Source organism: Homalodisca vitripennis, chromosome 8 (assembly GCF_021130785.1).
Source record: "Homalodisca vitripennis isolate AUS2020 chromosome 8, UT_GWSS_2.1, whole genome shotgun sequence".
In the NCBI taxonomy this organism is placed as follows: domain Eukaryota; kingdom Metazoa; phylum Arthropoda; class Insecta; order Hemiptera; family Cicadellidae; genus Homalodisca; species Homalodisca vitripennis.
This window is the reverse complement of record NC_060214.1, coordinates 30,931,012-31,057,532: the sequence shown is the minus strand read 5'-3', so window position 1 is coordinate 31,057,532 and position 126,521 is coordinate 30,931,012. Positions and strand designations below refer to the sequence as shown.

At 34.3% G+C, this 126,521-nt stretch overlaps 2 protein-coding genes across 3 annotated transcripts; one reads left to right on the top strand and one right to left on the bottom strand.

Moving 5' to 3' along the window:
• The first annotated feature begins 16,125 nt into the window (after positions 1-16,125).
• LOC124367475 (SEC14-like protein 2) lies at positions 16,126-113,835 on the top strand. 2 transcript variants are annotated; one of them, XM_046824314.1, is made up of 10 exons: positions 16,126-16,272; positions 87,451-87,523; positions 91,252-91,295; positions 93,116-93,292; positions 94,280-94,430; positions 94,953-95,033; positions 103,000-103,199; positions 105,390-105,544; positions 110,170-110,321; positions 112,805-113,835. In XM_046824314.1, the coding sequence occupies exons 1-10, from the start codon at positions 16,219-16,221 to the stop codon at positions 112,909-112,911; spliced, it is 1,194 nt and encodes a 397-aa protein (XP_046680270.1). In that variant the 5' UTR covers positions 16,126-16,218; the 3' UTR covers positions 112,912-113,835. The 2 variants fall into 2 exon arrangements, with proteins under 2 accessions (XP_046680270.1, XP_046680271.1); XM_046824315.1 differs by having other exon boundaries at positions 16,230-16,272; positions 91,256-91,295.
• Positions 113,836-120,540: 6,705 nt separating this feature from the next.
• On the bottom strand, positions 120,541-124,185 carry LOC124368099 (protein gustavus-like). The gene is made up of 5 exons (XM_046825372.1): positions 124,165-124,185; positions 121,493-121,678; positions 121,115-121,253; positions 120,827-120,997; positions 120,541-120,665 (listed from the first exon to the last, which is right to left on the bottom strand). The coding sequence occupies exons 1-5, from the start codon at positions 124,183-124,185 to the stop codon at positions 120,541-120,543; spliced, it is 642 nt and encodes a 213-aa protein (XP_046681328.1).
• Positions 124,186-126,521: the final 2,336 nt, after the last annotated feature.

Here is a 126,521-nt window from a genome sequence, read left to right as displayed (position 1 = left end):
AAAAGTTTCCAGAAAGTAGTGTCCACTGTTTCAATATTTTCATTCCGATGCCCTCTGAACGCTAAGTTACAAGTAGCCATAGTTATTACTACATCTAAAAGTCTTTTGAGAATCTCACAATACTCAGGTTCATACTTTTGAATAAGTGATTTTGCATCTTGGCTATTTTTTACGGTACTATATGCTAAACATGAATTTAAGTGTATACGAGATGTTTCATGTTCTTTAATTTTTTTTGCTTAAACCTTGCCAATCATTTATTAGACCTTTACACCAAGCATCTTTAAATTTAGGGTCAGTTCTGTCAGCGAAACAACCAACAAGGTTCACAGTATACGCCATTTAATAAAGGTGAATAACAAAGCCAAAACCGTTCTAGTTTTTGGCCCGTTTTGGCAATTTTTGTAATAAAAATCAACTGCTAAAAGATCTATTGTTTGTCGAGTCTTTAGGAAAAGGCCCTGTGGGCCTACATGGTTCAGAATTCAAAATGAAAGTTTTATCTTCTTCTTTTAAGAGGGATACTCCGTCATTAGTGTAGAGCCCAATGTCAGTTTTAAAAAACACCACGTTGTTGACTGATTTCATTAGTATCAATATGCAAAACACACAGTTTTTATCAATGTCTACGGTACAGCTACAGCTATCATTATTTATTCTTAACGTCTAGACTCACGTCTGGTTCGTTATTTGTGAATTCAGGTGGGGGTCTGAGTAGATGTTCCATTTTCTGTCTCGATGGTAGGTAGGTCAGAACTTATTTCACTACACTCACAAATTAAACCGGAAGTTATTTGTTTCCTTACACTGTCATTGTTTTTACTAAGAGATATGTCAGATTTAAAAAATAGATCAATTTTTTGGTGTTTTTTTGCTTTTTCTTCCTCCTCCTTCTTCCGCTTTCGGTATTCTGCACCACTAGGTTTTTTAGACATTTTTGTTTAATTATTTGATTTAGTTTTCTAGTACATCGTCCCATAATATAAGTTTCCTGTAAGAGGTGTAGTTTGCAAACACTTTTCACCGCCACCACAGTTGTAGGCTACTGAATAAATCACAACTTTCGAAAATGCAGTAAACGTAACGAGTAATGAATATATGACTGAGTGACAAGGAACCACAGTATACTGTGAAGGAAACTACCTAACAATAATTGGTACTTGGTAGTGTGGAGGGAGGGAGGGGAGTATTCAAGTCGCAACATGAAACAAGGCAGTACACGCACGCACACCCCCACGCTCACACACGGTCCTAAAGCGCCTTAAAATACACTTCCGTGGCGGTTCAGCAAATAGTTTGCCTGCTTTAGTTTTGAAGGCGTTTTAACTAAAACAAGAAATGATAATAGGCCTACGATATTCCCTCGCTAGCTCATTTATACAAAAAAAATTATAAGGAATTACAATGAAAATAGTGATATTCAACCTTAAGAAATTTGGTAAAATCGGTATAATTTTTTTTATTTTTTTTCATTCCTTCGTGTGGCGCCCCTTGACACGCCGCGCCCCCCCGCATTGCGGGGGTTGCGGGGGTATGTATTACGCCACTGCTCCCGTGTACTTTCTTTGTTGTGATTGGGACTAATTCTAAACATAGACAAAAACGTGTTAAGGAAGGTAACAAAAGTGGCTTCTGCTAGTCCTACTCCACCCTCAGTTAGGTTAGGTATACAGTATTGTGTAACAGATGGTACCAGTCAGTCCTGAGCAAAGCCAACCTAAAATTCTCATAGTTAAAAGGAGTAACCTGACTCACTTGAATATGTTGAACCGAACTAAATACTATTTTCAGGCTTATCAATGGCAGTATAGCTACTTAAAATCAACTTTAAATCCATTTCAAATTGTATACCATCATGATCAGACAGACTTGGCTGATTCACCTGAATATAAAAACTATCTGGTGTAAAAACTATCCCAATATAAAAACTATCAGTTATGATGTTGTCAATGCATGCCTGCCCACATGTAGGCTCATGGTTGACACAGTTAAATTAAATTGTCTCAATAAATTTGAAAACTGAGTAACTGTAAATTTATTTGTATTAATGTAAAATTCTGCATTCACATCACCACAGATAACTAACCTCTTTTTGAAACATATAAAAAATCGCAGTAATTTTTGCAGCTGTGTGAAAAAAATATTGGACACCTTTCGGTAATCTGTAAAGACGAGCTACAATTAAGTTGACGTTATGTATTTCCATCGCTGCTACTTCAAAATGTAGTTCTTCACAAAAGGAGTTGAGGTTAATTGCTGTATAAAACCAGCCAAACTTTGGTTAAAGAACAATAAATCACTACCGTGAATATGATTAATGCGACAAAAGCTGCTCCTAATGTTGTAGTTAGTAGGAACAAAGAGGTCAAACTGATAAGTTCTCAGCCATTGATCACTGAGTGAGACATACTACACTAATATTTGCAAGAAATAACAAGCCCTCCAACTCTTCAATGTTACCCCATACACCTTGTATGTTTATATAAAATATCTTGAACTAGTCCTTTCACTTGGAACTTGTGTAGTGATCATCTGTTTTAATGTCTCCGCCTGAATTGGCTACACTAATATGTCCACATTTCGGATATTCAAATACAGCACAGTCCTCGAGCATTAGATAAATCCAGATCTAGGAACAAGGTTAAGTCGATATCCTTTCCGCATCGAAACTTAATGTGCAGAGTTTAAATTAGGCCCGCTAAAGACATGGTGGGATTTGCGAGGTGTCACAAAATCTTTGACTAACACCCCATCCTCCCATAATTCAGCATTTAACACTGTTCAAACACATCTCCTTTCACTCCTATTTTAAACGATGTATAGGTGTCATACCTAGAGCGAACGTCTTCACATATACAATATTAGTGACACCACAATTAGATAAATATGATTTAAGTTCCAATTTAGTAACTTCTGCATCGATACGTGGTACAAAATCCCACTTTGTCTTCTCCGCCAATTTTAATTTTACCTCTCCTCCAGTCTCTGTAGCAATTATAGGCCTCGTTTCCCCCCTAAAACCACCACTGACAGGTTGAGGGCTTAGCGTCTTTCTCCTATGTGTAACTGTGCAAAATTTATCTTCCTCATTATATTGTACACTTTTTGAATATTTAAACTCTGTTTTTCGTAAATCTAAATCATTTGAATGATATGTATATCTTACCAATAATTTCTATATTATTGAACAATGATTTATGAAATTTATATACACTTAATTTGTCCCTTCAACATGTGTTATTTCACCGCACCATATCTCACAGTATAGATCCTGCGAGTAGAAACCCCGCGGACAGGAATGTAGATTTACTATTGAAATGATTACAACGAACATTATTAAAACAACATAATATTGTAAATTAAAATTGCAATTATAAAACCGTGTCTTGAATTATTTTTGTTAGTTATTATAGAATTTTACAGGACAAAGTAAAAGAGTAATTCGTAGACCAGCTTGCTGATTGTTCATGGTGTTCTTTGGTATTTGGCTGAGCGTTAGCGAAAATTTTACATTGATTTTATGGGCAACAGTGATAATAACGAGACAATTGTAGAGCAAATAGATTTGTAAACAAACTGAGTAAAAACATATATAACATTTTAACATGTGACATGGTAACACATGTAGCTAAGACTTAAAATCCATGACTTTGTCTCTTTATTTTAGTTTATAGGACATTAATAACATACTCGTATTTTTTATTAGACGTATTGCTTTTTAAAATGGTGTTACTCTCTCAATAATTCAAATATACTAAAATGACTATAAAGATATTACCTGCATTATTAGTTGGGATATATATAACTTCAAAGTACAGATAACCATATTAGGATGGCATTTGTAACTAAATATACAAAAATGTTACTTTTACATCTGAACAAGAACGTAGCCAGGAAAAAACATTTTTTAGGGAGGGTGGGGGGGGGGGGTCCAGACAAGTGATATTTTCCTGTAGTGGACAGAGAGTAAGGTCCCATTTTGTTCCTTAAAAAGTTCTTGACCCATTTCTTTGTTGAGAACGATCTTTCGGCAGTACATGTCAGTAATACTGAATTATTTATTTAAATAATAATAATAATAGTTTACTAAAAAAGTAATTGAAAAAATTGCAAAATTTTGAAGGGGGTCCGGATCACTTGGACCCCCTCGTTGGCTACGTTATTGCAATTAAAACCTATTACAAATGAAGTATATCAGTGTAATGGAGATACCTTTCGTTATTTCATTTTGTTATTGATTAGGCTACACTAATGTTCAAAACGTTGTCCAAAAGAGAAATAGATATGAGCGCGGCAGAGTTGAAATGTAAACTCAAGCAAAATTCAAAAGATGTCTAGTAAATCTACGTAGGGTGCAATAAATAGTGACTTGTTTAAATTGCTCACCATTCATCTGTAAGAAGAATCTTCTTGTAACTGATATCACAAATATCACAAGAGTGATATTACGATTTTGATATTCATACAGAAGTAATATGAAATAACAATGCAACCCTGCATCCTAGCTTTGGCTTTACAAGAAAGTTTTACACAACTGAAGCTGCTAAGCAAAGTGATTGCTCTGAATATATCCTTATCAATTGTCACATCCTTCATAACAACCGCACTCTTTGATAACGATTGTCTCGTAAAGAGATTTTGCTAATCTCTCACCTTACACCTAACACATTAATTAACAAACATGAAGTACGTAATACAATGCTATGTATGTATGTATTTGGGCTTATGCAATATAACGCTAGTTTGTGAACACTATAATTGCCGTAGTTTTTAGAATATCCTGACTAAAATTGGGACAAAGTCAGTAATTGCACATAGCTTGGATGAGCTTGGTCAGTCTTAACCAATAAAAAATTTCAAGATAGCGGCTATTCGCATTCGAGTAAAAATTTTAACTCGAATGATTCTAAACACAGACACAAAACATAACATTAAAAAAATACTAGATAATTATTAACAAGTCTTATTCTTTCACCTTTTTTCGACATCTCTTTAAGGTTACGCGATGGCAATCATTCAAAGTTTGGAAAAGGAATGGTTATCTATAATTCAGATAATTTAAATAATGGTTGTTCTGACGATATTCCTTATCTCGTAACAGGCGTATACAATTTGTAGTAATGTACATTACAGGAATAATTAATTGTGAACACATTAAGTACTGAAGGTCATAATAGATTCAGACTTAAACTTGGTATAGAGGCAATATTTGTATATAGCTCTGAAGAGGTCGTTAGCCAGTTTTAAGTAATAAAACATTTCAAAATGATGGCCGTTCGCATTTTGAGCAAAACTTGTATCTTGGCTAACTCCCAGTGAAACATTATGTAATTATAATACCTATGACTCATGAGTTTTACTCCATAATAACAATGTTTACACCTTATTTATGGTCGTAGAATTATGAGATTTGTCTTATTTAAAAGAGCTTTGTAATGCAAACCCTAACCTTTTTAGTTTTTCTTGTAAACGTAGGTCAAATAGGGTTTTCGATATACAAACGATAAAGTGCAAAATAGTTTTAGATTTGTTGAACCTCTATGGGGTTTAAGTATAATATGGCCGTAAAACCAATATGGCCATCAATACAGATGGCTCTTATGTATGAAGGCCTATAATTGAAATTAGATAATGCAGTGAATTAAACATATTTTAATATTTCGCTAAGTTATCATGAGTTCTTGAAGCATGCAGATGGTTAGTCTAGAAAGTGTGGTGTCTTCTTTTGTTGCCTCCAATTTACGTTTTAGGACAACTGAAAGAGGCTTTAATGTCTGTTCAAATCGAAAGCACGGCAATGTAAGTAGGTTGTACGATTTTGCTGGTGATAATTTGTGACAAACCACGTTATCGCCTCGGAACTAGAGTCGTGATTGTCTCGTTTATCCTGACGAGGATCCGTGTCCTGGCATCCTTACACCAGCAGAGACCACAACCCCATTGTTAGTTCCTGGAAACTCTCTCCTTCAGTCTTCTGAGAGTGTCAACTAACTAGTTATCATCATTCGTAGTTCAAAATATTTGGTTAGTTATGACTGGTTTAGTTAAATCCTCATGATGCTTTGACTCCAGGAGTCGAGAGCCAATTTTCATAATATAAGGACTTATTTCTTCAGAAAATCAACAGAGGAATTTCTCCTAATAAATAAATCATCCAGCAGCCCAATTTGAGATGAATAGGTGTCGAAAGGGTTAAAAATACAAAACGGTAATTCGTTCTTAGATAGTTTCATTTCCAACGGTATACAGTCATTATGCACTTGCGAAATAATGAAAAATATAATAGCTAAATTGAAACTCAAACAACTGACGGTTAAGTTATAATATCATAAAATTTGTTTTAAGGCTAATGTTAGTTGTTTTAGCCTCTAACGAGAAGAAATACTTTACAAACAAGATCAGATAATTATGCAATAAATAAGAATATATATACAAACCATAAATAACATTCATACAATAAATAAGAGTATAAATGATTATAACAAGTAACTAGCTGTTTCCCGCGGCTTCGCACGCGTCTCTTAAGCTTTGCCCGTATATTTCTTTGCCTTCAAATAGTGTTTGGATATTTTAATATACGTAACTACTGTGTTGTAATTGCAGTTTATAATGTGCAGGCGCTTTGATAACTTTTATATCTTGCAGTACAGCCTGGTGGTTAGTTACATCAATGGGCATTGCGTATAAACCTTCTACATAGAAAAATACAAATTTTCATAGTGATCGGTCCAATAGTTTCTGAGTCTATAAAGGACAAACACACAAACATTCATTTTTATATATTATGATTGCAGAAACAGTTTAAACAAAATTTGTCGTTTCTCTTAAGCTTACTCTATGCTTTAAAACTATAAGTGTAAAGAAATTTATATATAAATATATTTTTTGTCGCATTATATATGTTTACAAAGAACAGCTGATTAAAAATTTGAAAAGACTCTTTCACTTAATAACATATGTTTGCTGCAATGCATTTCTTACGGGTATTTCTGTAACCAGTGGGGCGGAATCCTGAATCGGGAAAGGTATAAAAAGTATCCTATAACCTTCTACAGATCAAGACGAACAAATTAAAAAAAAATTAGGCGAATCCGTCCAGCCGTTTGTGAGTGATGCTGTTACACACGAACAGTTTCATTTTTATATATATAGATGAATAAACTTCTAGCAATGAACAAGATTATAAATATAAATACAAACAATAATAAACTTCATGCGATAAATAAGAATATAAATAACAAATAGAACAAGAAACAAATACAACAAGAAACAAATATATTATAAATAACAAATAATAAGTAAGTTACCAAAGATGACGTAACAACAAATATTCAACAACAACAACAACAACAACTACAACAGTAATAATAATAATAATAATACAACAAAATATATGGAAATCAAACAGAGTAGCAGACAACTTGTCAGTGCTGATCAGAACTGTGACAGGAGATGCAGTAACAGGACACACTCCATCAAGTCAAACCCTGTCAAGGTTATCATATTTCCTTTAGCTTGACACACTTAAAGTCAACGTCAGACATGTAAATGAAAGCCAAGTCAGCTTTTCTGAACTATGATATGGGTTCCTCTTTTCTAAAAATTACACAATTCCACCGGGAGCTACTTTCAGTAAAAAAAGAACAACAGTGATGCAGTTTTTTGCTCTAAACTTTGTGTAATCCTAAATTTCGAGCGTTTTCGACTTCAGATTGTAGACGCGGAATTACTTGTGACAAAATAAAACCCACAAAACATGACTACGCGATGAGATCCTCAAGCATCTCTATCAACTCTTACATCATCCCTTTGCAAGCCTCCAAAATCATCTCGGGACCCATAATTTTCTTGAGAGCCATCCAAATATTTCCGAACAATCGACTTCCTCGTTGCTAAACATGCAATTGTCCGGCGAATATCCACAAGAAAGTTCTGAATGATAGCAGCTGAATCCTCACGTAGACGCAATCCATGGCATACTTTCAGAACTAGCCCATCATTGACTTTTAAATCAGTCGTTCTTTCGAAGACAATGGACGACTTAACTGTGTCTATTATAGTGCAACTGTACATTTCAATTTAAAATCAATCTCTAGACTTTATAGTACGAATCAAACCAACTCGTTATAAAAACAAACTCCGGCTGTTTGAACTGGTACAAACGTGTTAAAATAAAGAATGAAAGTTGGCGAAACAGTTTAAGCTTCACCACAAAATTCCAGGAAATATTATCGTGAAATCGATAGAGGAACTATTACATAAATATTAACAAAAATCAATCGTGAGTCGCTAGTTTAGATTAAGGTCGACATGGAAGGTGTTGAAAGGCGTACAAAATACCAAATAATAAGTACTTTTACGTATCATATTGTTTCTATCTAAGCACATTAAAAATCAACCATTCATAATAAATAATGGTTTTATCGGCATCATCCAACGATAGAAAGAAACTGCAAAATTATGAAAGTACTTTTGTTCAGCTTTGAAAAAATCAAGGTTATGTTCTTATACAGGACTGATTTTTTCTCGACTCATTGGTTATGAAAAAATAAATAGTTCTTATGTACTTTCGTGTAAAAATAATTTTCTGATAGCATATTTAAACATTAAAGATATGTTAGTACTACTATTATAGTATAAGACCTCCTCGTAGCTTCTCTAATGATGACAATACACTCAAAAGCTTCAAGGAATAATTTTGTTACACAATTTTATATTTTTTTGTAGTATTTTAAATCAACATATGTGGAAAGAAAGATAACTAATGGTTATCCAGTTTTCAATTAAATAAGAATATTTCTTCTTTTTGTGCCAGTCGAATGAATAAAATACAATATGGTTGGTTAATTTTACAGCATATTTAGAGGTTCAATGGAAAGCATAGATTTAATTTGACTCTTTTCAAAAATATGTAGGTAACGCCAACCAAACTTTTAAAACTGGTTGGAAATTTCAACTTGTGCCAATAAATCAAAAGTGTATTTAAAAATAATGAAGTACCACGAACAGGATGGCATTTTGAGTTACAGTAAGGTATGGTTAATTGTTTTCAGTTGTGTATATTTTAACTGATGTAAAAATATAAATTTTTAAATATTTTTACATTATTAATTTTACCATTACATAAATAAACATAATTAGAACACCATAATATATTAAGATCTTTACAATTTATACCTAACACGACCTGTGCCTTTAAAAGTTATTATCGACTCCTTGAAGAAATTTCCCTCAGAAGATGAACAGTAAGTTGTCGGCGGTACAAAAACTAACGTTATATATATATATATATATATATATATATATATATATATATATATATATATATATATATATATCATATGTTGGTATGAGTATCAGTTTATAAGGCAAATGGCTCAAACATTATAAAGTGCCCCAAACCTGTTCTAACACGTACTTCTACAGGTTTACCAACAACTGACTGACAATCTAGATGCTCCTGTCGATGTGGCACTTGTGAATTAACAATGCAAAATATCTTCTTTCCATTTAAAACTTCCCATTCTATTTAACTTTTCCACGGCTTAATCTCTCACAGCAATTGAATTCCATCTTGAATTATTAATCTAATTGTGTCATTGCTTGATGAAGAGCTGCTCAACTAGTTACGTGGGTATTTCGTCTCATTAACTTCTCATTAGCGTTCAGCTATGTTCTAATTGACTCTAGGAGATCGTTCACCCCATTGCATGGTTTAACTATAGGTGAATCAACTATGGCATTCTAGAAGGAAATAATAATAATCTGGTATGGCATAACAGACTACTACAAATATATAACTTTTATAAAAGCTAGCTTTAGCAGCCATTGGCAGGTTAGATGATAAAAAAAGAAAAAATTAGCAAGTTTTGCTCTAAATAACCTCTCTATAGCATGCCTGGATAGTCACTGGAATCGAACAAGCGTGACGTGTCGTTTCATGACGCGAAACGAAAGTTATTTCCCCCCATGTAAAACATACATCCATAGGTCACCAAAAGAAGTAGTCACTTCAAAAACACTCAATTGGATTTCGATGGTTTGGTATCATCCATTTCACTGTCAGAACGTACCGGAGGAAAACCCTGACTCTCTTAAATTAAATGAAATAGATAATAATTTAAAAAATAAGAACATCAAATTAAATAAAAATTCCAGCCTATTGTGGAAAGGAAGTTAAAGACGATAATGAAAAAGATAATGAGCTACTTTCTTACTAAATACTAATAACATTCATTATGTGGAATGTTACTAATAAAACACGTTATGTGCAAAAGAACTTGGTTGCTACGATGTGCTTAGAAATTGCGTCAGAACAATCGCAGTCCACTAAATTATGCACCTAATGAAAGTACCTCTTCACCTAGTTTACAGAATAATTTCATATATTGTAGTCTAGGTGTCTCTGATGTCGAAACGATGTAAAGAGTTCATGAGCTTCTTCGTCGTCAACATTTTTTGGATCTCTTCAGACGAACATGACTCTCGGATTCCAGGAGTCAAGTCTAATACAGTACCAGATTCCAGACGCCGCACTAAGAGGAAGGTGAACTGGAGCTAAACTCAACACTCAAATTGAATTAACCCTTCCTGCCACAGTTACGTTAAGTGTAGAAAATTCACTATTATAAATGTTTATCCTGTTTATGTAAGTATGGAATTTCAAACTGTATATGATGTAGCATCGGTCTGCAACCACAATAGAATCATTGTAAATATTACACGCTAATTACAACGTTTTAAATCTTATAATTAGTTATTTACCTACAGAAATAAACTTTTCTATGGAAAATATACTGAAATGTTACATAACTAGTTCGCAAGTCTTGTGACAAAAATCACGAGCCATGAAGTAAAAATAAAAAAGGAAAGTCAACGGCGAGATTTGACTACTACGCACTCGCGTGTTGTGGCACCTTCCCTTGTTCATTGGGAACGGCAATCTAAGTTCCGGTATCCACAAACTAGCGCCAAATTAAAATTAGTCAATAATTATTCGGATGCCTTTGACAGGATGAAATACATATAAAAGACCTGAGGCACACAATTTGAGCAACACAATATACAATATAAAATGCATTAAATAAAATTATGAATAAATAAATGAGTACATGTGGTATGAAACCTCGTCAACGCGTTATCACGTTCAGAACTGTAAAACCTAAATATTAATTAGTTTGAAGCCATACTTTGAAATGGATGAATACAATATAAATTCACGTACCTGAAACTAGCATAGCTTTGGATGGAGAAGTAAAAATCGTTGACACAGTCACCACACCATATGTGTTAATCGTTCTACCTTCGACGTTATAGCGTTCTACACGCTATTTGTCACTACACTGATGAGCTGTTGCTACTTGTATAATCTATGACTATGCATAAACCTAAAGCTGTAATGCTGTGTAATGTATTGACGTAACGATACTTTTGCAGTGCTATTTTCTACATATTAGCGAAATGGAAATATATCAGGAAAGCAACATTTGTATTTATGCAAATTTGCTGCATAAAGACATATATTTTTATGAGGTTTTATTTCATACCTGATATTAAGTAAGGTATTTTTAGCACCATTTGGATTGGCTGTCAGTTATAAACGTAAAATAACAACAAATACAATTTTCTATTTTAACTCTTACTAGACGTTTTTAAATTTTTAAGTAAACCCTCCAAATCCTATATAAAATAAGAATAAAACATAAACATATGCCTGAATACAGCAGCCAGTACAGTTAACGTCGTAATCTTGCAATATTAAAACAATTATATTTAAATTTACAACCAAAGCACAAATATACCATAATAGTCCTGGCCAATCGGAGTAAATAACTAGATTTTGTTACAACCGAAATATTCTTAATTTTATAATAAATTGTTTTTATCACAAACTTTAGGAAATGTCATATGCATTCTAGAACTCTTTTAATGTTTTCTATAGCTTCAAAAATAACGGAGTTGTGCATTTTGTAAATGTTTAAATAGAACGAAATAGCGTACTAACTAGACAAACGAAATCGGTTAAGCTTTTTATAACGTAAATTTTTGAACTTGTTGCGGTATTTGGGGATAGTTATAGTTTCCAAAAGCCGTGGCATATAGCATATATTATACAGACATTTTAGCAGTAGGTGGTTTTGCGTTCTCGGGGTCATGTTCGTTGAAGTCACGCAGCAATTTTCAGTAAAACCTACAATGAAGACAGTTGCAAAAGGCTAATGATGTATTCAAAATCTACATAAAACGGGGTATTAATTATTTAATTAGTTTCAATACTACGCCTGGTTAACCCTTTGAGTGCCAGAGCATCGCTGTTAGCGATCCCGCATTATATGCAAGAAATGCCAGAATCGCTGTTAGTTACTTCTGCAGTAACGCTTATATTTTATATAGTATTTATCTAAATTGGCTCAATGACTATACATACGCATTCCAAAGGCTTCAACGTAACTTTTGATGTAGGTTTTGTTGCATTTGATAGCTCAGTTGGTTAAGCACTGGACTACTAATCAAAACCCATTTTGGTTAGATTCTGATTTTAACGGCGGTTGTAAAGTGAGCGCGTCAGTCGCGTTTATAATCGGCCGCTACGCGGACGAGCCGTCACGTGTTTTGTTTGCGCTGCTGTTTATTTCACAAATAATATTGAAAGCTTTTAATTGTAAATGGGTTTGTAATGTTAGTATCTTCAAATTATTTCGTTTGTGTATGTTGTTCTAGTCTGAGTGTAAGTAGAACAATGACGGCCGCGAGTTACGGCGATCGTAAGCATCTAGTACTTTACTAAATACGTTTGTATAGTTTTTATGTTTTTGTGTTTGTTCAGTGATTTTATAAACAATGAGTCGTAAAAATATTGCTGACAATGAAGACGTAGTATTGCAGGCATTAGATTTAAGCATTATCAGTGTAGACAATACACAGAGTGTTAGGTTAGGTTAGAAAACTTTTAGTTTTGTAGTGGTTCATATTTTCACATTTATTTTCCAAACTTTATTTATAAGTAAAAAAATTGTTTATATGTCTTTTTGTAAAGAATTAAATGGAGTATAAGATAGAATAACCAAAAGTGAAAAAATAAAATATTTAAATAAATAAAATATAAAACACCACTAAGTTGTTTCAAAATAAAAAAAACTAAATGTTTTTGCTCATAAAGTTTTTGTTAATAATTCTTTTTGTTTGTATAAAAGCGTTAAATAAGTGATCAATGTATTATATGTATAAAGAAAATATATTTATCTAAAAAAACAAAAACCAAAGACATTTTACCAATAAATAAATTTGTATGAGTTTTTAACCAGACCCTTGCAGAATCAGGCATTTTCGCTCGGCATTTTATGCATACCATAATAGCAAAACGCTGCGGCACTCAAAGGGTTAAACTTGATGTTGGAGTAGTTGTAATTTCAAAATCACAAGTGTTATGTATTGATTATATTACATTTTATTATTTAGTGCCTGATTTATTAACCTACGTATACTAACAATAATAACTTTCATAAAATACAATAAAATTTCCATATTTAGCTACGCGATAACAAATGTAAACTTATCAATCTTTTTTAAACGTTCTGTGGTATAATTTTAAGGCAGCTACCACTTGAAAGATTTATTTAAAAATAATACACTAATGAAATACACGATTTATTATCGGAAGATGAAAGTTCTAAAACACATAAACTTTATGACCTATTAAGCGTCAACACAACGACACAAGAATAAACCGTACCGGATCTTTTTCAATATAATAGATAAATATTATATGTGACATTTAATAGCCCTTGATTGCTATTTAAGTACAAAAAAACCATCATTCTCGGAGAATTAAAACACCATCTATTTTCAATACTTTAGACATTCATTCATACTTAAATAACGCCGAGAACGAACAATAGAGAGGAAAAATAAGAAGGAATTAAGCCGGCAAAACCTTGAGAGCGTTTTAATTACCCTCGTGAAATCACATGTTGTTGATTACGAATGGCCATCACGTTAATTACGCCTGGTCATGGGTGAAGCCATCATTTATTGTTATTACAGTCATTAAAGTTAATTACAGTGTCCGAATCGCGGCGCGCGACGCGTCCACGGATGACTGTCAGTACAGATCCTGATATGGTGAAGTGTCGGTAGTTTAAGTTCAATGAAATGCATCTTAAGCATTAAAAGAGAGCTCATCTTTGACACCTTTACACAAGGCTGGATTTACTTAAAGGACAATAGCCCTGAGTGTCAAATGGTTTGATAATAATTATCCTACTGCTTCTGTAAATTATAGTGTCGCCCGCCGCATGATTGACGTATCACAATCTCGCACAGATCATGCAAAGGTCCATATGATGTTCCGACCAATTGCAGATCGATTTCACAGGGAAGCACAGATTTTAGTGACGTATTGAACGTACAAGCCAATCGGATCGAAGGGAAGAGAGACATAATGCAATGCGTGTTGTTCCCACCTGCCCCAGAGTTCTTTTGGTTGCATTGGCTTTCAGTGGAACAATGTTAACTGACAATTCTTGAAAAACTTTGAAGCCGAAGAGGTCTACAACCATTTTCACTCAATTCTGCGAATCTTAAGGATCAATGGATTTAAAGTGAAATTGCCATTGGTGATCTGCGGAAAGAATTGAGGTGAACCTGCTTTCTGCTACGTAATCCACAGAACCAGAATCTTCTTGCACGATTTTACAAAACATTCACGATTAAATTTAGTAGAAATCTGTTATGTCCTTTAATGGTCTAACTTTTTGAGTTATTAAGTTATAGCACGACATTAAGTACGGTACAAGAAACATTGAGTTACGAAAAATCAGCTGTAGCGAAACCTAACAGAAAAAAATCGACAAAAAACAATGACTTGCATATTATTATCTAAGAATTATAAGAAAAGTGTTAAAATGATCAAGAAGGATAATACCTTCAACAAAGAGGTTAGTATTAGACCATCGTAAACCTGGCACCCTGTAATAAATAAGCCATACTGATTACTGATTGGTTAAGATTAAGCCAAGCATCATAAAGCTCACTCCTTCACTCATCCGAAATGTGCATTATTGGTCCTCTTTCCACTTTTGTTTAACATTTGTTGCCTTTTTAAGATGGCTCTCAACAGAGAGGCTGGAATATTTCAAGATTTGTTAACTTGTGTTAGCTATCTTCGACGCGTGGTAGACCAGAAACCGTAGATAGAATATTAATCCAAATAAAGTATTGAGCGCCTCAGAAGAATATTGTGGATCCAGTCATTCGAAATTGATTGGAACAAGGTTTTCTGGATTCAAATAACTCCAGATAGAGCTTCCAGACACTAAAAGGATATGGTAATAGGGAGTTCCAAAAAGCTAATTGGTCTATTGGTCAGCGTTTCCCAAGGGCTTTCAAAGAGCTCAGGAGCTCTCATATCCTGAAAGCTTGCAGAAACCGGAAGCTCTCGTTGCTGGAGGCTTCCAAAGGTAGTTTCTAAGAGTAGAGTACATTTTAGAGTATCTTAGCCTATGAGTTTCCACTCTTATAGTTTGGAAGATTCCAGCACTAGGTTCATTCAGAGACCGGGAACTCCCAGAATGCATTATAGGTCTGAATTCTTTAGACGCCAGAGAAATTCAAAGGTTGTGACTTCCCTGAGGTTAGCATGGCCTCTGTACGATGTTATAAGGTCTCTCCACCTGGAAGCAAGGCTTTTTCTCTTTAATATCATACCGATCTACAAACTCAGACATGATTTTCAAAGGAATCTCTGATTTAGTTACGGCTGTCAATAACGATTTGGCAATCATTCAATTTCACTTCAGCCATTGTTTGTTACCTGGACAGGTGAAAGTCAGATAAGAATCCACTGAGAGCTGGCAATGATAAACAGGCCGTATATATTAAGGTATTATTCATCTTGAATAATGCTGTATTTTGTCTACTACGGTTGCCAAAAACGAGTGGAGTTTGCTAAGGATAAATACATAACAATTAGTTGTTTGACATGGGAGACTGTTGCCTTCATAAACAACGATGGTAATTAGTATACAAGACACCGTGCTGTATAGGTTGTGTTGTTACCAAGGTCAATGACAGGACAGAGCGGCCAGTACATGACAATAATGTAACATCAGCTGACTCACCAAGGCCTGCCTGATCAGCTGTTTGTGCAGTGCCGACGCACCAGTCAGTCGTGTGGTGGCAGTGCAAGTGGCAGTGGCAGTGTGGCGCGGTCGGATCACTATGGCACCCAATAAACTTAACCTCAACGATGATCAACTATTTTCATTAATGAAGGTACTGGGATTTTTAATTGTTTTGTATTATAATTATATAGTTTTATTATCAATGATTTGATAGTAAAATATGTTCAGGCAGTAAAGATTCTACTATATAAATACACTGCTGCTTGTTTGTATAAATATTTTGTTTATAGAACAGAAACAGATTAAGTATAATAATATTTTTGCATTTTTGTTATTTTTTGCATGTATACTTTTTATTATGTTATAAAAACGTTTCCGTATTAAAATTATATTTTATTAGAAAAAATTAAGAAATTAAGCTGTTTGTACATTTTATACTTTATAGCATTTGGTATTATTTCGTGTTAATTATTATGCAAATATAACAACCTGAAGGAAAGGAATTATGTATGTATGTTTTTATTAGCTAATTTAATTTTTTACTAAATAATACTATGTAGAATACGCGTTTTAATTAAAATTCTGTAACCAACAATAATTATTAATCAAATAATTTGTAGGCCTAAGAATATTGCATTACACTATTTAGAAAAATTCTCTTTCTACCAACCAACTACTACTGAAATATAAAATCACTTGCATTGTTTATACAACGACATTGATACTTTGGCACATTTTATTGCTGTATGGACGTAAAATTGCTTCAAATACCTCGAAAAAAAAAACAGGAAAATTCGAACGTATCTACTATATAAGTATTTGAAAAAGTAAGAGTAACTTTAATTACTCAATGAATGTAATATGGAGCTGAATTATAACTAACTGATAACAACTCATTCAGATTTTCACGAAGGAAAAATTTGTCACATGTTTTGAAATTTATTTTTGAGTATATTTCAGAAATTTGCATCCCTAAAGAATAGTTCATATACGTTTGATTATTAATAAATAACTGTTTATGCATAAAACTCCTTATAATATTGTTATGTATGTTGCTATGCAAATTTTGGTTCTGTGTACATTATTTTATTAAGCTACAACACAAAAATTATCGATCAAATTTTGACTTGTTATACTGATTAGAACGCGCAAATTAATTAATTAATAGATTACTGTTCAAACCATCACTGTTGTACATAAAAGTATTAATAAAGTATGTAATTACCGTAAGAGTGCAGTACACAAACACTTCCGAAAAGAAAAATGCATTTTTATTATCACTATTCTGAATCAAACATTTGAGAATAATAATTTTCCTAATGCATCACACATTTTTCAATGTTTGTTGCAGTTTTTTTCGTGTAGGCTTATCTGTTCAAAAGTATTATATTGTGTAAGTTTACTCAGTTATCAATAAAAATCTTAGAGTGAGAAACAGTACAATACGAATTTTAAAAAATCTTGGGAAACAATAATAAAGTGTACCATTAACCAATGCTAATGTGAGTGTAAAGTAATAATATCGATTGAGCATTAAGGATGGACACGAAAATATTTGTACACACACTATCCTTACATTTTGCGTGTTGGTACTTAAGAAAAAGTAGATAACGTATTAGTTCTCGAAACTGCGTGTTTATCTTTTTTAGATATATGCAGCTATGGGAAATGTTTGTTTTCCTGTTAAACAGTGATTTCATAATTTTTCTCATTAGATCTATCTTATAAGAATTAGTATAAAATTAAAATAGCCAACGTTATAAACGTTATCATCCATATGCACACATGCTTATACACTGCCTTGCGTAACATTTAAGACGTTGCCAGAGCAAATCATTAAAATAACTAGTTAATATATTTTACGATGGCTTGATATTTAGGGATACAGATCTCTCCGGTTTTATGTAGCATATTTTTGATTGCACATTTTAATGTCGTAAAATGATAATTATTATCTTTTACAATCCAATCATGTTTGGATACCAAATATATATTTAGAATTGAACATTTACCTTCATTGCAGTGCATATTTTGATTCAAATGTTACCTTTACAGTCCTTACTTACAACATAAACATTCATCCTTTACAGCTATTTCCACTTTTGGCGAAGTTGAAAGTAAAGAGATATAAATGTCGTTTTTATTGCTTTCGAAAAGAAATTGATCAAATATCTCTGTATTGTAAAAAAAAATTAAATACGTACAAGTAAATAAAGTACTGACATGTCCATAAGTCTGGCGACAAAATTTTTGCTGTATCTGTCCTTTAGAGCTATGCAAAATATACGCATTTATAAAATATAATGTTATTGAAACCTGTTATTATATTAGGTATTTTAAAATATACATCCACTGTCCGTTGAGCACAAAACTTGTTTAAATTATTGTTTTTTTTATTATTTTTTGGTTCCGTTTTATCAGGGCAAAATATGAAGATTTCGGGGAAATGTTCAATATTAAAAGTATGTGTAACCACGAATGAAACATTTTTGATAACGAAATACATGTCCTAGAATCCGACTGTTATATACAATACAATTTTGGACATACAGTATATATTTTCCATCTTCATCTCCACACAGAAAGTAAGGCATTAAACTCGTGCTCTCCACACAGTAGCTATGCGTATGAGACTGTGATACTTCCACAGGACACTAAAATACCACATTTATAGACAGTAGGCTACAATATAGGATGCTTTAGCAATTGCGCTTATAGATAAGACTACTAATATTTTACCATGTTAAAATTAAAATGTAATAAATTAACTTCTGTTATTCTTAAAACATAAAATAAAATAATACTTTTAATATACAAAGTATTTATTGCTAATGAATCCTAACTTTAATCACACACAATCTCACATTCATTCCTCTGCCAGTGTCACGCCCACAGCATTTCAGACCGGACCTGCCTCGGCTAACCGCTCAAGATACATATCTTTCAGTTTCGCCACAAACCGGGAAACTGAAAGAGCTGTACATCTTGAGAATTAAGAACTACAAAATTTTATAATTAAGAATTCCGTGAAAAACCTGTGGAATGTTTCTATCAGTACCTTAAAGTATTTTTGTATGGCTACAAATACACATAATAATAATATCGCTGGGTAAAAAGTTGATTGAAGTTGAGCAGTGAAACTTATAATATTTTTCATTTTCTATACATTTTTGGTTATTTTATCCATTACTTCCATGCAGTAACGTGTCTTTTCAAACCAAAGTCGGCCACATTCCTCTCGCCTTCCACACGTTCAAAAGAACATTGGCGTTGAGTCAAAGAATTTCCAGTTATCGAAAAGTGGCAGGAAATAGTTTGGTATGGCCGTTAATTGCAGTGCTAAAATTGAGAGCATAGCGTTACAAGAGTTCGGTCGCGGTTTTTACAACCATTAACACTTTTCTTTCTTGTGCAATTGTCCACAAACAACTAGTGAACCGCAACTGAAATGTCACCGCCTGTGATCTATCGTTATGTTGTTAGATCACCAACGACGATATCAAGACTAATTGCGAACGATAATCACTGCAATTACACTAATTATACTGCAAGAAACCCATTTATCGTTACGTGAGTATGCTTAGTAACCTACAATGTTGATATTGTATATACGGCTTAAATATAATATTTCACTGCAATATCTATAAACATTAGTCTTTTTTATCTGAACGGTGTAGAACGTTTTGGATTTTCTCAACATTGACTTAATAACGTTTTATAAAATATAATTTTTTATCGAAATCAATGAGCTTGGTACTGGTATTATTTGCCAGTTCTAAAAGTTTCCTAACCTAACCATGCCAAGTCACGTGTCTATGACTGAAAAAATAAAAATTGACGCGAAAGAAAAACCTTGTTGAGGATAATTTTACCGCGGACCAAATTCAAACCGCTTCAATATTATCAATTAAAAGGATTTAAAATACAACACCCTCTTTATCAATCCTATCTAGTCTTCGTAGGCAACCTGAAACAGATACCTTTGTTGACAGAGAAGAAACTTGGGTCGAAAGAAGTAATTTGGTGCCAATGGCCGTATTTGGGAATGTGACAAGTTTCTTGTTTTTCATCACGTGTAAAATGTAGCGCCGGTGATGAAAGTCCAATCTGGTTCTGAAGTAGAACCACAGATCTGTTACCGCAGTGTGCACGGAAATTTACTGAAGAATTAGAAAATCTAACTGAATAATTAGGATTCTTCTGTTTAGTGTTTGAAATTGATCAGTCATGTTTTCTTTGGATTATCAACAGCCTTTCGATATTTGAATATAAAATTAGGTACAGGTATATAATACACCAATTTCTATATACTCACACTAATGAGTGAATTCAGTTTTGAACACTGAGAGGAGCTCTTCATCTAGACTACACTAGATAGATGCTGGGTATCCAGACTGGGCTCATTTAGTTCTTAGGTGTCTCTGATGTTGAATCGATGTTGAACCGATGTTGAACGTCTTCGTCGCCGACTTCCTACGGATCTTTTCAGACAGACGTGGACTCCGGATTCCAGGAGTCAATTTATACCAGTGTCAGATTGCAGACGCTGCACTAAGCGGACGGTAAAATAGAGCTGATATTAATATTCGCACTAATTAATTGCTAATCTCTAGCGATAGTAAAGAAATTCATTTTAGAGGTTATTTCATCATTATGAAAATGTAGGAATGTAACGTTTTAAACATATAGCTCTTTCATAATCCTGTCGTCACTTGAGGAGATGGAAAAACTGCATGCCTGTCTGGCTGTGCATCTATCTGTTCATAACATATCTCAAAAATAAACAGAGTTGTAGCCTTGAACGTTTCCATGAAGCTTCATTTTGGCTGAACGTCAGTGTTAGTATAGGTTATATCAGTTGAATTGTAAAGTAGAGTTCGATGATAAATGCGTGTTCCTTTTGGGATTTGGCTTGGCGTTAGCAACTCATATATAACTCAGGGTGATAAATTGAGTTTTCGATTTGAAATTTTGTGTATTTTGCTTAGCTATCAATAAGGGGTTTTCCAAATTCCTCTATTGTTTGTACGTCTGTCGATCTGCCTGCGTCTGTTTCCGCTGGATTTTCAAGAACGAATTGAGAGCTATGTATTTGAAATTTGTCATGTAACGTCACTTCTACTTAGCCAACATCAATTTTTATGATGAGCATGTCCTATGGGATTAGGCTGAGCGAAGCGAGTCACGTGACATGTGGTGTGGTCTACTCCTACCTTGTCCATAATAATTCCAACTGTTTCTAGGTGGTAAGTATATAATTAGCAATTAACGCTATGGAAATATAATACTATCCATTATTTAAAAAGAAATCATGTTGACTGATTTAACTGTTATCATTCTTGGTATGAAGTTTCTTTTTGAAGATGGAAGGTTTGTGAAGGAAAGATGATTTTCCGGACATTATTCCATCGTTCAGTGATACAATATAGTGTTAGTCATTTTATTGTATCACTGAACGATGGTAAGTGTCCGGATAATCCTGTTTCGTTACATGTAAACGCTACAAATTTTATTATTATTTTCAACAATTGAGAAAAACCTATTGGCAAATATTTATGACAACGTAAAAATTAATATTTCAATATTATTAGATGAAATAATATCTTAAGAAGGTGCTATTGGAAGTGGAATCAACCCACAGATAGATCCCACTAGTATTGCGTAATACCGTGATAGGATTACTCATTACATTAGTAAAAGTATATTTGCTCCATTACTAATACGTAGACTTTCACACTCCAGGCAATTCCTAAATGAGGGATAGTGCAGAATGACTAAAAGGTTGGACATTGCAAAACTAATATTCCGTGTGTGTTCGATAGAAGTCATAGCATATGTCTTGTGTAATGTAAAAGTAAAGTAAAGAGGTCTTATTAGGATCTAGAAAAATAAAAATGTTTGATCTTGAGCTTGAAAAATGAGAGAGTTTACTTGGGAAATAGTTTATATAGTTGTAATAGACAATATGTGAATTGTCCAGTGATAACAATAGGAAATATAAGAAAGTAAAAAGGACTTAGATCTCTTAGACCCAATGGTACTAAGAATCAATAGGAATCAATTAGAGGGAGCTATAATCCACCAGAAACTACGAGCAGTACTCCTTAGGAATCACAAAGCGCTGGCAGCCGATATGAACTATTAAGAAAATAATGATCTACAGAAACTGTGAAACATCTGGAACCAGGAATCATAATGTTCTCCCCAAAAAATTTGTAAGAATCATAAAGAACTAAGAACTAGAAAACAACAGGAATTGTGAAACATCAAGAACTGGAATTCATTGTTTCCCAAAAAACAAGAATTAGTACAAATCGTAAACAATGAAGAACTGGGAATCATCAAGAACTATAAATTACCAGGAACTACAATGCATTCATGGTTTACCAGAAGCTAGAATCAGTAGGAACTATAAACGACTAATATCTACGGGGACCCTACGGGGACTAGAAACTACTAGACACCAGTATGGTTCATGAACCAAAGAAACTTGGAGCTAGGTATCTACCTGGTTTTTTCTTAGCGTATAAATTCAGAAACTGGGTTTGAGTGATTTTAAAAGAGTTATTTCGTATTTCACTGGTGGGGGACAAAGGAGGGAGTGTGATTTTACTTTATTTTTAGAGTTTATAACACGACTCTTCGGAAATACATACCAAAAATACAAGAAATGATAAGATGGGTTGTATGTTCTGTTTACCTCGCTTTGAGAAGTGAATGTAATCTATTGCTATATAGCAGTAACCTAATTCAAACAGTGTCTTGTTTACTTTCACTACTCTTATAGAGAAACTTGTATGGGTAGCAGTCTCAAGTAGAAAAAATTCATAAACAACCTCGTTCTTGGCAGGAGTGCACGTTCTAAGACTTAGCAGATCATCCTTTTTACGCCATAGCCATTAGTCTTTTACGCTAATCGTGTATTAAAAGAGAAGGAGTTCAAACCCATTTGCAAATTTGTATTGACCACCCTGGGAATCGAACCTGTGACCTTACCCCTACATTATGGTTAAAATCCTGCTACCTAAACACTTAAAGACATATAGATATATCAATTCAGCAGGAAGCGTATGTACACAAATTTAAGTGAACACTTATTACATTTGTGCACATTTTGATAATTAACAGTAATTCTTTTTAACAGTAATTCTGAACGCAAAATAGTAGTATTATATATTATATATAGGATTATCCCAATCAAAGTATCCTAATCGCTAAACCTAAGTATCCCACCGAGCTTGTAGCCTCTTATTGTTGGATGATATTCAATACAAATATATGTCATTCCTAAATCAGCTTTTTCTGTGTTTGTTTTAGTCTATAAAACTGGAAGTGTTGAACTGTAATTATTATAATTATTCATTTTTATTAAAAAGGATAGTAATTTGAATACGTTTGTAAGATTGTATTATTTTTTTTTGGTTAGGAGCAGTTCCTGGAATAACAAAATATTGACCATAAACAGTATATTAAATTCACAAAGTAGGTAACTAAAAACTAAGAAGTTTTTTATTGTTGAGAAAATATCTAAAATATTTTACTTCACAATTTAAAAATTCTCAAAGCAAACTTCTCAGTAAGAAGAACTAGGTACATTTTGTGATTACTGAAATGTTAGTAATAAGTTTCTTATGTGATCACAACGTAATTGATATCACGAAAACTGTACGAGATATAAAAAAACCTGTTCTTAAAACAGTTTAGAATAATGTTATAAGCATTCCAGAACACTTTTTCTATAAGTACACAAATAATGGAATTGTAAATGTTTATCTTATCCGAGATATTAATTTAAGGTGAATTGTTGTACAAAGTCCATTAAATAAAATTTCCTACCATAAGAAAAATCCATATAATATCATAATTCTACAACAAAACATAAGGCAGTAAAAGGGTTTAACATTGTTCTTTAGGGTATACTTAAGGGTTGTTTCACTACAGTAATTTCTGCTCCTTCGCTTCCTTTTTTCTCAGTCCAGCGGTGGAAGTTGTGGAAATTAATTTGCGTGTATGTTTGCTTCTCAAACAGAGTGAGATGGGCGGTCTGATGGAGGATCATACAAAGTGTATATCGTGTTAAATTGGTGAATTGACAATTACCTGGAGGTCGATTACAGCATTGCGATCAGTGTTTATTGAATTGAGTGTCGCCTTTCGCGCTGAAAGTGTCATCTCGCCTTCTCGAACATGGTGATAGCCGGCTTTTCATTGGACATTAAATTTTACCGAATCACCTCCCGGCGTGTGATCACTCCAACACCGCCTACAGCATTGCCGAATGCGTGTACCGCCGTTCAGCATTTGCAAGTGTGTCGCAACGTGAGGCTTCAGGCTTGATTTATTGTGTCTACAGAAGTACAAAGGAATTGCACAACTCACGCCAAATGTCAGCTGGCTAATCGCGGTTTGGTCGTCTCAGATTGCGACACGTAGCCTACGCTTCATCCATCATCACTTTTGGGAGCTTAGCCTGAAAGTACGGTTCTATTATATTAGTGACAGTCAACTGTAGTTTAGATGCGGCCTGAAATATACGTACACAATAGCCTCGCTAACTGAACTTCATGGTTGCCAGTGGTTGACTAATCAATTAATCTTAGACAAAGCAAATCCAGAATCTACCTTAGATTAGATAAGCAATGAGATAAACAATGTCAGCCACCTTCCTGCAGCTGTTTATTGATTCTTGCCGCACCTGTATTTATGTTTCAAACAGACATACTTTTAACATTAAAGATCTGATACACCGTTTCGTAGTGGTTGTCGGTAATGGTTTCCAACAAAATTCTTGCTATAAAAGAGATAAACTGTTCTAGTTTTAGTAAAGGATGTCGAAGACCTTAAGCAAATCTGTATATAGAATATTTTATTTAATCCCCATTTTTGGGGAAATATTTCTGTAGAGAGCGTTTTAATTTTTATCTCGCAATTAAGGGTTTTACAAGTATTGTCCTGATTCTTCTTATCTGAGTCCGTCCTAAATTTTTCTGTCATTGCCTTTATTTACAACAAACGTTCTATAAAGACCCAAACATAAACATTGAAAACTAATTAATGTGTACGGGACCTTTCCGAATAAGAGTTAGACATTTATTAATTGCAAAAATAAAATGTTACAAAAGAACTAATAAAAGGCATTTCAAGAATGCAAAATTAAAGAATGTAGAACACTAATAAGGTTATTGGCTGGGAAAGGCTACAACCCATCACCTTAAACAAAACAAAACATCAGTTTCATTTACACTTTTTAATTAATTTTATTTTATTTATTTTGTATTTTGATTACGTAATACATACAAACTTGAAGGTACAGTTTACAGAAGCAATATTCTTGTACGATGAACATGTACAGTACTATTGTTCGATATTTATCTTTAAGTACAATAAGCACCTCTAAACAAAAATCTTAAGTACACTTCAAATACAAAGCTATAAAAAGGGGGTCTAAGGAATGTAGTTATTGAGAGGATAACGCTAGTGGATTCTCTCGTTTTTACACGTTTAATTTATTTGTTATAAAATGACACAACTATTGAGGTTTCAAACGAATTACAATAACCTCTAAATGACAAAATGGTCGAACTCAAACGTCGCTCTTCTGTAATGTACCATTTGTACAAACAGAATTCACGATGCTACTCTCAATACCAAATGATCGCTCTCTTGCATACAGAATTGCGAAAACCTCGTCAACACTTGTTTGGACGGTTTTCAAAAGCGTGAAAAGTACCTCTCATCGAAAACGTTGTAAATGTTAGTCAATCTCTGTCACTATGACCTCCTTCACATAACATTTAATTTTAAGAGAGAGGTAGAAGTATACCATACCGTACGATAAAATTGGTACGATTAAAATTTTTATTTGGCTAAGAGCTCATATCGCAATGTTTTGTCAATTTTCATCATTTATGTTTGTTTACGTAACGACGAATTGTTTTCAAAGTTAGAGTAGAATTTCAGAAACACGTTTAAAAATACTTGTTTTCCAAACATTATTATTTACAGAGTGATAGTTTCAGAGTTATATCACATTTAATGCCTCTTATAACTTTCCAGCTCAAGTTTTTTCCACCTTAACTTTAAACTTTTAAAAGTGTGTTGGATCCTGAAACTATGTGGACTTTTCTTTGAAAATGTCGTTTGACTTTCTAAATATGAATTCCTTTGACGCCTTTGAAACATATTTTATGATCTCTTAAAAGGGTTTTATTTACCCTTTCACAATAGTAACGTGAATACCATCATTTGAAGGTCTGCGCATATGCGGGTGGGCTACTCCGTGCATTCTTAGCCCGTAGTGAAGTCCGATACTGGTTCAAAACGCACAACTCACAATTGCTGGCAAATTTCAAATTCTTATTTTTCAAATGTTATTAAGACTAACAACACCACACCTAAAGGTAAAGGTCCTAAGGGGGAAGGTGTTAAGGTAGGGTATTTATCTTAACACCTTGTACCGTATGACGATAACACATGGGTGTGTGGTGACTTCTGAGGTCGTAGTAATAAATACTAGAAATACAAGTTTACTTATAAATTCAGTTTAATTACGAAAACTTAAAAGCACCACTTTTAGATGGTAAAGGAAAAGTTATGTACTGCCACGTTTGCTGCCAATTAGAATATAATAAACTAAAAAATATATCTTCTAGGTGGGGCCTAAAATATCCAATGTTCTATTGAATTATGCGTACGACGTTTTTACTTTACAATAACTTAATTATTTCAACACATAAGGTAGACTTCCCTTCACACAACCCGGGTGTCGGCGTCTTGGCACGAGACATTGAAGCTGTAGTCTAAGAACGGTAATTTTTAGAAGAGGAGTACAGTTGGGAAGTGGTAGCCATCTATTCAAAACACGTATTCAAACAACACATCAGCTACGTAAACTCGCCTAAAACAAAATTCGATCCACATTCGCGACGGTATTAGCCATACAAATTGACTATATTATATAACAACGTGCTCGTCACCATAACCATAGGGACGACGCCACAACCTTTTATCTATTCTCCATCAAGCAAAATAAAGATCGATCAAGGGTAAGTTACTTTACTATTCATATCTTTTACTTTCATTTACTAAGTTTTGCATCAAAGGGATAATTTAATAATACGAAAAAGATAGAATTTCTACTTACGGACAAAGGCGCAAAGCGCGTCTGATCGGTTACGTAGTTGGGCCTGCTACGACGAGGGGGTTAGAAGAAAAAATTCATACGCGGTGCCAATTAGGTAGTTACTCCGCCCAATAATTTAGTTCCGGAACATTGGATGTAAAATAATATATATATTATACTGGCTGATTAGGTTGCGAAATTTACATTGTATGAAATTTAATTAACTAATTTACGGTACAGAATATCCCCCCTGTTTTGATTTCGCAACCTAATTAGTCGCTTTACTTTAAACATATTCTAAATAACAAACTTAATTCAACCTTTTATTAATTACATAAATTCAAATTCAACCATAACAATACGATAGCGGCGGGGTTTTCAAAAGTTTCCTATCAAATCCGCTTGATCCGCATGCCAATGCAGTCTATGCAAACTGCTGTTCGCTATGATGCTCGCTTAGGGACAAAAATAGAAAATCAATTTAGGCAAACTATTTTCATGCAGTGCACGTTGCTGCAGCGTTTTAGAATTTGCGGGTCGTTGCAAAATAAGGACATTTAAGGCGATTAAATCGTGAACAAGTGTAGTGTAGTGTTTTGTTTATAGGCGCCACATTCATTACTTCTTTTTTGCATTCATACCAGTGTTTTGTGTATAGTGTTTGCCATTAAATACCCTGAGACTTGCGGACAAGTTACCAATATGGATCGAATACTTTGGAATGAAACGTCCCCTCACGAGAAGCTAAGTCTCACATTTCTTATTACTACTCATCACTTTAATATACATATTTACATACAACATTCCTATACATCTTACATCTACTACATGAATTTTAACACTTCAAATATATCCACAAAATTCAAACTTCAATATTTTGACATACAAAAAAGACAGACACAACTTTTCATATTTGTTTCTATTACAAACAGGATCAACTCTGTCTCTCAATTTCTTTATACAAAGTCTACCTACAAACTCTTTTTTCTATATTTTATTTCCATTGAAACATTCGTTAAGAATTCACTAAACAAATTAACTTCCTGGGATTTTATCTTATCTTTTAAATTTGGCAGCAAGTGGTTCCTTAAGCTAGGGATGCTAAAATTTTTTTTTTTTATTTTTATACAGAAAAGTTAATTTTAATTTTAAATCTTTACAATTCTACAATATGAACCTTTTTTACATTCAAAACATTTTTCAGTGTGTTGTACAATACAAGTTACAGGGCTTAAAAAATATAAAATTCTATAAATTCCTACATATTTTTGGCGCTAATTTTGCACAAAACTTTTCTACCTTATTGCTTAAATAGTGGGTTCTTTCTTATCCATACTAAGGAATGCAACTTAAAGGATGTTTTACATTTTGCTCTGAGTACTTTTGTCTATTACTGTTATGTGCTATACTCCTTTTTTCTTTTTTGTTTACAAACAGCTCTCTCCTTGGACAAACTGTTTACAACAGATTTCATTTTGGAGCTTCCATAAATTAGATTACATTACATATTATTAGGAAAGCATTATTACAGGAATGATTAAACTTTAAATCAGGCAGCAAAACAAAACCAGTGCTTTCATGGGCCAGGTGTGTTTAAACTTAATTGTATATAGCCTAGGTCATTATCCCAATTACTATGACAGTTATGATAGAAACTACGATAATAATGTAGATGTTTCTAATATGCCTTTCTGATTGATTTCCATTAGCCCTGTAAGGCGCTAGACTACGGTGTTCAATAAAATTCTTAAATAAGAACTTCTTAAAATACAGTGATGTAAAATTATGCGGCATTGTCTGACACTATTATTTTAGGTACAGAAAAGTTGTTAAAAATTATGCGGTCTAATTTATTACATATTTCAGCCTCTTACATTCCCTCAAAGGGATTAGCCATAGAAATTTACTGGCAGCATCTACAATACAAGTTAAAATATACATTGCTGTTTCTAGTTCTCACTAAGGGACCTAAAAGATCTATGAATAAACAATCCATATTGTTCTTAAATGGCACACAAAGATACTAATGTGCTCATATTTTCTTTGGCCACACTTTATCATTTTACAACATTACATTTCTTCACTTTTGCCTTTATAATTTCGTCTAAATCAGGTCTATAAAAATACTGATTAATTTTTCTTTGCGTTCTAGCAATTGCTAAAATTGACCTCCTATTAAAGCTATTGTGGAAGAATTCATATACTAAATCAATTAACTGTACAGGAAAAAAAATATCTTACTCTTACTTTTTACATTCCTTTTGTACATCAGTAAATTGTTTTTTATAAAATAACATAAATTGTTACTATTGCTTTTTACAGATTGAATGATTTGCTGAGTTTCTTTATCTTGAAGTTGAAGTTGATATTTTTCTAAATCTTTAAACGCTAATGGCAAATCATAAATTAACAACCACAAATTATCCTTCTTATTGCACTTATTATTTATCTGCATTTTAGGCTTTACATTAGATGTTTGGTTTACCTTTTTGCCTTCGGGAGGAGTTTGAATGGCAGAAGGAAATCGATAATCTATTTTTATCCTGGTCTGGACCGTTCCGGCAGTCACTGGGGCTCGGATCAGCTGTTCCCGTCGACTCGCCCTCAAATCATTACGTGAAAGGGCGTCTGCCAGCGCATTATCGGTGGAACTTTTAAATTCCACCTCATAAATGGCAAATTCAAAATCTCTCGATCCACCGGGCAAGTCTTCCTACCTTCCCTTTTGTGATTGAGGACATAGGATAAAGCTTGGTTATCAGTTATTAATTTAAAGGTTCTTACTTCTAAAAATTCGTGCCATTTTTCTATGCAAATTAGTGCACTCAAAGCTTCTTTTTCATAAACAGTATATTTTAAATTCGGCATCAGTAAATTTCCTAGAGTAATAGGCTATTGGCATTAATTCATTTTGATCGTTTTCCTGTAACAAACAACCACCTGCGGCTATTCCACTAGCATCTGTCATTACTATAAATTGCTTTGAAAAATCGGCTATACTGGAGTACAGGAGGATTCATTATAGCTTCTTTTAACTTTACAACGAATCTTGAATCTACATTCGCTTGTCCAAACAAATTTAGCGTTTTTCCTTCTTAAACATGATTACATTAATTTTTATTAATTATTTATAAATTTTGAAAAGAAATTGGTCATACCTAAAAAACTGTGAAATTTTGTTTGGCGTTCTTAGGCGCATAAATTTCTCTTATACTCCTGTTCGCTCGGGATCTATAGTTACTGTATTATTTTATTATTAGTTCCCCAAAAAAGGAGATTTCCTCAAAACAAAACTTTGCTTTCCTAGTTTGCGTTATGCCATGTTTGCTTATTAGTCTATTTACAAGCTCTCTGACATGTACTAAATGCGAATCAAGTCTTTACTGTACACTAAGATATCATCACAAAAAATTTATTACATATTTAAAATTTTATATTGTCTAGGACTTTATCCAGATAGGCGGACAATACAGCACTACCAACATGTAAAACCAAAGGGTACTCGTTTAAATTTATATTTACCAAATATAGTGCTAAATGAGGTAAGATCTTGACTATCAGGTGATAATGGACAATTGCAAAAAAACTTTTTCTTAAATCTATTATTGAAAAATATTTGGCTCCACTAAGATGTTGATAATAATTATTTAATCACCAATGGGAAAAAAATCAATTTTCTGTAACTTTTTATTTTAATTCGGTATTAATTGACTACAAGTCTGTCCTTTTTGGTTAAAAAGGCTGGACTGGAGTAGGCTGAAGTACTGGGTTCAATTATTCCTTGGTCCAACCAATCCTGTATTATTGTTTTCATCTTATTTACAGTAGGAGGGCTCATAAAATAAGGCCTAATATTTACATTTAATTTAGAACTAATCTCATCTTAAAGCCTCTCCTCCTAATTTTGGATTAAAAACATTTGGAAAATCCCTATAAGGTTTTGTATCTCAGCCTCAGCTCTAGTGCACCCTATTTTTACATCAATGCTGTTTACTTCATGTTCAAAAGGCTGTTGTCTGACAATAGTTATTTTCTCATTACAATTGAATTTAAAATAACATGAATCTCCATCAAGATCTAAAATTAATTTGCTATTAGATATAAATGGGTTTCCCAATACAATGTCCCATTTTTAAGTTATCCAATACAATAAATTTTACTTTCCAACAAAATTTTGAAATTTTTATCTTAGCATAACAATAACCAAAACATTTTATTTCAGTGTTATTTGCAGCAAACATTCTATCATTTGACTTCATTAATTTAGAAACATTTTTTATTCAACAATAGGCTATCATAAAATTCTTTACTAATTATATCTCTTGTAGCCACCAGTATCTATAAGCAGTTTGTTTTTACATTTTTTACCCACTATAGCTTCAATTAAAGGCATATTGTTACACTGTCTAACATTTAGTCTTAAATTAGGTTTTCTATAGTTTAATTTACTCCAATTTTTAATTACCTTACCATAGACTCTCATAAAATAGTGTTTTTCTTTTCTTACTGTATTACTATTTATAAAATTATTATTCTTAAACTTATGAAACCGGGGAGGGATATTTTTAGGTGTTGTGTGTAATACCACTCCCCTGTCAACTAGTTTTTTGGATTCCTAAAACAATTTTTTCCTAAGTGACCAGGCCTATTACAATTGAAACATAACTTTGGGTTTTTGACAGTAGGCCTACTTTTTCTAAGTTCATCAACATGTGGTGGATACATGTTGTTAACATATGTCTTACTTAAATTGTCCCTTAAGTTAATCATTAAAGGTTATATTGTTACTAGCTATACACACATTTTCCAAATCTGTAAAACAAATGGGATTGTTTTCAAAAATTAACTTATTTCTATCTGTAGGCTTAATACCTCTTTTTATACAAGTTACCAAGTCCTGTTCACTTATGTTACACAATAAAACTTGACTGAGCTCTTTGATGTCATAGATGTATTCATACAGTGGCTCATCAAACCTTTGTGGCCTATAAACTAAATCTAGTCTCAGTCTTTCAATTAGGCCTACAGGGATAAAAGCACTAATTAATTTCCCTGTGTAAGATAGTTGACATTTGGCATGACAGACTTACACTGTATTATTTTGGCTAAAAAGTGGACCTTTTGCATAACATGGTAACAATGCTAAAATTTCATTTTCTGATAGGCTAGTTTCACATTTTAGTTTTAACAAAGTTTTCAAAAAGTTTATTAGCTCAGGTACTACTAAGCCATTTGTTACTGTAAAATTTTGTAAATAACATTCTACAGGGTTGTTTAACTTATTAAACATATTTAAACCAGACATAGGTTGACTAATACAATCATTGTTTGCATTATAAATAGGCATTATAGGCAAAGTGGGGGTACTGGCAGTAGGCTGTGATATTGTTGGTGGTTTGTTACAGAAATAGGGCCTATTTGTTCTTTCACTGCCTGTTCCATAGCCTCATCTTGTTCTAATGATTAATTTAAATTGGCTTCTAACACTTTAAGCTGTTCTAGGTTCACTGTAGGTACTAAGTTTTTAGCTAACTGTTGTTCAACATTTACTAGCCTACACTTTAAAGCTGAATAAAAGTTTCACTATGTACAGAACTTAGTTCTAGCTGGTTGTCTAAAAATAAACGGTTTATTAAATGTTTACACTTTTCTTGGAATTTGGTGATTTCTAAAGGTGAACTAGCACTGTTCAATTCACTGCACCCATGTTCTAATAATATCACTTTGTCACTGAGAAGTTTTACTTCCTGATTGTGGTCTATTTTTTAATAGGCTACTAGGAGTAGGTAAAATATTGTTTCTCAAACACTGTCTTAAGGACTTTCTGAGTTCATTTACTGTACTGTCACTATTTAATTTAATACCTCTAGATATCAGTTCAAATACCAATCTCATCTTTAGACAAATATTCTATTTTAATGGCAGGCATCGTGGCGTTTTCACTCAGTTTTCACCCAGTTGATGGCAGAGTAGGCACATCAATAGCAGATTGGCGCAATAAATATGTGTTATCCGTATGACGATAACACATGGGTGTGGTGACTTCTGAGGTCGTAGTAATAAATACTAGAAATACAAAGTTTACTTATAAATTCAGTTTAATTACGAAAACTTAAAAGCACCACTTTTAGATGGTAAAGGAAAAGTTATGTACTGCCACGTTGCTGCCAATTAGAATATAATAACTAAAAATATATCTTCTAGGTGGGCCTAAAATATCCAATGTTCTATTTGAATTATGCGTACGACGTTTTACTTTACAAAACAATAATATTTCACTTCCCTTCACAACAGGTAGACTCACAACCCGGGTGTCGGCGTCTTGGCACGAGAATTGAAGCTGTAGTCTAAGAACGGTAAATTTCTAGAAGAGGAGTACAGTTGGGAAGTGGTAGCCATCTATTCAAACAACACGTGAGATACATCAGCTACGTAAACTCGCCTAAAACAAATTCGCGACGGTATTAGCCATTTAATGATACAAATTACTATTTATAACAACGTGCTCGTCACCATAAGGACGACGCCACAACCTTTTATCTATCTCCATCAAGCAAATAAAAAGATCATCAAGGGTAAGTTACTTTACTATTCATATCTTTACTTTACGTTACATTCATTTTATACGTTTTGCATCAAAGGGATAATTTAATAATACGAAAAGATAAATTTTACTTACGGACAAAGCGCGCGAGGTCTGATCGGTTTACGTAGTTGGGCTGCTACGAAGGGTTAGAAGAAAAAAATTCATACGCGTGCCAATTAGGTAGTTACTCCGCCCAATAATTTAGTTCCGGAACATTGGATGTAAAATAATATTATATTATACTGGCTGATTAGGTTGCGAAATTTACATTGTATGAAATTTAATTAACTAATTTACGGTAACAACCTTCACCTTAACCACTGCGTGGATTTATAAACACATTCAGAGTGGTTTAATTTAACAGTTGAATCGGTCATTCAGCTTAGTATTGTTGAAATTGTGGTTCGTTTAGAATCCATATATTTTTAAATTATATTTGTACTTCAATAAATTTATAAAAAAAGATTTCGATGAATAATATGTCATGTCAAAAAATTCTCATAACCTCTTGAAGAAGAGAAAGTGATTAGTTCGTAAACCTCATAAAATATCAAAGTCAATCCTTTTATTGCCGTTTATAATATAACAATTATGTGTCAAAAGTCATACAGGAAAATTCTATAATTCTTACATTCGTTCACAATACCACATTCATCCATACCACTCACTCGCCAATTTTCCCCACCGCCAACGCCAGTGTCAGTCTTCTAGATTGGAGGTCTTCCAACTATAATTTAAAAACTAGTCGATGCTATAGAATGCTTTAGATGCTAAAAAGTGCCTCAGTCGAGTTTTTAACGCCTTGGGCGTTTGTACGTTTTTCATGGATTTGGGCAATCTGTTGATGAAACGGACACCTGCCTGCGAGGGTAGGTGTTCATAAACCACCGTTCTGTGTCGCCCAGTACGGTAGTTGTCTCTGCCTCTCGGTTCATATTCATGTATGTCAAATTTGTGGCGCTGTGAGCGTGGATGCGATTATTTATTCGGTTGTGTTGGCGCTGTGAGCACTCCGGCCAAATCTGTGGCGCTATGAGCTGTGGCGCTGTGAGCATGGATCCGATTATTTATTCGGTTGTGTTGTGTTGGCGCTGTGAGCACTCGACCAAATCTGTGGCGCTATGAGCTGTGGCGCTGTGAGCACTCGGGCCAATTCTGTGGCGCTATGAGCCAGTCTCTACTTTCTGGTGTTGCATAGCGCCACAACCTCCTATTGGTTCAAATTTATTAAATAATAACCTTGGAGGGGGACACTTGATGTAGGGGAAATACGGAGGCAGACAAGCGGCCCAACCACCGTACTCACGGCGCATGTAGTGGATAATGCAGTGACATTACAGTCGCATTTTAGTTATCTCTATACATAAGTTTGTTTTACTTCTTGATTACATATTATATCATACTATTGCAGTTAAAAACTGCACATCAATTAGCAGCCCAATTCTTTTAGTATAGATTGTTTTTCTAAAGAAGATCGGTTTTGACTTTGTTGTTCCTACATGTGTGGTTTGGGTGAAAAACACAGACTCGGTGGTGTTGCGCGCCAGGCGGAGATCCCACGAGCTACGAACTAAGTTGGCTGCTCGCTCCCACGCATATCTTTATCTGCTCATCTTCCGGTCCCGACCTACGTTTTATTTCCTGGCAACATCGGCTGATGACTCGATATACCCAGTTCCTAAAATAGTCCTTAATATTTTGGGCACTTGTTTTCCAACAACCATTCCCTTTTGAAGTTCTTGATCAATATACGGTATACGTACAACAAAATTATAATGTAAATTAATTTGTACGATTTTTTAATAGCTTGGAACCCAATTCAGATTCCAGATGTTGAAGTTCATACTAAAAATACTTAATGGGAAGCCCAGTGTGTGGTATATGGTTTAACACTGCTTTTCTCCACCAATACCTTTGGTACAATAAAAAATGAAAATTGTTACACCGCTTTCAAGACAAATTAAAGATTTTGAAAGCATTTTAAAAACTAGAAGAACACAGCCATGCCATAAATTGTTTACTATAATTTGTTTTTCTAAAGGATACAGTACACCTGACGGAACCGGGACCCGAAGACCTCTCTTACATGCTAAACATCTTATTTCAAACTTCTACCACATTAAAGTAGTCTATACACCTATATCACATTGGAATAATCTTTTACTGATTAGGTTGTATTCACACATGTATTCGAGTAAAAGAAAAATATTTTGTATGTTATTTTGGATTATGATAACCAAAAACAGTTTTGTTTAAAATTTAAGCTTTCTCCTCGTTAACTTATCATTATTCCTTATTCTTATTCTGCATTTTGTGTACGTCTTTTGAAGAACGACATACAAAGAAATCAGGAAGAACCTTACAAAATCGGTTATCAGTTATTATTTTGAGATTTAATAAACACTGTATGATATTACACGTTCTGCATGTGAATACTGATAGGGATTTATCCTCATTAGACATTTATTTGTTTATAAATCAACCAGCTGTTACACGCGGCCGTTGCCTACTTTGTCAAAGCACTTATGAAGTTTGAATGTTGAATTTAGCTGCAATTCAAAATCCTTTTATAGCAGTGTGTGGTATCTGACGCTGTCTCAAACTTGAGTCCTGGAGAGATCCACAGAAAGTCGGCGACTAAGAAGCTCAAAACGAAGCTTTAACACCTTTACATCATCAGAGACCCCTACAAATAGATGGAATGGTGTTCTCATTATCTCATCATATGCACAACTGAGTGCACTACGATGATCTGATACGGTCTCTAAGCACAGTGGAGCAACCGAGTTTTCTACACATAACGTAAATATGGTGGGAAGGGTTGGTTAAATTTGTATTTTTAATTTCATTCTGACTTTCTGACTATCTTTAGATCCCTTCAGAGGAATGAGGTACTAGGAGTCAAGCCTGAGACAGCGTCAGATAACAGAAGCTGCAATAAAAGGAAGGTGAACTTGAGCTAAATTTAACATTCAAATTCAATACATCTCTCCTACCACAGCTATGTTATGTGTAGAAAACTGTTGCTCCAAGTTCCGTCCATTTCCGGTACAATTGTAGAGTTTTCCCCGATCAAGAAAATATATACTAACAAAAACCAACTTCGATCATACAGCGTCTTCTTTCGACTCTTTCAATTTTTTTTTCGATCTATGATTCTTAAGGCGACATTTTTATAGTTAGCCTCTTTTTCCGATGAAGAAAATATATATCTTACAATGTGACTTAAAAGTTACTGCGGCCTTATTTACGGTTACACTATTGGATTATGCTGTTGCACTTACAAAAAAAATCATCCCATTTGTTGGTTTTTAGAATCCAACTTAGATTAATTTCTGATGCTGAAGTGATTTTGATGTTTTCACTTATCAAGAAAAAATTATAAGGGGTAGAGTGTGCTCCCCTTGTTTTTCTTTAGCTACAATAAAAATGCCATACACAATGTCAAGAGAGTTAACCATATTCGATTAGCTTATGTGCAAACATTCACTGCTTTGTACAATAAGGTAGTTTTTATAACAGTGTTTAAATAGTATTTTCATTGCATTACATGGTTTATTGATTATTGGTGCAATCTAAATTTAAAATTAGATAATAACTTCGTTTATGCAATCTGCATAATACTACTGACCAAGCACTTTAAAATAGTTTAATATTTTCTGAAATTTAAATATGAACAAATGTTTCTGCCTCTTTGACGAAGTTCAGGTGAAAGTAATAACAGCTGTTAAGTATCAGTACACTGTGTATTACGCATAGCGCAGTCTTCCCGGCGGAATCCACTTTTTGCGATTCCAAAATTGAACACTGTATAAATAAATATATATATATATATAATTAACAAATTTTAATTGGAGGATTGTAAAATCTAAAATTCTCGAATCTACCTAATAAAAATAATACAATGTCATTAAAATTGGTTCATGTATAGCAGGGGTATCAGTGACGCACAATATATATTATGTATACATATAATTGTATATGTATGTATATATGTATATATATATATATATATATATATATGATTCTGAAATAAATTATATATATATGTATATAATTATAATTTTATTATAAGTATAATTATAATACAAATAATAATACATAATAAAAATAATAATAATACAAATAATACAACCAATAATTATGTAGTTAAATATATTTATATGATTCTGCAGCATTTATTACTGACTGTCCTTACTTGCACGTGTGGGTGCACATCTTGCAAAATCTTGGGTGCACAATTCTAGAAATGCCGCGTTTCGGCCTGACTAGCCTCTGTGCCGTCAGCGTGCTAAACGAGCACCTATCTATCCTATATTTTAAAAACAAAATAAAAGATGAAATGTTGTTTGGACACAAATAAAACAGCTAGGTAATAAAACAATAAAACAAATAAAACAAAACAGGTACAATAATGGCACATTCAATTGAAGAAAATGCCGGACTGATCAGCTGGGCGAACTGAACTAAAGTCAACTCCGTATCTTGTTTAATGAGAAGGCTCTACATCTTTTAGGAAGCCTATGAATAAATAAAAAGATCAACTAAGTACACGGATCCTTTCTTGAACCTTTCAAGAACGTAAATTTCTTATAAGTAACATAGAGTAAAATATATTCTTTTTTAGGAATTATAATATTTCTAAAATTAGATATCTAGAGGTTTCATGGTATTATTGAGTTTTTTTAGTACTATCTACATCTACTCATTAATAACAAAATTAACTAATACACGACTAGCGCCGACAACGAAAGCGATGAGAACTGTGTTAAGACTATTACAAATTAGCCGTTAAAAGAGATGACCGGTAGGCGTTCATGGCCATTACTCGCTGTCTCTCTCACCGGAAGCTCGGGAAGTGAGGAGACGATAGTGTCTGTATTATATTTGTCAAACCCTTCGGGTCGCAAACGGACTCGTCATTCCGAAAATTACAACGCATGAGTCTTATGTCGAGCTGTTATAGTTAAATTTCAAAAGAAATTAAAACAAAACTGAACTATGACAAATTGTTCAAATACGAGTATACTTTCAGTTTAACGCAAGTTAAATTATAATTTGAATATATGTATTAAAGGGGAGGGGCGGTTACAACACCCAAACCATCCCCCTGGATACGCCTATTTACATGATCACAAAGCACATTAACAACACAAAACTTCCCCAGGAATGTTTATTTATTTTGTAAGCTAGCCAGTTGGTTGTTATGAAACTGAAACGCTATGGATTTTAAGAAACAACATGTTAAACTATGTAGTGCTTAACGGCACCTATGTTTACACATTCAAAAGTGCTGGACTCCACCCTAAGCTATATCTTGCAACGCAAATGTATATTACCAATAGTGTATGTGTATCTAATTTTGGTTATAAGAGATAGTGTACTCCTGGGATTGTATTACTACTGATGTCTTTCGTAACAATCAATTGAGTATTTTGCATAAAAAAATACAATTTTATTGATACTAATACTCTTATTTGCCAGCAATATTATATCTACCGGCAATACTAATTAATTTTTACAAGACACATAATAAAGGTATACATATACTGCCCGATTTATGTGGCGTTTATATATTGTTTATTAGTAAATCACACACATTTTTATTTTTTAAAGACCGGCAATACTAATTAATTTTTACAAGACACATAATAAAGGTATACATATACTGCCCGAATTATGTGGCGTTTATATATTGTTTATTAGTAAATCACACAAATTTTTATTTTTTATTTTTTAAAGATGATCCCAGAGCGACATGCGAGCAGCTGGGCGGATGTGTAGTGTTGCCTATGTCTATTTCTTCATTTTACGTGAAACGGCCCGTGGTCTAGTGCAAGTAGCCTAAGCCTTACATATTATGATTTATTAAATTTTAATATTTTTTTTCAGGATAGTATGAACTCTTGGGGACCAGCTCTCATTTAGATTATTACAACATCATACAACATTTTATGTTTTAGCATTACAAAATAGTAGTTAATTATCAAATAGGTAATTATCACTCGTGACGATTAAACATTTTCATTTCTGCATATCTGTCTGTCTGTACACACGATATCTCGAAAACGAACTGATCTACAGATTTTAAATTTTGCGTAGGCTTCTTTTTAAATTAGCAATAATAAGTTCAACAATGGTGTATGTCACTCCGTGGCATTTGGCTGAGCGTTTTTATACATTGGTTTTATGTGTAACCTTTATGCAGTGAGAAGATTGCAGAATAAATAAAACTGTGATTGAGCTGTATACTAACATATGGGATCTTATCATCCCACTAATATTATAAATGCGAAAGCTTGAATGTTTGGATATTTGGATGTTTGGATGTTTGTATGTTTAGATGTTTGGAGGTTTGTCCTCGAATCACGCTGAAACTGCTATACGGATTGTGCAGAAATTTGGAACAGGTATAGCTTTTGGTCTGAATTAACACTTAGAGTGCTTTTTACAACCCATAACACATTAATTTCACCAAATAAAGTCGAATTCAAATTGAAAAATTAGTTTGTTTACATTCGAATGTTATGAATAAAAATGAATCGCAAAATGAGTTGGTAAGCGCAAATCTCGTGAACGACTGGACCACTTCGATTAATTCCTTTTGTAAAATGTTCATTGAAATCCGTGGAAGGTTTTTATGAAGAAAAAGATAAGAAAAGTTACCTGGAATATTTTGGAATTCAGAAAAAATGTAGGTTTTACGTTTCATAATCCAAATTAAACTGGCACTAAACAGCTGTTCACACCTTCATTTTTATGTCGACAAATTGGCTAAAACATCTGTTTACATTTAAATTTGATGAAATATTAAGTAAACAGTGCTTGATCAGTAGTGCAGTGCAGATAACTCTTGGTTCCAATTCTTTTCATCTGTTACCTTAAAGGTGTACCACAACTAGAGGGAAACAGTCAAGTGGTTTTCTATGCAGATGATGCAAATCTAAAAATATTGGCCAACTCCAAAGAAGAAATTGAAATTCTATCTAGTTTAAATATCTCCACAATGAATAGTTACTTTAAAAAGAACAATCTTCATATTAACCCAAATAAAACTAATGTTATCACTTTCTCTACTCAACAAGTAAAATCATATAACCCAATAATAAAATTAGATGACTAAACCATATCACAGGTCAGTAGCTCAAAACTTTTAGGTTTGGTAATAGACCAACACCTAAGTTGGACAAATCATGTAACAATGATATTGCCAAGAATATAACACTGAAAATAATTTATTTGCATACATACATTCAATAATTTTATTTGGCATAAGCCTTTATGGCGGGACTACAAATAAAAATATAGACTCTATTTTAAAGACTCAAAAACAGGCCATAAGAATCATTTTAAGATTGGGTCATAGTTATTCAGTTAAACAGCATTTTTCTACATTAGGAATACTGACTGTTTATAGTCTTTAAGTTTTTGAAACTGTTTTAAGCATAAAAGACACATGTCATGACCATTTAAAACTAGGACACCATCATCAATATTCAACAAGAAACAAAAACAAGTTGTGCTTAGAAAAACACAATTTACAATTTTATTGCAAAAACTCCTTATACATGGGTGCAAAATTTTATAATAATCTGCATTCTAGTATTCAATCAGAGCCACATTTAAATAAATTTAAAAGTCCTTCTGAAGCAGTATTTAATTAAAAAGAGCCCTCTATAGCCTGGAAGAGATTTTAGAGCCGTGTATAATACTTACTTAACTTTCTTTAACTTAATTAGTCACATTTAATATACAAAAGATACATAAGCAAAAAATAAACAACTTTGATATTTTGATACACTTAACATATAAATAAATAAGAAAATATTAACTAAATAAAAAGCTGACTAACAATTTAAAAATGCATTATCTACAGTTAATACATTATTACTATTAAGACTTCTTTTATATTAGATAACTGGCACCATATTTTGTATTATTCTATAAATCTGTACATTATGTGACACAATAATTTTGACACTATTCTATGTACAATACCTGTACTGTCTTATGAATAAAGAAGTTTTGAATTTGAATAATAAATAAAAATCTAATATCAAAATTATACTCCAGATCGCGCCAGTGACGAATTTAAATCATCTCATGCATTTTAAATATTATTTAAACACTGCTTTGTAACAACCTTAATGAACAAAGTTATGAATGTTTTCACACAAGTTACTTTAAACTGGTAGGCTTCCTTGATATTGTTGATATGGCTTGTGATATGGCATTTAACAATGGTTTTTGGAAAAACAGAGAATTGAATAAGCCTCAACATTTCATTCTTTCCCTGACTACACTCCAAAAAACTTTGGAATGTTGCATCACCTTAATAAGTATTTCCCTATGTGTATATTTTCTTCATCAGGACAACAAAACAAACAACTATGTCCCCCGAAATATTTTAAAACATAATAGATTAAAGAAGCCGATAGACGATTTTAACCAAAGTAGATGTTCGTGAACTGCATAATCGAACGTATCTAGAATTTGATCGAGAAAATATTGCAAGCTGAAATGTGACATAGTATGTGAATTTAAACGATCTGAAGTAGGCACTTTTTAACCGAAGTAGGCTTCTCGGTCCTACGTAAGTATATATTTTTACTTCATCAGGATAACAAGGTAAACTCTACTATGGTACTGGAAATATATATGAACCTGAAATATATGATAAGGACTGGAAATATAAGCTTTTTGACCGAAGTAAGTTTCCGAGACTTGTGTGATCCGAGATTTGTGTTTTCTTGATCACTCTTAAAAATCACAATTCAAATTGTAATTGTGTTAATTTTGCAAACTGAAACTGTCAAATAATAGGACTTGTTCTAAGTTTAAATATGTAGGATTGACTTTTGGATAAAAATCTTTCTTGGGATTAACAAATGATATGTTATATGTATGACTTGATATGTTGGGGAAGTACTTACGAATTTAGAATTATTTTTTGTTAGAAGTGGTAACTGGGGACAAGTGACCTACACTAAAAAAAACTAGAAACATCCAGCGCAATACATTTTGAATTCCCAAAGTAAGCAAATCTGTCTTTGACAATGTTTTGAATTCACCGGACCGAAATACTTTAGTACTACTTCAGTAAAATACTTTAGTTGTAAAATTAAATTAAATTGACTACGACTTTTTCAAAATAATAGTATTTAATTTTTGAACTCAGTATCAATCTAAACGTATGGTTTATATTAAAAATTAAATATTCTTTTCTGTTGTAACTGTACTTATTATACTATTGCAAACTAAAAGGTACTTGTGGTTTATTAATTTTGTGCGTGAAAAATCATTTTATCTCTGTTTACTTGTAAATTAATTTTTGACGCCACGGAATGCTGACGTTATTTACGTCTGTATCTTTGCTTTTGTATATATACTTCACTTAAGTATATTTAAACGTTAATACTTGTAAATATTTTTTTCACTTCTTGCTGTCCGTATATTGTATAATTGGGTAGTATTTTTTCCGACAAGTACTATGTTGTAACCTTTACTTTAGAACGAAAATAAATCATTATTATCATATACATTTCTTTTGGTTACAATTCAAGAAAAACTATTATTGAGATCTAGAAGAGGAAGCACATGAGGATGGCTGAAAGTGTTATAATTTGCGTGATTTATATTATTTAGCGGCTAATGACTGTTTCTCATATATTCACCCGTCAACAAAACTATTCCAGCAGTTTATTGTAAAAATGTAGGCATATTTTCAAGTTTAAAGGTGAGCGAATACACTGCACACAAAAACCATCACTGCACACAAGAAAATATGTACTGACCGACATGCTTTTGCTGTAGAAACGTTTTAAGAACAGTGATTCTTATGTAAAAACTCACAGGTTTTTTACAACTCACTTTAACATTGGTCGGCACGGCGCTGTTCAAGATCTAAAAACAATTATAATCTGCGTAAGTTCATTTAAAAATACGGCCTCTACCCAAAAGAAAACTGAGGGAAGTCTACAAACTGTTCAAACACCGAACAATGTGGAAAGAGTGAGAGTTGCAGTTAGTCGCAGTCCAGAGCAGGCGGCCTGATAGCAAGCGTTGGCTAGGGTTTTCAAAAACAGATCCCCGCTGAGGATTTTGCACCACGACATTCATTTTTATCTTTACAAAATTCAAATTATGCAAGAACTTAAAGATCTGGAATATGGCAAAAGAGTTGTGTTGTGTGATAAGTAATTGACATTACAAATGAGGCCTAATGTTTCTAACCTGTTGATTATATCTGATGAAAGACACACTTTTACCCTTCTGGTCACGTTAACAAACAAAAATGAGTTATTAGAGTGCTTATAACCTCAGAGAGATTTCAACCTAAGATTTTACATAGCGTCAAAGTGCAGTATCGACCGTCAGAGAGAATTTTTGGATTTTACTTATTTGAAGATAACGGGCGGAAAACGGTTACGCGGTATGTAGTAATGTTGAATAACTTTTTTATTCCAGTACTAGAGGAGCTGGATATTGATATTCATGCTTTGAACTTTTAACAAGACGGGGTCACTGCACACATTATAGACCTACCACCCATGACCGCTCTCAGAATCGTTTAATCTCACGATTTTATGACATACGAGTACACTGGACAGTTTTCAATTTCATTAAAAAATTGTTATATACAGATTGTTTTGAAATTCTTCCTCTAGATAATTTCTTAGATTAAAATATTCTGGACATATTACATTATCTATGTAAGACCTTCCTTAGTTTTCCCTCTTTGTATACTTGTCCTTGAAAATACATAGCTCAAAAATATTTGTTGTGATGTAATTTGGCAAGAATATTTTATCGTAACAAATTATTGCTTAGGTGATAGTTACAAAATTGAGTTAGCATGTAACCATATGCTATGTAACATATCATACATGGCTTTGTCTTCACTAATTAATCGTAAGGTAACCCGATTAGAAACCCATTATAACCAATTAATTATACTAATTAACACTTTGGATACTGTTATTATGTTTTTAGTGTTTCTATTTTGATAAACATAATCATCTGGTACATAGCGCATGATATTTTTTCTTGTGTATTCTTGTGCTTATCGACTTAGAATTCTTAGTTGTGGGATCTAACAATGAAATATATTTTGACCGTTTTGAAATACATAAATTAATATTATAAAGTAATACACACACGTGTACACACACACACGCACGCGCGTGTGTGTGTGTGTATACAATGTTCGAGGCTACTACGCTTAAGAATAGACCGCTAGCAAGGTGAGATGAGAATTAATAAATTTTGTTGTTTTCTCTCGTTTTTTGTCTTGTCTTTTAGTTAAGTAAACTTGTTTTATCTACCCAATGACGTGATCTGCAAATATGTTTCCCATGATTATAGTATTTTTGTTATTACTAAATACATACAGTATTACATGAGTATTGTTAATGTTAGTATGTACTAATACAAGTTCAGGTCTAGTACACTAAATAGGTTTCTGAAAACGTCCATTAAACAATAACTGTATTTTTGTATTTGTATTTTTGTATTTGTATTTTTTTTTGTATTTTTGCGGACCTGTTGAGTACCGCAAAAAAACACTTTCCAATTTCTGACATTATGTTGAGTAGTGTTTTAACTAGGCGAGACATTGCACCACTACCACTTTGTAATTTTAATGAACAGCTAGAAGTTATGTGCATTAATTTTAATGTCACTTATGTTGACGCGAACCGCCTGGTGAGGGGGTATCACCTTGCTCGTGATGGTCGTCACTTAAATAGGGCAGGAAATTTCTGGTTCGGGAATTTTATTTTCAGGTGTTTGCACGAGAAAAAAACTTTTCCGGGTGGATGTTCGCCGGTTTCCGCAGTTCCTGGCGGACTTTAGAGCTGTTCCTGAGGTGTCACAGGCTTCTGTTCAGCATAAGGAGTCGGGAAACGGCATCAGAGGGGCGAGTTGTTTTCCAGAGGTAGGGCACTTAAATGTGAGATCGATGAACACAGGTTTCCAGGAGCTGTGTGCGGTTATTGATGATTTCAAATTTGACATTCTTGGTCTCTCGGAGGACGTGGTTGACTCCAGATGTTTCCTCAGATTGTTTCATTGTAGATGGCTACTCTTATGGCGCAAGGACAGACAGGGCGCTGAGGGTCTCCGGGAGCCGCTGGTGGAGGAGTGGCACTCCTGGTTGCAAATCATCTGCAAATGACGCAGGTTTATTTGAACAATGTTGATAGTCGCTTAGAATATATCTGTGGCAAGTTTAGTTTGAGAAACAAGAAGCTGTGTGTGTGCGTGGTATATAAACCACCCTGTGTTATATATTCCACCCTGAGTTCTATTTTGTACTCTTTGTTTATTGATCAGATGTTGGATGTTGATGATGTTGTTTTGTTGGGTGACATTAATGTAAATCTTATGGATACTGGTAAGGCCGATTGTAGATTCCTGAAAAACCTGTATGAATCGTTAGGGTTGGTACAACTCATAACAGAGCCCACTCGTGTCACCGAGAGCTCTTCGACATTGATTCGACCATATTGTTGTGAATAAAGGTCTAGACATAGTCAAAGTTGGTTTAGTGTATACGTCCAAAATTCTTGATTGAAGACGTAAACAAATTACGGACCACCACCTGGTATATTGTGATCTCAGGTATGGCAACTATAGGGCAAAGGGAGAAATTTATAACTTATCGAAATTTTTCCAATTTCGATGTGTCTCTTTATGTTTCTTTATTGTCACGTATTGATTGGGATGATATTGAGACAAAGACCTCGGTCGAGGAAGTTAGGTCAATTGTTAAACTACCTACATTGTCCAACTGCTTGGACACCTGCGTATCGTTAAACAAGAAAGCGAGTCACCAAGAAGAAAGCCCCATGGCGGAGTGACGAGATAAGAGAGCTCACAAAAAGAAAAAAATTATTTCAAACACCGACTGCATGATAGTGATGTTTCGGCTGCTAGAACGTTGTACTGTAAGGCACGAAATAAATTGAACTACGCCATCAGAAGAGCAAAACGAAATTACTTTCACGACAAGCTGAATTGTGAGGACTCTAAATCATTCTGGGGTGTTTTACTGGTCCGGTGGAGTGGCTGGAAAATGACCGTAATAGTGACGATATAAGATTCTCAGCTGATGACCTCAACAGGTACTTTGCAGGCATGGGTGGTGGAAGCAGGATTAGCCTCGAGAAACTGAATTTCTACAGAAACAATGTTTGTGAGGAGCTAGCGCATGGTTTCAATTTTGTGCCAGTTACTGAGGGTGAGATCAAATGCATAATGAATAACATTACGTCAGTGGCTGTGGGGACTGATGGAATATCTATCAGGCTAGTGAAAGCCATGAGCCCATATTGCTTGGGAGCTATACGCATTTGGTTAACCTGTCCCTTGCTTCTGGGTGTTTTCCATCATGCTGGAAGCAAAGTCTTGTCACGCCCATACCCAAAATAAAGAATCCAAGTGTGATTTCCCAATTTTAGGCCGATATCGATCCTACCGGCCATGTCAAAAATCCTTGAGAAGGTAGTGGGTGAATCAGTTGACAGCTTTCATTGAGGCTGAAAATATTCTTCCTGTACATCAGTCTGGTTTTAGGAAGTCTTTCAGCAACTACCTCCGCATTGATTAAACATTGTGGATGAGCTGCATGTGGCGAAAAGATAAAGGTTTTGGAAGTATTTTGGCGACGCTTGATTTCTCTGAAGCGTTCGACTCAGTGAATTATGAACTGTTTCTTTGCCAAATTAAATTTATATAGGTTTAATGAAATCGCTATAAAATGGTTTGGGCTCATATTTGAAGCGGGACGGAGTCAGGTGACGAAGGTAAAAAGAAAACTGCTCTTCCTCGCTGTCGAAGGATACAGGGGTTCCTCAAGGGTCATGTTTAGGGCCTGTTATGTTCATTTTATATACTGCTGATCTTGAACTTGCATTGTCCTCGTGTTCACTCTACTCCTATGCGGGATGACTCTCAGATGCTTCTAAACATATTCCCCCTCCAGGTGTCCATGAAGCGGTGCAGTGTTTCACAATGCTGATCTGCGGTAGGGTTAAATAGTGGTCGGAGGGACATGGCCTAAAGTTGAATGCAGATAAGTGTTCTGTGGTGCATTTTTGCTCACCATCCATTAAAGAGACCATGAACAGGAGTATTCTCTCTGTTTCTGTTGAGGGTATTTGTTTGGAAGATCGTGTTTTTGTCCTGGGAGTCCTGGGAGTTATAATTGACAATCAGCTAAAACTTTCTTAAACATGTTGAATTGATTTCTCAACGTGCAATTGTGTAAATTGAGAGTTTTGAATAGATACAGAGCGTTAATTCCAATGCTTTCAAAGCTGCATATTGTAAATTCTCTGGTATTTCCATCAATATATTACGCCCTTCCAGTGTTTGGTAATGCTTAACTCAAGAGGCAAATGTCATCCTTGCACGGATACAGAACAGTGCGCTGAGGTTTGTTTATAATCTAAAAAAATTTGACCACATCTCACCTTATCGCAAAAGAGCAAATTTACACTCTGTTCAAGATATTTGTAGGCTCCAAACTGTGACATTGGTGCATAAGGTTTTGGTAACTGGTGTGAACCCTCTTACCTGAGACGGAAACTAGTGCGCGCGAGCGACTCTAAGAGAACGGCACACTCGACAGGACGACAAGCTGCAACTGCCGCGTGTGCGGTTGGAGGCTACAAAAAGGTCCTTCTCGTACTTTGGGACCCCAGGAGTACAATGCCTTACCACCAGTTATAAAGACTTTGTCTCTCTTAAAACTTTCAAAAAGGAAGTTAAAACTGTATAGGTACCTTAATGATGTATTGTTGTTTAAGTATGAATTTTCTATGTAAATTACCAGCACGCAATATTTGGGGTGTCACAGTTTTAAAATACGAATTGTACTGTTATGATTAGTTTGATGTGAGTCGATTTGTAAAACAGATTGTAAACTGAAATCCGCTCAAGAATAAAGGCCTTATTTATTTATTTTATTTATTTATTTTATTCTCTTTCAAATGCGCATGTCATTCATGAAGAATTTAAACAAATCTGATTCATTTAAAAAAGGTATAGGTACATAATAAAATTTGTTTTAACTAAAACCAAAAAGTTATTCACATAGCCCACACGTAGTTCAAAATAGCATGTTAACAACAAATGCATGTACGTGTATGAGGACTAATTTTAAAGCGATTACAATTCAATATACAGCATGCAAATTCACAATGACATAAAGCTGATGCGTACAGAAAATAAAAAACTACAATCAATTCGTGATAATTAATACCTGTTCTACTATTATTTCATTAACAATAGCAATCTATTTTTAAACATTATAAATACAGATATACACACAAAGGTTAATTAATTAATACAAGCGTGATTACCACATAATAGGTTTTTAAAATACCGGTTCAAACAATAGAAACAATGTTTCTTAGTTATCACGGGAATTATAACTTTGGAGGTTGGTACAGGGAAGGCGGGTTACCCCTCCAGCGGGTGTTTCCCCCACTCTCAAATCTGTGGCGCTATGAGCTGTGGCGCTGTGAGCATGGATCCGATTATTTATTTGGTTGTGTTGGCGCTGTGAGCACTCGACCAAATCTGTGGCGCTATGAACAGTGGCGTTGTGAGCTGTGGCGTTGTGAGCACGGACCCGATTATTTATTCGATTGTGTTGGCGCTGTGAGCACTCCGACCAACTCTGTGGCGCTATGACCTATGGCGCTGTGAGCAAATTCACGTTGTGGCGCTGTGAGCAAATTCACGTTGTGGCGCTGTGAGCAAATTCACGTTGTGGCCCTGTGAGCTTAGGCACTATGAGCCACCACCGTCTCGGCCCCTAGTAAGGGCACATTTTGACTTTCAGAATGAATCTGCCTCCAACATATAGAGACATGGCAGAGTCAACGGATGCAATGTTCTGAAGGTTTTGTAACATTAAAAGATGGCCCATAAATTCAATATATGTTTTTTGTTCATGAATCTAACCAAAATTTAATTTCTACTTAACAAAAATTCTCTGTTCCAGGAATAAGCCTTCTGTAATCTTCCAACTTCTTCGGGGGTAATTCATAATGTCCTGGGAAGCGTGACAGACATATGTACTTTTCGTGGGAATGAACACTAATACCGTTGATTACCGAAGAGCTCATGACTGGGTCGTGTTAGGAACAATAGATGTAGGTCACGCCATCGGTTCCTGGAACTAATTCCGAGAACGCATCCGATAGTGTCGAATAGTTCCCAACTGTAATATTCATTTAGTTGAAAGTGGACGCCCAAACTAATAATGGCTCGGTGGTGCCTGGAGGACGAGGCGGGAATGTTGCCCGGCCTGTTACTTACATAATGCGGTCGGTAGTGGCAGCACTGAAACAGACCAGAACAGGTGGACGAAGGTCACGTGACTCTGTGACCTTGACCCACAGCTGACAACTCTCGCCCTCGTCTGTCTACATGTCAGAGTACACGTTACCGCTTTAATTCCTGACGGTTTGACTGCTCAGATTATTTTGCAAGATTGGATCTTAATCAATACAAGAAATCCACTTATCGTGTGTCAGTTGTGACAGTTCTTATCTTAAAGCTTAACTGTGACAATGGGCGTAGTTCCTCTAAAATTATCCCAAGTTTCTCTCAACAACTTCTGTTTACTTTTTTTTTAACATTTTAAGAGTTTTAGTCTCTTTTCTCACTCCATAGTTTCAAAGTTGAAGTTGAATAGATGATCCTTGTAGTAATATAGTTAATACCGGATATTAAACTAAATGATCCAACAATATTTACGATGGGCGGAAACACAATTAGACTGAAAGACATACGGGAATAGATAATTCTTAGAAGAAGATACGAAAAGATTTAAATTCCAGAGATCGCTTTAGTAGGCCTACACAAGAACTGATTAGAGTCTAAAAGGCCAATGCCTTCGGATCATAAAGAACGGTTGATCCAAGACTCTAGAGTCTTCCAGAAATTTGATGGAGCCAGAGCAGGCATGTAGGTACTTTGAGAGTAATGAGCCTACAAGTACGATGGAGGTCTTAATTGGCCACTTGAGAGGAAAGACTCAAAGATTCCTGGTTGCCCAAAAATGAAGGCATTCACATTTTAAATGTTTTCAGAGACCAGAGAGTCCCTCTAGATGGAGATTGTACAAGCCTAAGTGAGCCCGGAAGCTCTTATATGTATGTCAGTTGGTTGGGAGGGTACGTCTACAGGACAATGAGACCCTCACTTGTGCATTATATTGATAATTCAGCCTCAGTGGCTGGACGCTTCCAGAGTAAAGAGTCTTGCAGTGTCTTGTGAAGTCTCCAAAAGCCTGGAGCGCAAGAGCGGAGGTTTCAATGTCCTGTTGTAAATGCTCATAGTAAAATTCCGCGTATAGTGATAAAATTTTGTTGTCCTCTTTTTCGTTATCTAAAACACCTTAACGTTAGGGTCTCCCATAAGTTACACAATATCTAAATTTGTGCTCATAAAGTACGTATACATAAAAGATATAAATAAATAAAAATTTAGAGTAATGCAATTTTTATAAAAAAATACACATATATGGTGGGAAGGGTTGATTTAATGTGAATATTGTTTAGCTCCAGTTCACCTTCCGCTTAGTGCAGCGTCTGGAATGTTGCGCTGTCACAGACTTGACTCGTGGAATCTGGAGGAAGGAGAGCTGTAGCTAAACTCAACACCCACATTAAATCAATCCTTCCCACCATATCAACGTCATGTGAAGAAAACTCTGTTGCTTAGAGAGTGCTTGGAGATTTTGTCCAACAGATCTTAGTGCTCCTGATGAGACAACGAGTACTCTACCAAAATTACACAATATTTTGTACCCTAGACGTCTCTGATGCCGAAACGATGTAATAAGTTCATTTTGAGCTTTTTCATCGAAAATTTTTTTTCGATCTCATCAAACGAAAATGACTCCAGATTTCAGGAGTCAAGCGGTAGATTCCAGACGCTCCACTAAGAGGAAGGTGAACTGCAGTTAAACTCATTATTTATTTAAAGTTTTTTTTTTTTAACAATGGAAGGTTTGAAAGGATAAGAGAATTTCGGATATTTGCCATCGTTATAGATTATAATAGGTATATCAACGTTTCGAGGATTGGAATCTATCCTCTTCGTCAGGTGGGAGAGGTATTAATACATACAATAATAACGAACAGAAAGAAGTAAGGGAGGGGAAAAAGGGGTTCAAACATACTCGCAGCTTTTGGCAACGTACATATAACGATGGAAAATGTCCGAAATCCTGAAATCATTTTAAACTCATTATTCACAACACATATCTTGCAATTTAGTCACAGTAAAACAACTAATTGTTTTAACTTCATTGTTCTTATCCCATATACAGTATTTATATTTGATTTTAAAATTGTCGATTGTACACATCTATAAACCCTAGACACCTATATAAATACCCGGTCGCTGAAAATGATTAACCTATTCACAAAATGAATAATACTAAAATTTTAATAAAATATGTGTAAAAGTATTCTAGATTGTTATAGTGCATAAATAATGTCACAGATGTTCAATCAAATTGGCCCTTACAGTAGAAAAAACATCTTACACAAGCTTTCACAGCGCGACTTTTATTTTCACTTTTAACTAATCATCCGTCAGATGAAGACAAACTGTTACATGCTTTGATAGGGATCGTACATTTTGAAAAATGTTTCTCATTTACATTTCGTGTACTTTACTGCTTATACTTTAGTGTGATTCAGTGTATTTTACTAGATCTTTGGAAAATGGGACTATCGTTTACTTGTAATGGAACATTTTTATTTTACAAAAATTAATATTGAAATGTGATTTACTTTATTACGCTATGATAAAGAAAATTTATGAAAATTATTTTATACTTATATATACAAATATACATTATAATTATTATTTTATATAGTTTATAAGGATATATTAATAATATATGTATTCTAATATACAGGGGCCATTTTGAGCATTTACTTTAAGCTTAAAAAGATTGTGGTAAGATTTCAACGGTAAGTTTAATTATTTTAAGTTTAATTTAGTACTACTTAGTAGAATAAGTCTGAACAGATGAGTTAAGAAAAATAGTGTTTTTTTTAGCGTAACTTTTCAATAAAACTTTGACAAGCCGTTGTTTCATACTGGATTGAGATAGAGACCTCTAGTATGTGGCATTGTTCTTCTTTGATAAAGACCTTTAAAACGAAGTGTCGTTTAATGGGGGTTTGCATTTTAGCGCAAGAATCATCATTTGTCATTATATAACTACTCCCCCCCCCCAAAGGATACTGGTTTGTTTAATTCCGTTCAAAAGTTAGAAGGGGGAGGGGGGGGGGTGTGGGACTGTTGGGACACCCGGTAGAAAGCTACATACAAAATTTCAAATCATTGCAACAAGCCGTTCTAAAATTAAAAATACAGATGAAAAATTAAAATGGCTGTTATTTGGGTAATTATTGAGTTTTCGAGAGTTTTAATAAAAATTTAGTTGTTTGTACCAAAGGGTACAGGAATGATACTTTTAATATATTCTTAGAGAGTTCTGGGACACTCTGTATATTGATGGAGATTACTTTTCACATATTAGGCAGGAAAAGAAGAGGTAGGTCTAGAATCCCATCTCATAACCAAAAGGAGATGTACTTCTAACACTGCTGATTTTATAAAACTGCAATCAAATTTATGCATATATTTATATAAATATCATATTGTCATTTATGCATATTGTAAAAGTTCATATCTTAAAAGGCTTTTCTTTGGGCCTGATTTATCTAAATACTCTAAATTCTACTTTACATGCAAACAAATCTTCGTGGAACTATCAAAAATTATTTTCCATTTGCAGATTTCATATAGGCTGCGTCGTATTTTGTATTGTCAAAAAATTAACCAAACCACATACTATATACCATACACGTATATATTCCAGAGCAATTCTCAGGTACTGACTTTAATATGTGTCCAACGTAAAGCAAAATATATTTAACTGTACATATATGTCTTGCGCAAGTAAAAGAATTAGTACGGAAGGACAAAATATAGTAGAACAACTAAGCTTCTATTTAGTAACTCCTTGACTATATAAAATATGTACGAAGTACGCTATACCTCTGTTAATGTTCAAAAATCAAGATATACCTGTTCAATTTTATATTTGGTTTTAATTGTTATTGTTCAAGTTGAAAAACTACTGATAGCTATTTTTTTCAATATATTAACATTTTAGCGGCTACATATTGAATTACAGTTATTCTCATTATGAAACCTAATATAAATAAATTTGTAATAAACCATAGTAGTTTTCTCAGTTGCCCGAAAGTCTTATCTGTGACAAAATCTTAACACAGTTGCGCTCAAACGGGTTATACAATTTAAAAAATATTATTTTATGAATACGATTTTAAATTTCTTTTAAATTGTACACGTCAAAATCCTGTTTAAAACTTTTAATGGAAGACGTTTTGGGTTTGTGTAAAAACTGAATTCGAGATCTAAATAAAAACCATTAGTATGATTTTGAAATTCGGTACATAAGTGTACTTTATAGGTAATCAATTCGTCCGTTTTAAATTGAACATAATATACACGTTTATCTATCTATTCAATTTGCCGTAAAAAGATTGGATTTTATTTAACATTGAGTTGAAACAATAAGGTATAGGGTGCGAACGGCCAAGTGTATGTAAATAGTGTCAAATTTTAACTGTTTATTTTCCAAGAAGTGAATTAAGTTTGATTAACTTTACGATTTTATCTAAAATCCTCGTGCAAAACCGCTTTACCTTCCATATTTTATTTTTATTACCAGTAATAACCTATCTGAATCAAGTTTTACCCCGTTGTAAACTTTCTAACCAGGTTTATTAACCCAGATATGCCCACACTTAATAACCACATGGTCGATCGACCCGGGTGGGATCCATGTTGTTATTAGCAAAATTACGTAGACCTCTGAATCGATTATACTTGTAAATTTCTTCATGTCTTGATTTTGCGGCCAGGTAGTTGTTCATTCACCCGGGATTTAATAAAAGTGTAATGAGAATGATGGGTTCCTAGAACCTAGTTCGGAGGGAAGAGTAAGATATACATTTGCAAGGCATTTAAAACCGAAAAAATTTAATACAAAATTATTTGTGGTGTATTTCATAACTTTTCATCATCAGTGGATTCTTTACGGCATGAAACAAAAGAGTGGAACAAATGGGTTGCAAGATCGTCATAGAGTGCAGTTGTTAATCAGCTCAGAAGGTCATGACACTGTTTTGAGAAATTGAAGGAATCATTTTGAAAAATTTTTAATATTACAGGTGAGTTAGTTGTATGCATCGATCGAGGAATACTGGAAGAGAAATGTGTAAGGAAGATTTAGCAACAGGCTCACGAAAAAGTCTTTTTCCATTTAAAAAAACAAGGCAGTTTATTCTTATGAGGTTGACCTACATCAGGTTCAAAAACTATCCATCTTCAAATTTTGCTCCCTTACATTTCCATCTGATCCCCGATGTAGAAAATGGTTGTCCGAAAAGAAAATGTCCTTTAAACCAGGATACAATTGCAGAAACGAATGTTTATTTTGTGGAGTGTATGTTTTACAAATAATATTTTTGGAAGAATGAATAAATGAAACCACTAGAATAAAGTTTATAATGCTAAGAGAGGACTAATTTTAAAATAAATTACTGAAACCAGTAACTATGAACTCGGATTTATTACATATCGGCTGCCCTTACTCCTGTGATTCACATCAAGAAATTGAAATAGAGAAGCCTCACTGCAACAGATGGTCACAGCATGTTCCGACGTCCAGACCTAATAGCCATCGTTAATGGAATTAATTTGATTGGTCCTAGTTACTAAAGCTAGTCAAACGGCTTATTTGGAGTACTCTTCTCGTAATTGTAAACAAACTATCTAAATTTACCTCACTCAATGATTAATACTAACCAAATATATCCTCAGTAATTAACAATAGTAATTTCTTAGTAATTTTATCAAAAGTTTTATCTGCAACAAAATAATACTAATGAGTCTGCAAGGTGCACAACTGTCATTCTCAAATACCGACATTACCGTTGGTATAATATAAGTTCAACTAAAAGTTTATAAAATATGAAATTCAATGTTCTCCATAGATAAGAATAATGACATTACTGTTAAATAACACAAGACCATACTTTTCGACGCCTGAAATCCGGTCCATTTAGCGTTTTTTGTGACAGAAGAAATAATGCACATCCGCGGATGAGTGAAGTATGCTTTATCGTGATTGGCCGAAGCTTGTTGATTGTTCAAAATTCAAAAAAACGTAAACAGTTTCAAAAATTATTTAAAGGCTTACTTGATCGGGAAGGCTTTCTACAGTCTCCACGAGGCTCTCGTGGTACCCATGTCTTGATTAGACCGATTTTTGTGTAGTAGGAATAACTCAAAATTGTTACAAGAACTTATTGTGTTTTACCTTTAAATTGTATGCTTTATTGTAAACAGTTTTTTTGTTACTTTTTTATAATTACTTTTGATACTGATGTTTTGACTTGCAGAGAAAACCTTTGAATTCAGTTGTGAGAATAAATTATTCTTATTCTTATTGAAGCTGACGTTGATTGTTCAGATTTACCAGTGGAACTAATCAGAGGATAGTTCATTTTATATTTACGACTAAAATTCAAAGCTCGTTATTTAATGTTCTGTAATCGTAATGACATTTTCTAAACATTTTATAATCACATTTTTTTTGTTTGGACGGTTTACGAGTTAATGATATATACAAACTCCAAAGGACTATTTAATAAATCTTATAATATATTTTCTAAATGTTGATGACCTGACACCATGCGGGCCATGCGATTTCATGTCTGTGTGGAACGCACACGTGCGGCCAAGATCTGACCTTGAACCTGACGTTATCTTACGTAACATAACCTGTCCTGTCCTGTCCATTGCATCTAGTTGTTTACGGACTAGCTTCTGTCCACGTCCCCGCAGCTTTCCAGGAATCCCATTTCAGACTGAACGTCGAGTTCTGCTTGTTATTCGGTTATAAATTTTATTTTTGATGATTGTTTGACCTTTAACAAATTTACGAGTCACCTCGATTACTATTCAGCACTAAAATACATTATTTTTGACCCAAAAATAGGTTGTTTCCATGGAACATTTCCTGAACGAACTTCAGCAAGGGATTTAATCTAGTAAAGCTAATGTGTTTTATTTTTGTAATAAAGTTAACGTGTTTTGTTCAGTGACTAAATTAATTATTTGAATGAAGTGATAAAAATACTGTTTTTATATGAACCATAAAATGTGCATCTTTCGTTATTTTATTTACAAACATATTGTTTCAACTTCATTGTCTTTTAAAATTAATAAATACATATTTAATGATTTGGGTAAATCTTAAGCTCAGCGACTACCGCTCCGATCGCCGTAATTTTTTGCATTCTAACACAGGTTAACGTAATTTCACCGAAAAAAATAGTCCCGATTATCGCCGTAGCCGTTTACTCCCCCCCCCCCAAAAAAAATTTTTTGGAAAAAATAAAATTAAAAAAACCTGACTGACAGTGCATCTATTCGTTTTTTTGGTGTTATTAGTTCGTAGGGCACGTAATTTCACCGAAAAAAGTAGTCCCGATTATCGCCGTAGCCGTTTACTCCCCCCCCCCAAAAAAATTTGGAAAAAATAAAATTTGAAAAAGGTGTTATTAGTTCGTAGGGTAGTAGTCCATGTACTAATTCTAGTATAAACTCGTCTTATCTTATCAGTAATAAACGCGCGCTGCTTATCTTTTGCCTGTAATGAAACCTGCGTTAGTTCTGTCTGAGTGTTGTGTGTGTAAGCAGTCATGCGTGATCTGGGCTTGGACTTTGCAAGCTCGAGTTAATTTTTTTTCTAAAAGAGCAAGCAGCGCGAAGCGCTGCGCAGCGGGCAAGCATCGCGTGATCTGAATTTTGAATAGGCAAGCTAGGGTCTTTTTAGCGTGTGACAAGAACCATCGCAAGCCATGTCAATAACTTCACTAATTATTCCTTGTCCATGTGGGTTTGTTTGTGTACGTCTGGTGGTCAATCGAAGCCGTCCTATAGGTCACGTGACCCGTCCGGCCAATCGGAAACCTTCCTGTTTGTCACGTGGCAACTGTCAATTCATCAAAACGTCCATGGTCGGCCATTGTTTTTAGTTTGATAGTCGAAAATCTTGTTATTTATGTGTTTTGTATTGCCAACATTGTACTGCCGTAAAACTGGTTTTTATATGTTAGCGATAATCGGGACTATTTTTTTCGGTGAAATTACGTTAACCTGTGTTAGTACGAAAAACCTTACGGCGATCGGAGCGGTAGTCGCTGATCTTAATATTTACCGATTTGAATGCCAAATAAATTTTAAGTCAGAACATTTTTAATTGATTTCATTTAATTTTTAACTGGTATCGTCTCTACATGTAAAAGAAATATTATGATTTTCCCTAGAATCGGTGAATATTTTGTATCCCAAACTGATTTACCCGATAGTATATAAAAGATAATTACGAAGCCATCGTTCTCCCTTAGTTTCTTATTATTCTGTGTAGTATTTATCCTATAAAACGTGTCCTATTGTACCTTATTGCAACGCTGTCTAGATGTATTGAGATTATACAGATAAGTGTATAACAATGCAAACCTTTAAGCTGTGCGTTTAATCTAATATTGTATAAATTGCTTATCTCAGATACGCTTTTTTTCACATTATTACTCACAACAGTTATAATGGTTTACCACAAAATAGCAGTTGTTATTACTTGACTAAATGCGACTACATTTTGTCTAAGCTTATATATTACTTTTGTACTAGTAGATTTATGTAAGTTCGGTCCAGTATCATTTTAATCTACAGTGTATGTTATGCAGTTTTAAATTGTACACATTTTAAAACTATGCTCAAAATTCGAAATGGGAGATGTGAGATACGTTTTGTAGAGGGCCTAAAAGAGTATGCTTTTGTAAATGAGATATTTTACTAATTTTCTCTAAGAAAATATAATAAAGAGTAAACCGTTTACTAGTATAGAAAATAAACATAATTTTGCATACCATAAATTCATGCATTTATAAGACATTTGCATATGACGTTTTGATAAAACTAGTTTTATCTTTTAGTTTATAATTCTTACAGCTCTATTTCCTTTTTCATCTCTTTGTGAGGGCAGTAATAAATTAAATACTATTGTAAGTTATTATTTTATTAAATATACATACATTAATGTTAAAACACATCGAATAAACATGATTTATTAGAAATTGTGTTGACATGTTTTTAGGATGGATAGTCCTTGAGAGGTTCCACATGTTCCAGTTATTAATCCGCGAAAGGTGTAACCTTACGAACAACTCGTAAAACAATTCCCCCTTTCATTCTTATTGGACGAAAATGTTTCATTTACGGAATGGCTATTTCACCTTTATTACCTTGAAATAATTTCAGTTAAAAAATTTCAGACGTAAGTATTTCCAACTGACAACATGTCACATTAAAGTACAATGTGTAAAAAATTTCTAATTGTGACATCAGTCAAAAATACTAGTCGTCATGAATTAATTGGATAAAAGTAGCTGGCAGGGACGGAAATTAAGGCCAAAGAGTTATTTTTAAACATAACTCATAAAGGTAGATGTATTCATGGTGTTACCTCATCTTCATGAGCACACTCGCGTGACTATTATGATGTAGTAGTAGTTGTCCTAATGTCAAAGTAATTTCTTCAGTGTCCTTAATCTGACTTCTTAGGATTACGCAGCCGGTGTCATGATGTGTATCCTAGTTTTCCGTTTCACACCGCGTCGAGCCTTGTTAATCACTATTGGCATCTCGAAATGTGAATGTTGAGTTTAGCTCCAGTTCAGCTTCTTAGTGCAGCGTCTGGAATCAGACGCTGTCTCAGACTTGACTCCTGGAATCTGGATCTTTATTCCACTGAAGGTAGAGGAGTATCTTTTTCCGTTTACCACCGCTACTATTGTGGAAACGAATTTGTGTAGAAATAATTTTGAGAGTACGTAGTCTACGTTTGCCATAGTTACATAGTGCAATAACAGAAAGTCATGTTTCTAAAGCTGTTATTTGCTCTCTATACACTTGTTAAATCTTAAAACGTGAGGTCAAACTTGTGAAAAGTATTAGAAAAATTTCCAATAAACACGCAGCACAGAGGGGTAGAGGGGAGGGTGTTTAACTCAGTCATACGAGTTTTCAGATTGATTTTTGTTTTATCATACTATCTTGTATATAATATTATTATCGGTATAATACATGGATGCAAAAAATACAAACGTACTGGACCTGCCAGTCAGCATCAAAGTCATAAAGAGCACAAACGAAAACCTGTTTAAAATTGTACACTTGAACAAGGGGGCAGATACTAGTTCACGAAACGTCACGTTTTGTCGCAACACGTAATTATGACAAATTCATTAATTTTGCTATCCTAATACAAAGTTAATAATGGACATTGTGAAAAATATTGGGTCGGGTTTGTTATTTCAATAATATAATACTATAACGTGATGTATAGCTTAATGTGATTTCCAAAGCATTAACAAATATACCAATGAAGAACTCGATTTGGGGCCAAAAGGTGAAACTAAGTGGTAAACATAAATTCGAATATTTAAAATTGGTTTTATGGGCTTGCATGATGCTAACGAGAAAATCTCAAATGTTTTTAAAGGAAATGAGTAATGATAAAATCAAATGACATTTTATGATTGAACGTAGTAACATGTGATAAAGTAGCTTTGTTGGATAAATTGGTACATAGTTCGTTACACTCTGTCGTATTCTTAAACACCTCGCTGTATCTGTTTTATTGTTTAATCAGTTTTGTACGTCCTACAAGCAAAGATCCGAACGCTTCAATCCACACGCGAGTTCCAAAATGTGAGGTGTCTTGCGTAGGCAAGTTCTGGTTCTGGTACCAGAAAAACACTTTTTTCTCGGTGCCTTGACTTCGTTTGCAGATGCTAAAAACTGAATTCGGACCTGATTAATTTGCATAGCTATAACAAAATAGCCACAAAAAGCACAAAACCGGTTCTGACCCGTTTTGTTCCGAAATCTTGGTTGTGATTCACCTCTCGTCTTTGTGTTATTTAGCTAAATCCTACAATTTAATGCAATCCAAATGTTTGACAAGATTTGTTACAATCTTGTTACGTCAAAAGGAATCGAAGGAGGCCTGAGGGTATGTATACTTATCTCAGCTTTTCGCAAAGAGCTGAAAGTGTTTATTGTTTAACAAATTAGGCATTCTAACATGAAAATACAAATACAATATAATATAGTCAACTAAAACACATCAAAGGAATCATGTTGAGATTCTTAAGAATACTATTGCTTTTGTTAAAAGTATTAATGTTCAAAAAATACATTTCTTGAGATTTTTATCCTATTAAAAGTATTAATTACATCAATTTTGTAACTAATTATAATTAATATAAAATATAAACTTGCAATTACAAATAGTTTACATGCACAATTAAATATTGTAACACACTGTGTGTCCTTAGAAAGATGAATTGTTTCATTAGTATAACTAAAAATAAAATATTACCAACAATAAACCATAACGTACTGTCATACATACAGACAGGTTTTAATCAATTTTAGACCTAATCAACATTTACCAAACTCTATCATGGGATTAGAAATAACAAAGAGTTTTATATAAATTATAATTCGTGTTCTTGAATCACATCGGAACGGTATGCTACCAAACAAAGTTAGTTATAATTTATAGAAAGTAAACGTATTGTCGCTTTTATTAAAACATCTATTTATTATTTTCAAACGTGCCAGATTTAATATCTCGTTCAATATGCTGTGAAGTATTTTAGGAGGAGTATAAAATTATAGATCGGGTAAATAGGTTATGAGGAGTAAATTTGTCTCTATCTAATATTATTTTATTATAAGATAGTTGTTTTACAAAAAAATGTGATCAATCAATTATTGCACTGTCAGTGCAGTTTAATAATCGTATGTTTTACAACTATAGATAAGTAAGTAAATATTTGAATCAGCCTAGTAGTATCAATAAAACACTTAAGAAGTCTGTGTAGTTATCCTCGTATTGCATTTCAGAGATAAGCTGCTAGTTATCTCGATAATTGGCAACCTCGTTAACCACTTAGCTGAATCAATCCAATTATCGCTGGAGCGTCTGCAGAACACGGCCGTTACGACTTTTAAAACCCGTATTGGGTTACAGCGTTCTGAACAACTGCTCAAGTACTACAGTCCAGCCAGCATCGTACAGAGCCACAAGCATTGTACAGAGCGACAGCATTGTACAGACCTACCAGTGTCGTACAGATCAACCAATATCTTTCAGACCGACATCGTACGACCTACAAGCATCTTACAGATCAACAAGCAAGGTACATAAATACTAAAATCGACCTACCTACCATCCTCGTACAGGCTTGCCAGTATCGTATATACCTACCAGTATTATTCAGACCAACTGCATTGTACAAATCTACTAGAATCGTACAGACCTACCAGTACCATACACCCCGACCAGCATCGTACAGGCCGAACAGTATCGTGTAGACCGACCAGTATAGTACAGCCCGACGAGCATTGTGCAGACCAACCAGTATAGTACAGCCCGACGAGCATTGTGCAGACCAACCAGCATTGTACATAACGACCAGCGTCATACAGACAGACAAGCATCGTACAGACCGACCGGTATCGTACAAACCGACTAGAATCGTACAGATCAACAAGCATGGTAGAGACACACCAATATCGTACAGACCGAACAGTATCATAGAGGCCGGAGCAGAATCGAACCAACCCACCATCACCTTACAGACCAATCAATATAGTAAAAACCTACAAGCATCGTATAAATCAACTAGGTGCTCTCAAATTTCCCTATGTTCTCTTACGTGCCAAAAAACTGTGATGATGAACTGTGAAAAGCGCAAATTGTCACTCATGTTTAGAAGATCATGAATTGGCATTTCCATTGTACTTCGTAATCAAAGGAAGTTTTAGTGACCGATTTCATTGTAGTCTACTTTTGTATCATGCAACCCTCTTAACATGGAAATTCGCTTCAACCGACTTGTATTAGCCTAAATGCTCTGAATTTGAAAATGTACTGAAGCCAAGAAATAAATCACGGAGTTACATGGATATGTATAGGAGTTTAGAGAATGCTAAGTAGGTGTGAAGTAACAACTTTAGCTGTGCCGGTACACCAAAGGAGTGGAGCAGCCCGTTACGATTGAGCAACAAAAAACAAACAAACAAACAAAAACAAACAAACAAAACAAAACAAAAAAAATCCTCTTTTTCAATTTTATTTTATGAAGTAGGAAGAGCTTAAGAGCAGGAATCTAAGAGAGAGTGCTACAAGATCACATGCCAGAAAAAACCATAATCATAATATGGAAAATAAACCATACATCAGATTCTTGCAGAAACGATAGACGAGACCGCACCGTGACCAGGCGTGACCAGGCGATCTACAAAGAGGAAGGCGCCTCGGTTCTGGTCCAACCACCGCCAACAAAATATATTTACAAGCGCCACACACTTAACACCTAAGTGTTAATGCTGGACACGCCACAGCCGCTTTTACAATCCTGAGTTTCTCCCGAGATGCAGATATATGAAATAGATGTAATATGGGGAATTCATGAAACCCATTCGGAAATTAAATTAATGCCTGGATACAAGTCCTCTTGCTTCAAATGGTTTTTGACATTGCAAAATATTTTATCAGCATTTAATTAAATAACGAAGGCCAACAGCTAACGGGAGGAAGGCAGTGGTGTAATACCGTCAGGCGGACAGTTGTATCCCCTAATTTTATTCATCCACACTTGCTCAAAGTACGTATTTAAAAAGGTTGGAGTGCGCTATACCACGTACTGCGTAATAGGTTTAGCTTAAACCTGTAGTTAATTTCATTTCTAGATGGCTTGCATAGTTAATTTAATTTCTAGATGGCTTGCGGACAGACTGAAAGATGGGCAATCAGTCAGAAAGGACATTTTTACAGAATCAAGACGGACAGAAGAGAAAATCGTCCAGCCTTCTGTTATGATAGAATTCAATGACGCGCTCGGACAAATGAAAAAGAAAGAAAAATTTGTTCTTGAAATATCCAGCGGAGATATCCTCATGTGACACATGAGGTCATACAGAAGAAAAGGAATTTTGCCAGAACCCTTAATAATAGTTAAGAAAAATAAACAAAATTCCAGTTTTAACTCATTTAAATCCCAAAATAACACCTTTAGTTATATAATTTGCTAACGCTCAGCTAAACCTCATGAAGGACATGCACCACAGTTAAACTCTATCTTGTTTACTTTATACACGAATAAAGTTCAAGTTCAAATAGTTGTATTCTAAAAGTTTGACCTACATAAAGTTTTTTTATATCTTATGAAAAGCGCAGATGGGCACGGAATTCCAATTCTTTTTTAGAAATAAATTTATTAAACATTTTATTATTTCTGGGAGTCCATTGGCGGGAGTCTATTGTAGTACTACATACTATTTTAATATTTAACATAATAAAATCTCAAAATTAAATAAATTGAATGATACTAATAGGAACAGGTGATGATAAGTGTTATCAACAGATCAAGAATAAGAATAACAAATGTTTACCTTACAAATTACCGACTATGATTACAAATAAAGATTTGTACAACACTTTGCAGAATGTTTAGTAAACTAGCCACAATTAATATTTGTATATACAATATTTAAAGTTTATTATTACACACCTATAAATATAACATATGTTTCATGTATAACTTAAACATTATGTCTTAACAATGTCAGACACACCAATAAAATACTGAGCAGAAATTTAATCGACATATCAAACATAAAACATAACGCATGGTTACCTCTACAATAGCACAACATCACATACCTGTTCGTTTTCGAGGTCAAATGTATTGTGCGAACACAGTTAGATATAGATTTTTCTAGCCATCAATTTATAGGCTTCGCTAACGCTCAGCCCAGAAAAGAAACTTCCTAATTTTGTATGTGAAGGTGTCACCTCTGTTCGCGTCCCACTGACCAATGACACCTGTGTAATTCACCAAAAATTCAAGTACCCAAAATAGCTCTGAAGCCCATGACTATACCTTTTGAGAACTAGAGAAAGGCACGAAGTCACAGCGTACAATCGTGTTCAAGGTCCAAAAACATGCTAAAGGCATTAATGAAAATTTAAAATTCCAGGATAGTGTACGTAGTGTCACCGTATTGAGTCACTCACTAAAACATAAGTAGTAAAGTCCACTGTATAACATTCCAAATCCAATGTCTTGGTTGTTGAAACCCATAAAAGGGTCCACCAAAGACCTTTTGCTCCTGGCAACCCGGCGCGGCGGCCCTGTGCCCTGTAACTAGACCTGAAGGGCGACTATTGGCACACTTTCCCCGATATTGACACCTGGCCCGGTTACGTAACCAGCTTTGTCCTATTAAATTGCCAAAAAAGCCACCCTCCCAACTGGAGCGTTGTTGATCAGCTCCATTCGATGGAACGAATAAAAATGGTGAACACAAGACCGACGTTGAATACTACAAACTGTAGTCGAGTGAACATTTAATTGAAATATTGCACGAAATCAGATAGTTTAAAAGAATAAATGGAATTGTATTCGAAGATGCATGTAAGTAGCTGATTAAAATTTAATTTTTCTAATGATTTAAAGGATTTGTTGTTGTTACTATGGTACATAAAGGTATTTAAATTTGTAATTCACGTATCCTCTTGCCTGACTAAGAGGATGGATTTCAATCCTCGAAACGTTGTGTTAACGTTTTGTAACATATAACGACGGTAAATGTTCAAAATCCTAATATCCTGTCAAACCTCCCATCGCCAATAACAAACTTTAGACAAAGCATTGATGTACATTTTTAAAAATCAATAAACCACTCTACACCCCTTAATAACTATCCGATATAATGAAAAGTCAAAGGATTGAACAAAAAATAACGAAAATGTAAGGGCAATTTGGCTGCTCACTTCACCTATTTATTGGTGTCTCTGATGTCGGAACGATGTGAATGTTTAGTTTTTAGCTTCTCCATCGTCAACTTTATTTGGATCTCTTCAGACGAACATGACTCCAGATTCCAGGAGTCATGGCTGAGCCAGTGTCAGATACCAGACGCTAACTTAGAAGGAAGGTGAACTGGAGCTAATCTCAAAATTTAATTAAATCAACCTTTCCTACCATAGCTACGTAATGTGCAGTAAGCTGTCGTACACCTGGATTTTTCGATTGTCGCAAAATTATATAGCAATCCAAAAGATATTTTGCTTTTACCCTACATTCCGGTTTCGTTCTTGCTGGAAGTAACTGTTTACTAGTGAAACTGTGAAACAACCAATCATGCCTGCAACTGCAGAAGTCATGGAGTTCCGTGACGGTGTTATCCCGCAACAGTCGGAAAATCGTTGGTCGCGCACGGGTGGTCGTGGTGACAAGGTGCCTACATTGTCACAAATATTCCCACGCGGTGAGCCAAACCATCAAGGTGTGGAAAAACATCAAGGTTTGCAAAAACCATCAATTTCTTCAACAAGCCCAAATAACTATACTGTATTTTAGGTCAACGTTGAAGCAGCTTTTTTATGAAACTACTAGGAGTGATACTGAGTAAGGAATAACTGAGATCGTAGGAGGCATGAAAATGCCTTTCTTTCTCTGGAGGTAATCTGGTGGAAAGTTATCGTCACTCCAGCAAGTTCCAGTCTCAGAGAAGTCTTCAAAACTACAAGAAGGCTAAGTTTAGCTCCAGTTCACCTTCCATTTATTGCAGCGTCTGGTATCTGTCGCTGTCTCAGACTTGACTCATTTCAACCCTTGTCAACTGAATCAACCCTTCCTACCATAGCTGCGTTATGAGTAGAAAACTCGGTTGCTCCACCGTGCTTATATATCGTGCCTATCACATCGCAGAGCACTCAATTTTGTGCACCTGATGAGACAATGAGACTGCCACTTCACCTATTTATAGGTGCCTCTGATTTCGAAACGATGTAAATGTTTCGTTTTGAGGTTCTTCGTCGTCGACTCTCTTTTGATCTCTTCCGACGAACATGAATCGGACAATCATTTGATCTATTCCTACCAAGGCTTCGTTATGTGTACAAGAAGGTATTTGAAAATTAATAAAAATGAATACTGAATCTGGTGAGTGAAAGAGTAGTAGTGTAGTTACGAACTGAGATCAACAATTTAATTGACTTAGTAAGCAAGAGCCTTGCAGCTGTACATAGAGTCTGGTTCATGTGAGTCATTAGATTGATAAGTGCTATAAGCTAATACTAATCGATAAGGAAAAGAAAGTTGCACTCAGTATAACTGGGTTACAAGCTAATCAGTTATAGATCGGTTTTATTGACTAAGCAATGTATCATTTCCTCATTCTTGTATTTTCTGTATTATACTGCTGTATATATATCTTAGGTCAGACGAGCCATACCAGACTTCTATAGACCTGAGATATTGAATGGCTTTCTGGAAAAGTACTACTGATACTAAAGACATTTTCTAAATAACTGTATATATGAACTAATATATTGGGCTTGAAGTTATTGCAGTCTTATAAATATTTTGTAAATGACAAAATTTAAACATTATCTTTATCATATACTGAATCGCAAAAAGTACTTGCTCCGCCAGGACTAGAACCCAGGTTTCTCACTTGACGGGCGAGCATGTTACCACTCCACCACAGAAACACGTATATATGTATTTTTAACCTTGTGTATCATATTTAACCTGAGATCATATTTTCAAAATCTTTTTAAAACAAAAGAGCATCAGTATTAATTACGCCAATTTTTTCTTCATTATACAATTCACAGCTTTTCATAGCTTGGACAAGGATCACACTGGCCAGGTTCTAAGTAAATAGATTAATATTTTTAAATTCCCTAAAATAGGGTATACACAAAATACTGTACTAGATGGCGCAATTATATAGAAAACGACTTTACACAGACCACTGTGTATTGAATTTATTCTTTGATGTTAAATACAATATTCTAGTATTCAATATATTAAATATATTGTTCACCTACAGTATATAAAATGTTTACGTATGTGAACATCGACGAACTTAATTCTATGTGTGTCTTTCCACCATGTTGTAGAACGATAATGACTCGCAGACACCTAGACAACTGATAAAAATTCATCACTCTTTCCAGGAATCTTTTTTGTTAATGGTATTTGGATCAAATGTTCACATTTTATGGGAAGGTATCATCTCTTACTTGTACTTTACAGTTATCTGTTGGATGACGTAGACCAAAAAGAAAATGTGACTGGAAATTTATATCTCCAGTATAAACAGGTGGGTGCTAGTTGACCTCCGCAGGCTCTGTCGGCACAAATTAGCGACACCGTCCATACCGATTGACCAATAGTTTGATGAGAAAGGTAAAATTAGTGGAAATGTTCATTACCTCCCTTGCCACTCTCTTCAGTGACCCAACAAAAGTTCTGCATGATTAGTTTGCAACGGAAGATATTTTCTCCTCCTTAATATTCAACTTAAACAACAAATATCTTACAAACACCCGATTTCCATGCAGCGAAAACTTCAAAACTACGCCACTCGTTACGGTCAATTATCTTACGCCAATTATCTTGATCAAGCAGCCGTGCAATGTCACAAAGTGAGAGTGAAATTTGGAACCATTCTAAAGCACCTAGGTGTAAATCCTTTATGTTGTCTCGTAGTAGGTTCACACTGAACACGAGAGAAGGTGGAGCCTGCATCGTGTCTGAGAATGAGCAAAATTATCCTATAGTCAGAAAGAAACTCTTAAGCACATGCTCTTTAATTTTTATGCAACAGCAAGGAAGTGCTACGCCACCTTTGGTAGTCTGGACGAGGGTGACGAGATTTCCCAGGAGAACCTGATTGGTTGTTTTCGGCGGTTTCTAGAACTGCTGAAACCGTAAACTTGTTGACTTCATGATATAATTCCGGGATGCGTGAAAGGTCTTTGAGGCTTAAGTACATGGCAATAGGCCATCCCATAGAATAAGAAGAAGAGTTCATTATTTTGGAATTGTTACAGAGGACTTTTAACATTATTTCAACACAAATATATCCTCTCCCTTCTTTCGCCCAATGTGAACAACAATGACAATGAAGAGGTTACATTGATAAAAGGACATTTTTAAAACTGCCTATCTTGGGAATGTTTTACTACCTCAGAATCTAATATGAAAACCATTAGTTCCTCCAAGTGATGTTAAATAGTGATACAAGATACTCCTCAGGGCGTACATAGATCTTGGCTTTAGGGAGAATTAATCTGATTGAAGACCACACAATCTGATTGAAGAAACTTGGTCTGTCTCGGGAGGGTACTATCCCCCTCATTCCCCCCTCCTAGTTGCGCCACTGATACGACTAATCCTTTCACATTCTCTTGTTTTGCACCGATACATAAGACCGTTCTTTGTAAATGCTGTGAATGTAAATTTTGCAGTATTCATTATTTTACATAATCTTTATTGCATTATCAGTCTCCGCTAATGTTTTACCCTTAAGTTTTGCTTCATGCAAAACGGAACGCATTTTATAATTGTTTATGAGCCATAGTGAACGGTTGTATAGTCTGGTTGAACTTCCGTAATTTTCTCCCAGTGTGATTAATTCTTTGATTTGATTCCAAGTTAAAACTCACTTTCACTCAAATTGTTCGGTGCCTTTTTAAGGCTTTTAAATACTCATTTATGACGTTTAGCTGTCAAGTGAATACAGTCTTATAGAACAAGTTTTAAGGGAATATGGATGTTTATATATCATATTCATAAAAATAAATTTTTGTAAATTTTAGTAGTTTTCATTTTAGTTTTAAATTGTAGTAAAGCGGAATAAAATTAGGTAACAGAAAGCATTATTATTTGGTTGTCTTAACGCAGTAGGAATAGAAACAAATAATATTTTCTTAGAGGGCTATTTCTGATCCTGTGGAATGTTTTCAACTAAACTAAACGTTTTAAAGGAAAAAGGTCAAAATCCATTCCCAAACTTTTAAAGAACCTTTCGATAATCGGACCTTAATCTGTTGGTTAGTGCGCCCGATTTAATCTCTACCTTAAACATAATTATTTTAATGGTTTTATATGTAATTATACTATACATAATGATTAATTAGGTACGTCTCAGTCATTCATAAGATATCTCGGTTTACTTGACCGTCTGTTTCTCCGCTTTCGAAATTACAAATTCGTAATTTAAAAGAAAAGGGATTTAAGTCCCATTTTTCTTATACGGAAGTTCCAGGTATCAATTTTATTTCAAGGTCATGACTCAATTAAAAGATAACCGTTAGATCATCATAAAAAGAATATTAAAGTGGCCATTAAGATATTCATGATACATCCCCGTTTCCTCATTCCCAGCGGGCTAAATCTGAAGCATGCAACTGTATGGCGGTTGTGCTCCTAAATGCATTCGCCATGCATTGACAATCATTACAGTAGTCTCAGGATAATAACCGGTACTTACTTTGGCGGTGCTCGTGTTATGGTTATTAGGAGCCCCGAGTCACAGTGCCAATCACCACTGCTTCACCGGTTTCACCACAGGAGAACCTACCGCTGTCCTGGAAAGTTGTTACCGATTACATCCAACATCAAGGAAGCTCTTAGACTGGTTAGTCTAGTAGGTAATCTATGTAGACCTCGTATGTGAGAACATAAAACAGCAAGACTGTCGTTCCTTTGTTGCTGTCTTTTCAGCAATCCTCAAATTTCCATCCGCCAGATTGACGGAATTTAGATTTAGACCATATTCCATTCACCATCTTGCCATTGGATTGTTGGTTCTTAGATGCTGTTCTTTCAGCGATTTTCATCCGTCAGATTGGGTTTTAGACATTTTGCATTCGCTATCTGGCCATTTTATTGTTGGTTCTTGGATGTTGTCCTTTGAGAGATCCTCAATTTCCGTCAATCAGACCTGGGTATACACCAATTACCATTCACCTACCTGAATATTGGTGATAGGCTGTGTCAAATATTTGCTCACAGGAATTCTTTAAATTGTGGTATACACATGACTGTGACTACAGAATTGCAGCAATTAATTAATTACTTGTTATTTAGGCTGTTGCCCCCCCCCTTATACATATCACAAGAGGAAATATGATACTGCATTTTGACTAATATTTGTTCCCTATTGAACTCATATTGTTGAAATTTGTGAAAGTTAAAATGAATTCACTGGTTGAGATGACTACTAAACAGAAATCGATATTAAATTATCAATTAATTAACCTAACGAATAATTTATTACAAATAATTACTGAATAATGGAGTAATAAATTGGAACAAAAACAACTGTGGTTGTTTTCTCATAGAGGCTTCAAGAATAATCGATAAAAATTGAAATTCAAGGTTAATCGTTATTATATAATTATTACTAATTATTACGCACGATATCTCGAAAACAAACTGACCTTGAGACTTGAAATTACGTAAGGCACTTTGTATATGAGGAACAATGATTTCGTTGGTGGTGCATGTCACTCCATGGGATTTTGGTGAGCATTAGCTAGCATTTTTACATTATTCATATGGGTAACTATGATGAAAGCGAGAAAATTATTAAATAAATTTGATAACACGTGTAGCGTAAATATACCAACGCATATATCCTTTTATAGTGACTTGGTGTGTAGACTTTTTATTATTTAAAAATTTATATGACACACAATTCAATAAAAAAATGTAACATTTATAAAAAAGGTTTCATATGTAGATTTGAAATTTTGCATGCAATCTCAGTGAATCCTGTTGCGACACGTGGTGTGGCGTACTTCTATCTTGTATATGATATAATTGTGGAAGAAATTATATCCATCAAAACAGTTATTTGGTGGTTTGGGCTTTCAATACTGTATGTTGGGTACTCTTATTCATGAACCAGTTAATTCCAAAAGAAATATAAAAACACTTTGGTTTTTAGTAACAAAGTAACACGTATACCGGTTGTTTACACAATTCCAGATACATACAAATTTACTCTACTTTCTACCAAACATGTTATTGGGTGTATTTCATATGCATGTTTCTGTTACTTACTTTTCAACAAAATAAAAATGGTGATAAAACAACATGACAGGGGTAGTCGCACAGACAATTAGTAAGAGCAAGTTATACTGCAGGCCACTTTAAGTTTTTTACTCATAAGAAAAATATTAAAGTTATGTATCTTACTTATTTTCTGCCGCGGAGTTTTACGTTTCCAGCTTTATCGTCTCCAAATGCCTTGTTGACAATATTGTTAATTGTTATAATACTTTTTTTACTGAAAAAATCACATGTTTAAACAAATGTATTCATTACATGCAAGACTGGGGAAAAATAACTGTGGGAAATGGTTTATTGCTTCACATTACTCTTATGCAATAACGATAATTACTTAATGAGGTTCTATTGCAGCTGGTTCACATTGACAGACCCTGTTTACTCATAAGTGGTTTTTACCCATTCCGGATAACATTGAAAATTATGGAGTATGTAGTTCATAGAGACGTACTCCATTAACATTATAACATTATGGATGGAGCAAAATTGCTTTTATGGAATGCTCATAAAAATGACTATTTTATTTTAATAAAGTGAGTCCGGTATAATAATATTTTTGTAACATTCTAAGGTAATGGTTACACTGGGCCGTTTTTAATAAATTAAAAATTCATTTTTAACATTTGTAAAGAACACGTAATCAACGCATTTTGGTCATGTATGGAAGCATTTGCATCACAAACATTCATATTAAACTCTAAAATAAACCCAAATTATAGATGTCACCAAAAAAAGAAAAATATGTCAAAAATGTAGACTTTGCAGTTGTTTTATCGACTGAATGGGTTCTATCGTTCAAAAACTTATTTGAAATCTGCTTAAAGTTCAAGTTCAATTGTATGTTTATTTACAGAAACCTATTTTAGGATCCGTAGTTCGCTGACTGAAATTTCAATTACGTTTGTGTTAGTTAGCAGGAACTCTTTTTAGTCAAAGTATTTTTTAACCACGGATCTCAAAGAATGGAGGGCGTTTTTAAATGTTGAGTTAGTTTTTTAATAAGCCACAACAATTTTTTGTTAGTTTTAAATTTATATTAAGGGTTTTAAATTAATCTACATAAATATTATTAATATGAAATTCATATAGAAATTAATATGACATTCTTAAAATTTCAGCGTTTACATGTAATGATTATTACATTAGCTTTCAATTTAAACTTGATTGTCTATTCGTTTGTATAAACTGTACGAAAAAATTTACGCATTACTAAAATCAACTTGAAACTCTGTAATACAACTTCTGTGATATTCAATTAATGGAGATGACGCACGTGTATTACACAATCGTGCGTGCAGCAACTATCCCTCTCGAAGCCCCATCTTCACATCTACTACTTCTAGTTAGCTCATTAATTATGAAACACGAGTGTGCTAGGTATTCCCCTCTACCTCGAGGACGGACGTGGCTGACTACGTGCATCCTCAGCCTCGCTCTGATACCACGGTTGATGCAAGTCAGGCATCGTAAAACTACACGGACAGGTTACGACAATCTCTTGTGCAGTTCGGAAGGATGCATCGGAAAATAATGCACATCCTGCTATTTTTTAATATCCTTCACTGACGCTCCCTTTCCTCTACATCTTATCACTCTCTCTTATTTTTGTTCTCTCTCTTTTCCTAATATATCTATTCCTCTAAAACTCAGTGTATCGTTCTGCAAACCTCTTCCCAATCCTCTGCCTGTTCATCTCTCTCTTCATACATTTTTTCTTTCTTAACCCCTCTATTCACCATTTACTCAACATCTCCCTTATATTGCCTCTCTATTCCTTTCCCAGTATTTATTTGCTCCCTTTCACTCTTTATCAACATTTTTTTAAATGCTGATTCCTTACAAATCTTCATTACTTTAACGATTCTTCTTCCCCTTTCTGCTTCTTCCTCTTTATAACTCTTTCTTTCCAAAATTATTTTTCTTCTCGCCTTCCATTCATTCTCACTCTTTCTCGCCCTTCCTTTTCAATAAATCCCTCCTCCACGCTCTAATTTCTTAGTAATACTAGTTCCTCCCGAAATATACGATTCTTTTAAGTGGTTCAATTCTTATTAAGAACCTAACAGGTATTTCTAAAGATCGTGTCGTTGTCTTTTTGTCCGTCTGTGAAGAAATCTTGATAGAAACTTCTATGGACTTGAATCTTAAAACATAGATGTTAAATTTCCGTTGCATTTAGGTTCAAATGGTCAAAGGAGAGGAAAGATACACAGAGTACTATCCTGGAAAGAAGTAACAATGAGTTCCGTAAAGACTTGTTACTCTCTGTCGAATCCATGAATACTCCATTGAAACACAGTTTGATTGAAAATCTGCCATTTCTAGCTTCTAACTTAGTCCTTTTCAATCTTGCTATTCCCTAAGTTACTGCTGCATACCTATGGACGATGGATATTCTATAAACCACTCTGCATCCTCCAACGGTTTCTACTTAATGAAGTCGTCATGCGCAATTCACAGACAAATTGAAGAACTTTTAAAATAAATAATTGCATCCAGTGAAAGAAATTCTTCAAAGATAGTGTACTTTATCTTATGAAAAAGACGCGGACACACAGAAACTATGTGTTTATTTGTGGATGAAGCGTCACATTAATATATATATATATATATATATATATATATATATATATATATATATCAATAACATAGGATTACTCGATTTCATGAGGATAGATGTAATGAAATTTAAGGGAAACGTTTTCATTCTTTGCGCGTTTCCATATTTGAATTATTTTCACAAATAAAATTCATATAAATTTGATCATGACTTTGGTGTATGCTGTAACACCTCAGAGAAGTCACTTGAGCGGAAGATAAAAACTAGGAAAGGGAAATTCATTTTTTTGTAAAAGAATCGACTGGATTGTTTATATAAGTTTACAATGATTATTAGGAAAGCATTTTTGCTGAAGAATCTTTGCATAATATGTGTAAAACTGTGACTATTTATAAACTTACACACTGATACATAATTGGAGCCATATTTACATTGACTGGATAGAAAAACAAGGCCTGTGATAATTACCAGTAAAGTTAAGTTTCTTGAAAAATATTGCGTGTTTCTACGTTTTCTATTTTCGTGGCTAAGTAAAATTATGGTTTTTACTATTACCATATCGAGCAAGAAAATTCTAAAGTTATAGTTAGTTAGAGCACTCGGATATTTCAAATTACGCTTCAACAACGACTCGTCATCTCTGGATTTGCTAACTTAGGATGATTTGACACAGTGCTCTCAGAAAATTACTGTTGACGGAAAAGATTCGAATTGTTGACGCAATACTAGTGACGCAACTTCCGCGGAATAATGTTTTAGGAAAGATTATCCTGACAGCGCAGAAAAGACGCGTTATAACTCCAAGGCGATGATTGGTGAAAGAGTCTTTTCTATTCTTCCTAGTTTTTAACGACTCGACTCAGCTTCCTTGAGTCTCTTCGTCTAATGAACATGTGATGTGATGTGTAATGATGGTTATCTATGCGTGTGTAGTGGATTCACACTATCTAGTCATGCATTAGCCAAGATATGCATCTACGGAACATTTAATTTATGCACTAGATTCTGTAAAGGTACAGACTAAAAGTTTCAAGAACTGGAAAGGTAATATTTTTCTACTTCAAATTGTTTTGCATAGATCATCTACCCTGAAACTCAAGTTTTCGAAAAGTGTTATCACTCTCTTCGTCAGGTGAAATTAAAAAGACGCCAAGGAATGTTTGTTAGCAGGATTTTGGACATTGATGATTTTGCATACCAAACTAACTCTTTGTTCATTGCAAAGTAAACGAGAAAAGCAAATGTTTAATCGTCATAAATGCAAAAAGTACAAATTATGTAATGCGCAATACTCTACATTTCATAGCTTTTATCGCGTTTTTAAAATAATAAAATATAGTTCTGGTGTCTAGCTAAAACCTCATAAAAATACATGTTATATCCATATATTGAAAGTAAAAAATTTGAGAATCGAATCCCACAATAATGTTTTTTGACACTTACTAATTATGAAAATATGTAAGATACCCTAAAAAATTGATTTTGTGGGTATATTATTTAGTTCACTAATTAGTGTTCATTCCCTCTCTCGCAGTCTTTTTGGACCTTATAAGAAACACCCTGAACTGTGTTTTTCATCTACCACTTTAGGGGAATAATACTTTGAAAATGTCCTCATTTAGCATTATTTTTGTAAATTTTCCTGAAGAATAGCAGTGACACTGCAAATACAAAACACAGTGGTGTCACTGGAACGATTGGTCTCAGCTCGATCTGATGGCCAGGCATATTATTACAATTGATAATACATAGTGTCACAACACTATTTACTGTTATAGACCAAAGTTGAATTTAAACAATATTATTATAGATACTCCCTACCGGAATATATTGCAACAAAACTGGATCTCAACGTTTCGGAACTATATTCTACTGTCTTTTTCAAGGGGTGATCTAAAACTTAATTTTATTGAGAAGATAATCAAGCCAAAGTCAAAGTGTTGAGACACGGAGAAGTGGCAAAAACAACAACATAACCAACTCACTACTCACTGGTTCACATTTGCATGACTTCAGGAAAGGGATTTCCAGTACATGAAACGTCAACCAGTGTAAACTAATGCTTGCAATTACCTTCAACACCGCACGTGTAGGTTTTTATAAAGCTTTCGTGCAGTTCCCACCAGAATGCAGTTTCCTCTTGCTAATGCAACAAGAATAATGAGTTTCCTTTTACCTTGCATTATATAAAACCCGTCAATACTAGTTATCATATCACAGACAATTTCCTCTGCAAAAAAGATCATAAATTATCATTTAAATTTTCTCTTTAGAATAATAATTGAAACACTATTATTTTATAGCCTAACTCCACTCTTAAGTTCATATTAATTTATATCTGAGGGTAAGTATAAATTTAAGTTGCAGTATTAAAAAGTGGCGTTAAATTAGATGTATCAGGGATAAGAACATGTTCAGTGGCTGTAAAATATAATCAATCAAATTTGACATAAGCAACCCCATGCATTCAAGTTATCATGTAAGAGGGTGATAAAAATTGCAATTAAAAAAGAGGTTGAAATAATCTTGGTTGTATGTAATATTATCTATCACGCATTTCTAACCAATGGAGATTGTAAACTATATTGTTTTACAAAAATACGCAAATAATTATTGTTATTATTGCATAGATGGACTTAATGGTCAATAATTAAGTTAAATCGTTGCCTGATAGACGTATACAAAATGTCATAGGTTGTACTTATCGAAAGGAGTGTCAAAATTTTGGTTTTTAAAAATTAATTCTGAGCTGGAGTGGTTGATTAAAACATTCGTAGTACAAATACCTCTTATCTGAAGTGTGAAATGTAAAGTAAAAGTAAAGTAAAGAATATCTTATTTTCCAGACGAAGTTAGAACTAAGAAGTCGTCTCTAACACGTAACATTAGATGTGAGACTTTATTTCGGTAATCAGTACTTTGTAACGGTTACTTTTTTCCAGTATCTGTAACGGTTACTGAGAACCAAACATACTGATAAGGTACTTTGTATTCACTACTCTATATGGTTACAAAATACATATATTTTCTCTTACTGATTACTTTAAAAGTCCTGAAGTACTCCTATCCTCACTGATACTGAATACTGAAATACTGATTTGAGGCTGACAAATACAAAATAAATGCCGCGCTTGTAACACTCCAACTGGAAAATATTGCTTCTTTACAATGTAAATCACTTTTCAACCCCGGTGTCAGTGTGATATTCTCGAATTAGTTATTGATTAATAAATATATTTTTTTTAATAAAACTAAAGGATTCATATAATACATTGAGTTAAAAGTGTTTAATTATGTAAAATACGATTAGATATTTTATGTTTTTACTTCAAATGAGAGCTTATTTAATTTTTCCGTTATAGAAAATTGTGTAAATGTATCAAAAATACACCAAGGAAAATGAAAGTTGCTTATAAAATAGAATTTTATTTTAATAACCTTAAAGAATACCCAATTTAACAGCCCATTTCACTCTATTTAAAGCAGTAGAGGTTCAATTTATCGCGCAATTCATGAACTATCGTACATCTCAAAAAGCGTAAACTTTTAAATAATAATAAATTATGTTTATACATTTTTTTCCATAATTGCGTTGAACTTTTGAATAGCATTAATTACATCAAAGCATTTAAAAAACTGTGTGATAATTGGGGAAACTACTCAGTACTTTAAGCGTTACAAGTACGGAAATACTGATTTAAAGTCTCCTACTTACCAGAGAGTGGTATTCGGTAAATTAGTATCTAAACCAGTATTTGTACTCAGTATCGCCGAGTAACGGTATCAGAAGTAACGGTTACGGGTACGTACTGATTTAGCCCATCTCTATTTAATATTGCTTATAGGTGACTTCTGAACCACCACCAATAACGAGGCAGACGGGCTACTTGCAAGGACAGAAACGAACAGGATCTCGCGATAACCGCCGTGTCGTAACCAACCGCTACACTGCGCCAAATTTCTTATCTGTCGACAACAATTCCTGGTAAATAATTTAGATTATTGAGGTATATCAGTTCTTTGCAATCAATTTAAGTTTAGCTGAGTGGACTTTGATGAATACAGACGGCGTCTTGGCAGTGGCGTAGCAAAGGGGGGAGCGCCGGGGGCGGGTCGCACCGGGTGTCACCTTTTTGGGCGTGAAACCCACCCGGTCTCTCAACTTTAAGAACAATGTACAAAAAAAAAAAAATACATATATATAAATCGCTAGCACAAACATTTCTTTTACGGGGATTCCTCCACTAGCATTAGCTCAGCTCTTTGTATAATTCGGGGATTCTCGCAAAAGAGCCTGACGCTGTCGTGGGGGATTCCCCGTCCCATACTCGCGATCTTTGACGTTTGATTTGCAACATTTCTCATTTGTTTCGTGAAGTGTATTGTGTTTGGTTGGCGTGAGTTGTTAAACGTGTATTATTCTATAGTGATAGATAATAAAAAGAAAAAATACATTATATCCATGACCTTTATCATATAATTATTACTTTCGATTGGGTAACACCAACAACTTCCGCACCGGGTGCTACTCAAGGTAGCTACGCCACTGGGTCTTGGTCATCCTTTTCTTCTCAACACTCTTTATAAATTTTAATTTAGAACGATCTGATTATTTAGGTATATTTAGTTTGTGAATATCGACTCCGCTCTACATAACCTCAATACTCTCTATTGAAAAGATCATTTTCAATCTGAACGGAGCCCACAGGCTCGGCTGGGCTCCCGGCCATCTCCATCGAAAGCCTCCCAACCTCACGGCAGACGTGTCGGTGAAAGTCTGCCCAATGTTGACACACGTGACATTGCCTCATTCACTGACTCCTCGTCAGCTTTTTTCTGTCTGACAGCGCGACTCTCTTCACCTCCTGTCTCATCAGCGTCCTGTTGGAAAGCCTATTGGAGTCCACATATCCATCCACATTGACGTGACCATCAGAAATTCCAGCATGTTGCTGTCAACTTTCCACGAATCCAGGTCGACTGTGGAGGATCTGGAAAATGTTTGTTGCAATTGGAAAAAACGAACATTAAAATAAATTTCATATTGCCAATCAATAGGGCACTTCGAAGGAGCTAATGATGAAATAGGCTACATCTAGTCTCCTCATCGGTATATTTAGAATCATATTGTAATCTTAGCCTATATTATGGTAATCCAGTTGCACTTAATGGGTTGGATCTTCTTCGGTAGTGTCCAAGCCAACATTTCTCTATCCGATCTAAATTATAGAAAAGCTAGGCTTTGCATAATCTTATGAGATTGATGAGCGTCTGACTAACTCGCTTAGCTAAGTAACAAACCTCCCAATGATGGTCTTAGGAAGATGGCTGTTCCAAAATATTGTTCCAAAATATTTGGACAAATATACAATTACATGAGTTAATTGGAGTATTCGTGAAATTAGCTTTTATCCATATGACGAATAATTTATGGCCTATGATATGCTTATTCCATCAATAGCGTGAAGAATAATGTTGTATTACTAATGAACTTAATATATACAATAATTAATTATTTAATATATTGAATCGACGCAATATTTCAATTCTTACTTATACGCTGGCTATTGTACATAATTAAATTTAGTGTTAGAATAGTGTTTTTGAACTTCCTAACTGCATTTTTCAATTCTTACTATTTAAGTATCTTGTAAACTCTCTCTGTGTGTATTCCATCATGGCATTAATTAAATTAAATCACTTTTTATTACTGGATTAAGCTGAAATTTTACATATAAATTTAAATTCCGTGACATGTAATTAAAAAACATAACAATTCAATTGACCGAGCTCCACCCCACTGACCTCTGAAGTTAAGGATATCTAAAAATGTATCGGTGAAAAATAATCTGAATTTGAGTGACATATTCAGAGCAAACTTTGCACCACTACAGTGGTTTTGTTAATAATATGTTTTAAATACACCTGGTGTTGTGAACAATATGTGATGTAAACATTGCGTATATTATTGTTAATTGATTTAAATTTTTCTATTTGAAAATGTATACAGCGCGAGCGGAAGCTTGCAAATGAAACAGAAGAGAAGAAGCGTTACGCTTAGTTAGAAGAAGCAACTAGAATGCGTTTACTAACCGAATCACAAGATTAATTTAAAGGGCAATTAAATACTTATCACAAGCAATACATAGCAGCTCACAAGAAACTACTATAAAAAAGTTGGAAATAGATTAAAAATTCTATATTACCTGTTCATATTATATTACCTGTCCAAACATCGAGACTAGTATATTTGCTTTTAAAAATTAGTGCATTTTTAGAATCAAATAAAAGATTTAAATTTCAGATTTAAAAAAATGAGCATTTTTGGAGACCTCAATGCTAAATATGCTCAAGTTTTACGTAAGTTAATTTTTCACTTCTTCGTTTCTTTTCGTAGAAAAAGGCAACAATATTTCATTCATCTCAGGTCTGCTTATACAGTGTAGATATTGTTTGTATAGCCAAATTTGGAATAGGTAAATTATGAGAATTTTACTAAATGGAATGTCATCAGTGTGGGTAGGCCTATTTATTTCCTACTTGGATCAATACGACTTTAAAATACATTCTAGATTTCTCTTGAAAACAGTTAGTTGCAAATGCTTTACTCGAAAAACAATAATAAATCTTCAGTCACTTTTATTGTAAATTTTAAAAAATCACTTGAAGTGAGTTGCAGGGTATGATAGTTCCAAGGTAGGCCTACCACTGTAACACTGTACTTCTGCAGATACCAAGCACAGTTATCACTGCTGCACGGATGCATATTGGAATACATTGTTGTGAATAGTAAACATTCCATCAGATAAGGCGTTCAGGCCTTATCTGGTACAGTCGCAGCCACATAACTATTGAACACCTTTCTATTTCTCTACTCTAGCAGTTCTCCTTCTATTCAATTATTTTGATCAGTCAGGAATGTTTCTTTTCTAAAGGAATTAATAAATGTATTTCGTACTTGTAATAAGTGTTTTATCGTAATGTAATTACCGCATTAATGTTTCAAATTATCTCTAAATAGGCGCTCATATTGTAGAATTTATAATAAATGGGTAGAATACTGAAGTATTAGAGGAGTGAAAAAAGTCTTACACTAAGTGTCTAAGTGTCAAGTGTCTTACACTAAGTATTTAGAGGTGCACCAATAATAGTAGTCTAGAAGCCGAAAGCCAATTTCCACCGTAGAAGAATGAAACCTGTTATTTTTGTCCTGTGCATTTTCTGAGCCTGTATTTTTAATTTTATCTGATTTAAAATTTATTTACGTGTTTGACAGTTTTATAAGTGCGTCAAGCTAAGAAAAACATAATCTTAGGAAAATATTATTGTTAAAAATGCTCAACATTTTGATAACTTCCAATTTTGTGACTTCTACCGAAACTAGCACAACTAGTGATTACTATTTAAGGGGAAATTTTCTATCAATTTCTAGAAAAACCAGGTTGTATACTTATACTACGTAAATGTGCTCTCAGCCTATGAAGTATCTAGTACAATAAAGGCTATTCTAACGTTCCTACATTAAGATCTAATGAAAGTGAATAGAAAAGCTCGACAAAATCTGCTAGTCAGTTAACAAATCGGCAAGATAATATTATTTACTATAATTCATAGATCACAGGTACAGCATGTGTTGATTAAACACTACTTGGGTTTGTATTGCAGGGCAGTGTTCTTCATGAGATGCACAAATACGACCACCACCAGACTATAGCAAATTTTAATCCTGAATCCTATATAATGATTTAATCCCAAGGAATTCAGTAAGATCAGTCAAAGGATAGCAATAGTTTAATGTGTTGTTATACAATTTTCAAAATCAAGTACAAACATATTACATACATATCTATTATCACAGGATATCTAGTGGACTGGGTACATAATGATGTCTGTCAGAAACTAAATAGCCTGAAGAAAAATTTCTTACTATGTGCTAAACAGGATTCTAGAAAAAGTTGAAATAAGAAGTGTTACTAACAAACTTACCATATGCTTTCAAGACTATAAAGTAAACAAATTAAATGTAGTGATTAAATTAACTAAACTTATGGTTGTCATGTCATTAAACAATGTTTTCACAGAACAGTTTTAAATTTAACAGGCTCTTTCAATTAATAACATGTGATCGCTGTATTGAAACTGTATATACCAAGATAGGATTTTCGCTACCTTAAAGGCCAGTCAGGCTGAGGCCGGATGGGTTTTCGAAAGCCTATGTGTTAACTAGGGATCCTAATAATGACCATGTAATATTTCAGTACATAAGGTCCAGAAACTTTTTACGTGATTGAGTAACACATACAGAAACGAACTGTTATTACCAACAAAGGAAATTATGTAATGGAAAAATGTCTGTTGTTATAAAAACTAAACTGAAGAAGACCATTGAAATGTTCATCAGTATGAATATTTCTACAGTGCAAACTGAAGCCATCCTAGAATGTTAATGACGAAAACCTGGTGTCAACAGGACATTGATGATGTTCCAAGAATTGTTTTACATCCTAGTGATTTGTTACACATTATAAAAAATATGCAAGTTTGCAATGTTTAGACCTTTTATGTAAAATCTAATAACGGATAACTTTGAGTAGTGTACACAAAGACGAGCGCTGTATCATATTTTTACAGTCGATCTCTAAATTGTGTTTATTTAAGATTGACGAATTTACTGAAAAATTTGTCACAGTATTCTTTAATGAACCAAGTAAAAAATGATTGCATCTAGTTGGTATTATTGTTAAAGTAACACTATAGTTTATCAGCAATGATGCCCTTGAAGATAGATTATTGATTCAGGTTTATGAGAACAAAGGTTTTTTTTAATCAGAAGAACAATGGAAGTTGCACTATTTCATTTTTCAACCAAATGATTCAAGGGTTTTTGCAAACAAATTTGAATGGGCTTAAAATACACCATCATTTGTAATGATTGAATTCAAATATTAAATAATAATGCCACTTTCCTAAATTAAAAATGCAACTAACAATGTAGAAATGAAACAACATTACTCCCAACATTGACTACCTTCACCTTAATTTTTACACATTTCGCTAACAAGAAAACGATTACAATTCAGATGGAAGTAAGTAGAGGTTTTTTCATGACATTGTCTATTGACCGAGAGAACACAGATGCGGTAAAGTTCGCGCCAGAACCGGTTGTTGAAGGCCGTCTGTGGTTGGGACACTGGGTTAGAAGGTAACTCGTCCATCTTTTTTGGCCCAAACTGTACCGTATTAAAAAATTAGGAATTGTTTACAAAACTGATTATAGCCCTCTTTCCATTTTGATATTCAATACACCTGAATAATATGATGCATATCTGCTTATACAGTAGATAAGTAATCAACTTTACTTCATCGCTATTTATCTATATATAGGTCTAACCTACCATTATATAAAAATCTAATGCTATCTGTCTGTGTGTGTTTTACTCAATCACGTAAAAACTGTTGGACCTAATGTAATGCAATATTACACGGACATTTTTAGGGTCTCTGGTTATCATATAGGATTTCGAAAACCCATCTGAGCTGCACCCTACTGTATTGGTCCCTAAATTAACCCAAATCCTATTTTGGTCTAGAAAGTTGCATTACAGCAATTACATGTTATTAATTGAAAGAGCCTGTTACATTTATTAAAATTTTCTATGAAAACATTGTTTTATGACAGGGCAACCATGTGTTTAATTAATTTAATCACTATTTTTAATTTGTTTACATTATAATCTTGAAAGCATAGGGAAAGTTTGATAGAAACAAAACTTCCTATTTCAACTTTTTCTACAATCCTGTTGAGCACAGAGTAATAACATATCCAGATAAGAAATTTTAAGGTTTTTTTAAAATATGTGCTAATACATTTAGTTAAAAGTTTAACAGTTTTAGCAAATATTAATTATAGCGTGCTTGGTCAAGCGGATATCAAAGGCAAATATACTATTTAATTATCACAACAAATTTTATACTGTTATAAGCTCATCTTAGTTGTCTTTTGATAGAAGTAGGCTTCTCAGCTTGAACGGGGAAACAAGCAAAATCTACTATAGCACAAAATGTACTAAGACCAGAATAAATTTCAAAAGCCATAAATGTACACTTTCCGATGTATTTTCTGAAGAAGGTAAGCTCAACATTGGATTGATGTCGGAAATATAATTCAATCGAACCAGAAGTCTTTATAAACGTGGAAAGCCTAAGTAATGGCCTTCACAGCCGAGGGTAACTGCTAGAATTGTATAAGCCAATTTAATACAGAATCCTTGTATTCGTAAACTCCCTTCAATAGTGGGATATAGTGTAACTGGGAAAACCCAATAGTCACACTTATTACCCCTCTAGGGGACATTCCAGTATTTCAAAAATATTTCGGAGAGTCAATGAATGACTGTGTTTACTTATTAGGGGTTTTAAATAAAAATTTGTAGATTCATCTGCAAAAGGTTATATCACTATTTAAGGTTTTTTTTACTACTAACCGTATTTTAAAGGAGAAACATATATCCAGGTTGTCCTTGTGAAGGTAATGTTTTTTTTTTTAAAGAATGCTGCACAGAAATGAGTTGAATTGTGCGCAATGTAGCCTAGCTTGGTTGTATTCTGTGATGACAAAACATGATATATAGTGAAAGGCAACTTAACACATGATTAGATATTTAGTTTTTAAAATTTATAAAAACAAATATTGATTTGTTGTATAATGAAGTGGGAAATGTTATTATGTGAATAACTTGCTCCAATGAAGCAGCCTAATGCGAACGAGGTGTGCCGCAGGGCTTCATCTTGGTTGCCGAGTTATTCCACTTTCTCCGTTTTGTATCATAAGACGCTCTATGGGCCGTATAACTGCAGTTGCTGCACTTGCCTGCAATATCATTGGCTTGCAGTCTCCAAGTCAGCACACCATTACTTATAGACTTATTGAATTGAATACTCTTATAAAGAGATCTCCTATTATTAGCAATGTACAGTAATACACATTCCGACATTGACAATCTTTATTAGTTTATCTATTTGTTTCATTACTTATTAATTTAAAACTTTGTCGTTGGGGATTTAATTTCTTTTCGGAACTTGTGTAACATGTTACAGTGCCTTTATAGTTTTAATTTCACCATCATTTTAATATCTATGGTAAATTAGTGTTAATATTTTGCATTATTTTTTTATGGCGTTGTTAACACTAAATTTTAATTTTTATCAAAGCACATTAAATTTTGAAGTATGGAAATATATGTTACACAACGAGACGTAATGGAATGAATTGTGGTGTTTCGTTACAACGGAATTGTTTACTATAACCGCAGTAGATTTGACGTTAACTTGTTACAACGGAACTGTTTACCGGAACCGCAGCAGAGTTGACGTGAACTCGTTGCAACGGAACTTTACCAGAACCGCAGCAGAGTTGACGCGAACTCGTTGCAACGGAACTGTTACCAGAACCGCAGCAGAGTTGACGCGAACTCGTTACAACGGAACTGTTACCAGAACCGCAGCAGAGTTGACGTGAACTCGTTGCAACGGAACTGTTACCAGAACCGCAGCAGAGTTGACGCGAACTCGTTGCAACGTTTCCGAATCCGGAACGGTTTGGTACACATTTGCTACTCACGCAGAGTTCCTTTGATTCAGAGTCCAGAGTTCCATGTTGTAATACCTTTTTGTAGAATTTATAACCCAACAAATAGTGCCATGATGAGGACTGAACGCCAATTGAACTCTTAGCCAATTAAACGTTTTTTACGTATACATCTTCCTTCAAGGAGAATTCCCACACACACAACTAACGCACTTACATAGTTGATCATCTTATTTTGTAAATTCCGAAGACCACACCAAGCAATGTGAAATAAATTTTATTTCTTACGCTGTGGATTACTATTTTTGTTCTTCAGTGTTAACCTATTTGTACATTATACATTAACTGTTCTCTCAGTTTTTCGTCAAATTATCTGCTTTATATTTTAATTTATATTTTCTCTGTTGTAGTTGTTATGCAATCGTATTATATTTTTATTGCTGTCGATAACAATTGTTTACAATCATTATTGCTATTAAATGATATTGCTTTACAATAGATTCTATTACATAGATTGTGGATGTTTATGAGGCCCATAGCATAATAGACGTCTCAAATGTGATGCCATTATAAAGATGATTCAACCCCAATTTGGTAAACAATGGATATTCATCAATGATCCGGTGGATCCTGTCTGGTTTTTACGTGTTCATCCGGAGTTGCTTTTGTACTGTAAAAAGACGGTGTGCCAGTGCAACATTAGTAATGTGCTGCTATCTAGAGTCAACAACTGTTCTTGCCTTTGGCTTCTCTCAAAATGTTTCTTAGATGCTTTGACATACTCTGTAGATCTTGATTTTTTTATCATGGTTAAGTTGAGATATCCTCGGGACTTTGAACCTCACAAACTGGATACCACGCTGTAACCAGTACAGCTTTTAGCAGCTGATTTCTGATTTGGGATGTATCTTTCTGTTGAGTGTTCTTAATTTGGAAATGACGCCCTTTGATCAACCCGTTTGGATGCGCCATGGCACAGTCAAAGGTCTCTCAATATTTATGGTCAAGAATTTGCAAGTAAATCTAGCAATTCTGGCACTGTCCGTTGATAGTATGATAGCTCTCTGGCCTTACCAATTCCACCTTACCTATCTTCTCAAATGGTAACAAAAGTCTTAGCATAGTAATCCAACACATTACTTGGACAAGTTCTGGTTCACTATTTTTATTGCGTAGTATTCGAACTACCTATACAATAGTATTATTGCTAGTATTATTACCATGATTTATTTCTTGCCATTGTAAAACCCCTTTGCCTTTGAAATACATTAAAACAATATCTCCGTAGAAAGTGATATTTATTAATGAAAATGTTTTGTTTCAGCTAAGGCGTAACGTGGCAGACGTATGTACCCTTCCGTACCATGATGACCAATTTCTACTTCGATGGCTCAGAGGTAAATTTTTAGTATTATACTCATATTTAGAAAATGGCTTTACGATGTATTTTCAGTCTTTTAGTAACGTTCTTAATCTTCCTCGTGGGAACGAGAAACAATAATAGTAATTATTATGGCAACCATGAAGGATACTACATTTTCCTATGAGGAAGGATGTGTTTAATTAAACTACAGGATCAGCATTGCCGACCACATACGATATAGAAATAATTAAAACATCCTTAACTTGAGGAGACGTTCATATCACCGACTTACGGACGTTCAAATGAGGCAGGTGGTGGACGCGTGGCCTATAACTAAGCAACTAGGCCGTAGGTTAGGTAAGGTACTGAGTATATAGCCTACTAGGCATTCTTGTATCGGAACCAGCCTCGCTGACGTCAGCGCCTACTTGGTGGTATGAAACTTCTGGAAGAAGTGTACCGGTTATCGATGTAAGGCCTTAGTTTGATGACTAGTTTTTACTCCCCATTCAGACGGCGCATTACGGTCGCGGCATTATAGGAGTTGGTTACTCGGCCAGCGGTAACTGCGGTATTTTTACCGTCACTGGTGATAGATACATGTAAATTACCGTTTTTGACTCGATAAGGAAATAAAATTCAAGATGCAGGTTTCACTCTGGTACACAGTTCGAAACACTCAGTAAAACGAGAAAAAATGGGTTCAGCATTCTTATAATCGTTCAACTAAACTGTTATTTTATATTTGTACTCAATTTAACAAGTAATTCAGAAATTTGTTTGTGTAATAATAAAGTAAAGTATAGAAAGCCTTATTTGACCAGACGAAGTTAGGGGGTAAGAAGTCCTACCTAACACAAACTGGGCACCAAAGGCTTAAAGATGACTTGTAAATAATCAAACTAAATCGTCGCATGGGCGTTTACAACGTTTCATAAGTTGTAAGTATCAAGATCAGTGTTTAAATTTTGCTGTATCAAAATTAATTCTCAGCTAGAGTGATTTATTAAAACACTCGCAGAGCAAATGCATGCCCTTTAACTGAAGTCTGAAGTAAAAGCAAAGTAAACAATGTATTATTTTTCAGACGAAGTTAGGACTAAGAAACCCTTTTCTAACGCTTAGCGTGGGGATAAATGTCTTAAAGGTGACTTCCGAACCACCACCGATGGTCTGGTAGGCGGACTGCTTGCAAGGACAGGATTGCTCAGCGGTCACCCACCCGAACAGCATCCACGCTCGACGTTGCTTGATTCGGTTATCTCACGATAACCGCCTTAACTACTATTCTGCGCCAAACTGATAAAAAGCTTTCAGGTTTGAAAAGACCAATAATTTCAACTACTTGGGTAACGAAACCACTTTCATAACGTCCCTAATTAATAGGTCTCCTCTTTCTTTCTCAAAACCAGCGAATGTTTACTTTGTTAATTTAAAGTCAGAATTTTGATGGAAAATTACAATATACCAGTGTGTTAGTTAGTAAGTGACAGTGTGTAAACAAACCAGAAAATAAACTAGGTATACGTTTGTTCTTCCCATATCTGGACGACGAAAGACAGTAGAAATGTCTGTGATGTTTCCACTTTAAATAAAAACTAACTTTTATTTATTTTCTAACATCAACAGTAAACATACAGTAGATAAGATGACAGTATTCACTATAAAAGTTAATTTCCAAACGAATAAACTGACATCTAAACAAAGGTTCAAGGTACAAAAAGTGTCATATCCGAAGGATCCTTAACCTTCGGATTTATATTCGGGGGACGTGCTTGGACTGTGCCTTCTTGATATTCGGCGTACACAACCTTCCGTGACCTCTGAACAAACAAGGATGGGTTCCGGAAATCGTCTTGATAATGCAGGAAATACTTTTGGGTTTAGCAAATTAGGTCCTGTGTTTGCGGTCACGAAAGTCCTATCAGAGACGTGATGGTTATGTAACATAGAGTGGATAATCAACTGCACTCATGTGGGTCTCAGAACTCATGACCTTGAGCGTGACCTTGTTTGTGTACCCTGCATAGGACTGCTGAAGAAGGAGTGTGTCTAATGAATGTAAATTGCTTCCTTATACACACAGTCGAAGGTAGAAAATTGCTTAATGCTGTCGCTATATCATCGGTTTTACTTGTGGTTTTACTTTTTAATTTCTCCCTGAAATTGGATATTTTAACTAGCAATTTATTGTACTTGTTCCTGAGTTTTGTGATATTGATGTTTAACTAAGTAAGCGCTGTGGAAAATTGTCGGTATTTCATTCTTAATTTTGTCCGTGCTAGGCTTATTTAAATAATCGTAGATTATTTAAATTATCAAAAAAGATTATTCAAAAAGGTGTAATTTATTATATGTGTATCAGTCATAATAACAATTTCTTAGTGTATAACAACAATAACAAAAGATTATAAATGGGTTAATGTCAAGGATCGGGAACTCGCAAATTTGTTATTTTTTTAGTTCTTTAAATTTAAATTAAACTATAAAATAAACCAATGTCGCGATTTTAACGAATTGTCAAATTATTCAAGAAAGTCTTTGTAACAAAGTACGAGTGTTCTATGTCACATGTTAAAATGTGTTTGTACTCAGTTTGTCTAACAAATTTCAATATTTCGCGATTTTCTCGTTGTCATCGTAGTTAGAGTCCAGGAGATGAGAGGCAAGTAGAAGCATGTAATTTTCGGTTTTTTCGAAATTACTAGAAGAATTTTACCTAAGAAAGAAAATCGTCGGTCAGCTGCACTAGTCTTGGAGATGTTGAAATGGAAGGGTATCAAAGGGAGTTAAAATATGAAATAATAATTTTTTCCCCAGATCATATTTTTATGGCAGGACAATCTTAAAACTAACAGTTAGACACGTAAATGAATGTTGAATAAGCGCAAGCTAACCACACAGACGTTTCAATAATATAGCTTGATACGAAAGTTGTCTTTATCCAATAGTCTGACCATGAAAACCTATGTATCAAGTTTGAAGTCTCTAGGACCTTCCTAATAAGAGTTATATCGTGGACGACACAAATATGGACAAACGACACGATTTTATAAAATCGCGACCTTGCCTTGCTAACCTGACAGCTCCTTCAGTTACGGGCACTAAGAAACGATTTTCAATCTGACATCAGGGCTTCGCCCCGTTCCCATTGGAATCTGAGAGACCGCTCCATGAACTCTACCTTAAAAAATCATGAAATCATGCAACTATTCGCACGTTACTTTTGAAAGTGCTTTTTCCTGGGAAAGAGCAGACTGTTGGACGATTTCTTTGGAATACTTTCGATTTTGTTCAAAAGAGAGCTTCCGGTGGCACTAATGGATTTGCTGCGGGGAAATGCGTAGCAGCGAGAACGTGTAAATAGAAAAAAGATTCAAGATTTTTATTGTTAAAACTGTACAGCATAACAATGGTCAAAGATCACTAAGCCTAGAATATTTTCCAATTTTCAAGGAATCATAGACTCAACGAAAGGCTAATCCGTATAAAATGTGAAATACGTAGAAAAATGTCGTAATTTCCATAATCCTCGATGTAAATTTAACATCATTCTTTTAAAAATGTAAATATTTAAAAACAAAAGTAAGTTGTTTTCTGGTATACAACATGCCATTGTAAATTCAAGTTTTCAACCGCAAAAAAATCCACAGCCCGTAAAATTTTCATGTATACACAGCTCTCCATTTTTTATGATATAATTTTACTTATTTATATTATTTTAAACTGTTTATGTTGTTTTAATACATTTATTTGTTTTAGCAAGAAATTTCGACTGCGCTGCAGCAGAAAAGATGTTGAGAGAGGTACGTTCATCTAGTGCTTCCTAGCAATAAATCCCAGTTCTATGGCACTGCTTCTTTTAGAAGTCACATGTGCTCGGTAATTATGAAAATTATGGTACAATACGTTGAGCATTTGTTATATAATTGATAATCACAGTAGTGGTCATAAATGTCAGAGTTTTACGACCAACTTTCGCCTATTCTATACCATCCATTAGTTGCAGAAGTTAACTTAACAGTTTCTTCACCAATTTATTGACCTGGGTTAACATGTTTCACCAAGCTTGTAAATCCAAATAGGCATTCACTTCTGGGAGAGAAATGCCAATTTTAGATAGGCTTTGGAATAATTTTTACTATAGGAGCCCATTGTTGAGTATTTAATCTAATCCACTTGTTTAATAAAGTTAGATGTGCTAATCAACCTAATCAGTTCCCCCGTTTCTTCATGTTGTTGATACGAGCAAATTGAATTAGATTACAATTTTCAGACTCTGTATGAGTGATCTTAAAAAGGCCGTAAAATATTTAAAAGGATTTCCGTAATTTGTTATATTTATATGAAACAAAGATTACGTTTCAAGAAGTGGTATCCTACTTTTCTTCAGGTGTCTGTCTAGAAACCTGGCAGAAGGTCCAGTAAAAATGCATAAAACTATCGAATCAACAATACATGACGATTAACACGCCAAGGTTAATCTGAAAAAAAAGAAAAATGTTATACGTATAATCAAACAAGTGACTGAAAATCCATAGTCTGTCAGAAAAATATCTTTATTTGTTAGGCAGGATTTAAACCATTCATACGGACATGTTGTGCTGAGATCAGGAGATTATTTCAGTTAGTTCTGAGGTTTGACGCTAGGGCTGCACCACATAACTTTCATTGTTATTATTCAAATATCTCACTCCACAAATAGCCGTCCAAGCGCTCAAATTTGCCGTGCCTCAATTTATAAAGTTGGATGAGTTATCTCTTGTTTAACCCATACAACCAAAGCCACTACACAAAACACTAAATATAATCTTGGTGTCTTCATCGCCATTTGTGTTGTTTCTCTTTTGTGAGTAACAACACAAAAGACAGTCATGACAGTCTTCCTAACTTTTGACTCCTGAAGGTCCGGTACTGGTAGCTTTTCAATTTTATTACCTGTAATCATGATGATGGATGACAAATGACGATACCCCGTCATCCTTTGAAATTATCCATCGCTATCATTCAACATAAACGTCTGGAATAGACAGAAAAAGCTTAAGATAATACTTATATAAAAACTTTTGAAAAAGTTTTTAAAAGTATATAAAAATTCATTTATTACTGATTTTAGAACAATGTTTTTGGTACCAAATAATACATGTTGACCTCGTATATTTTTAGTGATAGCCCAATGTCACCCAAATAAAACTCTATTGCAACGGAATGTTTATGCAAGTAACAGACAGAAAACCAACGTTCCACCGACTTTCTTAATATAGTAAGAGATAAACCCCACATACGTATATCTTCAGATAATCCTGCCTCTCTTTGAAGATCCATCTTCAGTAGAAGATGTTAAACCGAAACTGGCAGAGCCGTATCGTGAAGCTCAACTCAATAGAACCTATCAGCAATCAATGTGAATTCCTCATTACATGCTGTCAAACTTTTATAAAGCCTGTATAAAGGTTTTGCGTTTCTTTTCATACCATTGTATAAAGATATAAAAACTGGTTCTTGATTTGATTGACCTTTCCTCCACCAAAAGATGTTCAAACTCTTAATTGGACTTTTCAAGGCTCCATAGGATAGTTAGAACGCTACTGACCACCAATTGTTGAAACCTCAACGTTTCATACAGTCCCTGAAATGGAGGGCTGAGTGGGACGTAGACAACCTGGAAGAATGGGAGGCGCCTGCGGTGTTCGAGCAGTACTACCCCAGCGGCATCTGCGGGTTCGACAGGGAGGGCTCTCCCGTCATCGTGCTGCCCTTCTCAGGCATGGACATCTGGGGCATGCTCCACACAGTCACTAAGGTGAGCAAGACTCTCACGTCACGCAGATATTTTAGGGATGCTGAGAAATAGTCTAGGAGATAATTATTATAGTCTCTGCTAGAGTTACACACTTTAATGATGAATCCATAAGCTAAAACGTTTATTGTAGTCTTGATACCACATAAGATTCAAAGTATGCTTATTTAAGTATGCAGTATTCACGACCAGTACGTACAGTATCATACAGTATTTTCAAAATCTCAAAATAATAACCAATTTCGTAAGGGTTTCAAAAAAAAATTCCCCCGGTAATTATTAACTTCCAACTCTCAATTTTTGGTATGTCGTTCTTCAAGAGACATACAACAAATGCCGTTCAAGAGTTTTTCATACTGCTATTACTTTTGGAATAATGATGAGTTAACGTGGAGAAAGCACAAATTAAAAAAAAAAAAAATGCGTTTTCTTCATATTTTTGGTCATAATAATCCACAATAGCACGCAAAATATTTTTCTTTTATTCAAATACAAGGGTGAATACTACCCAATAGTAAAAAAATATTTCCAGGGTAATATAGATGTATATTTTAATATAGTAGACGTTTGAAGTGAGATGTTTAGCGTGTGAGAGAGGCTTTCGGGACCTGGCTCCGTCAGGGATCTTCTTTAGAAAAAGAAATTATAGAGATGTAAATATAACAGTTCTATAACGAGAGATCATATAATGTTCTAAAGTAAAGCCGTATTAAAATTCCTTGAGCTTTAACCTGTAAGAATAATGTTAAACCTTGGTGAGCAGTGCGAACAAAAAAACAATTTTTTGCAAAGCTCTGGAAAACGGACAACATATGTAGTAGGCCTACTGGAAATTTTAGTCGATGCATTGCAGTATGGCATTGCATTGCCGGGATTTTTGGGTGATTTTTTACAATAAACAGCCGGGGTCGAATGGGCTAAGATGTTGCAAAACAGTATTTAAAAAATAAACAATGGGTTTTAACTGAAAGTGATGTGATCATTGTGTAGGCCGATTTGATCAAGCAGACGATTCGCACAGTGGAGCGACACCTGGCTCTGGCTCGCAGTCAGGCCTCGATCCACGGGCATCAGGCCTCCCAGCTGGTCGCCATCATCGACATGACGGACTTCAACCTTCGCCAGTACGCCTGGAGACCAGGTAGGAACAGTACTTTACATCCTGGGACCAACATAATACGTGACGAGTGTTTGATGGTTGATTTCTTCAGCACTAAGACGAGAATGTATTTGATTTGACAGAACAAAGTGCAGTGTAGTGTACTACAAAGAAAGGTACAGGAATTGTTCTTATTTGTGTGAATATGTTTAATTGATGGGTGACACTAGGTACACATTCCCTGTGCTGAAGCTGACCTGCCCTCGGCTTGTATGAGTATTAAAAACTGGAGCACCCAAACTGGAGGTGTAATTATTGTTTTGTAGAAATTAAAATGAGACTTTCAATTTGGCACTTTAAAATACTACGCAACAAAAACTTAAAAATGTCTGCAAAGTCATACATTTATTTAATAAATTTAACAGATCTCTCTCTCTCTCTTCCCCTTTCTTTCTCCCTCTCCTTTCTCTCCCTCCCTCCTTATCTCTCTTCTCCTCCCCCCTCCTATTGGGGGAGGAATTTTAGATCACTCTGTATTTACAAATAAATATTGTATTTCTGCAGCGAGCGAGCTTGTCATCGCCATGATCCAGATGTACGAAGCTAACTACCCAGAGATCCTTAAAGCCTGCTACATCATCAACGGTAGGTACCTATACTGAGTTGTCATTAAATAACATTTTAGGCTGAACGTTAGCAAAGTCTATCACTCGAGGGGCTGGAAACACGTAATTTCTGTTACACCTGTTCATACGACAGTGTGAGGACTAGGATATAATACGACATGAGGTAATATTCTGCTATTGTATCGTTGTCATCATAAGACCAACGTAAAAATACTCAATAACGCTCAGCCAACGCTCGCCCATGGCGTGACATGCACCATCATCAAACTCAGTGTTCCTCATACTTATTCTAATGAAGCTTCATGCATAATTTCAAGTCAATAGATCAGTTAGTTTTCGAGATATCACGTAAGTAAACAGACAGGCAAAAAATTACATTTTCCCAGTCCCCTCCCCAAGAGTGATAGCTTCGATAACGCTCAGCCAATAAACTTAATAAATAGATGTAACCAATTAGTGAGTGGTTAAAACAAAACCCAGCCATCAAGAACATTCTGTTTGTGTAATTTGCGCTCCGAAGGGAGTGAAAGTAAAACGGAACGAATCGTACCTTCCACCATGGCTTGGAGTCATGAACAAACGATTCGCATGTAATTCATTTCATACATTACAGGCTAAAGTGGGTGACCCTAATTTCAAAGGGCTCGACTCCTGCCAAGGGCTAATGGAGATAGCATGTTATTCAACCTAAACTCCAGCCTTGGAATTAGATGAGAACATTACAATTTTATTGTTCTGAAGGTCCCAGCCTCGGCTCTAATCTTGCATCACATGCAGATGTGATTCAGCCGCAAGAAATTACTTCTCAGATGGTATTTGATGGAAGTATTGTGCAATAGGGAGGTCATTTTAAGTAATGGACAATCGTGATTCTTGTTTTAGTTACTGTCATCACACATGTAATGTGCCACGATTGTTGTATCGAGACTGAACTTTAGATGCAGATGATAGTTTGTGAATAAAAAACTATTTATGTAGTATTTAAGTGCTGGCACGTTGTTCAATCAGAGAAGCAGTGGTAATAATACAGGGTTGAACAGACGACGATTATGGAATATTTATCCAGGAATAAAAAAATAATCGTAGCACAGCTAAGTAGGGCTGTAATGATGAGAGCAAAGTCTCAGACATTCAGACCAATAATCCACATTGGTTCCCAGTTCCCACCAAGGTATATCTAATAGTAAACCTAACTGTTCGAAGTCTAATATCATTAATTCTGTATCTGCATTAATTAAGGACCCGCCAAATCTTGTCGTTGTCTGTCAATCTATAGAGAACTCTGATAAAAAGTTCCTAGATACTTGAAATTTGGTGCATAGGTTCCTCTTGGTGAAAGGAAAAGTCTATTGATTTTGGGGTCGAAGGGAAGCAAAGTTTACCTTGGGATGTAGTTGGAATATATGTATGTAGATCAAGAACGTTTCCAGGAAAGCCCGTTTTTGGTGATGGGGGGGGGGGGGTTGGCGGGTCAACACGACTGATATTTTTTTTCTCTAGTAGACAGGAAATAAGGAAAGTAGTCAACCGCTCATTCCCCATTTTGTTCCTTAAAAGATTCTTGACCCTTTTCAATGTAGAGAATGAGCTTTCAATAGTAGACTACATATCAGTAATACTAAAGTAATTAAATAATAATAATCTTTTGAGAATTTTTGGGGGGTTTGGGCCACTTGGACTCCCTCACTGGCTACGTCCTTGATATAGACATATACAGAACGTCTAGCACGAAGCCAGACATTGTTTGAGAGTGATAAAGTACATCCAATTTTGTCTGCTAAAGATGAGAAGGCCAGTATTAAGGATCCGACAGATATAAGTAAATTACTGAGACTATAACCCTGTATTAGCATTGTACAGTATATTTAAAATGCAATTAACTTCAGTATTGTGGTTTTTTGGTCGTATTCACTCCGTTATAGGCAATACCAAAAGAAATGCGAATTTCATTATCAAAGTTTTAACCTAGAAGGACGCTAAAAATTTAAAACTGTTTTGCTCTGTTTTTTTTTTTCTAGTAAAGGAACGGAAAAAATGCTTTAATATGTGTATTCTTAGAAAAGACCTTTTCACGTTTTCCATAGTATACTATGGACCAGTTAACAAATCTGGATTTCGATTCATCCAAGTTAGTTCAGGACCTGCGTTCACACGAGTAAACATTTCTCCATTTGAACGTGCATTGTAGGTTAGAATTGGTTCAATTTCACTCTCCCGTGCTTATCCATTTGAAACGTGCATTGTAGATTAAGATTGGTTCAATTTCACTCTCCCAGGCTTACACACGTTCTTCTACTAGGGCGACTACAACAACTCATGTTCCAAGACAAGATGTACGTACGATTATCCAATATACAAACAGCCGGTTTTGACATCATCAATCAGTGTTGCCAACTGTGGAACACAAAGCTATCGGCTCTTTAGTGGCCTTTCACCGGCAATAAACTGCGCGCGCAACGTCACGCTCGCAACTGCGACTGTGTACCTAACCTCAAAGTGTTGACGGAGAGAGTCTGAAAGGACCGGGCTTCTGATGTAACCGACGGTGCCAAACATAGGCGAGGCCGGAGCCGGGCAGGCAGATGACATTGCATAAGTATTGTTTTGTCCGTGCTGTAGCAGTTACGTTCTAGCCCGTTCGTCTTGGGTTACTATTGAATCAAGGATGGGCTTTTCAGTGGGAAATTTCAGGAGGGAGCGAACCTAATGTATAAAAAGGTTGGGAAGCAGCCGAAATTGGTCTGTATTAATCGTTTTAGCACAGGTGCCGTTGATTCTGGAGGACAAACAGTTCTAGGTAGAAGTAGTCTTCAAGTTTTGGCCGGCAATAAATTTATGTTTATTTCCATTGATGTTTGTTCTAATTCAACGACATAAATTTTTTCTCTGCCTTTTAAATCCTCTTTTATATGTATACGTCTAAGATCATAATTTTGTTACAGAATGCATGTTTAAGGAATAATTGCATGGAGTTGGCATACACCATGTTTGTTATGATTCCTGATTTGTTCGAGTTACGGCGATTAGATATAATTAGTTTATTTTAACCTATAATTTAGCTATGTGTTAGATTAGTTATCCACATGAGAAAGATATCAGATTGCAGACTACGAAACGTCACTGAAAAATGGCAAATGTCCGAGAATTCCTGTCAATAGAGTCTAAACCATGGAAATTCTTATTTCAGATATACTGCAAAATAAGTCTCCGACTCTAATCAAATTCTAATTAATTGTCAAGTTTAGTTCTAAAGCTTATTTTTATTCCTATTAACGACTAAATCAACCAACTACATTCATTTTTAATTATTGTTAGAATGTAATTTAGTTTCTTACTCTTTTTTTTATGAAATTTGTATCGGTTCTTTCTTTTGTAATACATAATAGGAAAACATAAGCCTACTTCGTAAATAGAAACGGAATGCAATGTCTTCCGGCTGAATAAAAACGAGTGTACAATAAATAAAAAAATGATGTATATGTTTTTGTAGTATATTTGTATGTAGTATGTTTCCTTCTTTCATTAATAATTAATTTAACACATATTATTGTGCATCAAAAATTATAAAAACAGTAGCTTACAGTTTCGTAAACATAGTACTTTTCTTTTGTTGTGTTTAGAACGTTAAAACTTGGCCATAGTTTGATACAGGTTTGTTATATAATTGCGCAGAAATAGTTAAAAACCATGTCACTTATGGAGGGAAGGTGACACAAATACAAACTGTACAACATAGGCTATACTTTTTTGTCTTCACTAGTTTTTAACCTAGTCCTATTTTGAATGGCCTATTTTATTCATTACCTATACTTCGTTATATATATATGCAAATTTTTAGATTGACAATAGCATACGGCATATTAGATTATAATCAATGATATAAAATAGTTAGTACATTTTTATGCTATTGCAATAAAGTTAAAAACTGGCGTTTTATCTTCAAGATATCTATCAAAATATTTGTTTTTCAACCTAATCCATGCTGATATAGATGGTAAACGGACTGTAGGTCCACGTCGTAAAACTGCCGGAAGCATTTCTTACCTACTTCTGAAGGGGTGGACAGTAGGTCCCAGGCCGGGACCGTGGACCTACTGTCCGACTCACGGGTTTCTTTTGACGAGGGTTTGACAGGGGATCGCTGTACTCACTCTACTGCCCTTGAACGGTTGTTTCGAGATCCATACTCTATATCTGCTAAATACTATTCAGTAGACCACTGTATTTTTACTAGTTCTTTCTGACTCGCTACAGAAGAAGACCACCTACAGAAAGATTGAATCAAAAAGCTAATTGCATAAATGAAAGTCGGGTTTATTTTCTTAAGTGTATTGTTAAGTAATACACCATTTATAATTTAAGAATTGCTGAACAATTATAATGGTCTTTTAAAACAACTATTAAAGTATCGTAAAATGCACGGAACATCAGGTAACTAGAACAAGAATTTTATATAATACGAGTTTTGTTTAGTTTTATTAAAACTGTTCTGTTTAAATATTATTTTTATGATAGCACAATCATATGTGTAATTATTTTACACTATTTTCAATTTATTTGTATTTGGTATTGAATTTAATCCCAATTAGCAACCCACTTCATATGTGATACCTTGAGTTTTGGTTTGAGTAAGCTTTTGTTTATATTTACTGCCTAAGCAGTACGCTGTGCGTGTGTAGTGGAAGTATCACTCACATTCTTCCACAGAATGAAGAACGAGCGCAGGTAGAAAAATTCCACGGCCAGGTCAGTTTTGAAAAGTAGGACAGTTAGTCAACAGGTGTCGGCGTGGACTAACTGTCCTACCCTGCAGAAAAGTGACGTCAGTCACCCTCGTCAAAACTAGGCGTGGACCTACAGTCCTACAATCGATATGGATATAGCTTATCGCAAGTTGCGATAATGAATAATCGGTTTTCCGTCACTGTGTTTTGAACGTGTTCAGTTTCAGTTGTTTTGTTTATAATGTTTTAGAACTTATTAGTGGCCATTAAAGCATTTCAAAACGAAGATAACCAATGCAAATACAATATTACAATACTAGGAGAGCTTTTAATCGATTTTAGGGTTACGTTTATATTTTATTTCCCCACTTTATCAGTCAGGAACCCACTTTTGCGATAAGACGAAAATGTTGAAAATTGTAACTCATTATTTACATTAACTGGCGTAGGTATATTTTTACTTACTTTTTCGGGTTTTTACTTTTTTGATAATTTGTATCAAGTCTTTTTAAAAGTAAAATAGAGACAATAATACAAACAACAACTCAATACAATACAATACAGTAGTTTTAAAAAGTGTATAATGTAATAATCGAACAAAAAATAAAATTGATCCACAACGTTTTTTTATAGTTAGTAAAACACATCAATGTTATTTGTAATTGTATGGTATATATACTAGGTTGGAGCATGCCACACAACATGCTGTGTCACATGCTTCGCTGAAGTTATTTCCAAAGTATCAAACCTGTATCTCATTTCATTGTCAAACCTGCGGACAGATAGACTTACAGACAATCATAAATAAAAGAAATCTTTTAAATCCCTCTCGCAAATAAAGGAGAATAAAATTAATAACCTACTCGGTGGTAGTCTTCGATGACGCTTAGCCGAATTTAATGGTTGGAGATACATCATCATATAACTCATTATTAACTAAGTAGAAATGTAGTTTCGTGCAAAATTAAAAGGTCACAAATGAAATGTTTCTTTAGATATCTTGCCATATGATACATTGACACTTTTTGTTCATTAGTTAAATTTCATAGCGGTTTTGAAATAATAAAAGTTTCAGTGAGCCGGGGAGGGTACTACAACGCAAGGGTGCGCTGAACTCAAATATTGTCACCAATATCAACAATAACTTTCCACTCTATTATTTTTCTTTTAACTCTATAAATAAAATGTCACATGTTGAAATTTCAAATGATTGTACTCTGTTTGTTTACACATTTATTTATTCTGATATTTTCTTGTTGCCATCATGGTTACCCATAATATCAATGTAAAAATATTCGCTAACGCTCAGCCAACTCCCATGAAGTTAGCACTATTACTAAACTCAGTGTTGCCTACATAGACATAAAGCTTCATGCAAAATTGTAAGCCTATAGGTCAGTTCGTTTTCGAGATATCGTTGCGAACAGACAGGCTGAAAATGAAATGAAATTGTTCCTGCATATCTCGAGGAACAATCTTAACTTAATCTTTTGAATTTTAAAGTATCAGTACTTTTTGACGACTTCTATGTAGACATTACAAGTAAAAAAATGATCACTCCACGAAGAAAAACATGTATTTAAAAAGGAAGTTTGGGAAATTTTGTAAAATGAAAAAGGATGATAAAACGTATATTGTACAGTTTGAGTATGAGCCAAAGGAATTGTCATGTTTTAAAAATGTATTAAATAAGAAAGCTTAATATTTTAATGAAATATAATTAAGAAAATCTATTATTAAATACACGTTATCTTAATGAAATTACATTTTATAATTTAGAAAAAACCTGTTATTTCCTCCAGTTAACATACGCCGTACAAAATCCTATCCTAATCTCAACCGTTTTTCTTGGGCCAGATTATAAGATAAAATGAGCCTACATTCTGCTTCAAGTGTCTACAATTCTTCGTGGGATGAATAAAAGACATTTATATTTTTCGTGTATTCAGAAAATGTTTTTTAAGATGGTACTGTCGATTCTGGGTTTGAAACATTTTCATGCTAAATTCATGACTATTTAAGATACCTGTGAATACAGGAAATGTAGACAACACTTTTTGATAATTCCACGTGAAGTTAAATGCTTTTAAGCTAAGAAATTTAGGTATTTTTCTGATCAGCCCAAAAAGATACTGAAGATAAAAATGTGGATTTTACATTTCGTACATGAGATATAGCTTTATCGAGTGATACATGTTTTAATAATTTAATTGAATTTATAATATGAGTATATATCTATTTAATTAATTTGTATGGTGGAAAAGTAAATTGGGGGTTTTCCAAAATAAAATATAGTTTAGCTAAATATGACGAATTTTCATTACAAATATCCTTTAAGAAATTATTTTGTATAAATAAAAACGTGTCGAATCTTTCACTGTAACATATCACATCCTCATCTCAACATGTTTTCTTTAGTACCTATTGTAAAAGCACTTTTAATTCTGCTTCAAATTTCTACAGCTTCTCGCAGAATTAACATTGTTTATAATTTTATCGTACTTCGAAAAAAAGCAATTTTAAAGAACTGTAATCAACATTTCGCTTCAAAACTTATAACAACCGAAAACCGATTATATTTTAACTAGAATAATTGGAAAATTGGAGGAAATTCGTTTATACGTTCGATATAACGAATCTCAGATAATATTTAACGTGAACTGATATATGTTACAAAAAGTTCAACACGTTTTGTGGAAATCGTCAGTGTTCCTCCTTCGTTAGTTCGGGTGTAACGTGTTGTTTGTACTGAGCCAATCCTGTGCAGTGGCATCGCTTGGGTCCACTCTCTCCAGTCTGGACTGTATACAGTTTGTCTACCAGAGGCATCATTTATACCTTTGAGTGGCAGTCCATTGCTAAATGTTTTGTCCATGAACGTGTTTAAATCTATTAGGGGTTGTTACACCTAAAGAAGGGGGTAGATTTAAATCCTCGAAACGTAGTCTTAAACTTGTTGTAACATATAACGATGTAAAATGCCCGAAATCCTACTATCCTTTCAAATCATCCATCTTCAATATCAAACTTTACAGTAAAGAAATAGGTTGATAGTTTATAGTGCTACATGAGTTGGATAACATTGGCACGAACTCGTTCATCGAGACTAACCCATTCTGCTCTAGATTAAGCTAAGGAAATGGATTTCTCTCCAATCTATAGAATATGTTTCATAGGATACTAGTACCATGATAGAATACACAGATAGTTTGTAATGGAACGTAAAGTTTATCACGTATTACCTTCATCATACCTATCCAGTGCCGAAGGTGTTCGCCCTGGCCTTCTCTATCGTGAAGAACTTCTTGAACGACTACACGATCAGCAAGATCCAGATCTTCAAGGCGGAGCCGGGCAAGTGGGGACCGGCTCTTCTGCGGCAGATACCCGCCGAGAACCTCCCTCAGCAGTATGGCGGTGACATGGTCGACCCTGACGGTGATCCGAGGTGTCCTTCCAAGGTAATGCGGGGTTCGTAGAGTGATATATGCTGGATCAAGGAAAACAAAATCTTCGATTGTATTAGTTTATCAATTTACAGTTCCAAAACCAAATTGTACATTTTTTACAAGAACATTAAATTTTATAGCGCCAAGAATTTTTAACAAACTACCAAACTATATAAAAGAATTATCGAATATTAAAACATTTTTGAAAAGATATAGAGAGTGGCTGCTAACTTTGGAGCACCTTGACTTCATAATTAAAATTCAGCATTAATATTTACGAATGTACACTATAAATATTTTCCATCATTGTTTTGCTTACACGTTCTTAGACATACAGCAATTTTTAAAATTTTTCACTTCAACATCTTTTCTATTGGCTTACTTATTTTCATTTCAATAATTTCTCATGTAGTATAGCAAAGAAGCACTGATAGTAAGGAAAAAACAATGGCTGAAAAAGAATAAATAAAAAATTCATTCTTTCACTGGACTTTTTCTGGACGCTGTAAAATAATGTTAATGTAAAATAATTGGAACCTCCAAACAGGCCAAGTGCCGTAGAGGCCCTAAATTTTCTCTTCTGTTATTTACGAAAGTCAGTATATTTACAAGTTTTTATAATGATTAGATATGTAAGGGGACTGAAAGAAGTTATATTAAGTTACTTTTTAAGTTGCATTATGTTATTTGTTCAATTTAAATACATGTTTAAGTTTTCATTTAGTGCATTTAGTCAAGTGTGTCAAGTGTGTTGGTAAGTGTAATTATATTGTTTATGATTCTTAATGATGTTAGTTTTCATTTATTTGATGTATTTTTTGCGACAGAATGAGAAAATAAATACATTTATTTATTTAGTTACACAAGAGATAGCTTATACAATGCTATAAGACTCGGGGACTGCCCACTGTTGAGTGAGAGCTTCGGGTAGTTAATATTTGAACGGTAATAATGAAAGTTAACTATGTGGCGCAGACTAGCGTTGGGCCTCGTAACTATTATAATCCCCCAGGTCTCAGCATACCTCTTTCGTATGAATGATTTATGTCGTGTTAACCATAGGTGTATATATTTTATTTAGTTTCTTCAAAAGGAAATTAATAGAGGCAACATAAAATAAATTGGGCAGACCAACCAATCAGTCAACCATCAGTCGAGATTAGGCCGCTTTGATTGCCAATTATAAAAAAAATGAACTAAAAAGAAAACCAAAAGTATTAAACGGATCAGATATTTGTTATAAACCAATGCGCAGCCACAATATGGCTTTAAGAATTTCATCTAGCATGAACCAATAATAATAATAGTAATAATAAATGCTCATTCATGTCCCCCTTTTTATTTCCGCCATCTTGTTTATTTCTGTAGGTGGTTGGAATTCAGACGTATTGTGACCTGTATTCTGTAGTTCAGCTTTAATGATTAGTGTTGTGTATAGTGTTTTATTAATTGCATGTTTTAGAGTTAGTGAAGTTGGCACACAACATTGTGCTTGTGATTTCTGACATACGCGTGTCAGAACGCTCTGGTATGATTTGTTTATTTTAACCTAGTTTGTAGTTATGTATTAGGTTAGTTATTTACCTGAAGAAGAGATCAGATTGCAGATCTCGAAACGTAGAGTTACTGATTTTTTTTGTTTCACTGAATTATGGCAAATGTCCGCAAAAAATCCTGTTTCCTTCACAATCCTTCCATCGTCAAAAATAAACTTCAAACAAAGAATTAAAATTTCAACTAAATTTTTTTGCTATAAAACATTAATTTATGAGGTCTTAAAGTTCCGTTTTCCCGGGGAAAGACTTCCGAGCCTAACTTTTGGAGGGTATTTTATACATCCTAAATTACCCAATGTGTCTGCCCCTTACGGAATAATTTTCTATATACGCCACTGTGTTTAACTATACAAGGGAAGACGTATATTCAACAATCAAAAGAGTTGACTGGTTGTTCATGTTCAATTTCTATACTTAATATACATCAAACACGTAAAATAATTTTTTGAATCCTCGCGGAATGAGCTACTAGGCTGTAGGCACTTAGGCCTACTAATACAATTTCTCATAGCAATGTACCAACAATTAAACCATTACCACACTTGTAATTGCATGTAGACCACTGTAAGCTTATTAAGACATATTTATTTATCTTCGTCACTAACAATTTCTCAGGACGATTGGCGCTAAATCATGGATGTTGCAGGTTCCACAAGGAGGAAAGGTGCCAAAGTCCATGTACGTACGCAAGAGCGACCGGCTGGCCTCCGAAGGGAAAGACAGCTATTGCAGCGCCACGGTGCGGAAAGGGGAGAAACTAAGGCTCAACTACTTGGCCGCTCAAGAGGGTTCGTTCCTCAAGTGAGTTCTTGCTTTTTTCTGGGAGACAAGGATGACGCTAAAGCCCATCAGGCAAACTAGTTGGCCGCCTAAAAGAGTAAAAGTCACAAGGAGTTATATAAATTACTGTAGTTTTACAAAGCAAAAACGTTGGAATAAAATTGAATTGTCTAAGTCAAAGTTAAATCGTTTATTGCGAAAACATGTTCACATGTATAGCAAACGTCTAGGAGTTTAAATTAAATTAAATTTAGCATTTATACCTCAATACACATTCAGACATACAGTTTTTGGATTCATACGCCAATTTTACCCACATCCAACGTCGGCGCCAGTCTTGTAAATGATCGGTCTTTCCAGTTGTTTGCCATACATTCGCCGACATTTTAAAATACCATAGACGCTAAAAAGCTTTTGAGGCGAATTTTTAACCCTTTTGGGCGTTGGGGCACTTGATGGAATCTGGCAATTTGTTGATTAGATGAAACCAGCCTGTGCAGGCAAGTGCTCATAAACTACCGTTCTGTGTCTTTCAGTTTTGCCTTTTGCATCATACTCATATATGTCTCAGTCCATTATCAGGGCACATCTTGACTTACAGAACAGAATTGTCTGCAAAATGTAGAGACTCGGCAAGGTCAACAGTTGCAATTGTCTAAAAGCTTACTTACAGGATTTTTAAAATTAATTTTTGCGATTATTCTGATCGCTTTCTTTTGCAATTCGAACGCTCTTAAAAATTGACTTACTTTGAAACTCGCCTTGTACTTGAAGTTGGGATATCATTTCAGCATAAACACTGGGTGTAAATGCGGGAAAATTTTTGATAAATTAAGATGCCAAAGAAATTAAAGCAAATGACTGCTGCAATGAAATTCATGAGATAGCAAGGAGAGTACTCATACACTCAAATCCACAAGATTTCTTGGAACTACGTCTCCAGCAATAATATTACCGGCGAAAAATTGGAGTTCGGACCCCACCAAATTTTAAATTTTTCAAATTACTTTTTTAGTAAACGATTATTATTATTTAAATAATTCAGTATTACTGACATCTACTGCAACAAAGAAGATAGTCCTCAACAAAGAAACGGGTCAAGAACTTTTCAGGAACAAAATGGGGCCACTACAGGAAAATATCAGTTGTCTGGACCCCCCCAATTTTTTTCCTGGCTACGTTCTTGCTCGTTAACTACCGCTTTCTGTGTCTTGTTAGTGTAATGATTGTATTTTCTCGGAACTAAAGTACATTAAAATTACGATCCTTCAAGAGTGACTCAGCTAAGACTCCGAGGACTATTCATGTCATCAATAAACCAAGACTTGGCGCAAACCATAGATTTAAGTAAATTGTCACCTTCCACATAATAAAACCACGAAAAGGAATTAAAAAAATAAATCCTTTGATACTTCAATAAATTTTGTTTCCGACTCGATTGCAAAAAGTTTTTTTTATTTGCTTATAAAGTTTCTCTTTGCAATAAACACACAAACTCATCATAATTAAATTTGGTATCGGTGATTAAAATCTCATTCGTTGCGTTTAACATAACTTTCTCTTATTGTCCTTATCTTTTTAGTTAAAGATATTTCAACCTTATTTGGAAAAAAGTTACTTTCGTCATGGGAGATCTAAGATGGCGGCCAAAAACCCCCATTAAAAACCATATTTACAACATATTTACTATCGCCCTGTCATCATTTGATATGTATATCTGACAAAAGGTATCAATAAGTAAAAGTATAAAATCACACTGACAATATTTTACTCAAAATTGTGTAAATATTTAGAAAGATCTATGATTAATTTTACAAGCGAATTAGTGTACTATTTGAATTAAGTAACGCCTTCAAAACATTCAATGCACGTAACTTTCATATTCGTACCACAATTGTATGACTCTTTTTGAAGGCGTTCTTCAACTTCAGTGGTCCTAGTTTAGTAGTTGACTGTAACTTGTTCATTAGCGCATTTTAATTATAATTTCCCATTTGCATGTATAAGTATTGTAATTACAATTACTAAAATAACCTTTTATTTTTTTTCCATTTCCGATTAAACTTTGTACTTACTGAGGAATGATTAAAAAAAGTTTTTGAAATTTATTATCTTATTAAATTTTAAGTTTGATGCTTTTTAAGTGGGGGAATGGATTTACGCACAGAGTGTGGGACACGTACCGTTAAATATTAAAATCTATTAAAACAATATTGAGTATTATGGAACTGTAAGTGTCATTATTTAAAATAAAATAAATTAACGAACTAGTTAGTTTAATTGATTCTAAACAAATAATAATGAGCGTAGACTTTATTTGTTTCTAATAATTTACAATTCAAGTTTATGAATTTATAAGTTTTTGTAACAAAATGTTTAAGGGTTTTTTAATCGAAAAAGATAAGTTTATTATTTTTATACTTGGTGTAAATTAAATAACTGAGAATATTTCGACAGCTTATAAGGATCATTGCTTGAATTATGGAAGAAAGCCAAACAAACTGGAAAGAGAGATATACAGGGTGGCGCATATGTAAGTTTCTCCAGAAAAGAAATTTAAAGGCGTTATTGGTTAACTGAAAAACACTTTAAAGCAAGAAAACAATTCATTATATGAAAGTACTTACATTTTACCATACGATGTTACAGCAGTTGTTCGAAATGTCCTCCTTGATTTTGTACACACTTCATACAACGACTGAGAATAGAGTCACAAATATTTAGCAATAAAGGTCTATCGTTATTAACATGTTAAAATGAGTTTCTAAATAGGCTTCTGAGTTCTTCAAGATTTTGCGGTTTTGAAGCATCCACAGTCTTCTTTATAATACCCCACCGTGAAAAATCACATGAGGTCAGGTCTGGCGAGCGCGCAGACCAATCGATTGTACCACAGCGACCAATCTATTCATTAAATGTGTTATTTAAAATACCTCGAACTTGTATACCGAAATGTGCTGAGGCACCATCTTGTTGCCAGATGAGCGAATGAATATTGAAAACAGGATTGTTTCTGAGCTCGGGAACTACTACTTCTTGCAGCAACCGAAGGTAACTTTCTGAGTTAACATTTCCTCTAGAAAATAAGGACCAATCAGTGCAGTACTCGAAATACCTCCCCATACCATAACACCAGGCACATTGAGTGCTGCTTGGATTACGTTATGAGGATTTATATCCGATCAGTACACGCAGTTATGCCGATTAACGCGTCCATTTAGTTTGAAACATGCTTCATCACATCACAAAATTGATCGCAAGAAATTTGGATCAGCCTCTGAGCGGATAGTTATTGTTTCACAGAATTCCAATCGTCTATCTGAATCATCCTCGTGAAGCACTTGGAGTAAAGATGGACGGTATGGTTTAAATTTTAATCGCTTTCTTTTGCACGCTTCTCCATGATATTTCTAGTTCAGCAGATGCCTTACAAGTTGATTTTACCGCGACTGGCTACAAAAGCTTGAGCAACTGTCTGCAGGTTTACTTCGTTGCAAATTTATCGTGGACGACCACACTTCGGGGCATTTAAAGCGCCTCCTGTGTTTTCAAATTTCTCATTTAACATCCGTATATACTGTTGAGTGGGTATCGCGACACCTGGATATTTACCACTAAATTCTTCTATTATTATAGCAGTATTTTTATTATGCTTCCACCACAACTGCAGGATGTAAACTCATTGTTGGGTTGTAAACATTTAAAAAACACGCACAAACAAATAACAGAGCGATACAAAGAGCGTCACTTTACACTAGCCACTGGAACAGACAATAATGAACTTACTCCGTGTTGCTGCCAGTTTAACATTGTTACCAAATTCTCGAACAAAATATCCTAATTTACGGAAAACTGACATATGCGCCATCCTGTATTTATATTAGAGTCTTATTGACAGAACTTACGAAGTACGTGGTATGGTTTTTCCTTTGGATGAATAATTAGAAAGTAAAATTTAGCAGGTATAAAGGACGTAGCCATTGAGGGGGTTCAAAGAGTCTGGACCCACCAAAAATTTTAAATTTTTAAAATTTCTTTTTTAGTAAACGGTTATTATTATTATTAAAATAATTCAGTATTACTTACATGATGAGAGATCGTTCTCAACATGGAAAAGGGTCAAGAACTTTTTAAGGAACAAAATGGGGAATGAGCCGTTGACTGCTTTCGCCTTACTTTCTGTCCTAGTGGAAAATATCAGTTCCCCCATAGCAAGTACTAGATGCAATGGCTCAGAAGACAAGAAGAATTTGACTTTTGTAAAAGCTTTTTCTACATATTATCATACCTCAATGTGGATTTGTATACTATGTACCGTGTTTTGCAGAAAATAAAAGAAACTTTTCATTACATTACTACATGAGACTCATCAATTTAAATTATCTATTCTATACAGCCAATAAAGCAGTGTTTCCACAATTATGAATATTGTCGTCAATAGAACCTTTTAAAAGACATAAAAACTATGTGCAAAATTCATTGTTTTGCTTCTTAAATTTGATAGTTTAAAAAATTTGAATCCCCCACCCACAATTTCGTTTCGACCCCCCAACATTTTTTCCTGGCTACGTGTTTGGTAGTTATTTTTAATATTCAGTTCATATCATCACATTTTCTCACTCTTTCTTCTACATATATACTTGCAGGTGGGGTTTCTACAGCGATGGACACGACATCAAGTTCGGAGTGTCCAGCAAGGACGAGGAGGGTCGGGAGACGGTGGTGGTTCCTGTCCACAGGGTGGAGTGTCACAAGACAGAAGAGGTGGGGACCATAGAGTGCCCTACCCCTGCCACTTGTAAGTATCTTATTCCTATCTACAAGATAGTAGTACAGTACACAACGTAGGCTATAGCATACGGTCTTCGCTGAGATTGCTTGCGAATTTTCAAATCGATACTTACATTTTAGAGTAATTTAAGAATACTTCAGGATTTTAAGTACAAGAGCAATATTTTAGGATGCATTATAGCGCGTTGCAGTTATAGCAGTATACTCCCGTGTCGCTACTTTTCTTGTGCTGTAGAAGTATTTGTTAATGATAAATTATCTGAGCACGGGAAAGAACCGATCAGATATCCCTCTGGCCATCAGTGCAGTGCACTTCTTATGGAAAAAGAAAAACAACCCTCGAGAGCTAAATCCAAGCTCAGATCGTGCAATACAAGCTCGTAAATTAAAATGAATGCAGTAGTAGATATTAATGTATTCTATAGATGTATAAAAGCATATCTTATAAAAAAATTAAATCGCAAAATGTGTTGCTACGCGCCAATTTTGCTAATTCTTTTTGTAAAATGTTTGTTGGAATCCGAAGAAGATACTAAAAGAAGAGAGTATAAAAGAAAGATAAGAAAAGTTACCTAGAAATAATTTATGAATATGGCAATATTTATGTTTTATAATCCAAATTTAACTGACACTAAACAGCTGTTCACATTTGAATTTTATAAAATATTGTACAGTGTTTAATTACTGGGATAATGCAGATAGTAAGCACAAAGTTAATATCTAACTTTGAACCCAGATTGCACCAATGTTGAATAGGAAACATAATGCTTTGAAATATTATTTAAGCACTGTTATAAAACCAACCTTAATAAACAAAGCTATCCTTATTTTCACGTTACTCCAAACTTGTGGGCTTCCTAGCCACATTTCAATATGGTATTTCAACAGTGTCTTAAGGAAAAACAGTGAAATGAACACTAACATGCATCGACAATCCTTTTTCCTCAGACTGCAGTCCGAAAAACAACAGGACTTCTATAACGCAAAACTTTATACTCGATTATTTTGAACAATTGCATGAAATTAATAAGAACTTCCCCCTTATAACGGAAGTACATAGGACGTATGTAAGATTTCCCCCTAGACTGTATGTAGATAATGTTACATCGTGAGGACAAGGCAAACTCTACTATGGCACTCGAAATATCTTAGACCGGATGTTTATGACAAGGATTGAAGTAAACTTTTTTTGCAGAAGTATGATTCCAAGATCTATGTATTTGTATTTTTGATCGGGACAATAAGACCGATGTGGCATTGAAAATATAATTAAGGCGATCTAGAAAGGTACCCACTCGTGGAAAACGTGATATAAGTTAGGTTAAACTTTGATACCTGATACTAAGTAAGTACCTTTGTACATGAACCTTTAAGCCTACTTCATCATATGACATCATAAAAGCTTTTACTAAGTATTACAAGGACATTGGTATTGAAAATTGTGTGTGGAGCGGCGGGTAACAGCTAGTTTATTAATAAAACCAAACAAAAAGAAAACTCTTGAACTAGATACTTTTATTTATCTTGAAGGTACTCTGATTTCAAATATCTTTTGTTGATTTCTTTATTTCTAAATCTTACATTTATTTATTCGCCTAGTTAAGTTATGTTGCCTATGGATATGATATTGTTAGCATTGTTGTTTATTAATATGTAATTGTTGTTGTATATTTTTTAACGAGGAATTTTACTTTCGTTAGTCAAAATCTGTATATATAGCTATTGAAAGTAATGTATTTGTTTGGTAAGAGGAACAGTTTATTCAAAATGGTGACTATATTTCATAATATTACAAGTACTCGAATTCCAGTACCAGTGTAATATAGTGTAATACACACTAACGTATCGCAGTCAGCAAGAGCAACTCGGAGATAGGGCTGACTGGGTTTGTTTTGCTGTCGTGTAAGATGACTAGGTTCTTTGAATAATCCGTAGTGATAAGGAGCTTAAGTTTATACTTTTAGGATACGTTATGTTCTGCAAATGTTAAATTGGCATTTTCGATCTTCATTTTCCTACGTACCACAAATGTCATATTTATGAAATGTTTTCAGTTTGATTTGAAGTGTTTATGAATTATTTAATGTGACTTTTTAAAAAATATATAATTTTTCTTCATTGACAGTTCATAAAAATGTATGTTGCTGCAAAGACGGTAGGAGCAATAAGAAACTCCATTATTCCAAAACTATAAAACTCCACTAGTCAATGCGTATAAAGCTCTGAAGAAGGGATACACCAGGAGTTAAATTGTTATGAATACTCCATTCTTCCCTATTAATAGTTTCTGAAAACTGATGTAGTACGATCATCTTTGACAACTCCCTAAAGTTATTTGCTCAACAGGAAGCTCCATTACTCCATTTTTATAAAAAAATCTACTAGTCACTGTGCATACGGCTTTGGAGAAGTGCCACATTGGGAATTAAAGAGTGATTGAGTATTCCATTATTTTCTGTCAATAATTTGTGCAAATTTTGTTTGTTGCAGATACGATAATATTCGACAACTCCTACAGTTATTTGCGCAACAAGAAGCTCCATTACTCCATCTCCATAACAACTCCAGATTCTCCAGATAACTCCCCAGAGGAATGACACTCCTGGAGTTGAGGAGACCAAAAAACTCCTTTCTTCCTCATCAATAAGCTCTCTGCTCCTACTGCTCAGTATTACGCCTTCATACCCTTGAAGAGCTTTACCTAGGGATATCTTGTACATACTATATTTTCACACTTCATCGGTAATCCTGTTACCCAGAACTGTTTATTGATTAGAGAATGTGTATTTTTTTAATTGTAGTTTACACGCAATGTTAGTTGTTTTGTTTTGCTCCTTTTCCACCTACATATATTTTTAAGAAGAGTGTTTTAATACAGTTTATGGGTGTTTTTCCTAACCTATCTCTTTTTGTATTATGATTTTCGTTCTATTTTATTAGAGTAGACAAAAACTGAATTAGTGCTCAAACACAGTGTGTGCAGTGCGTAAAAAGTGGTTCACGAGTGACATAAATGCAATTGAGAGTTTCGATACAAAAACTGTAAATAACGGCAAAACTCCTTTGTCTATTTTTATCATACTCTAATTTGTTCAGTTCAAGGTGCTCATAATTTGTTTGAAAAAGATTTTTTAAGCAGTAACAGAACTGTTTCATTAAGATGTAATTCAGATGCACAGGTAAGTGTTTAAACAGTACCTTATTTGCCCTGAAATATGTATTTACACAATCAATATCTTTTCATTAATTATTTGTTTGTAAGCTTCAACTCAGTATCATATGAATAAAAAATACAAGTTTTAAATTACCAGGTTAATTCGTTTTATAGTTACATTAATTTCTGTTTCTTCCCCAAAAGTAGCTTCTGCTAAGTGTGAAGAACAACACAATAATAAAGGGAATGTTTCTGCAAAGCATAAAATGCTCCAAATTACATTTTATCTTAGTTTTAGTGCATGATTTTTGTATAAGAGTTAATGTTGTATTGTACAGTTAATAATAATAATGTATGTTGAAAACTGGTGGGATTTGACTGTTAATAATTTCACACCCTCTTAATCTGCGAACCAAGGAAAACTTCATTCCAATGTCGAAATATTGTTTATAGAATTATCTTCTTGAAATATTTTCGGTCTGACTGTGGAGAGCCAACTTCATCCAACATATGTTAAACCGGAACCGTAAGCAATGTATTGTTCCGGCATGAACAGGAAGATTGGTGTTAACAGAACTCCAACGTTTTGGAGTTGAATCATCGGATATAGACATATATGATAATGAATTAGATAGTCAGCAAAAATTTAAGTCGAAAAAGAGAAAAATAAATATTATTTCTTCACCAGACCATGGGCTCATTTGTTTAAATAAAGTTACCAGGCAAAACCATAATGACCTCATTCTACTCAGTAATAGCTATGAATTACTACTATCCTCTAACAAAGAAAATCAAATGGTTGAAGATATCAAAGCTTAACAACCCAATAAAAGATTCAAAGCCACAATCTATATTTTCGCTAGGAGTGACAAATATTTCGCCGATGACCCTGGAAATAATCGTACAAGTTTCTTAATCTAGACAGAATAAAACTATTTCCATTAGGCAAAAAACGTGAACATATCGTTATGCTGAAAAACATGTATTAGCCTACTCTATTTCTATTGAAGACCTAAAATAGCGATCGAAGAAAACGAGCATAATTCAAGAAATCTGGTATATGTAAGTAATTAAAGCATAAATAAAGTAATCGTAATAAATAAATATTTCAAAATTAGTATTTATTAAACGTTAAAGTTTTTATTTCAACCTCCTAATAAAAAAGGAAGTTGTTCAATGTAAAAGTTGCCAACGTTATAGACATACTAAATATTATTGTTAAAATATAATTTGGTGTGTTAAATGATCCTTGGATATTGATACTAAGGTTTGAAATAAACCTTCAACAGTACCCCTTCTTGCATTCTGTGCTCTAGTGACCATCCGACTAACTGCAATGGTTTTGTGTATACATGAATTAAACGCGAACAATTCCCTCCTCTTAGAAAACTTTCAAAAAACCACTAGGATCATTCTGGACAAAACAAACCAACTAATGTTAAGCAAAAATAGCCCTCTCAAAATAGTTTAGCCGCTGGAGGAGTAGGTAATTTTCGCTCAAACTGTACAGAATAATCACAAAAATGGCCAAGTGAACAAAAATCGAACGGACACATGAAAAAATCTGAACATGATTCAAAACGCTTTACACATTTAAAGTATATGTCTTTAAAATTAATATAATTCAAAACAATAAAAATTGTTGGTCTTTAAGTGAATTAACAATTATTTAGAAGGGGTTAAGAGTGTAGTTCAATGTTGCAAAAAAGGGCAACCTAAATATATAAATAATTTTAAAACTTTAGACCTTTGAGCCTACTCATATATCTTCGTTTGAAAAAACTGAATGTACACAACAAAAGTAAGGAAATATCGTGGCCTCTTAGGTAACGTTTTACTTCAGATTCACATTCTTTAAGAAAAATTAGGTTTTTTGTGTCTATGAACTAAATGACTAAAAAAGAAATAAACAATAATAATAAACACGCTTTTATTAGTGAGTAAATGTTAAACACATCTTCAAATAATTTCGAGAACTTCATGCAAAATTGTAAATATTGATCTGAACTACTGATAACGTCTAAATATGATCCTGTTTAGTGGTAAACGTGAAACTATTTTTATTTAAAAAGACAGAGTTAAATTATTTAGGGTCAAATGAGACAATTTAATTTTTGTAAATGTATGGTGGCTGATCACTGCATATATCAGTGGATCGTGTCAACAGTTTGGACCGGACTTATCATGTGCTGATAAGGCAGCTGGCCTAACTTTGATAACGGACCTTTTCGTCGAATTGATAACGAGAGGTTCGAACCAAGAGGAACTAGAGTCGGGGGTGAGTGAGTGACTGGTGAGGTGTACCGTTCCGGCGGCTAGGATTATGGCAAGTCTTACCTTAATTTTCACATAGTTGATCTTATCTTTATTATGGAATAATTTAATAAGTAGGGAATGAGTGGTAGCCGGAAAATCATCAGGGTAGAATTAATTTTCTAAATTAAAATATGTACAGACACGTTTTAACTCGATCGGAGATCGACGTGGTGTTGATTTGTGTGTGTGTGATCGTATTTTGTACGGGTTAATTTAATTTAGGTTTTACAATGCTTTAGTTATTTTATTTTTTACTGTAATATTATTTCACTATCGAAGCAGGCAAGTGAGTGGGTGTAATTAAAGACTACAGTTGCTCCACGGCCTTATAGTGCATGGGTCACCAGTCTAGTCCTGTATGATGTCTATCACTTCTACCTTACATACCCACAATCATAACATTAAATAAGACTCATCACAATTGGTAGCAGGTGAAAAGTATAAATTTAATGAAATCAAATTATTTTATAACCGCTATAAAAATCTATAATCTAATAATATTTATATTATTTTTTCTCAAAACCATTTATATCCAATTTTAATAGTACGTTAAACAATTCTTTTAACAATACACAACCTTTTTGTTTATTGATCTTATACTAGTAAACAAACTATAAATTTATTTTTAAAACGTTTTTGCTACCAATGGATTATTATTTATAGCGAAAAGTTAATTAATTTGACCGCTAATAACAAGGCATTTTATCACAATTATTTTTAAAAATTATCCCCGGGCAATAATTAAATTCTTTAGTTATATTTACAACTAGCTGATTACCGCGGCTTCGCATGCTATACGTAAGTTTTGCCCGTGTATGTGCAATTCTGGTACGAGTCAATTAGATTTCCAACGCCGATGTAGAGTTTGCCTTGTTGCCACGACCAAGAAAGTGTCTGTATATTTATACCTATTGTACACGTACCTTTACTTTATTATAAAGTAGTCTAACACTCAAGCTGTAGGCTAAGTTCAACCAGAAATTTATCTTAAAGAGAAATTCCCCATCATAACTTAGCGCCTTCAAATAGTATTTGGTTATTTAATATACATAACTGTCAGGTAATTGCAGTTAATAATGTGCAGGCGCTTTAAAGATTATTATCTTTTGCAGCGTCACTTGGTGGCGAGTTACATCAATGGGCATAGCATATAAACCGTGGAAAAATACATATACATACAAATTTTCATAATAATCGTTCAAATAATTCACGATTCCATAAAGGACAAACACACAAACATTCATTTATGTATATATGTTTATGTATCTCATTACTTTAATTGTATTGAAACTCCCCTTTTAATTTGAATTACAACAGTATAAAATATGAATGCGAACGCTTTATTTTTTAAACATTTGGCAAGACTTCTAATAGTCCTATATACAACTAATATACAATTTTTTTCAATTGGCATATTTTCGAAATAAATTTTAATTCCATCTAATTCTAATTCCATCAGACTAAAATTTTGAATATCTGTAGTGAAAATAGCGTAACGCATTGGAGTAAAACACATAACGACACATAATAAAAAAATAAATAAAAAACCTTAACATTAAAATATCCTCGCCTGGTCAACGATTTACAATGTAAAGTTTTAGAATGGGAAGAAGAGTTTATCATACTACTACAAAATGGGGTATTTTTAGATGATATCTGAAAGTTACCCCTTAAAACCAGCGATCACATAAGACCAATAGTTGGAGCACTCCTATTCCTACAACATTACTGGTGTTGAAGCCAGTGGCGGCCATCTTGAGAGCATCTAGAAACGCCAAACGCCATCCAGAGAAGCTTAAAAATTGCATTTTTTTGTTTTTAGGACAGGCAAGTTTTGTAAGCGGGAAAGTGTGAGATAAAGAGTTGAATTATTTTTTTCATTCGAAACTTTTTTTCTAAGACCAGTCGTTTTCCTGATATTATCGGCAGAATATAGGAAAAAACCCTGACCGCATCGCCCGACCTAAAACAGATCGCCTACACTCCAGGCCGCTCTCGGCTCTTAAATTAAAACTCAACATATCGATAATTTAAAATTCATTTAAATGTAATTAATTATTTTTAATATGTTAAACATTTTTAAACCCCATTTATAAGGCATTCGCTTATCATTTCATTTAAATAGAAACTGTCATTTAGTGCAATTAAATACTAAACTTGAGGCAATATAAGGTACAATAAAGTAAACCACTAGACATAGACTTATTATGTTTATAAATAATGTATTTAATATAATGCAAATTACAATATGAAAATTAGAAACATAAATATCCAAAGCTTACAATAAAACGTACCTCTCTACTGTCCAAAAATGTTACAGTTTTTAATAAATGACTGCGTATTCTGCTTTTGTGTAATGAGACACTGACATTTTTGCAGTGGTGATGTAGTCGCACTTTGAAGTATTATTTACAAATAGCTTTTTTAACTAATATAAGGTGATTTACCTCAGGATCTTGTTCAAAACAATGCCCTCGTAGGAACAGATTTACACCGATACACTTTCGTAACACTGAATTTACCATTCTGTCCTCTAGTTTTTTCACAGTTGTCACGTCGCCTTTATTAATACGCAACTTTACTTCTGTTTCACATAACAAACAAAGTTTCACAACACCTTCAGAAGGCTGTAAAAGTCCTCCTCGGTTTTTACAACTTATCAAACTGTTGCGGTATTGCGTTTCCTCATTAGCCTGTAACAGCTGTAGGCACCCGCTACAGGCTATTTTATTTCTTAACGTTCTTACTATAAAACTAGAAAGGTACTCCACAATATGCGTCGTTACATTTGAAGTGTTTCCTACAATATCATAGAAATTTATAGTCGAGATCTTCATCTTCCTTCTCATATTCTAAAACCTGCCAGACAGCAGCGAACACAGTCTGAGCGCTCGTCACTAGGATGAATCATCCCAAGGTCGCTGCCATTGTTGTAGCATCGCGCGCCAGAGTCGACTTCAACGGGCAACCCCACTGCTCCATCTATTGGTCTTATGTGATCGCTGCTTAAAACTCACATTAAAACAGCTTATAAACACAGAAAACAAAAATTGCAATTATCCCTCAGTTTAATTAAATTCCGTTAAAGTGTCTAATAGATAACATATGCAGAATGGGGTGAAAAATTAACATAAATAAATATAATTAATTCATATGTATAGCGAACAAAGTTATAAATCGGTACCAGTAAATTAATAAGCATAACTGAGAATAGGACTCAATTTGGGATATTTAGAGTTATGAAAAGATCTATCTTTCATAATTATTTTCGATAATATCCCGTTCGATGGTTCATTTCGGTTGTGAAAGAACCAACTTTTTGACACTCTCCCCCAATTGTTGAGCAAAAAACAGTTCCCTCAGGTAACCGCCTCTCTAACTGTTCAAATACAAAACAACATTATTCAAATAATTTGTACAATTACATATCAAAGTATACAAATAAAGAACGGGGTCAGTCATATTTGATTTAAAATATTTTTTATTTCCATAAATTCTTCAAATGAATATAAAACTTATTGGTTAAACATATTTTGACTCGTTTTTGAACAATAAATTATTTTCTATGCTGAGTAAGTCTTTTGGAATTTTATTTATAAACTTAATTCCTGCCGAGCTTGGTTTCTTATAATGAAATTCCAACGAGTGTTTATGTACTGCAAATTGGTTCCTATTTTGAGTAAAGTAGTCGTGATTTGACCCTAATCAAGGTAATTTATAAACATTTGATCTGACTATCATTTCTGTCAAGTTTCTGTCATTCTGTGTTAAGTGTTTACATTCCGTAAACAGTTAAAATTCCCAATTTAGAGAAAAATTCTTTCACAGAATCCAGGTCTTTTAAATTTAGGACTATGTTAATTTCCTTTTTCTTGAGGTTGCAGAATGCTTTGCAGATTTTTATTATTAGTGGCCCCACATAACGCAATGCCAAAGGTTATATAAGAACATATGTGGGCATAGTAAACAGTTTTTTGAACTTCTATTGAGCAATGTTGGATTTAAGAGCAAACAATCCGAAAGAGATATTTTTTTGCCAAGCCAAAATTTGCTCATCCCAAGTTAGGTTCCCATCCAAAAGTAATACTACAAATTTGGTTTTTGTTAACTGAGAAATTTTGACATTGGCTATTTTTATATTTTCTATTAGTTTATTATTCCTATTTTGTTTTGTGCAGAAAAAAACTAAATTAGTTTTGTTAAAGTTCGGTAATAAATATTTACTAAAACTCGTCGACTTTCATTTGCATTGAGCTCTCTCTCTCTCTCTCTCTCTCTCTCTCTCTCTCTCTCTCGCTGCTTTGTTTGGGGAATCACACTTTCCATCGGCTTTTCTCATGTAGGGCTTTGGACCTCCAAAAACCTTAAAAATGTGTTTTGGCCTTCTTAATAAAGAAGCGTCATAGCCATTAACCTAAGAAACATTAGTTAGATATTAATAGCAGATACAAATAATAATCAAACGAAAATAAACAATCTAAACTAACATGCAAGATAAATATAATAATTATATCAAATTGTATATTAATAACCACCACCATAATCAACTATAAGTATAACTAAGTATTTATACAAACATGCTATTGGTATTATTGCAAAATAATTCTATTTATCAATAACATTTATTTAAAATTAAATAGTAGAATAGAAAATTTAAACTACGTTTTAATAAATACGTCCAAAAATTATCAACTGTTGCACTACCTAATTATTCTACCGCCACCAGGTCAGAAGAAAGAATTAGGTTACATTAGTCCTAGCCTAATAAATACTTAATAACTGTCTGAGGCAAGTCCAGCTCTTCTATCATTTCAAGGTCGTCATCTTCAACAGTCTGCATGATGGACTTCTTGCAAATCTCCATCAAGGAGCGGGGTTCCGCTGAAACACCAAACACGTTTCGTTAGATATGTAATGACGCATAGCTTTGAAATTCACCTCAGCCAAACATCTCTCAGAAACCTAATGCACATTCCATATATTTTACGTGTCTATTGTGAAACATGAAAATAAATTACAACAGAAATGAAAGGTTTACTCACAGTCCAAGCCGCCGTTGTAAGTGATGGTGACCTGGCAGGGCACTGAGCTGGTGCTGATAATGGGAAATAGCACCTTCCCACGCAGCCCGGTGAAGGCATCTCCAAGGTAACATCTTCTGTCGCCAACTCGGATGAGGAAACCCAGTGTTCCCTTGTACATGTCCAGTACAACTAAAACATACAGAAACTTATTAGAATGGTGCTTGAAATATGAAATATTACGGACAAAAGTACCATGAATATACATGTTTATAATTTGTTAAATTAACAGCAGATTTAAAGTTTTACCACCAAAACTGTCGGGCACTTCAAAATCATCGTAAGGTGCTACAACAGGATAGTCGGCACTGTCCATGCTGCAGTCGTGACGTAGTCTCAGAGTGCTCAGGTTCCATCCCCAGGACTGGTCGTCACTCCCCACGATAGACTGAAACAAACAATGAGGTTTTATTCAACATTCAAAGGACATGAAAGGCGTTGTAATTCTTATAAAAAACCTAGGAATTATGCACTGACAATATTTCATTTAATTTTTTCCTTTGGAAAATGTGAAAGGAAAAGTATGCATAGGTGATATAATATTAGTTTATGCAATCAAACAATTATGAACTATTTTGAAAAAGAAATTTATCCACATAATCTGTGTTGTAGACATGTAGAACTTACATTGATTCCGTTGCCGTGTAGATCAGCGGCTTTTGTACCCACACCCACCATAGGGTGCAAGCCACGGAGCTCAGCAGGCCAGTGGATCGCCCACATGTGGATTCCCTGGCTGAATCCAACTCTTCCCCTCACGGCATCGGCTGCCCCGGTGGACGTTGACCGGAAGCAAGTTAGCGGGAACTCCTCCTAAAATAAGGATACGATATTAAAAATAATTGTTCTATATTGTTAGTATGTCATAATTTATTTCTAAGTAAACATAATTATCTGTAAAGTAGCAATTTGCATTAAAAAATTAATTGTAAAAGATTTTAAATGAAAGGCGTAATATATCTGAAGTAGTTAAAAATGTATCTTAAATCCTTAAAGCACCAAACAGTTTAAAATAAAATAGTTGAAGGTATTAATTATTCATACATAAACAATGCTATCATATAAAGATGTCAAAACAATTGTTATCATGGTTTAGATTCCCATGCTATGTTTACAGTAAGATGATGAGTACAATGTGTTTATAGGTGGTATAATTAGATAAATGATATAAAGCGAATATCAAAACCATATCTAGCCGGTTTATTATTCTGTTTAATATCAGAATTATTTAAAAAATGTCCAAGCCAACTATAGTTAACGGTAATTATATATAAATATACCATGCTTTATTTTCAAAGTGTAGTATATAGTAGGCAATTTTAATTTTTTTTTTAAGAATCAAAACGTAGTTTTTAAAAACTGGTATATTTAAATTGTTCGTTCAAAGTTGTTGAAAAGCTTGTATGGGAGTTAGGTGTGTAGCATTGTTTTTACCTACCTTGAAATGGATGTTCCTTGAACAATCTTGCGGGTTCCAGGCGTATTTGGGGGGGGGGGGTGGGGGGGGGGGGGGGTGGGGGGGGGGGGGGGTGGGGGGGGGGGGGGGTGGGGGGGGGGGGGGGTGGGGGGGGGGGGGGGTGGGGGGGTAAAATAAAAATATTACTTACTGCATTATTTACTTTGAAAACTTTTTTCTAAAATTAATTTAAAATCGGTGTCCTTGGTGGAATACTAGAGAATGAGTGGCCACTGTTATTACAAAATTTCATGGCTAACATGGTAGGCCAACATGGTAGGCCAACATGGTAGGCCAACATGGTAGGCCAACATGGTAGGCCATACATGGTAGGGCCAAACCATGGTAGGCCTATTAATAAAATCTGTTGGGATAGGAAATCATTTCACCGATAAGGTTTGAAATAAATTCAAACTCTTTCCTCCTAAAGTGTAGATTTATTAGTAGGAAGCGAGATTTCCAATGAGGATAAAGCTCTATGACAAGCTGGAATTTTAAAGAAGAAAGATAAGGAAGTGAAAGAAATTAACAAAGTTACAAACTAGCAAAATAGCTTGAGGATTATCAGTTTAATTTGTAGCCAACGTGCAAATTTATACAGAATTCCGCGTTTTAAAGCATATTTAGGCCATTCCTGGGATATTTCTATAAGGAAATCCCCCGTTTGTTTCTAGAGGAAATATGGAGCTATTTTAAAAGACAGTATACTAAATTCGACAAGAGTGTGCTTTCTAACTAAGATAACCACTAAATTAACCCTTTGAAGGCCAATGACCAATTGAGTTGCACTAGTCTCAAGGCCATCTCCTGATATTGCTCAGGTACCTTGAAGGCCAGGCTATTTTTGTTCCTTTTTGCATAGTTTTAGTAAATAAGCTGCAACTTCCATATTACTTAGTAAAAAACTGATAATTCTTTTTTTAATTTGTTTGTAACATTATAGGCTTAGACAGGAAACTATAAGGTTGTGGTCATATAAATAAAAAATATTTTTTACATACATGTTTATATGTAAAATTTTGTAAGCGTAGTTTACTTTTTTTGGTTTTAACACCTCATAAAAAATACAAAGGATTGTTTTGCACCCAACTAACACATATTGTCTAAAACTACATATTATTTAACAACACACATGCCAATTTTCAAGTGCTTATCAATAATAAAAGTGAAGTAGGAATGAATTATTCAAAATCTGCAACTGCGGCTTATTTGTGAAAATTGTAGAAAAGCTAGTCTTGTCTTCAGTTTATACACAAAATATATTTTTTCTTCATACAACTCACAAGAATCCATACAAAATAAACCTTAAAACACTGTTAGTAATTAAAAAGTTCATTCATTTTCTAATTCATCTTCAGAATTATCATCGTACAAAGCATCTAAATCACTATCACCTAAAATCCCCAACACCTCAAACAAACTGAACACCGGTACCACTAGCAAGTTAAAGTGTTGACTAAAGTGTTATCACTTGTAGGTGATTTGCCTCTCGTTCTTTTGCTCATATTTACACTTAATAGTTCACTGCAAATACTCTAAAATACCTATAACATCGCACATAATTACTGAATTGCATCAACAAAATATAACCACAACAACTATAACCTATACACCACAACGCCGTTGTAGTAAGACAGACGATTTCATCGAAATGCATAGGTGTATAATAATAGAAATGATGCAAGAAACGGCAGTGTTTTGCGTTTATTAATGAAGCCCATCTAACCCCAAACAAGAAAATATCATGGTTTGTGGCATTTGGAAAGTTTACTGGCCAGTAAACCGGAAATAATGGGCGTCGGCCGCGAGCGCCATTAGGCTAGGGACACACAGTCCCGGTTACCGGGATGCCGGTGATCGGCATCCCGGCCGGGATTGATGAGAAACATATAGTTTGTTGAAGAGCGCACACACAATGCCGGTGCTGTGCGGCAAAAAGCGTGCCGGCCAGACCGGCAAGCATGCTACCGGTGACCGGGAGCCCTGCAGCCGGTGAAAACCGGGTTGGCAATACAAAAAACACTTGATATCTGTCGTGCGTGCTCACACAGTGCCGGCCGCCGGGTCCCGATTCCAGTCAAGTCTGTGTGTCAGTGGGTGTCGTTTCTTCTGCACTTACTGATAATCTTTTGTTTGTATTTTTTCTTGCTATGTGTCGCCTCAATAACACTAACAGTTCGTCAAAAGATTTTATTGACCATCCTGTAGAAGCCGAATAAACTTTGTTTTTCATATAAGTCCGAATACTCTCGTAAAATTTTCTAAATCTTTTTTCAGCTTTAGCATCTACATTGAATGGATGAACCCAATGTACCCTATTTCGTTGTTTTGGTAATTCATTTAGAGCCTCTAAACAACAAACTAACTTCACTTTGAATAGCATGATTCGTTCCGAAACAACACTCAAAGGGTTAACTGAGAGACAATTTGATGTTTATCGCCGGGACTGTGTGGCCAGCACACAACAAACCGTTTACCGGCAACCCGGTGGTCGGAATCCTGGTAACCGGGACTGTGTGTCCCAGGCCTTATGATCACGGCTACCTATTGTAGCCGCCGGCCGCGAACGCTATTTTGGACGACGGCTACAATAGGTGGTGCGCCTGAAATTAGCACCCCCTGGACATAGCACCCCCTCGCTACTGACGTCATTTTGACGTCACAAAAGGGGGTGCTAAATCAGCACAGTGGCCGCGTCCAGGCCCTGAATAAGCACCCCCTTCGTAATACGGGGGTCCTAATTCAGCGCCTCGACCGTGTTCATGTGCTGATTTAGCACCACCCCTTCGAATAGGGGGGTTCCTAATTCAGCGCCTTGACCATGGCTCATGTGCTGATTTAGCACCCCCTTGAATCTGGGGGCTGCTAAATCAGGCCGTATTGATGAGATGAATAATTACCCAAACGGAATATAATAATAATAAACGTTTTAACCATATTGCAATTTATTTTTCAATATAATACAATAATATATATAATTATATATATATATATATATATATATATACTATATATGTGTGTGTGTGTGTGTGTGTGTGTGTGTGTATATAAATTTAAATATATTGCAATGAGTATTATTTACTGCATTGCTGTGGTTTACTTAATATTTCAAAAACAAAAAAGTTCATTACCAATATTGTAAGAATACTATGCATCAAATATACTTAAGTAAAAAACTAGGTTCTCGGCATTCAAATACAGGTTTATTTTTAAAGTAAAATTAATTTGAAATCATGGTAGGAACAACGCAGAGGAACTGATATTGCGTAAATCCGGCCATGTGTAATAAATATACATGGTCAGAGATTATATCAACCTATTAAACCACTTTAAAAACAATTATTTATTTATTTTAAGTTTTCGAATACCAATCAAACGCGGGAAAATTTAGAACCGTGAAAATTGTAATTTTGCGACGGCTAAGAGCCCAATTATTTTTAAGGACGCATCATAAACTGAATTGTACTATATAAACTGAATAGTATAATTCAAACACACTTGACAAACAATTTAAATATTATTTTATATATTTAAGAATCAATATCATTCAGTTACATCCATATCAGTTAGTTCAACTATAATTAAAAAAAACGTTTGAAAACAATGTTAAAACACGTAGCAATAAATATACTACCGTAATTTTCAAAAGCGTTATTGCTTAGGTCAAAAACATACATTTATATACTGAGTATTACCGATCTACATTGCTTAATTTCTCCTCTGTCGGTTAGTGTGCGTTTTTTTGTTGTTGTTAAAAATGGAATATCTTAGAAAAATCTAAAAAGGAAAACCTACGAGGTTCTCAACGAGTAGGTCACAACACAAAAATAGAGTAAAACGGCAGCTCCAGAATATCTTATGCCAATCGTGCTCATATCTTAGTCCCTTCATTTAAAGTACAGGAAAATACATTAATTATCTGTTGCCAAGCAACTTTTTTCTAATAAATTAAAAAAACTACTAGAGATATTGCAAAATGTATCAACAATGAACGCCTTTATGCAAAATGAAGGACAAAAAACAAAACGTCTTAATTAACAATAATTAAAACTGTTGTATTTATCATAAAGCTTAAATTTATTCACAATATATGTGAAAAAAACTAAATAAAGTGACTAGGTTATATGTCTATATATTAAGAGTAATAAACAACAAGAGAAATCTTACAGTAATTATTCAGGCAAATAATTGCTTTTATAG

Bases quoted from the DNA above. Each gene is read 5' to 3' on its own strand.
- LOC124368099 (XM_046825372.1), bottom strand. From the start codon at position 124,185: ATGCCGATCACCGGCATCCCG. The intron at 121,679-124,164 runs GTAACCGGGACT...TCCTTATTTTAG, and splicing joins TGCCGATCACCGGCATCCCG to GAGGAGTTCCCGCTAACTTG. The intron at 120,666-120,826 runs GTGAGTAAACCT...TTGGTGTTTCAG, and splicing joins TTACAACGGCGGCTTGGACT to CGGAACCCCGCTCCTTGATG.
- LOC124367475 (XM_046824314.1), top strand. From the start codon at position 16,219: ATGGCACCCAATAAACTTAACCTCAACGATGATCAACTATTTTCATTA. The intron at 93,293-94,279 runs GTGAGCAAGACT...ATCATTGTGTAG, and splicing joins TGCTCCACACAGTCACTAAG to GCCGATTTGATCAAGCAGAC. The intron at 110,322-112,804 runs GTAAGTATCTTA...TGTTTGTTGCAG, and splicing joins GTGCCCTACCCCTGCCACTT to ATACGATAATATTCGACAAC.